This window comes from Hemibagrus wyckioides, linkage group LG05 (assembly GCF_019097595.1).
Source record: "Hemibagrus wyckioides isolate EC202008001 linkage group LG05, SWU_Hwy_1.0, whole genome shotgun sequence".
In the NCBI taxonomy this organism is placed as follows: Eukaryota; Metazoa; Chordata; class Actinopteri; order Siluriformes; family Bagridae; genus Hemibagrus; species Hemibagrus wyckioides.
In genome coordinates this window covers 14,883,544-15,005,439 of record NC_080714.1, presented here as the reverse complement: position 1 = coordinate 15,005,439, position 121,896 = coordinate 14,883,544, and the positions used below count along the sequence as shown (strand labels likewise).

Here is a 121,896-nt window from a genome sequence, read left to right as displayed (position 1 = left end):
TGTCTGAGTGCCAAGATAACTGGTGTTAATGGTGTGACTGGCCTACCAGAGTTTGTAGAGTTTAAACTGACACTGCCGTATTATTGTCACTCGTCACACTTATTTTCCCTTGTACACTGTATTCTTTTTTATTTAGTGAATTAATAATTGGCCATCAGAGGACATTTTTGGCTCAGTGTTTTATTTTGTTGATACTCTTTCTACATAAAGGCCTCCTGGTGGTCTGGTGGCAGGATCCCACGCTCTCACTGGTCTGATTCCCGGGCAGGGAGCTAACCCAGACACTGAAGAGTTAACCATCAGTGCCGGTCCCAAGCCCAGATAAATTGGGAGGGTTGCATCAGGAAGGGTGTCCAGTGTAAAACCTGTGCCAAAACAAAACATGTGGACCAAATGATCTGCTGTGGCAAACCTGAACAGGGAGCAGCTAGAACAACAGCAACAACTCCTTCCACATAAAGAGAAACAATTTAGTTAATTGCAATAAAATGATCCAAAATAGTATTGTTTGCTGTGTGTGTATTGGCAAATGACTAAACGTCAGGTGGTTCTGCCACCAAAGGTGTCGTGCTAATTCGTTGAGTATGTCTAGGTGTAAATCAGGGAATTAAAGCTGAAATTCTATCGTCTCATCTTCATCTTGTGATCAAAACGCAATTGTCTTCAATCTGCATTTGTGAAATGCATGAGAGAAAGGGCTAAAGTCTTCAGTGTGCACTCGATAGCTGGTCTGTGGACTGCCTTGGTGAACTACAGTGACCACAATGCACCGCGTTGGAAACACCTCACCAAACATTTTGTCCACAGTGCACCTCAGCTTCTACACCAAGGCGAACAAGCGATATGGCAGTCCTATAACAGAGGAAAATGTATTCCTATTAAACATCATCTGCTTTTTGTTTACTGAATTCACGAGGTAGGACAACTTCTAAACACCTTTAGACCATTTTAATGCTTTGTGGGGAGCTTGTAAACGTCAGCTGTGCTTCGTTGCAAAAGTCTGTCTTTGGTCAGAAGTGTGTCAGCAGATGCGCTAACGTTAGCATGATAACGTACACAAACGGCTCAGGTGAATGCTAGCACACACGAGAGTACTGCTCTACAGGCTGGTTTAGCAGTGTTTGTAGTCTTTATTAAGTTGCTGAGTTATGTGAGTAGTTTGGTAAAGAGGTAGAAATAGAAACTAGGTAGTTGACATGCATCAACTGGCTAGGTCACTACCTTAAAACAACTGGCAGCCAGTGAGGAGTATATCTGTTACAGGGGTAATTGCTTTAGCAGTTGATAGGCTCGGCAGTGCTATAGCAGACAGGCGGTATTTACTCAGATAATTAGCGCTACTTGTCTAATCTGAATGATGCGTAGACATTGACAGCTAGTTTGCCTTAGCGCACTAGCCTGCTAGTTAGCACCATGCTTAACGAAATGCTTAAAGTTCGCTAATGCTTCCGTTGCGAACAGCTAGCCTTAGCAAGTGGTGTGTGCGTGTAGCATCGCTTAATTATGTAGCCTTGCGCTGATCATATCATTTGCAAAGCAGTGTAAATGACTTGGCGGCTATGCTACAACACTCACAACCTCCACGTATTGGTCACGTGATCACGTGAGGCAGCGCGCGGAACTTCCCCTGTGTGGCCAGTGATAGGCTGAGTGATAAATGGCTTCCTTCTCCCTGTGTACAGTGTTTAGGAAATGAAGATCTCTCAGGTAGGACACTGTGTGTGGGGAGAGGCTGGTAACCCAGATTCACTGTCTATTACATAAGTGATTCGAATCAAACTCCAGCCAGAATCACATTCAGTATGTTTAGATTCAAATACTTGTGATCTGATTAGAGACTTTGCTACTACTTTGTTAGCTGGTGCCATATGTTCGAGAGGTTAGTGGTTTTGTGCCACAGTAGGGCAACAGTCAGGTTTCAGTGTTCTCTCTTAAAAAAAGAAGAGCTACAGAGCATCAGTAAGGCATAGTGGACCCTGCTTGTTCGAGATCTATCAGGTGACAAGCACAGTGGTGTTAGCATGTAAAAGTTGAAGTTTGGTTCCTGATCTGTTGAAGCAAAGTGGACGAGGAAGATAAAAAGGTGCGAGAAATGAAGGACTAGTGAAGGACACTGCTGCATCGTTTTTTATAGGTGAAAATGAATATGGGCTAAACCCCACTTGAGTCATTATCAGTAGGTAAGGTTAACAGCATTGTGGGTAAGGCAGGAAACTATTAACTGAAATGCTCATGAACTAGCAAAGTTGAATAATGATCACGGGTTAATTCTAAAAGACAAGTTGTTCATGGTGGATGGTAATAGTGCGTTTATCTTATGTTTATAATCAGGCAATTAAAACAAAAAAATAAAATAAAATAAAATTTGGGGGGGGGTTATGTATTGTCACTTTGTCTCTTCTGAATCTTAATTGGTCCTTGTGTTTTATCTTCTAGGTGAATAACATAGACCAAGATGTAGACATTACAATCTTCATGACACTGTGTGGGATTCTACAGAATATCAAATGTTCTGAGGATGGAAATTGAAATTTAGGCACACTGAGAACAATGAATCTACACCAAGTCCTCACTGGGGCCGTCAACCCCGGAGACAATTGTTTCTCTGTTGGAAGAATAAACAGCGTGCCGTTCACGGTAAGAAAACCCTGCATCTCACAAAAATGCACCTATGTACCCAGAATAAGTCTGCATGGCTACATTCCTATTGTTCAATGTTTTGGCAATTTTCCATTTGCCTACACAGATGAAACACTGTATCTGATTTTTCCTCTATGACATTTTATACACAGTCATTGTCTCAAGGGCAGCTGTTTGTTGATCACTTCTATTGCCCATTAGAGAGTGTTTTCTATGGAATCCCCAAAATGGCAGTCACAAATATTTAAAGGGTTAAAACTGATTATGGAGAGATTCCATTTCATACATTTATTATTTATTATTTGTTCTTTTTTCTACTTTTGTATTTACTCAGACATTTCTCTTATTAGGATAATGAAGGGCCTTTTGTTGGTTCAGGGTGGTTTGAATCTGATATCGTGGATAATGCAGACTGGAACGTGACAATCACGCTGTACAGTATTTGCCTAACAAACCTCTGCTGATGTCTCAAAGGAACAAGCTTGATACTTCCTTCACAATGCATTGAAATTCCCTTGTAATAGTTTTGTGTTTCCTTGCCAGTTTTATTGATGGAATAGTGAAATGTACAGGAAAATTCATAATGGCTATTTGGGGTCATATTTTTAACCACTGATATGGGCACTTAGGAGGTACAAATAAATGTGCTGGAATTGATAAAATTACAAGAAATGTAAAACAGAAACAGTAAATGAAAAATAGAGGAATGATATTAAGTAATTTTAATGTTTAAATATTCAAAAATATTTGCAAAGTTTCAAGTTTTCAGTCACTCTGTAATCAGTATCTGTATACAGTAATGTTTTTATAATTCTGCAAAAAAAAAGTGCACTTTTGTGATTCAAATGCATATTCATGTCTGCTTGGCTTGTATGTTAGGCCTATGCCTCTGGCTGTGACATTGTAATCTTGGGAAGTGACTTTGAGAGGCTTCAGATCATCCCTGGTGCCAAGCATGGGAATATCCAAGTTGGGTGTGTGGACTGCTCTCAGCAAGGGCAGGTAAGAGTCAAGATATTTCCTGTGTCTCCACTTCCAGTTTCATATTTCTGATTTGAAGCCACAAACATCAGAGGGTTTTTTTGGGGGGGGGTGGGGTGGGGTAGTATTCTGAAAATAAAAAAAAAACTGTGCATGGCTTAAATTTGAGCTTTTAACACAGCTTTGCCTAAGCTTTGGACTACACTGTGTGTGTGTGTGTGTGTGTGTGTGTGTTGTGGTTTGACATGATCACATGTCTGAACATGCATTTTGCCATCAAAACAGGAAGTGTAAAAAAAAATATGACCGTAGGTTTGAAACTTTGTGCAGATATTTTGTTGTAACAGAGGATTGTACAATATTGTAAAGATTTATTGAAATATCGTGGGTGGAATTAACTCAGACTGACGAGACACGGGTGATGCACCATTATGGTTTAGAACAGTTGTCAGTCGAATATGTTACTTTTGAGATGTGTTGCGTTTGAGATTGTGACTCATTCTAGCATGATGATAAGCTAAGAAGCATCATGTATATACTTAGTCTTTGTTATGGACCTGTTTTGCAACTTTTAAGATAATGTAGTAGAAAATTATAGCACTGAGCCAATCAAATATTCTTTGTGACTAAATGTTTAATACAATTATAGGAAGCTACACTGCCTGGCCAAAAACAGGCGTATCCTCTTATTAACCTGCCATATTTCATTGCACCACCTTTAGCTTTGATTCTGGTGCACGTTTGTCTTTGCAGTTATACCAATCCTTAAAGTCCTCTCCAGCACCAAAGAATTGCAATGGAGTCAGGGGTCAGGACCAATTCATTTGTGAAAATGATTCCTCATGCTTTCTGAACCATTTTTTGAGCCCTTTGAATCTTGACATTGTCATCCTAGAACATGCTTGTGACATCAGGGAAAAAGAAAAAATTCATGGCTTGGATTACCTGGTCATTCAGGTTGTCTGCTGAGTTAATTTTATTGCAGCATATTGTTCCTGAGTCTCTAGACCTGACCAGCTGAAGCAACCCCAGATCATAACACTGCCACCAGAGGCTTGTACAGTGAGCACTGTGCATGACGGGTGTATCGCTTCATACGCTTCTCTTGTTTCCCTGATGTACCCATTGCTTTGGGATAGGGTAAATCTAGACTCATCAGACCACATGACTTTTTTCCATTGCTCCACAGTCCAATCTTTAAGCTCCTTAGCACACTGAACTCATTTTTTCCGATTCACAGCTGTTTAGTTCCTATCCTGATGCAGGCTAATATTTTTGCCCCTTCTGATACACAGTAACGACTTTTCCACAACCACAAGATACATCTTCTGACATGGTTATTTTAGAAATGAAAAGCAACACACTGCATCAGTTAGGGTTAAAAGAATCGTTGCATGCTGAAACATTAATCACTGCAATGATGATTTAATCATAGGCACTTAAGTCTTCACTTATGTAAATCTAAACAGCAACTTATTTTTGGCCATGCAGTGGTAACACCACCCATTTTATTAAGCATAATAAAAGCTGCCTGTCTGCAGTTAGATTATTTATTTATTTATTTTACCTCTGTAGGTGCCCCAAAACCTGTTATTGGCAAAGTTTAAGGCTGTGTAACTATGTACTGTTGTTGAAAGTGCGACCATTTCATGTTGTCATTTACAGATTGCTGCATCCTATGGGAATATTGTTTGCATATTTGAGCCTGTGCTGATGAGCCCGAAGGAAAAGATGCCAATGGTGAGCTTATTTTTCAACCCCTAGCATCCCACTTCTGTTACTTTTAGTGTCGTGTCATAATCACATCTTGTTTATCTTGACAGAAACCAAACTATCACTGGCAAACAACAGGCCAGTTTGTCTTACAGTCTATAGCACACAACATTGCCTGGAGCCCCACAGGTACATGAGTATCTGTATTAGTTTATTAGATCAGTGTTTGCTCATAAGATTGTGTCCATTTATGTAACTCACTTTGTGTGTTTGTGTGTGTGTGTGTAGGTAGTAGTCTTTTGACAGGGTCAAGTTGCCTTCAGTTATGGTCCAGTGTGAATTTCTGTGGTGGTGCTGAAGAGGAGATGGACACTGACCCTCTATCTGCTTGGAGGTGTATATGGCAGTGCAAGTAAGATTTTCTTATGTCGAAGCACTTGGAATTTGCTGATGATTGCACTGAGCTCTAATTTGCTTGGTGTCTGTAGCCACAGAGCTAATACAATTCATTTTGTTCCGATTTTTAACATAGGACTGCTTCATCCATTCACCTAATCAAGTTTAGCCCAGATGGGGAGTTTTTTGCTACTGCAGGGCAGGTTCGTATTGATTTCAGTACTTACTTTGATATCTGGCTTGCTGCTGCAGGTACAGTATGTTTTGTTTTTATCAAAATATAAGCGTGATCTTGTGTGATCTCAGGATGACTGTTTGGTAAAAGTGTGGTACAGTACATGCAAATGGCAGTCGGATGCCACAAAGCTGTTCTCGCCACCTGAACTCAGCTCGCAAGGGAAGCTGGACTTCTCCTTCATCTATCTAGCTCATCCGCGCTCGGTCACTGGCTTCTCCTGGAGGAAAACCAGCAAATACTTACCCAGGTGAGGCTAACAAAGGCTTCTGATCCCTGAAAAGATTACTGTGATACTTTCAAATTATTTATCTTCCAGTGTCACTATATACATTTTTTTAGGAATGTGATTTAAAAAAGCATCTCTGTTAACTTAAATATAAATCAAAGAAGTTAGGGGAGTCTTTTAAAAAATGAGAAAGAAGAAACTTGACCAACATGCAAAAAAATCAGCAAATATTAATAAATATCTTATGAGACAGTCCATATTAATAAAAGAAAAAGTAAACAATATAAACAAAATACAAGGGTACAAATGAATAACTTTAATTAATCCAAATTCTCAAAAATTAAACAAATTATTTTGATGCATTTTGTTTGATTTGGAGAGTGATAACCTTGAACTTGTTAAGAAAACATACATTCATGGTTGTTTGGGTACACTAGGATAATTCATGTAATTTATATCATGTGCTGCAATTGACAATGCACAACAGTCAAGAAGTTATATCAATATTTATGATATTCAGTCAATGTTTTGGACTCCCATTCAGACATGCAAATCTCCTGCATGTACTTCTTGCCTCTGAGTTGCCAGATTTTCCCTGTATAGTGGGGTCTAAGATGGAGATTCTCAATAACATCCAGGCATCCAGCTTGTCCTGCAAAGTAAAAAATATCTGGAGAGGCTAAAGAAGCAAACTGTGTTTTTTAAGAAACATATGCTGTCAAATATAATATGATATAGCAAAAAAAGCATTAGACAGTTAAGTAAAAATACCATAATAGACTTATGGTGTAGGGCTGCAGCTATCGATTATTTTAGTAATCGAATATTCTACCGATTTTTCCATTGAGTAATCGGATAAGAAGTAATTTTTCTTTATTAAAGAGGAATACTAAATAAGACGGGTCTCTTAAAATGAACAACTTTGTTTCCTATTTAGAACAATGAAAATAAAATCTAAACCTATTTAGTGCATTTAATTGACATTCAAAATGCAAATATATAAATAAAAAAACTTAATTACTTCAAAAAAAAAAAGGTAAACGTAGTACAACCTGAAACAAAATAATAATAATTATTATTAATAATAGTAGTAGTAGTAGTAATAATAATAATAATAATAATATCTAAACATTGCATTTATGTTGTGCAACTTAACTTTCACATTTCAGTCTAACTACAGCTCAAGCATGACATAAGCCTTTACTGCCTTCCTGGAAGACTTTGTGTGTGTGAGACTACATGTAGCCACAATCCACATACATTTTTATGGGCCTTAATTTCAACTAGCAATTATATTGATTTAAGCTAGGTGCGAACATTTATATTGTTTTAAGCTAAGTGCAAATGTTCATATTGTTTTAAGCTAAGTCCAAAGCTTTTGTTGACTCCGTGGACTTAAAGCAAGGACTGGGTGTCTTTGAATGAGATGTTGAAGTATGGAACTTGTACTATTGTGGAACACTTGTACTGTAAGATTGAACACAAGTTCAATCTTACAGTAAACGCACTATACAGAGTTGTCTGTCTGTTTTAGTTTGAAATGATCTGCCGTTTCCTTTGGCCTGAATCTTCTCACCCCTCACTGTTTTCTGCCCGAGTTTAGCAGGTTGTGCGTCAGTAATAATGGTCCGTGGGGAAACGCAGTGCTCTGTGTGTAGTTACAGTAAATGGACTAAATTTGCCTCGATGATCTTTTGTATTCGAATTACTTGAGGTATAGTTTCAGCCATATTATGGTGACTTTAAACTTTCAAACAGTGGCACTAAACTGCTCATTGTTCGAACCATTACTAAAAAAGGTCTTAGGTCAGTATCATGCGTAACTGAGAAATGCCTGGTTTAAGCAAATTCCCCCTCCACTAATCCCTGTGCAACTTTCTGAATAGCTCTGAGGTCTGAATATGTGTGAAATTTTGGTATTAACTCATTATCCATGTGTAACTCGGCTCACAATGTGACGCACTGTGTTTTGTTCCGAAAGCAACTGGAAAACGGCATTGATAATTGTCATTGCCACTTAAACATTGTCACTTAAACAGTGTCTTCTCTGCTTCCAGAGGTGCTGTGTGTAATGTGTTGCTGACCTGCTGTAAAGACAGTGTGTGTCGGCTATGGTCTGAAACACTGCTGCCCAGTGACTGTCTGCTCTCTGGACTAAGACAAAATCACAGCAGCAGCAATAGCAATGATACACTCAAGTCCAGTAACATAAAAAAGGCTCATTACAATAACAAAGGCCAGAGTCGGAACCTGCCTGAGGTGAGTAAAAGTTCCGCCTTGATGAAAAGACTGCAAATATACTGAGAAATTGGATTATTTATGAGGAAACCTGTATAGAGGATTTGACGTTATATGGCTTATCTATACACTTCAAATTATGAAGTGGAGTTTCAGAAGCATAGTGCAGTTTGTTTCATGCCCTTTCATGTCTGCTGCCTTCTGATGTGCTTTCATTCTTCCATTGCTGAGATCTCACTTTCATGTTAGAATTCAGTGTCGCAAGGCAGAAGAACGGGTTCAAAAAGATCTTTATGAAAGGACAATAGTGGATTATCATATAAAGTAAAAACGACGTGAGATTCAGAAAATTCCATGGTGTGGCGAGTTTCTGCTCAACAGTGTAAACATGATGACATTGACCTAATACAAGTGATTTACCAGTCATGTACAAAATTGTGAGTTTATTATGTACACCAACTGTACTTTTAGCTATGCACAACTTATCAACCCCCATATAAGGGACCATTATAGGACCACAGCTTACCAAATGCTGACTGGATGTTGGACCATTCTCAGCACAGTTGTGAAACTAACATGGAAGAGGTGTGCTGGCATAAGTATGTTATGCCTGCTGTACCTTTTGGTGCCTTTATTAAACTAGCAACTTGCTTAATTGTTCTAACTCTTTCTTTATATGATGCTTAGCTGCCAGAAGTGAGTCGGGGACCAGTCAGAGGTTTGGCTCATGCAAGGCTTCTCCCTCAGCAGCAGAATAAGCATTTAACCCACAGAGCCCCCATCACTCACGCCAATGCACTGTGCCACTTTCACATTGCTGCTAGCATCAACCCGGCCACAGGTAATCGCTTCTCCATCCACTTTTCTGTGCAAACAATTTGGTTAATTTAACATTTAAAAATGATTTACATTATACATTTTGATAGCAGCTGAGGTTTTAGAATAGCATCCCAATCTACATAGATTGTGCTCTGTTTATTTCTGTTCCTCTGTACCGTTTGAGGCTTTATGCATTTTGACATAAAGCCGGAAAGGTTATGCAAGCGTGTGGGAGGAATTTGCTTGTCATGGTTTTGATGTGTTTTTTTTACTGTAACCACACAGACATTGTGTCAAATGGCGGTAAGCCAAGAGAATTATAAAGTTTATTTGCTTTGTAATTAAAAAGTGCAATAAAAAATAATGTTACTAGCTCAGTCCCCCCTTATAAACTCATATAAGCATATTTACAATTTATAATTCATGCAGTTCTAATCAGGCAATTGTGTGGCAGCAGCACAGAGCAGAAAATCATTCAGAATGAAGTGGGGACATCAGCTTTAATAAATGTTCACATCAACCATTAGAATTGGGGGTGGGGTTTGATCTCAGTGATTTTGACAATTGTTGGTGGCAGACAAGCTGGTTTGAGTATTTCTGTAACTGCTAATCTCTTGTGATTTTCACAAACAACTATTTCTAGAGTTTACTTAGAATGGTCCAACAAAGGAAAAACATCTTGTGAGCAGCAATTCTGTGGATGGAAATTCCTTGTTGATAAGAGGGGACAATAGAGAATGACCGGCTGGTTTGATTTGACAGAAAGGCTACATTATCTCAAATATTTAAATCTGAAGGACTGAACTATATTCTTCTCACAACTAATGGACTGTGTTATTCCAGATATTCCTCTGCTGCCCTCCATATCATCTCTGAGCGGTTCAGATGAAGAGGAGCCTGGTGGACCCTTCAATGTTCATTGGCTCAACAACAAAGAGCTGCATCTGACGCTTACTATGGAGGTGTTCCTCCAGCAGCTCAGGAGCAGTTTGGAGCTTCAGAATCCACCACAGGCTAGCCAGACTGATGAAGGTATTTTCTGACCTCATCTTAAACATCTGATGCCTTTTGTTTAATATTATTTAGCTGCTTATATTATTTAAGAATTATATATAAATAAAAAAAGTATTTCCTTTTTGCATTAATACAGACTATGAGGAGGAGGGCAATACTATAGGCCCTGAAAGCAGAAAAGGAGAGCCCAGCTTCAAAGATGGAGCTTCAATTCCTCTCCCTAAAGCTGCGGTGAATCACCAGGTGGAGGTGTTACTGAATGACTGGAACAAGGGAGCAGACATGCTTTTTAGCATCCACCCCATGGACGGATCTTTACTGGTGTGGCACGTTGACTGGCTAGATGAATACCAGCCTGGAATGTTCAGACAGGCACAGGTAAGGACACAGAATGGGATCCACAGCATTTAACTAACCGAATTTAATGCTTATCATATTTTTTTCCTTCTTAAAAAATATTTTTATTATCCCCAGTTGGAACAGAGGATATACTATACAGGCCAGTATCAGTTGATTGTAATTGGGGAAAAGCCTTGTATGGCATGGCCAGAATAAGTATTTGAACAAAATAAAAATAATATATTGCATTGAAAAAGATTTTATAAGCTAAGCAAAATATTTACACATATTGACTTTTGAGTATTTCTCAAATAGCTATTAATGTAAATTAACTCCAAATTAAATATTCTGTATTCATTTTGATCAAATTAAAAACATGAACATTAAAAACATTATCTGCATTCATATTGTTGTGGCACTAAGTGTGTTTTTTTTCCCTCTTATTACCAACTGCACAAGATATTTAGCACAATGATCTCAATATCTTATCTTATGTGTTATTCTGTCACAGGTGTCTTTTGCCTCCCGAATCCCTGTTGCCTTCCCTACGGGTGACGCCATCTCCCTGAGCCGCAGCGTAGTGATGTATGCCTGTAACAAAAATGTAGATTTAGCTATCCAGCATGGTCGCCAGCGTCCCCAAGGGGTACACCGCACTTCTTCAGCTCTAATTGGCCTGGGCCAAGGCAAGCAGTGCCCGAACGGGCTGCGTCTGAGTATCTTCACGCCCAATGTGCTGATGATCTCTAAGCATTCTGATGGCTCACTCAACCAGTGGTCCGTGAGCTTTGCTGAGGGCTCAGCTTTCTCAACTGTGCTTAGTGTTTCACACAAATCACGCTACTGTGGTCATCGCTTCCACCTTAATGACCTGGCCTGCCACTCTGTACTGCCCCTTCTTCTAACCACCTCACACCACAATGCCAAGGTGTGCAATCCCATTGCCCACTCAGGGCCTGGGCCAGTTTCTTCAGGCCAGAGAAGCCGGTCTTCCCTGGGTGCTGTTCCACAGGACCCAAATGCAATTTATAGTGAACTAATACTCTGGAGGGTGGATCCTGTTGGACCCCTCTCATTTTCAGGGGGTGTGTCTGAGCTGGCCAGAATCAACTCGCTCCATGCATCAGCTTTCTCCAATGTGGCCTGGCTTCCAACTCTCATCCCAAGCAACTGCCTTGGTAAAGGTTTATTTATTTTTTTGGATATTGTAGCATGCATCTCAGCCTTTGTTCTGACTACTTATTATTTCACTCTTCCGTCAAAGGTGCATATGGCAACTCGCCAAGCGCCTGTTTTGTAGGAAGTGATGGCCATTCCTTGAGATTGTACCAGGCAGTTATCGAGGCTAAGAAATTGCTGAGTGAACTCTCCAATCCTGAAATCTCAGTAAGTGTATATAAAATGATCAATTTTTTAAATAATTAAAACTATCTTTAGATAAAAACAAACCCTAACACTTCATCGGTTTTGTGTGGCTCAGAAATATGTGGGAGAAGTATTCAACATCATAAGTCAGCAATCTACTGCAAAGCCAGGCTGCATCATAGAGCTTGATGCTATTACAGACTTTGTATGTATATGTTCTTAGATTAACCTTTCAGTTACAAACAATAAATTAGCATATTACATGTTAATAGAAGGGTCAGGACTTTACACTTCTTGTTACTGCCTCTACAGCAAGGGAAGGAGACCCAGCTGTTACATGTGTTTGAGGAGGACTTGATCTTGGGAAACCAGAAAAAAGATGATTCCTCACAGGATCCCCCATCTGTTGAGAATAGTAGGATGCCTTTCAGGAAATCTGTCTCATCTTTATCAAGTTTTTATTTGTTAAATGTAATTTTCTGTTGTCCTCTTATTAGCCTCTGACCTGACACTATTCTCGGCTCGCTTCTTTCTGGTGGTGATTGAGTTTACCCAGAGCAAGAGATCAATCCTTCATATGTGGCATCTGCAGCTGGCAGCAGCACCTGTTACAGTGGGTCTGTATCTGATTTTTTTTTTAAAGAAAACATTTTGTTTTCATGGGAGTATAAATGATTAATTCATCAGCCACTTATTCAGTCCCAAGTTTGGTTTGCCCAGAAGTTTTTTTCCCCTAGTTGTTGTTTTCCCTGATTTGTTTTTTTATTATTAGCTGGGCAACCATGAATATGAAACTAATGTTTGATTTTAATGTTTGGTAAAATCTGCTTGCCCCAAGCACTCTGGGTAGTAATATCTCCACCCTGTCTTTGTACTTTGTGCTGAGATATCTCATGAAGTATTCAAAAAGGAAGTAAACCTTTCATGCTTTCTTTATGCTGGCACAAGTTTGAGTATCCTGTTTGTTTGCTCATATTTATCCATTTCATTTATCATATTTATTCCTTTTTTCAGGAGACACCACAAGCTCTGCTGATAAAGACACTGTGGCTTCATCATTTATTTGCAACTTACAAAATGACTCACCATCATCCCATAAATCACCACTTAGCAAGTCTAACCTGCGAAGTGCCTGTCGCCTCACCTTGGCCAAAGACAGAGTTTTCAGTCAGGAGATGAACCTTCCAGAAGGGGTAGAGGTTATATCTGCCACACCAGCAGCAGGTAGAATGCTCAGTGACTCTGGCCAATAATATGTTGGTGATTTCCAGAGATATAATTCAATGTTGATTTGCATGAATTGTTATTTGTTGTTCACATATTAGTGTTTAACTGAACATTTTGTTTGTCATTAGTGCTTAATTAAATAACGCTGTAAGAAGTCAGTTTTTCGAGCACATAATTAAATGCCTCTTTGTATATTCTTTGCAGGCCACTTAAGCTCGTCATCTCTGCAGCCAACTGGCCGGGCTCCATATCTTCTTGCGACATCTTGTACAGATGGATCTGTGAGGTTCTGGAGTTGCAGGGTAGTCTCTGATGATGACAAAACTCTTCATACATCTCCTTACATCTGGGAGGAATGGCCTTTGCTAGTAGAAGAAGGTCTTGACAATAGCAGTGCAGTGAACATTCCTGACAGACCCGTGGCCATTAGCTGCTGCCACACTAGCCGAATAGCTGTGGCATTTCAGGACTCCAATCTCTCCAGACTTGCCAAGAATCCTCTTTTTCATGTGAGCATATTCCAGTGTGAATCCACTGGAGGGTCCCAGTGGATATTGGAGCAGACACTTGAACTGGATGTTTCAAATAGTTTGACTAACAGTGGCTCAGATAAACATCTGCATCTTCCCAGCTACCAGGATGGTTTAGTGAGTACTGGGGATTGTTTACACAGCAGTGGTAGAAATCTAGTTCACCTGGACTGGGTTTCTAGAGAGGATGGTTCTCATATATTGACTGTAGGTCTTGGTTCCAAACTATACATGTATGGGCTGCTCTCAGGAAAACCTCCAGAGCTGGGGCTGTCAGACAACAGCAGGGAGCATTGCTCTTCACGGCTTGTTCTGTTGCGTGTAGTGGACCTGGTATCCTCTGTAGAGGGCTCTTTGCCAATCCCGGTCTCCCTGTCTTGGGTTAGAGATGGCATTCTTGTTGTTGGTATGGACTGTGAAATGCATGTCTACTCTCAGTGGCAGCCGGCAGCATTACCCAAATCAGCACTGACTGCAGGTGATGCAAATAGTGGCAGCATGAGCTCACTTAACACCGCTCTAAAGCAAGAAGGACAGATTCCTCAACCTTCTAAAAAGAATCTTACCAGGTCCATGACCAGCCTAGCCCAGAAGCTTAGTGGTAAAAGGACAATGTATGACCTTCCAGCTGAAATGGAAGACTGCGGCTTATTTGAGGCTGCACACCACTTGTTTCCTACCCTCCCCCAGTATCATCCAGTACAGCTTTTGGAATTAATGGACCTAGGCAAGGTGAGACGTGCCAAAGCTATTTTGTCCCATCTGGTTAAGTGTATAGCTGGAGAAATTGTGACTCTAAGGGACACCAGTGTCAACCAGGAACGTCGTTTACGGTCCCTTACTATTAGTGCCAGCGGTAGTACTTCCAGGGATCCCAAAATGTTTACTAAAACTGAGAGCTCAGACTACACAGAGATTGACTCCATCCCACCATTGCCCCTGTATGCTCTGCTTGCTGCAGATAATGATACAGCCACATGTGCAAAGGGCAAAACATCCAGTGTCAGTGGGGACAGCGGCCATGGTTCCAGCCGAGCAGATACCTATGATGAGCTTTTCCAGACCAGCCCTGTGAGCTTGGATGACATGGATCTCTTAGATGGTGAAGAAGAGGATGCTAAAGCTAAGGTCATTGATCTGTCAAAATACAGTCCCACTTTCTTTGGCCCTGAGCATGCCCAGGTTTTGTCAAGCCACCTGCTTCACTCTAGCCTTCCTGGGCTGACGCGAATGGAGCAGATGTCACTTATGGCCTTGGCTGATACCATTGCTTCAACCAGCACAGACATCAGGGAGAGTCAAGGAAAAGATCAAGGTCAGTATATTTTGTTTACCTGTGTGCTTTTTTTATGACTGCGGTATGATGCGGTAGATTCTTAACTAAATGTTGTAACCAAAATTTAGGTGGAGAGACATTGGATGAATGTGGCTTGAAGTTTCTGCTTGCTGTTCGTTTGCACACTTTCCTTTTGACATCATTACCTCCAGTGCACCGTGCACAGCTCCTCTGCCAAGGTACAGTTACACAGTGCCAGTATCAGTGTTCAAAATGTCATTTCATTCCCAAAGTCTAAATATGGGCTTTTATGTTTCCTTGCCCTGGTTTGATCATATTCTTGAAAGCTGCTTCGCTGTCATTTGTTGTTATTCTTCTTGTTTTTTTTTTTGAGTTTGCTTGTGGACTTAAAGGTTTTAATTCTGGTTCCTGGTCTGCAGGACTGTCTACATGTCACTACACCTGGGCATTTCACTCTGAAGCTGAGGAGGAACTACTCAACATGCTGCCCTGCATGCAGAAAGGAGAACCCACCTGGCCTGAGCTGAAAGCCATGGGTGTAGGATGGTGGCTAAGGAGCACCAATAAGCTTCGTAGATGCATTGAAAAGGTTGGTGCTGGTAGAGATTTGTAAACATTTTTAAAAAAATTCAGAATATATATATAAAAAAAAAGTATTTTTCTACAGAGAAGTGTAGTTGTATTTAGGTCCCCCAATGCACATAATTTGTATTTTATGGTCCCAGATATTCTTTTCTTTTCTTTTTTTTGTTGCTAGTCAATTATTCATTCTGCCATCACTCTTACCAGGTAGCAAAGGCTTCTTTTCAAAGGAATAACGATCCCCTGGATGCAGCCCTGTTTTATTTGGCTATGAAGAAGAAAGCGGTGGTCTGGGGACTGTACAGGTGTGAACTTCATCTTACATTTTGAGCCTTAGGATTAAAAGCACCTCTCTGCAGGCTTGGTTTAACTAGGAACTTCTGTCATGTGAAGGTCCCACAAGAATGTAAAGATGACAGCTTTCTTCAGTAACAACTTTAATGAGGACCGATGGAGGAAGGCTGCGTTGAAGAACGCATTCTCTCTGCTAGGAAAACAGAGATTTCAGCACTCGGCGGCGTTCTTTCTGTTGGCGGATTCCCTCAAGGATGCTGTTGAGGTAATTGTTCTTATAGCTGGACTTATTCTATATAATATGACCAATTTTTATGGAAGGCAATTACACTTTTGGGAATTCAGGCACAAAGTATTTTATTTGGTCAACTTTAAAAAACTTGTTTTTTGCTTTTCCTCAAATTCTCAAAGCTTATACATTAGCATAAGATTTTCTTTGTATTCTTTTATGAATACCTTTTATTTAGTGGATCTAGGTTTTGAGAATCACCAGTGTGTGAAGCTTCATGCTTGCTAACATCTGTGTTCTTTTTTCTGCCCCTGCCACTATTAATTGTATCAGTTCCAAAATCAGTTAATCTGTTTGTGACATTGTATATACAATTTCTATAATTCTAATAATAATAAAAATAATAATAATAATAATATGGTGGCATTATATTTTGGGGTTTTATGTCATTCTGTTCATCTGTCCATCTATCAATGTGTACATATAAGATTCTTGTTAAGACAAGTGGTTTAATGCTTATAGGATTAACACAATGTTATTATTGTAACCAACAGATGACCTGTTACTGGAATTTATCTAATCAGGTCACAGCCAGGTCAAATGTCTGAAAATGTTTTCATTTTATTCCTGTTTTATTCCTAAAAAGAAGAGCTAAACTTAATGGCAGTGGAGGCATTTCCATCAATACATTGGTGTTGAGATCTTGCCTGTCCTTGTCTACGCCATTTACCGTTTCGCTGTATATTAATTGCAAACATGCTAATTCTGAGTATACATTAAGGTTTGCCTGGAGAAGATGCAGGACCTGCAGTTGGCCTTGGTGATTAGCAGATTATATGAGTCTGAGTTTGAGACATCCTCCACTTATAAGAAGATTCTACAGAGGTATGTCCTGGGTCATGACCACCAGATTCCAATGCACCAGGATCCCTTTCTACGTAGTATGGCATATTGGGTTCTAGATGATTACAGCCGAGCATTGGATACTTTGCTTGAGCAACCCAACCCAGATGTTGATGCTTTTCAGCAAGGTAGGCAGAGGTGCTATGTAACCCACATGTATTTTTTTGTTTTGACACAGAAAATATTTTGGTTAGTGTCTTTGCCAATTTCTTTTGGTTGACTTGCAGGGTCCACAGAATCCTCTCCTTGCAATCCAGAGGTTTTCAATTTCTACACCTACCTCAGAACTCATCCACTGCTCCTTCGACGTGATAAGGCAAAAGTGGGGCTGACTGGACTGGACGTGGCTGACTCTATTAGTCTTATAGAACGGAGACTGTTCTTCACTACTGCTTATGCTCACTTGCAAGCTGGCTGCCCCATGTTAGCTCTAGAAGTTCTTTCCAAAATGCCCAAAGTTATTAAGAAACCTAAGCTGCTGCAAAACCAAGAGAAGACCTCACCAACGTTTAGTGGTCCAGACAGCAAAAGTGGGAAAGACCAAGCCTCTACACTTGACTGGTCCCAACCTATGTTTAATGGCTTTGGGTCTGTCTCCGATACCTTATCTTCTCCACAAGAAGACCACAGCCACTCAGACTCTGTATTGAGTTTTGACTGGAGTCAGCCTTCCATGCCTTTGCAAGATGAGCCTTTGGAGCTGAAGTGGGGCAGTGACAAAGAAGAATCTGAAGATGAAGAAGCTGGCCTAGCGATGAAAAAAATCAATCCAGAGAGCCCTGCTGCCCTTTGTGAAGCTCCCGACTCTGCCTCCCTGTCTACAGATGCCAGTGTAGACAGCTCCCTTATCCTTTTGGAGGACATCTTAGCTTCTAGGTTCAAGTTTATTTCCTGTCTGAAGATGCTGACCGCAGAGCTGCGGACTCTGTCTACAGGTTACGAGCTAGATGGTGGGAAGCTCCGCCACCAGCTGTGCCACTGGCTGGAGCGTGAGGTTGTGGCCCTTCAGAAGTGTTGCGGCTACAACCCCAACTTTCAGCAGGTGGCTGGGGGCATCTCACTTGACCTTGGCCAAATGAGTGGTGCCTCTGGAGATGAGAATGAGTACCAAGGGACTGTGGAGCAGGTCAGAGAGGTGCAACACAAGCGCAGACTGTGGCTCCAGAGAAACCAGCCTCTGCTACGTATCTTCCTAAGCTACTGCAGCCTACATGGTTCCCATGGTGGAGGATTGGCATCAGTCAGGATGGAACTGATTCTACTTCTGCAAGAATCCCAACAGGTAACTAAACTCTCAACAGGCTCAATACTTTTATGGTAAAATATTTAGTAATAATAAATAATTAAGTAAACAGTAATATATTTAGTTTGGTTAAAAAAAAGTATAAATAAACATGCTTAAAATATTTATTTTAGTGTGAAAGGAACAGCCCAATAGATGTAAACTGTAGTTAATTGGTCTTGATGGTTTTGGAAACATCAGCTAAAAATAATTGCAGTGCTAGACACAATGCAGCAAAAGTGACTTTTCAAGCAGTGACTGACAGGTGGAGCTGAAGCACAGGGCTCTGAAGAGCCTGTCCTCCTTTCTGCAGATCTTCAAACTGATACAAGCTCTGCTGAGTAAATACAGCAAAAGCCTGTCGCAGGGACTGGTAGCCTCTTTTGTCTAATCCAAATTCTGATTCTGTCTCCTATTTGTGACTGAAGATGAATTTGAATTATATTCTGTTGTTATTTGAATATGTATTAAATATGTATTTTTATTATTTTAGCACATTATTTGGCACTAGAACTCTGTTTGATGCAATAATCTGCTCTTGTCTGTATTAGGGTGACAGTTCTCAGATTCCTGTTCAACAGCAAGCATCAGTTCCTCTCCTGCTGGCTTGCACTGCAAGCTCCAAAACTGTTGTGGCCAATCCTATAGTTCACCTGACCAACCTGACACATGACATACTAAACACCATTAATGCATTGGACTCTCCTCCTCACCCAGATGTTATTAACAATGAGGTATGGAGCATTTCAGGGGGATGGGACATTACTTATGTATTAATGATGTGTGTAAAAAAAAAGTCTGCAGCAATAATTCTGACACAGTGGTGCTAAATTCTAGCCTATTTTTGAGTAATGTCTACAAAATAAACTCTCTATTATTTGTTGGTAAAAATTGTACTTTGCTTGTTTCCAAATGGGGAAACTAGTTTTGTAGATAAAGAAATGTGCTTCTTTTTATTGTTACACTGTCTGTTCTGTCTCTCACGTCTAATTCAATGCCTGCTTTGCAAACAGATTTATGTGATGCATACTCTGGCAGCTTCTCTGTCCGCCTGCATCTACCAGTGTCTCTGTGACGGACATGGTTACAGGTAGGTTGGACTCAATATAGTTTGATATTTGACGACAGTTTGGTTATATGAGCAATGGGGAGGAAGGAAGTTTGCATAAATGTGCCAATCAGTCACTGATTTCTAACCTAGTTTTGCCGTCAGACTAGTAGACAAAAAAATATAACAGCCATGTAATAGTGTGAATCTTCATAGATGCAACATTAATTGAAGAAAATATAGCATAGCACTTCATATTTTGAACATGATAACCATACAACTGTAATGTTTTGTTTCAACAGTCATATCAACCAGTTCACAGGCACTGTCTATGAGAGCATTCTGCTTTCTCATCAACACCCTGTGCGAACTCTGAGTATGGATGAAGCTGTCATTCCTAACACCTCTCCAGCACAGTGGCCAGGTAAGCTACATATTTTCTTTTTTCAATTAGCATTAATATTGTTATTAGTAGTAGTAGTATTGCTGCTGCTGCTGTTTTACTGTTTTTTATTTTTTGTGGTACAGGTATTAGTACTTTGGTTCGTCTCTTTGGTGCAGCAGCAGAGGAGAACCAGCCAAGTGTGGGTGTGCTTCTGTGTGAGATCCTTACAGCCGTTTACCTCAGTTGGTTTGTGCATGGCCTGGCCACACACTCCAGCAACGAGCTGTTCCACATCGTGGCCCATCCACTCAACAGCAAGCTGTGGGTGGCTGTGTTTGGTGGCGGGGCTCGCCTTCCTGTATCAGGAAAATCTTGTACAGCACCTGGTTAGTGTTTTGTAAGGAATAATTGCTTCATCACAGCAGAAGATGCTGGCACATTATCTTTTCAATGTAGAAATTAAATGTATTAATTCAGTTGAAAGTACTAAAATATTTCAAAATCTCATTGTTGGTCTTCTGTGCTTATTGATAACATACACACTTGTGTAAGAAACATACTACTGTTTCTTATGGTACATTGCTGTGTGTTTCAGCTCCAGCTGTGATGCAGGACCAGGAATGGAAGCAGAAGCGTTTCAGGATGCATTCCTCCAGAAGCAGCTCCAGGGAGGTACCAGACAGCCCAGTCAGCCCAGTCAACCCCAGCCCTATAGTAGAGCAAGAAGCGTCCATTTTTAAAGAACGCTTTGTGCCTCCTGAGCTCAGTATCTGGGACTACTTTATTGCAAAGGTTCAAGACAAATAACATTCTGTCCAATCTTAATCCATGTTTTCAAATGTATTTGTTTGACATATCCACATTTATATGACTTCCACAGCCCTTCCTGCCATTGTCTGCTAGTGGAGTTGAGTATGATTCAGAAGAAAGCCAGGGGAGTGACGAGGAAGAAGAGGAAGATGATGCTTTTGGAGAGGTTGACCCCAATTCTCCTCTTCAAGAACATTCCAACAACAATTCATATAGGTTTGCAGAGCTACTGTATGTCATATATTTTTGGATCATGCTGTGTTTTTGTTTGCAATCTGATTAAATGCCAAAATTCCTCTGTCCTTAGCTGGTGTTTGATGCGTGTTGCCATGGTGCAGCTGGTGCTAGCCAATTTGAAATCGTTCTATCCCATGGCTGGCTATGACCTCTTGGGTAAGAACTAAAGCCTTATTCAGTAAATACACTCCAGGAATCACTCAGTTATTTCTGTCATCTCCTGCCAAAACCAACACGTAATTAACATTGGCCAGGTTTAAAACACAGAACACTAAGATATTGATGAAGTTTAAAAGAACTTGCCAAAGAATTGATGCATCCTGGGGGTTTCAGGTAGGTCACTAAAAGTGGTATTGCACAGAGCCTATGTATGTGCCTGTATATGACCTACTGATCATCAAGCACAACGTGTGTAAGCACAATAACCACAACAAGCCCTTTTAACCCTCACCTCAACCTCTCTGAGCACCACTGGGATGAAGTGGAATACCGACTGCACCCCAGGCCTCCTTGCTGGACACCGTTGCCTGATTTCACTAATGATAATTCCCCATAGCCATGAGCCAATATCTAGAAGAGTTCTCAGCCTTCCTAAAGGAGTGGAGGTTTCATCATAACAGCAAAGAGGAAACTAAATCTGGAATGGGATGTTTATAAAGCAGATATTGTGCGCTTTGTGTGATTGACAAGTGCACAAACTATTGGCCATATAGTTTATATCTGGAAATCCTATCCTGTCTTAATAAAATGTGACTCAGGCCATTTCTAGGGTTTTGTTTTATGGTGGTGTTCACTGGGGTATTGTTAGTGCTGTAGTTGTATGCCCAGTTTGTGTGTGTGTGTTTTTTAGATCTACCTGTATGCTCCCCACTGTGCCACTCAATGATTAAAACACTACAGCGATGGGAGCAGGTGTTACTCAAGAGACTGGAGATTTTCGGTGGGCCTCCTTCCAAATATATCTCCACACACCCAGTTGATGGGACCATGGCATCTGGACCAGCTCTCCTTAGACACAAGGCCTTATTCGAACCTTCTAACACACCGTTCAGGTTAGCTGTGATGAGACATTTTGGATTTTTTCTCAAACACACACAGCCAGTTTCTTCAGTTGGTCAACGTTCTGGAGTGTGATAAAGCATGTAAAATGTTTTTCGATTTTTAAATGGATAAATGAAATGCCTAAAAAATCATTCTTGCTTAGTAACTTGACAGTAATAAAATCTGTAAAGATGAGGATTGTGCATTAACAATACTATATTGACAGTGCATGTTTATCATCTAGGTCCCGACACCATTCTGCACTCTCAGTTAAGAGACTATGGCAGTACCTAGTAAAACAGGAAGAGGTGCAGGAGACTTTTATCCGCAACATCTTTACCAAAAAGCGGGATCAGACAGAGGTATACAGTCATTTGCATGCTTTTCTGATTTGTGCCATCAATAGTAGTAATTATAGTATATAGCCGTGGAAGCTATTTGTTCGATTTCAGTGCTATAGTAATAAAATAATAGTTTTAGGATTGCATAGAAAAGATCTGTGTATGCTTCTAGTGTTGTGCTGTAACTGCTGGTGTGGTGTGTAGTTTTGCCTGAATCAGTGTTCACATAATTTTGTTGCTGCTTCTGTGCAATTTCTGTTTGTTATTTAACAGTCTAATTGTACATTTTCGATGTGAGCTACTGACTTGCATGTCTTCATTTCATTTCCTCGTCTGATATTTTGTGACTATTTTGAAAAATTAAGTCGGTTGAGGACTGCACTGACAGCTTGAGGTATTCAGGGATGGAGGAGCCTGGTCTCAATCAGGTACTGCTTGTCATATTGCATTTTTGTTTTTCTTTTTTTCTTTTAGATTTGAAGTGCATGTGGGTTCATGTTGTCATGAACTTTACATTTAATTAATGATATGAGATTTTAAAGTTGTGATTATTGTCTTAAGATGCAGCCCATCGTCCTTGCTCTAAAAGACAAGTAACAAAAAATAGAAATATTGAACATCTTTGATCTTATTTGTACATACTGATGCTCATATGGCTATTATGTTAATGCAAATAAATTCAATGCCATTAATTCATTCATCTTTATCCAGGCCTGTCCTAGGACACTGGGTGACAGGTGGAAATACACTTTGACAGAGACACCAGTGTATGGCCAGGGGATCTATTCAGATCTGTTCAAATCTAATAACACTTTTACTATCTCTGACGGATACATCCCTGATTTGAGAAACGGCCATGTAATGGCTGATATTTGTCAAATAAAGACATCGGTGTATCTGCATAAAAACACACCAGAGTGTTTATCAGAAATATATTGTCTATATCTGTAATTCAAGCAGTGTTGATCACTTATTCTCATTAGCATGTAAAAGAACATCCTAGTGTAGGTTTTAAGATGAGTGTTTTCACAACACATAGTAAATTTCCTAAACTTTACAGATTATGGAGCAACAATACATGCACGGCACAACCAGCTGTACTAATTCACATAATCACCTTGATCCCTCAGAGACAAATTAAATAACAGTTGCTCAAATAACAGCAGCCATTCTTTGTTATATGTAATATATTATGGTAATGTGAGAATTACTGTAGACAGAAGTCAAATGTTAGTGGTTCATTGAGATTTGAAAATTATGACTCTGTTTCACACAGATTGAGGCAGATCTGGGTTACCCTGGAGGCAAAGCACGCATCATTCACAAGGAATCTGACATCATCACTGCCTTCGCCATTAATAAGGTGCAGAGCTGCGTGAGAGAAGCCCTGGCATTTTCTGATGAAAGTTCTGGTTTTCACTTGTGAAGTGTGTGTATGTGTAATGTACTGTATCATGCTCTTTACAGGCCAATCGTAACTGCTTAGTGATCGCATCCACCCATGACATCCAGGAGCTGGACGTGTCCTCCATTTTGGCCACTCAGATACTTACATGGATTGATGATGAAGCCGAGACGGAACTGAAGTAATTGAACTTCATCTAAACAGTACAACTTTAAAATCCAGGAAAATTTGTCACAGTGACAAAATGATGGAAAGCTTCACATTTTTACTATAGTCCCCCAGCAGGAATTATAGTGCTGGTTCAGATCTCTATTTTTTTAAGCATCTTCTATATATTTCTAACAAGGCATATACCGTATATTTCTCAGTCATACAAGTCCCATCTTCTTTTCACTACCTTCACAAAAGCCCTTTATATGAATGAGGTTTAAATGAATAAATGCCGTCAGTGTAGCTTATTTCCGCTTCATTCACTGGGCAGACACTGAAGGATATTATATTTGGATCTTATTATTACCTGATCGTCGGTGTGGATGCATTGTTTCCAGATTCATTTCACCATGAACCACTGTAATGATCCATTTAATTTGCTATTTCGTTTAACAGGAAGAGAGCAGACACATTATGTTGTTCAGTTTTCATTTGGACCTGCATTGTGTTTCATGCTGTGTTTCAGAGGCGATGATTTCTTGGTTGTCCAGACCCGGGATGACTTCACCACTTTGCATGGCACAACACCCTACACTCACAGCAGCCCTGGCACTCCCATTAATATGCCCTGGTTGGGCAGCCACCAGACTGGCAGAGGAGCAGCCATGGTGAGTAGCCCATGACCATGTTTCTGGCTAGGTCATATCTGCTTATGTTAGGTAGTAAAATTCTGTTTAAGTATATGGTTTTGCATAACAAATTTATACACTACCAGTCAAAAGTCTGGACACACCTTTTAATTCAATGTTTTTCGTTTAGGGATTTATTTTCTACATTGTAGAACAATACTGGAGATTTCAAAACTATGAAATAACACACATGGACTTAAGTAATCCATATGTAATGACGACAAAAAACAGTCGGTTGTTATTTTAAGACACGAAGGTCAGGTGTTCTGGAATAGTTCTTGCAAAAACAGTATTGTCAAGTGCATTTGCAAAACCCATCAAGCACCATGATGAAACTGGCTCACATGAAGACCATCCCAGTAAAGCAAGACCAAAACTTGCCTCTGCTGCAGAGGGGAAGTTCATTTAGAGTTACCAGCCTCAGACATCACCAATTAACAGCACCTCAGATTAGAGCCGTTATGAAGGCTTTACAGAGCATCAATAGCAGACATATCTCAATATCAACTGTTCAAACGAGATTATTGTGTATTTCGGCCGCCTTCAGCATTGTTTTACAATGTAGAAAGAAATAAACATCAGGAAAGACCATGGAATTAGAAGGTGTGTCCAAACTTTTGACTGGTAGTGTGTGTGTATATATATATATATATATATATATATATATATATATATATATATACACACTATATTGCCAAAAGTATTCGCTCACCCATCAAAATAATCAGAATCAGGTGTTCCAATCACTTCCATGGCCACAGGTGTATAAAATCAAGCACCTAGGCATGCAGACTGTTTTTACAAACATTTGTGAAAGAATGGGTCGCTCTCAGGAGCTCAGTGAATTCCAGTGTGGAACTGTGATAGGATGCCACCTGTGCAACAAATCCAGTCGTGAAATTTTCTCGCTCCTAAATATTCCACAGTCAACTGTCAGCTGTATTATAAGAACGTGGAAGTGTTTGGGAACGACAGCAACTCAGCCACGAAGTGATAGGCCACGTAAACTGACGGAGCGGGGTCAGCGGATGCTGAGGCGCATAGTGCGAAGAGGTCGCTAACTTTCTGCAGAGTCAATCGCTACAGACCTCCAAACTTCATGTGGCCTTCAGATTAGCTCAAGAACAGTGCGCAGAGAGCTTCATGGAATGGGTTTCCATGGCCGAGCATCCAAGCCATACATCACCAAGTGCAATGCAAAGCGTCAGATGCAGTGGTGTAAAGCACGCCGCCACTGGACTCTAGAGCAGTGGAGACGCGTTCTCTGGAGTGATGAATCGCGCTTCTCCATCTGGCAATCTGATGGACGAGTCTGGGTTTGGCGGTTGCCAGGAGAACGGTACTTGTCTGACTGCATTGTGCCAAGTGTAAAGTTTGGTGGAGGGGGGATTATGGTGTGGGGTTGTTTTTCAGGAGCTGGGCTTGGCCCCTTAGTTTCAATGAAAGGAACTCTGAATGCTTCAGCATACCAAGACATTTTGGACAATTCCATGCTCCCAACTTTGTGGGGACAGTTTGGAGCTTGCCCCTTCCTCTTCCAACATGACTGTGCACCAGTGCACAAAGCAAGGTCCATAAAGACATGGATGACAGAGTCTGGTGTGGATGAACTTGACTGGCCTGCACAGAGTCCTGACCTCAACCCGATAGAACACCTTTGGGATGAATTAGAGCGGAGACTGAGAGCCAGGCCTTCTCGTCCAACATCAGTGTGTGACCTCACAAATGCGCTTCTGGAAGAATGGTCAAAAATTCCCATAAACACACTCCTAAACCTTGTGGACAGCCTTCCCAGAAGAGTTGAAGCTGTTATAGCTGCAAAGGGTGGACCGACGTCATATTGAACCCTATGGATTAGGAATGGGATGTCACTTAAGTTCATATGCTAGTCAAGGCAGGTGAGTGAATACTTTTGGCAATATAGTGTGTGTGTGTGTGTGTGTGTGTATATGTATATATATGTATATGTATATATATATATATATGTATATATATATATATATATATATATATATATATATATATATATATATATATATATATATATATTATATGGCCACTGTACTCATATATGGCAACTAGTATGTGGACATCTGACCATCACACCTATATGTAGTCCTTCCCCAAACTGTTGGCACAAACTTGGAAGCATTACAGTGAGGGAAAAAATTATTTGATCCCCTGCTGATTTTGTACATTTGCCCACTGACAAAGAAATGATCAGTCTGTAATTTTAATGGTAGATTTATCTGAACAGTGAGAGACAGAATAACAACAAAAAAATCCAGAAAAACACATTTCAAAAAAGTTATACATTGATTTGCATTTTATTGAGTGAAATAAGTATTTGACCCCTTTGCAAAACATGACTTAGTACTTGGTGGCAAACCCTTGTTGGCAATCACAGATGTCAGGCATTTCTTGTAGTTGGCCACCAGGTTTGCACACATCTCACATCTCAAGGAATTTGGGCCCACTCCTCTTTGCAGATCATCTCCAAGTCATTAAGGTTTTGTGGCTGACCCTTCAGCTCCCTCCACAGATTTTCTATGGGATTAAGGTCTGGAGACTGACTAGGCCACTACAGGACCTTAATGTGCTTTTTTTTTAACCACTCCTTTGTTGCCTTGGCCGTGTGTTTTGGGTCATTGTCAGGCTGGAATATCCATCCACGACCCATTTTCAATGCCCTGGCTGAGGGAAGGAGGTTCTCATCCAAGATTTAACGGTACATGGCCCTGTCCATCGTCCCTTTGATGCGGTGCAGTTGTCCTGTCACCTGGGGATGGTGTAGTTGGGGTCATAGGCAGCATTCCTCCTCCTCCAAACACGGTGAGTTGAGTTGATGCCAAAGAGCTGGATTTTGGTCTCATTTGACCACAACACTTTCACCCAGTTCTCCTCTGAATCATTCAGATGTTCACTGGCAAACTTCAGATGAGCCTGTACATGTGCTTTCTTTAGCAGGGGGACCTTGCGGGCGCTACTGGATTTCAGTCTTTCACGGCGTAGTGTGTTACCAATTGTTTTCTTGGTGACTATGGTCCCAGCTGCCTTGAGATCATTGATAAAATCCTCCAGTGTAATTCTGGGCTGAATCCTCACCGTTCTCATGATCATTGAAACTCCATGAGGTGAGATCTTGCATGGAGCCCCAGACCGAGGAAGGTTGACAGTCCTTTTGTGTTTCTTCTATTTGGGAATAATCGCACCAAATGTTGTCACCTTCTCACCAAGCTGCTTGGTGATGGTCTTCGAGCCTTGTTTATGTCTACCCTGACATCAATGGACAGCTCTTTGGTCTTGGCCATGATGGAGAGTTTGGAATCTGATTGATTGCTTCCTTCTGTGGACAGGTGTCTTTCATACAGTTAATGAGTTGAGATTAAAAGCACTCCCCGAGAGTGCTCCTGCTGTAATCTCAGCTCCTTACCTGTATAAAAGACACCTGGGAGCCAGAAATCTTTCTGATTGATAGGGGATCAAATACTTATTTCACACATTAAAATGCAAATCAGTGTAGAACTTTTCTGAAATGTGTTTTTCTGGATTTTTTTGTGGTTATTCTGCCTCTCACTGTTCAAATACACCTACCATTAAAATTACAGATTTTCAGTGGGCAAACGTACAAAATCAGCAGGAGATCAAATAATTTTTTCCCTCACTGTATATTGTCTTTGTATACTGTAGAATTACAATTTCCTTTCCCTGGAGCTGAGAGGCCCAAACATGTTTCATTTTGACAATGCCCTGTGCACATTGGGCATTCTACACCAACCTTGTCTTTATGAAGAACTCTAATGACTTGCACAGAGCCTTGAACCCAACCCCACAGAACACCTTTGGTATGAATTGGAGTGCTGACTGCACCCCAAGCCTCCTCACTCCTGACCTTACTAATGCTCTTGAGGCTGAATGGACATACCCCTGCAGCAATGCTAAAAAATCTAGTGGAAAGCCTTCCCAGAAAAGTGGAGGTTATTCTTAAAAGTTGAGGGACTAAATCAAGAATGGGATGGTTTGGAGTCGACAATTTGTTTTATCCATTAAAATTGTATATTAAAAATGTAGTTTCCTTCTTTAACTTACGAAAGCTTTATCCTCTATTTAGCTAATCAAACGAAACCTTAACAACGTCAGGAGGATGACGTCCCACCCTACCCTTCCATATTGTAAGTGCAACCAAAACTGTTGTTAAAATTTGCCGATAAAATATTACAGAATGGAGCCCAGCAAAGAGTTCCCGTTTTATAAACATGAACAGACTCATTTTAATCCAGTGTGAAAGACAAACCTATCCAATACACAACTAGTTTCAGTATTCATGTGGAAGTAGTATTTTTCAGTATAATGGGGTATAAATCAGTATAATTTTCTTCGAGTACAGACCTAACAGGAGCTCAGGATGGCAGTGTGAGGATGTTTGAATGGGGCCATTCGCAGCAGATCATCTGCTTTAGGAGCCCTGGCAACTCCAGGGTTACGAGGATCAGATTTAACTACCAGGGGAATAAGGTGAGTGAACACAGTTCTCACCTGCTCACAGTGAATATAAATATATTTATATATAGATTGTGTGTGTGTGTGTGTATATATATGTGTATATATATGTGTATATATATGTGTATATATATATATATATATATATATATATATATATATATATATATATATATATATATATATATATATATATATATATATACACACACACAGACACACAGTACATATACAGTATAAATAAATAAAACCTATATATTGAGGTATATATGTATATATAATCATTGTGTGTGTGTTTACACAATTTCTTTCTTCTTTAGTAACTTGGATTTTCAGAAATTAACCAGTAACCATTTTTCCCTTCCAGTTTGGTATTGTTGATGCAGATGGAGCTCTTAGTCTGTGGCAGACAAATACATCAGGGAACACCCCTAAACCCTATTTGGTATGTGCCAACATTTTTTTTCCCCTTCAAGATGTTTTTTCCTTTGCAATGGTAACAGATGGTGTTCTTTGTGTTCCTCTTCAGACATTGCAGTGCCATAACAAAACAGCCAATGACTTTGTATTTGTGGGCTCATCATCACTCATTGCCACTGCGGGCCTTTCCACTGACAACAGGTACAGTGTACAGAACTGCCATTAGAACCCACAAGCCATTTTCTTTTCTGCCTAAAGATAATTTCTGTCAACAGCTTATTACTCAAGTAAACTTCTTTCCGTTCTTCCCTGCCTTTCACTATACAGAAATGTATGTTTGTGGGATACACTGATCATGCCATCCAACGGCCTGGTTCATGGTGAGTTTACATTGCCATGCTTCAGACATGGCAGGTTTCTGTGCACAGTTAAACAGTTCACTTGTATTGCATTAATACTAAACTAACACACTGCAAACAATGAAAGACTTTTTAAATACAATTGCTTTACACATTTGATTTCAATCAGTGATAGCATTTTATTCAAAATAAAGCACATTTGACGTACTCCAAAACCAACAAAAAGTCTAGTGAATGTATATTACCTGTTATTATCAAAAATCAAAGTAAAAATAATAATAAAAAATGGGTGTTGTTACTTATTATATGTGGCCCTGTGATGGACTGGCAACTTGTCCAGGGTGTACCACTGCCTTTTGCCCAATGTGTGCTGGGAGATCCCCGTGACCCTAATTAGGAATAAAGTGGGTATAGAAGATGGGTGGATGTTACTTATTTCAGTGGTGCCCATGTATAGGAAAGTGTCAGTACAGAGAGAAATTTTATATACTTGCTGAGCAACCTGCTAGTCATGTTCACTATACCTACATAAATCAGTAAATTCTAATAAATGTGTGCCTCACCTCCGGTCTTCAAAGATCATGGACTCATGAATTCTTGGGCTCGTCTGTGAGCACCTTGGTTGAACTATTGATGGTGAGAAAAGATGATTTGCAAGTTGCTCAAGCAGGCACTGGATTTGCATCTAGATGACCTAGAAACACACACGACTGGATTTAACTAGATTCCACTGGTGATAGTTTTAATACAGAAACAAACATGTATTATTCACAAGCTAAACTGCTTCTTTGCCTGCTGTGAAATGTAGTGTTGCCGGGTAATGCATAAATGAAGTGTTGCCATGGCAATATTGACAACAGCAGCCCTGACCATATTAAGTGTGATACACTGCATCTGGCAGTAATGCTTGTTTTATCTTTTGCTGGTTTTTTTTAAGCATTGTCTTTACAGTTGTACCATGGTACAATATATAGACAAAAATGTGTAGACACCTGACATTTACACCTGAATGTGGGTCTTCCTCAAACTGTTGTCACCAAGTTGGATGGCAAAAATTGTCTTTGTGTGTTGTAACATCACAGTTTCCCTTTACTGGAATTAAAGAGCCAAAACATATTCCTACATGACAATGCCCCTGTGCACAAATCAAGGTCCATAGACATGGCGTTGACAACTCGGGTGTCCAGACCTCAACCCCACTGAATATATTTAGGATGACCTGAAATGCTGACTACTCCCCAGACCTTCTCACTCATCTGTAATCAACCTCAGTAATGCTCTCATATCTAAATGGGCAAATTCCCATTGATAAACTCCAAAATTCTAGTGGGAAGCTTTACTGGAAGAAAAGAAGTTTATATTACAGCAAAAGGGGACTGCATCTGTAACTGGATGTTTGTCAAGGGCATATGGGTATGATGGTCAAACCTTTGACTATATACTTTATACTCTGGTAACATTATCACTCACCACACCTTTAGCCAATATAAATGGGGCTCTGAATTCTCACTAAAGGTTTCGGTCTGTTTGCAGGCTTTACCTGCCATGAGTCTGGTGCAACTGTACTGGCTCTTGCTCCCAAACAGCAGCTGCTGCTCAGTGGAGGAAGGAAAGGCTGGATCAGTGTGCTGGACCTCACGCTTAAGCTCCAGCGCCAGAGTTTCCAGGCCCATGACTCAGCTGTCAAAGCGGTGGCTGTGGATGCCACTGAAAGCTGCTTTGTCAGTGGCTCGGCTGAAGGCAACATCAAGGTATGTTACATTCATGGTGTTATAATCCAGAATCTCAGAACTCTTTCTGTCTCGCTATCCAGTTTGGGTCAAAAATAATGAATAATATATTCTTTCTTTTACACCATTTTAAGCATAATGTTAAAATGATATTATTTGTTATGTTATGAGACATGTTACTGATTGAGACCATTCAGTGATTCCACCAAATAAGAATGGAGGCAAAGGGAAGTTGTTTTATTTACCCGCCCATGCTCAGAAAATATTTAGAAGAGGGTAAAAGAATATTATAAAAACAAATTTTTTTAAATTTCCTGTTTCCGTTGACTTTTAGTACTACTGTTCATTAAAAAATAACTGGGGGGGGGATGATTATTGAAAACTTTAAAATGATGTTCATGTGTTAACTTGGTGAGCGTTTGTGCAGGTGTGGAACATGTTAACGCAGAGCCTATTGCACACTTTCCCGAGCGAACACGCCCGGCAGTCCATCTTCCGCAACCTAGGCACCGGCGTCATGCAGATCGAGACGGCACCAGGCAACCACGTCTTTTCTTGCGGCGCTGATGGCACCATGAAAATGCGCGTCCTGCCTGACCGTGTCAGCACCTACACCAACAATGTGAAGAATGATGTTAGGTTCATCATTTAGCACAACTGAAGAGTTCGGAACAACTTTTGCACAGGGTAAGATGAGCAATACGAACCACTGGGGAGGGGAACTTCGACCGGAGCGATTACAGCTCTGCCGAAACACTGAGCAGTCATTGTTTTGGAAGACTGACCAACACTGACTGAAAACTTGAGGACGGAGGCTCTTTCATATCACTTCAATCCGGATCAAGCATAGAACCAACATTATATTTAAGCACATTAGATGATCTATTTTACCCCTTTTTAAAATGCATTACATTCAAATCCTAATGGAACATGTATACCACATAAGTAAGCCTTAAAATAATCTGTTGCTAAGCAGTGTTGTGATCGTGGTCTAGATGAAATAGTGAAAAGTGTCCTTATATTTATACCTAAAGTACAACCATGGACCTCTGACATCTCTTGGTTCAAGTGAGGGTTGTAAAACAACTTTGCATACTGTAGCTTACATCTTTGTGACCATTCTTAAATTTAACTGTGCACTAGTTTCTGTTTGTATCCCTAATGGTATGAGCAAGGTATTCTGTAATAATAATAATAATAATAATAATAATATGAAGAAGAAGAAAAAACAGTGTTTAGTTATCTGTAGCATAGTCATTGATTGGGTACATTAAGACCTGTACAGTAAATATGTATATCAGCACAGGCAATCAAAGTTTTTCCAAAAACATGCTCTATAACTTGAACTTATAGTCAAGAAAGCTCTAGAAAAGAAGGATATGACTTTTCATGCAAAGCACTTTTCTGTAGAGGTAATCCACAGGAAATCAGACTTTTTATGCATTTATGTGTACGTAACTGGAATAGCCTTGCCATAGTCAGTTACAAATAAATACTGATGTCTCCAACAAAGATATATTTTGGTCCATATGGGTCAGGCTTGACGGCTAGGATATTCTTTACCTTTCTCTGATTGAATGCTTCAGCAAATTATCAAGCCCTCGAAGAGTTGAATCTCTCAGTAGTGCTGCCTCTAACAGCACTTGTGTTCATTTGAATAGAAACGAGCGAATCCTTCTTTCATGCTGCCAAAGTTCAACTCTTATCACTTCTATGCCTTCAGCTTATCATTTTATTACTTGTTCTTTGAATCAAAGGTAAAGGGTACATATTGATAGCCTATGGTGAATAAGTAGTTAGACTGATGTTTTTTTTGTCAGCCTTGTGATTTATGAGGACTGATTCCAGTCGGCCATTGCACAAAAAATAAAACGTAAGCGTGTAAAAAGATGTACATTAACTTTATTTCGGGGAGCAACTGAGAAGAAATTATTTTGTTTATGTAAATATAAATCAAAGAATATCAAACACTTTATTAACTGTAGGCTACATTTGTTTAACAAAAATATTTATGATTAGCGTGTCATTATATTATATTAGATCTTGCAAATTATTCTCTTAATATATTCTTATTTTTAGACTTCAGGCTATATTTTTTTTCCTCCTTTGTTTTTAGTGCTTGCTCCGAGATCCCCATGCACACTTTACATTCTGGTATCACTTGTGTTGTAAGTACAGGTTATGCTCTAAAAGTAATATTAACCAATCATTCATAGGATGTTTCTTTTTTTTTTCATATTAAAATGATAAAACAGCCAATTGAGGATCAAATGTCGCTTGATTATAAAGGTGGGAATAAGAAATCAACTGTAGTTGTAGTGTGTATCTTGTCAGCTTTTTTTCCCCCCTCTTTAACCTCTGAAATGTGAATATAAGCAAATCCATTGAGTTTTATTATGGATATAATGATTATTGTAAATTGAAATATGTAATATACATCAACTGTAATGGTAAAATAAATCACCTTGCTGCAACATTTATGATAAGGGTATGTGAGGTTTTTTTTTTTTTTTGGTTTACTAAGTGACGAGCCTCCAGAATATACACAAAGGTGAGATTTATTACAAATTATCAACACATTAAACAGGCACAGTGATCTGAGTTGACAAAAAGAAATGGGTTAAATAAAAGAGCATTTTGAAAAAATTAGCAAAATAATAGACCATATTATCTATGCATTTCATTAAGCTTTCATAACTGTTAATAAAAAAAAGGTTTCCTGTTGTATTTTAATTCACAGAAATTGTTCGATTGCTAGGAAAATTATTCAAACACATCCCATCAATCACATGCAGTAGAATGCCTGTCTAATTACGCTTGTATTTCCAGAGCCAGTTGGGTTCAGTTAGCTTTCACAACTGTTAAATTTTACAAAAAACCCTTCTAGATTATTTGTACCATTTAGCTTTATTTTATTGTACACATTCTTTCAGCTTAGGTTTGGACAAACTTGACTAACTACAGAAAAGGGTTAAAGGTGTAATATGCTCAAATCTGTGGCCAACACACAGAAAAACTAGATCATGTCATTAACATGAATGCCTATTTCTTTTTACCTCCAATAGTGTTCTCTTAATGTTACTGATATGTAAATGTTAGACGTAAAATCTCAACATTCTAGAGACAGATCTTCCACCCTCAGTAAAACTGTCATGAAGTCTGCATTTGCATTTCTCTAAGGTGCTGGATAGAGTCTCACAGCTTGGCATAATCCTTCAGTATTGTCTCCAGTTTCTGGCTCAGCATGATATTCCCTCTGACTTTCAACTTGCCAGCAAAAAACGCCTACGGGGGAAACGAACAAAACAACAGTGATCTCTGAACAACAGCATCGATGTGGTGGATTACTTCTAATGTTCACACATCTGGTGAATCAACTGAAAGGTTTCATAGAAAATGAGGCATAACTGTACCGTCTGAGGGTTGATCTTTCCCAGCACCACTTCCATGAAATCCTCATCGGCCACAGTGAAGGTCACATCGGCTTTGCCACTGTATGGACCCTTATGCAGTGCACCTGGTACTGTTTTTAGATCAATGGCTGGACAGAAACACATCAGATTAACAGGGATGCGTAAATATGAATGGGAAAATGACCATTGTACGGTATCTCACAATGTGCAAGAAAAGTTGCAGCATTTGCCATGTTTGCATGGAGAAGTATTGGTACCGTTCATGGAAAAAGTAGAACAACCAAGAAGTGATGCTATTAGCTACAAAATGATATAGTTTTAAGAACGATATATTTTTCATCAATCTTACAGTTAATGGTTCGATAACGGCCCTGGAGATAATATTAAGTGCTAAGCCCCTACCTGTACGCCCCTGACGCTTGGTAAATAAACAAAAACTTAACACTTTGTCCAATTAATCTGATGTCTTACTCCACTGAGCAGCCATCTTTCCTCCTTTGGTAATTTCCCATCCAAAAATAGCATTAACTTTCTTCACGAGTTCAGCGCCCACGTCTTTAATCCGGTGTCCGATTTCAGCAAACACCAAGTCACTCTGAAGTCCACTGGTCTATGAAGTTACAATGTGATTTATAGTTATTTTTGCATAGAACACAAATATCTGTGCTCTTCTTTCAAATCACTTATTTTCCTTCAAGATATAATACTGTTAATTTTTAATAGAAAGGATGCCTGTACCTCTGCGGGAGATTTGCTGGCAACAGCATCGGGAGCTGCATGTAAATCTATATACGCTCCAGTTAACACAACAGCTCCTGTCTCCTTCACCTGTACAAATAATTTGATTTTGACAGTGGAATAACAAAAAGCATCAAATGCACTATAGTTATAAACAAAAACTTATTCTCACTTTACACTGGAAGTGAATTCTGTTGTTCTCTTTCCACATTTCTGTCTGCAGAGACTGGCCGGGCAACACCGGCTTCACAAAGCGCACCTATCCAAAAAGGAATAAATTAAAGACTGAGCAAGCAGAATTGTAGGTTCTTAAAGATAAAAGCAATGTTTCTGACAAAGTATATATGAGGAAAAACTGCAGATAATGATATGTAGGTCATTTACAAATGGAGTAATACGAGCTACATATCTGTTGGAGAAGTTTTATGAGGTTTTAAGTGGCAGCACTGTAAGAAGTTGCCTCACCTTAATAGATTTGAATCTGGAAACATCATTTCCAGCGTACTGCTTCAGGACATGACGTGCAGCAAATCCAAATGAGCACAGTCCATGCAGTATGGGAGTTTCAAATCCTAAAGTTTGGGATAACTTCTTAAGCTTTTTTGGAACTTGTTATGGACCTTTTTAGTACAAATGTTACTGTGGTCATTGATTCGGAAAATGTCCTCCTTTGAAAAGGGAAGCAATGCTGATTCTTACCTCCCATTGCTGCAAAGCTTGGGTCTATGTGAAGAGGGTTCCAATCACCACTCAACCTATACAAAGCAGCCTAAAATCCAAAAAAATAGGTTTTTATAATATCTTTAAAGGAAAAACAAAGTTACCTCACTAAATCGTACAACAATACTAATGCGTTGTTTTTATCATTCATTTAATGCCTATTGTCATACATTAATCATCACGCTTGCCCCTTACCTGATCTCTGGTGGTTTCATCAACCACAACAGCATCAGGTGATCTGTTTGGAGGTCCAACTGTGGCCTGTGAAAAACAGAGGTATAACTATTAAAATGCAAAACAGGACTAATTAAACAAGTATTGCATAATTTACAAGCTAGAGTGCAAATGTTCATTACCACAGCTTTATCTGACGTCCTCTTTCCTCCAAAACCACCAGCACCAACAATGAACAGTGAGAACTGATTGTAGCAGACCAGCTCCTGCTTGCTGTATGTGTGAACTGCAGGAATGAAAATGCTCATTTCTTTACAACTCAATAGTTTTCACTTATCATTGAAATACGGTATTGAGTAGATCTTTAATTAACTCCAAGCCTAACACTATTTTTTGTGATTATATTTTAATAATAATCTTTAAAAAAAAAATTCACCATCCAGCAGTATGACTGCACCAGACCCTTTGTCCAGGACATCTGCTATTGATGCCTTTGAGGTCAGTGTTCCTAGAAAACAGATGTTAGTTAAACCAGCTGGTTAAAACAAAACTGTTCCAAAAACCTATGGGAAAGCAGACATACCTGAAGTAGGCAAAGGTTTGTACAACTCCAAGTACTGTTCTCCATGTAGAAGCTATAAATGAAAATACAGAAATCTACTTTATTATAAGCATTCATATAAGTATTCTTCTATTTCACTCAGTGTGCCCTTAAAGGATAGAAAAAAATCAATCAAGAAAGATGCATTAACTTTTGTGAGTCTGATCAGAACCAGCAAAGGCAAAATATGATATCAGTGACAACTTTGTGCATGATTACATGTAAAGTCACAGTACTGGGAAGTATTTTATAAATTTGCTCACTCTGGTCGGGTCAAAATTGAGCCCTGGAATAGAACTGAGTCCTCCTTCTAGCATTGATGCTTGGCCTGGGATGACTCCAAATGTAGGCAGGCAGCTGAACTCCTCATGACCTTCATAGAGGAACTTGAGCTGGTCTGCCTCTCTAGTAGACATGCCCACTCCCAGGGCGTACAGGATGCAGTGCATGTTAGTATAGTTAAATGTCATCTCAGGAAGAAATTTCCCCACGGCCTTGGCCTGCAGACATACGAATATAATTACAGTTGCTTGAAAAGCTCCAAACTGATGGATTATTTAGTCCACAAAAAGGTATTTTTTTATGTTTAGCAGTGACTTGTGTCCTCTGGTCATATACACATTTACAGTATGTATAGAAAAATCAATTAATTTAAGCAATCTTTATTTTGCTTTAAATCTATAGTTTTATTTGAAGTTTATTTATTGTATTTTAAAATGTGCATTTAAAGCTACATATACAGTACTCACAGGGTTGATACCAGAGGATACTGAGGTCATGGCACTGGTTGGACTGGCTCCAATTCCTTCCTCAGCCTCCACTTTTGACAGCACATCCACCAGCAACTGCATTGACTCTTAATGGCAGAGCACAAAAAGGGAGTGAATGTTTAATTAACCAGTCCACACTCAGAAGACAAAGACAGCGATATACTCAACCCAAACACAACACAAGTGATGAGCACTACAAAGCCATGCTAATGGGCCCTCTTGCAACTCTCCCTCCTCTATGCTGTACTGCAGTACATCCTGAGGGCTGCTATGGTAAACAAACACAAACAGGAGGATGAGTCTCAATTAGCTTCTACTGTAATAAATTTGCTTATAGATCACTGCTAATGGAAATCTAATCTTAGTTAATGTAGGTGCATATGCATTTGTAGGCATGTGCAAGGGCAGACTCCATGGATGAGCTTGAACCCCTGCCCTTTTTCCCTCAGAAAAGGGGTCCTTTAAGAAATTTAGTACCATTACTTTATTCAAACCCAAACACTAACATTAACACAAAATGGTTTATTTTCTAAATTACACAAAATAGGCAAAGGAAGTGGACAGGGCTGTCCTCTTTCAACACTGCTCTTTGGTGAAAGAAGCTCTGCTCTCTTTTTAGAAAAAAGTAAAAGCAGGCATAGGTGCAGATCACTGAATCTTGCTATATGAAGACGATGTCCTTTTATATATGTCCCATCCGGAAAATCCATTCCAGCAATTTGTGAGTTTCACAATATAGTAGATTTTATGGCTACGAGACAAATTATACTAAATCACATTTCCTCCCTATTAATGTACCTTTTGACCTGTCCGGGGCAACACATCCCGCTTTCAGTTAGCTATGACAGGCTTCAAATACTTTGGGGTTTACATCAGAATAGCTTGATGACAAGAACGATTGTCTCCTAGTTGAGAATATAAAGTATGATTTTAATATATGGGAACCTCGTCTCATCTCTCTAAACAGGATGAATGTTCTCCCTCGTATACTTATTCCTGTTCCTAGTCTTGTATATGAGCTGTCTCTCTTCATAGCCCTTGAAAGTTTACCTTTTTATACAGTCATGAAAGTAAATGGTGTTTCTTAAATTTTGCTTTATACAACACTGTACAGGCGTGGAGAGAGGTCAAGAACCACCTTTGGATTTCTAAATTTGTATCTGTTTCTTCTCTTACAGCCCCCAATCCTGGTTTTCCATCACAGTTAAATAACATTGGGCTTCTGGCTTGGATGAGGAAAGAGATCAGGCTATTTTCATGTTTGTTTTCTAAAAATGTTTTCCAATCGTTTTTACAGCTGCAAGAAGAATATGGATTATCCAAGAGAGATATTTTTAAATACTTGCAGTTGTGACACTTTGTTATATTCGTTTTTGGTTATGAGGGACTGTGGTGAGAGACGAGTGAAATCTAAACACTTTTGACATTTACACTTGAGTAAATAAATATACCACAGGTCTGATTTCATTCCACTACACAACCTACCCAGAAGATCTGTTTCCCCAAAACACCTCTTTAGGAGTTCAGGAGCTTCATTTCAGATTCATAAATAGCATATATGATACTCCTGTTTGACTAAAACAGATGTTCCCAAGCAGATCCAATTTGTGCTTTAATGCAAAACAGACAAGACCATTTTTTCATGCTTTTTGTCAGTGTTAAGTTAAATTACTTTTTTATAGAAAACATTCTTCAGGTTTGGTTTCAGAGGTCTTCTGCCCTATTTTTTGTATGGGGTCAAAACACACATTTCGTTCAGACACCAAGTGCTTGTTCTTATTAACATATTTGGCAAAAAAAAGTATTTTCACTTTGTGGGCCAATCCAGATGTTGTGTTATACAATCTGCCTCTCAAGCTGCAGCCCTCCTTTTCCCTGGAAAAATGAATTACGATTTGTGACACCAAACAGAAGGTTTTTTGGGGACTGAGAGACCCACTGTGGACTTATATTAAAAAGACTCATATCGTTTTCTAATATGGATTTCTATTTACTGCTATTTAAATTTTAATTGAGGGACTACACTTCTTTATCGTTACTCATCTTTTAAAAACTTGTATGGCTGCCAACCTCAGTGAGAGATCTATTGCTTTTGTCTGTGACTGCTGGTCTGCTTTGCAATTAAATAAATAAATAAAAAGTGGATTTTTCATGATCTATGGGTAGCTCGTTGAGTACAGATGCACTCAGAATGCAGTCTCACTTAAGGCTACATTACTGTCTGAAAACATTCAGTGGATACTCTCACCAGGATACTGTAGGTTTAAACCCAAGTACTGCTGTCATAGTCATAATAAAAATGATGTTCATATTGTACGTCCTTTCAACACACACAGTGCAGTTCTACTTTATTATACAATACACAATAGTGGAAGAGTACTGATTTTAGGGCTGCACGATTATGACAAAAATCATAATTCCCTTGAAATTGTAATTGCGATTATTAATTACGATTATCACAATTTACATTTAATGCTGTTTTGAATAGCTTTATATCATTGTTTGAAGCAACTGCATGCCATATTTTATAACATATAAATATTAAATATCTTGGTGACTTCTCTATCCTATTTCTTTGTTCTTTTAGGGTGGAATCATCAGAGAGTATCTCCAAGACTGGACCTGAGCAACAGTCAATTACCATACTGATATTTATAGTGCTGAGAATTCCTTTATTAATTGACAGAACAGCCGAATGATGGAGTCTGTTCTGGTCCATTCTTCACCTAAGTCATGTCTGTATTTTAGCTTAAATACTGCATTAGTTAATAATAGAAAGTCATGATGTTCAGACTGTAATATCTTAGTGCTTTAACAGTTTATATTTTATTTAGATCTATCTTTAGGCTTATTTCATTTAAGGCTTTTGTACGTCTTATATTTGGAATAATATTCAAAAGGGTCCTATATGTCAGGGGTTTTCAGAATCAAAGACAGTGGGCCTCCTTTCTGACACAACATACATTTGTTAGCCGACTTTTATCAACTGTGTTAACATTAAATATTAAAGTTAGGCTATTATCTGGATAATAAGATTGTTGTGTTTTCTGACCGGTTTTTTATTGCTGTCACGTTCAAGGGCTGTAAGGTGTTTTAGTCACGTGGTCTGAAAGCGGTGCTGCGCAGACCGATAGGTGTAGGACATTAAAGTATCGCGAGAGCAGTTTTAGAGCATATTCCAGCGCACACACTCACGTTTTTTTTGGCTTGAGCACGTGTGCGTGCATGTGTGTGTGTGTGTGTGTGTGAGTGCACAGGGAGATGCTAGTTAAAAGTCATGTCTGTTTGGTTCTAATTCTTGATTCTTCTCAGCAACACTTTGCAAACTATCTGATGTTTCTTTAAATTAACATGATGAGATAGACATGCGCAAGTGGATAACCGGGGTGTTGATAATGTTGATAAGGCCAATTAAAAGTCTTTATTTGCCCCTCACAACGTAACATGCAATAAACACCCCTTATAAGCACGCGGAATAACGTAAGTAGATTTTTTTTGTAATCGCAGCTTTGAACGATTACGTAATCGTGGCATCTGTAATCGTAATTAGAAAATCGATTAATTGTGCAGCCCTAACTGATTTATAATCTTATTCTACGCTGTCACCCAGAGGACGACGAGTTCCTCCTGAGGATCTACATCCAGATTACTGTAAAGCTGCTTTCTGGCAATGTCTAATTGTCAAGTGTTCTGTATAAATAAAATTGAACTGAAAAGGCTTGGCCTGGTCTAGGGGTAGAGCTAATGGTCCAGCTCAGGTTGGTTTAGAAGAACTTCACTTCTCTTGAGACACTCATGTGATGCAGTAATGGCTGTCTAAACATATTTCTCTTTAGCCAATTCTGGCTGGTTACTGAAATAATAAGCCTGTTTATCACTGAATATTTCACTTTTTACATGCTTTACAAGATCACACTTAAAAATATAAAACAAAAGGAGGTATGTGTGCTCTTACTGGTTGAATACAGTTGGGTTCAATTGTGTTAATGGTGCCATTTTTAACTTGAGCTCCCGACATCTATAATGTCTGTTTTATAGGCTGGTGATTGAATAGGGCAGAAACACAGCTTGGTATCAGAACCTCATAGTTGATCGTACCCTATTTCAATATTTACCTTGAATAGTAGCTGGCTTGGTGGCATTGGTGAAGTCACAGATCTGGTCCCACTTATCCCGGACCGCCTCTGGGGTCATGCTCTGGTTTTTATGACGGACAATACGGCCCAAAGTTCTCTCCCACCTCACTGCACATCCACATACAAAATAGCCTTGAATTCATTCATTCTTATGAATTTTAAATAAAATATAGACATTCACTTACATTTGCCGATCCAGCCAGCCCCAACCTAGGAACAGTTACAAGAAACTGTTGGAATTTGCAGAACAATTACAGTATATATAAAAAAAAGGATAACCATCGGGTTATGACATCATAAAAGTGTAAAATTCAGAAATCACACCTCAAAAAGGCCTCCATTCTCCTGACACTGCTCATGGCAGAGCCATAGGACAAGAGGAGCCACGTAGTCTGCTTTCAAAGACTCCACCAGATCTGACAAGGACAAATATCATACTGTCACTAACAATTAGAGCAAGAGGAAACTCAAAATAAAATGAACTCCAACTCACAATCATGCTACTTAATATCACAAAATGCTCGAAGGTTATTAGACTGCTTATATTGCAGAATAATTTCAGTGTTTTTCCTCCCAACTACAGCCTATAAACTAATACTAAGAAAACAGCACTTAATTTTAATACTGTCTTGCTAACAGTGTTTCCCACACATGGCTGATACTCTGGCTTTGCGCCCTAGTGTAACGACGACTAAAACATCATATTTATTAATCCGTTCTGATCTATTAACATGCATTATTTCTAATTTGGCAGCAACATGAATGCAGCTATGAGTCAGGGGGTGTGCCAGACAGATTTTGGTGAAACCTAATCCTTTTCTGTTAATCTTTGGACATTAATTACCATACGAATTGGATTGCTAGCACAATCCACCCTGTGCTTTGACTGTTGACACAGAAAATCAAATGACTTATAATCCCTATATTTGCATATAATGAGCTGATTTCCATTTCTCCCACTCAGCTTTAGCCAGCATTTTTTGGTAAAACCTACACTACCCAATCATGTCATACTGTCAAGTTGCACAGATCAACACTGTGTTTGTTCCAGTGGGTGTTAAGCTACGTCCTGAATGTATGGCTAACTTTAGCTAAGATAAGATAACCTGAGGCTTGCAAATTTACAAGTTCATGTATACATAAAGTCAGCATGAAGCCTGTTGTCATTAGGTCACAAATCTGACAGCTCACAAATAAGAGCCAACTCTTTTGGCACAGAAATAGCACACGCAATTTTTTAAACAGAATTTTGACCAATGACATTCTTACAGATTCTTACGGTTTCATGAAATCTTAGATTGCCTTTTATTAAGTAAGATAACACTTTTTTTGGACAAGATTAATTAAAATGTACTTTATCAATTACAATGCAATCTCCTCTCCTACAATACTGGACTATATACAGTACATCTCCAACAAGCAGCAGAGCCTCTCTGTTACAATGCATCGTAGACATCTTGCCATTAAATATAGGTTTCTTTCAAAACATTTTAAACTATACTGCAATTAAATGCAAGTCAGCTTTCAACGTTTACCTACACAGCCAGCTTAAAATGCTGACTTGTTCATAACACATCACTAGAGCTACTGCTAGCAGAAGCAAAAGCACATTCCCAATGATTATTGCTGTTTGATCTGGACTGTGCTTTGAAATAAAACACTGTTTTCAGTTGTCTGACCTTTAGTACTATGTACTATTTAGGGATTCTACTGAGTGAACAGAATCAGCTTTTAAATGACTGCAGCAGCATGAATTAAACTTATTAAACTCTACAGGGGATAGAACATTTTGTCCAACTACAAACACAGTTCTCTTCAAACCTAAAGTACTAATGCTAGTACAGTGTTCTATTGTAGCTTTACATGCTGTATTTCTAAACATATCCTGTAGATATCGGTATCCAGCTTGTCTGGAGATTATTTATTTGTTGCAAGCTTCTAAATCAAAGCAGTGCTGACTTGGTAAATAGGCTATTACTTGGTTTAATAAGAAATCACTTTAAAAAAACTACAGGCCCATATAGTACACTCATTTTTTGTGACCTACTGCTGTAGTTGCTGTAACAATCTGTGGGGTATTATTTTGTGCATGCTCTAACCTGGTGGCATGACTGTCTGAGTGAGACGTGAGCCTGCTGTAGGTGCGATGGTGTTGCAGTGGATGTTGTACTTCTGGCCTTCAATGGCCAAAGTGTTGGCAAGGCCCAGGAGGCCCAGCTTAGCGGCACTGTAGTTTGCTTGACCAAAGTTCCCATAGATTCCAGCAGCCGATGAGGTCATGATGATTCTGTTGAGCAGATCACTGTTACAAGTTGTTCTTTTTAATAGCAAATACAGTACATCGTTATGTATAGACATGGTCATTGCATTACCTTCCAAACTTTTGGTTTTTCATGTGATTCCATGCTGCCCGGGTGACTAAGAAGGAACCCCGCAAGTGCACTTTGTGAATGAGGTCTGAAGAAAAAGAATATTGCATTTAAATAGGATCTTTAAGAGAGAGCGTGAGGACACCGAGTGCACAGAACATTATCTGCGTGTTTATTTATTGATAGAGAGTGCAAGGTGATGTGAAATGCATGATTGCTGATTTTTTTAGGCTGCGGGGTGGTGGTGGTGCTAAGACCCCACTTCCATGATGAGTTTTCTTCTAGAAACTGTGAAGGTATTTTAAGGCCAATGTTTAAAAAAATCACAGTATTTCATAAATTAACTGGGAGAAAAGTCACAATACTTTGCGATTAAAGTCTCATACTAGGATAATGGTAATGGTGTTTAAAATAAGGAACATTTAGTAAAGTTATTGTCTCTTTTGTTGAAGAAGAAATTGCAGGCAGTGGTCATCTTTAAGACTATTGATATTTACAAATCTCCATGCCATTCAGTGAAGGTGTGGGTCTGTATCAACAGCAATCGACCCTCAATGCATAATGGTATATGTACTCATATGATAAACTCAACACTTATGGTAAGTCTATATTCCATAAACACTTTGGAGTCTTTGCTACAATACTTATGACAGAGGTACATCAGTCATGCTTCAGATCTAATAATCTATAGCCTTGAAGGTGATCAAGAGTAGCTGCAATTTCTCCTTTAGTGCGAGCACACACACACACACACACACACACACACACACACACAATACCATTTCCTCCAAGTTCATGAGTTCTTTCTACTAAACAAACAAAATTTCTTACAGTTCTAATACCAGTAAAAAATCTTAACTATTTCTTAAAACCAAATTAAGTGCATCACCACCAAATCTTCCATGCCCCTCACTAAATATTCTGATGACATTTTATTATGACTTCTTGCAATCTTGATACCTGAACATTATACTGATATGTGCTTCTTCCCTTAGAGATCTACTTACAGATCTGTTTATTAATTCAGTTTTCAGCTTAAAAATCAGTCAGTGAATGTAAATGCAGCCTGTTGTCAGCAGCTCGGTAGACGGTTGCTGATACACCAAGCTCAGATTCAACATTTGTGTCATAGTATTTTCAATACAGCAAAAATGAGCATGAGCTAAATATCTGCCTTCCATTTTCAAGCATGCTCTGAAGCAAAATCTGTGCATTAAAATGCAACACTGCTAATTAAACATGAACTCTCCTGCTTGAGCATTCACTGGTGTTGTCCATTTTTCTTCTTTGGGTGGGGAATAAGATTACTGTGTCACACAAATGTCTTATTTGTTGTTTCAAAACTAGCCCAATTTGCCATAAATACCCTGGCAACACAGCGGACTCAAGGGGGTGGGACATGCTATGGGGCACTTTATTTCTGGTTCTGCTGTTAGTTATTCTGTATCACAAACATAATGAACCCTGCATTCTATACTGAGTCTCATACCTGCTGCTATGAGCTTCCCAGTCACCATGGTGATTTCGTTAACCCGGATTGATTCCGCCATGAAAGGCTGCCTCAGTGCAGAAGTGAGATTTTGCTTTTTGTGTGTGTGTGTGTGTGTGTGTGTGTGTGTACGTGTACACACACACGCGAGTGGGTGTTATTAGCTGCTAGCGTATTAGCTCATAAAAAGGAGAAGCATTTCTTTTTAGCTTCTACTGATATGAGATAAAGAGGATGCTACTTTAAATGTTTATTACACCTCAAATAACATAAGCTGTACTTTAAGCTGTTGAACATACTCCTCAATATATAGATGCATCAAAATCGGAGCTGAAACCATACATTGTATACAACTCAGCATACATTGTTGACAGGAGAAAATATAGCAAATTAGTCTCCAAGATCAGGAATGCAGAGCTAGAAGCCTAATGAGGAAGACAGGAGATGACCATGGCAAGGAAGACACCATGAGGAAGAAACATGGAAAGGTTGTTTAGTATGAGAAAATTGTGGAGAGACCTGGGATGAACACAGGACAGTCTTTCTGATTTATAGCATTAATTCTCAGGAGGTACAGTATCTAACCTTGTTTCTGAGTGATTAATACATTAACCTGATTTGTCTCCAACATCTTTGAAAATATTCCATAAATTAGATGACGTTCTGCCTTTTTCTGAAACAAGGGATTGGTTGAGCAATCATAGCAGTAGGGATATGCATCTTATCTTTGCTCTAAAGTCTCAAAGCAATTTAACTTGCAAGCAAAGTTCAGAGCCTGGTGAGTGAGGGGAAATGAAGCGTACAGGTCTCAGTGCTCCATGCTTGCAGAACTGAAGAGCACTTGTGCAAGAACACTTCCCAGCACATTTGCTTTACTGCTCCACACTTGCCAATACCAATTTATGCTACCTTGTGCTCTTTTTTAATGAGCATGCTCACAGATAATGTTCTCACGTCAGCCATCCTCATGCTCTCTTTTAGAAATACTGTTTAAATATCTTAAAAAGAACATGCATAGTAAGCATCTGGATTAAAAAAGACATTTCTTTGCTATTCTTATCAGTACATACCCCAGTCAAGGTCACTTGTTCTAGCAAAAGATCGATCACGCAGGATCCTTTAAAGTTTGAAGAAAAGAGGAAGAAATATATTACAATCCATAATTTAGGAGGCAAACATTACACATTTGGTGTATAAAAGGAAAAAATAAGCAAACATTATATTAGTTCACTCCAGTTATAAACTTACCCAGCATTATTTATCAGAATATCTGAAGGGATAAAAAAAAACAACAACATTGAAACGTTAAAACACACAGCTACAACACACAATATTGTTTGTAGGAGATTCTCATGATGTCATACATCATTAGGAGATATCGGCTTTTGAGATTTTGATAAGAAAGAATATTTTAAGATCAGTTGAATTATAAGATTTTATTAAACAGATTTCAACAGTCCAAATATTTGGTTAAATAAATTCAATTTACGGATTTGTACTAAATCAATCTTTATTCTGTGAACATTATTTAAAATGAATAATGTACATCTGTTTTAACATGATATTTTATAGATTTATTATTTTTCCACCCAGTCCCTATTATGTTCAGTACTGTTTCTTAGGCATTATAATCACCTCACTAAAGGTAGTCTGAGGGTAAATGTATTTGGCAGTAATTATTACAGTTTACAATGTTAGCACAATATTTTAAAAACAATTAGTACATTACTACTAAATTATGTGATTGCCTTTCCCAAGGACACATTAAATCATTTAATAAATAAGAGGCTGTAGAAGACAGTTGTTTCTGGGCTACTATCCAAAAATGACAGACTTTATCTTGCGAGCAGAAACGTTGCCCATGCAGGCAGCATCTTCCCAAATAGGACGCGGGAGTGTTTTAAGGCATTAGATAAATTTAAAAGGCACTGTAAAATCCCAGCCCTATGAAACTGACAGTGTTGGGACCTTACCCTGTAACACCAACAGTTTCTTAGTTCTATCGTCTCTCAGCTGTACTTCACTTTGGATAAAAGCATCAGCTAAATGCGTTGAACCAGTCGAGCCAAATGGATGTAGTAACATTCTTCATGTGAACAAGAGCAGTAGGTACAACTTAATGTTTTCATTTATTTTAACCATTTTATTTATCATGCTACTCCATGCTACTACAAATAGGGTCATAAACTATATTTATGCCACTCAAAAAAATAGATTTATTGATTATTCTGATTAAGAATCACATCATCATCCTCGATTTTAAGGATTACCCTGCTGTATGACATTTTACTCTATGCTCAGGTTGTAGAGTAGCAAGTTCCTCCACACCAGAAGTCCAAAGATAGAAGCAAGGATGTGCTAGACATAAGTCATGGAACACAGCAATTTCTATATATAATAAATCTCTATGCTATAATGTGTGAAAAATAGCTTGTTCTGCCAGTGATATTGGATATTATTGTTGCATATTTGTAGATTCAAAAGGCTGCATTCGAAATTAAGCCTCAGAAACGGTGAGTAATTATACTGCAGTGCTGACCTGCTTGTGCAGATGGTGGTGTTCTTAATAAAACCAGTTTTTTGTTTTTAAAATGGTGCCCAAACTTTTTTATTTACAAATGAATTTAACATATTGGCTTCAGTAGCTATATATGTAATGAGAAACATGTTTTGAAACTTAAACACTTAAGGACTTAATTTGATTGGATATTATTTATTAATATATTTGAATATATGGTAAAAATATAGATTTTTATGGCATTGGTGAGTCAAGACACTTGTTTTGTACTTATAATACCTTTATACCTCATACCAGCCTCACTGTAGTTATTGAATAATCTCTTTTAGAATTAATAACTAAATAATAACTTGGAGTATAACCATCTACTTTTTTATATGACTGACATAGTTCATGAGAATCTCCAGTAACATTATATGATTTTTTTTTAAAAACAAAAGTGCACCTATTCGTCCAAATGCATCCAAAGTGGTCTGGATTAATTTTTCGCCATCTTCTACTGAATCTGTAAAAATACAAATAATTATATACAAGTAAAAATATTTTCATTGGTGAAAGATTGTAAGCAAGCACTGCATTTTATCACAAAATACATGTGAAAATATTACACGATGTTGGACAATTTCCCCAACATGTCACATCAGACAGGCATTATGGTATTATTAAACCACCTTCCACAGCAAATAATGAACAACCGTAATCATGTTTACTTACCATAATTTGCCACAGCTCTGCCACCTTTAGCTTTTATCTCTTCTACTACTCTATCAGCAGCTGCTGAACTCTTTCCACCTCCCTTTATATCACCCCCAAGGTCATTCACTGCAGAACAGATAACAGAATAGATAAGTTCCTATAAAATGATCCGGCATGAATAAAATGAAATAGATTGACTCAGAAAATAACCTACCGACAACAGAGGCTCCTCTTTCTGCAAATGCTAAAGCATACTCTCTCCCAAGTCCTGGAAAGAATGTCAGATTGCATCTTATTATATTGTGATCAGTACCTGAGCTTTAACAATAACTGTTAAAGATAAATAATCATTACTGAAGGTGAATGCTTGGTTAAAAATTTTTTAGTGCAGGGTTCCTCAAAAAAAATAAAAAATAAAATAAAATAAATAAATAAATAACATTGGTTAATTTTCTTAATATTTTGGTTCCAACATATAAATTGTTACTGAAAGAAATCACATTAAGTGCAAAAGCATAATGCTGCCATTTCTCTTGGCCTTTGCTCTACACATACCAGGCTCTGTTGCAACAATTACTAAGAATAAGAATATAAAAATGCATATTTTTGAGTAAGATCCTCAGCAAAGTGTTACTCTTATTTATGCAGCACTGAACTCACTGTTCCAATAAAGTCTTTAAACTAGCAAAATAAGCATGTTACTTTAACAGTCAAAAGTACACACACAGCATTAGATTACTGCCTTCACAGAAAGCCTAAAAAATGAAATACATTCAGGTCTTTAAATAGTTGGACAGTGACAAAATGTTTTTATTTTGTCTCTGTACACGGCCACAATGCATTTGAAAGGAAGCGATCAAGATCAACACGTGTATCAAAAGATTTCAAGTAAATGTTTGGGCAATACAGCTACTCAGGGGTAACTGGACAAACTGATATCATTATAAAGATTATTTATAATACTTGGATGTACAATCCTTTGCAGTCAATGGGTACCTTCAGTTTTGTCTTCAGTAAGTGAACAGCATGCTCAGCTGGGTTGAGGTCAGGTGACTGACTCGTCCATTTATGAACATTCCAGTTCTTTGCATTAAGAAGCTCATGGGTTGCGTTTACAGTATGTTTTAAGCCATTATCCATCTGTACTCTGAAGTGCTGTCCTATCAGTTCTGCAGCATTTGATCAAAAAGTATAGCTCTATAAACTACAGATTGCTAATTCTATCAGTGTCACACTTTCAGCAAACACCAGTGAGGCAGTTCCACTGGCAGCCATACATGCCCATGCCATAACACTGCATCCATGTGCTATGCATTGGATCATGAGCCCTTCCTTTCCTTCTCCATACTCTTCTCTTCCCATCATTTTGGTACAGGTTACTTGTGGTTTCTGTCCAAAGAATCTTGTTCCAGAATTGGCCTCTGTTCTTCAGTGGTTTTCCATCTTGAAGTAAGCCCTCTGTATTTATATTCATGAAGGTGTCTCTTGATTGTAGACTTTGACAATAATACACCTACATCCTTAAGATTGTTCTTGACTTGGCCTAGATGTTGTGAAGGGCTTTTACTTCAGCAAGGAAAATCTACTTTAGTTGTCTTCTGTGGTCTTCCAGGCCTTTTAGTGTTATTGAGCCAGTGCATTCCATCTCTTTAAGAATGTCCCACATTGATATGGCCACTCCTACACTATTTGCTATCTCTCTGATAGCCTCTTTTACCTGCATCATAATCTATTTAGACTACATATTGGGAGTAGCCATAAACAACTACCAAATGCTAATTCAACACTTTGAATCAAATCCAGATGTCCTTAACTTGCCATGAAATAATGAGTGACTTAAATATTACATCTGAGTTTGTGAAAATGGAAAAACTATGGAAAATGGCTATAATTCCTAAATGGCTAATTTTAAGGTTAATGAAATGTTAAACCCCTTGAATTAAAAGCTGAAAGTCACATCTTTATTGCTTCACTTCAAATTCATTGTGGTGGAGTACAGAGGCAAAATTAAAAAAAAAAAAAGTGTCACTGTCCAAATACTTATGCACCTGACTGTATCCCTGAAAAAAGTGGCAAAATTTTATTTCATCATCATTTATTTATTCCACTATTCAATTATAGTAGCTCCTTTTTCCTTAGACGCATTAACCAAAGATGAAGGACCTCTGCTTATCCCTACTCCCCCGAATATAACTCTTGTCCATTGCCCACTGGATGATTTTAATCATCCAGCAATTGCCATTTTCTTTCTCACTACATATATTTCTCACACAGATGTTTCTTTAACAAAAATAGGCACCGAGGTCAGATGAGGAGGCCTGGTGCGCAGTCAGATTACTAATTCATCCCAAGTGTTTACTGGGGTTGAGGTCAGGGCCCTGTGAAGGCCACTCAAGTTCTTACACTCTTAGGTCTTAAAGAGCTTGCTTTGTGCACAGGGGCACTGTCATGCTAGAACATATTTGGGACATGTTTGAGGAAACAGTTTGGGGATGATCCCTTCCTGTTCCAACATGACTGTACACTAGTGCACAAAGCAAGGTCCATAAAGACATGGATGAGTGAGTTTGGTGTGGAGGAACTTGACTGATCTGCACCCGAGTGAACCTTTGGAATGAATTAGAGTGGAAACTTTGAAATTGTCCAAAATGTCTTGGTATGCTGAAACATTAAGAATCCATTTCAGTGGAACTAAGGGGCCAAGTCCAACCCCTGAATTCAATGTTTTAGAGGGGTGTGGCAAAACATTTGGTAACATAGTGTAGCTTTTCAGATGAGAGTTGTATTACAGAGAATACACAGTACTCTGTACAATGTGCATCGGCTGGGGCTAAATCTTCATGGAATCATTTCATGTCAGTTCCTGGTATGTTCTGGGGATACATCCCCTGCCCATGGAAGTACTAAAGGAGGCAATAAATGTTATTGTTTACACTGCACTAGGGTATATCACGATATTATAGAGAAATCTTGATAAACCTGTGAGAATATGAGGTCAAAATATCTTGCCATGTTTCCTGCTCTCAACCAATCAGCATTCGTTCATCAGCGTACAAATATACACCAGTGGGCAAAGGTGATCTGTGAGTAAGCAGGCACTGACTTAACTAATTGCTGAATGAAAATAAAATGAGGAAACCGATTAAACAATTAAGCATGCGACAATTAAAAACAGCTGAGAAATAAAAACATCTAGCAAGTTATTAACAGTGACATAAAGGCTATATCATCTGATTAGTCACGTGGCCTAAAATCCGTCTCATCACATAATCCCAAAATATTAAATATATAACAAATCAGCTGTAAATAAACCCAGCTCTGGGATCTGGAAAATACGCATTTATACAGAAACACAGCAGCACTGCCTACACTGTAGCAGTGTTTAATGATAAAGCCAGAAGAAGTAAACTGTACTAAAACTAGGTTGTTTTACTTTGTCCAGAGAAACGCAAGACTTTTCTAAGAACACACATCTGACATATCTAGTTAGCTAGCTGTTGCGATAACGAATTATTTTCGGATAAAGTTTTGCTTTCGGATACAGTTTAACGCATACGTGCACCGATGGCTAAGTACCTATTCTCTGGCCTATTGATAGCAATTTCTCCCCCGAGCAGCCTGCATACAAGAAGCTGTTTTAGTTAGCCACAGCAGCTTATTAATACTTATACCGTGAAAACACTGTCGTTTCAACTCACCACCTCCAGCTCCAGTAACAAGAACAACTTTTCTAGTAAATGACAGAGGCGCAGACATGACGGACACTCGGGCTTTCTGCAGAGTACACTGACAAGCGTTTACCTTGACTCTTCACCTACTTCCTGAACCGAACATCATGACACCGCGTCATCGCCTCCAACCAATCAGCGCTCTGTTCGGGATTCACGCTCAGGGTGGACCAAACGGCTCGAAATGACCTGTTAATAAACGGAGTGACCATGTATATGTGGTGCACTACTTTTAATCGTTGCTGCTGGTTGGTTAACACATTTCTGAAGAAATGTTTTAGTATAAATGTATATTATAATATTAATATTTTTGAAACATTTCCTTCTTATGCATGAAGCACAGAACTGATTGATGAGAACACACTGAGTCTTCCAACAATGCTTAATTTGACCAGTAATGATGGATCTTGATTTTTTTTAGAAACATCAAAAACATGAGAACAAAGAATGTTTGATTTCAGTCCAAAAGACTGAATTAATTCCCTATTTAAAATCAAATTGTGTATTTTCCATCTCATATATATATATATATATATATATATATATATATATATATATATATATATATATATATATATATATATATATATATATATATATATATATATGAGACAACACTGACATGTATATATATGTTGTTGTTTTTTTATTTATCGGGGTTTTGGTGATCATCACTCTCTTCTGTACACAATAATATAACCTCAAGTGACAACAACAACAACAAAAAACCCCACTAGAGATTTATATGATTGTATTTTTTAACTTACACCTTAACACTGCTTTAAAGCTATGCCTTAAAATATATTTAACAGTCATTCATGGACAAAGCAGACTACCATAAAGTTTATGTTTCACTGGTGCGACTGGCTGCTGGAGCTTACACTCCTATTGTTTATAGATAGATAGATAGATAGATAGATAGATAGATAGATAGATAGATAGATAGATAGATAGATAGATAGATAGATAGATAGATAGATGTTATGATGGGATGGCATGGGATGGCATTGGTGGTTTCCCATAAGGATAAGAGCATGTCAGTAGGTTCACTGGCTACATTAAATGTCTCTATGTGTGAATGATTGGGTGAATGTGTGGAGGGTATATAGGTTCCTGGTATAGATTTTTCGCTGACAGTGAATGGGTAAAAGGGCCAAAAGATTATATTTTGGTTAAGTTGATTTAAGGCTCATGGTTCGGTAAAGTCATATCATTAATTAGGAGCTTCAATTATGGCAATGGACGGTCCTCGGATAATAAGTGTGCGCAAACGGGTGTGCGTGTTTGTGTGTATGTGTGTGTGCGCGCGCTTGTGCCTGTGTGCGTGTGCGTGCGCGCCCGCGCGGGGCATGACAAAAACGTTTCTAAGTGAAATGTCAAACACGATTCACGATTCATTCACCGACTTAATAGAATAGCTTATAGTAATAGAGACTTTCTGGAGGCGATATGCAAGAGACTCTGTACAAAAGTGTTGCAATGTGTTGCTTTTATATTTTTTAATGAATGAAGCAGGATGCTTGCCCGTTCGGAAATGAAATGCCTTATTGCGCATGCGCGTGTGCCGGGACGCGTCCTCCGCGCTTCCCCCCTCCAGATTCTTCTGCAATGTATAAAGAGCCAAGAGAAGAAAACATAACATTAAAATGCACGAACAAAGTGCGCCGATCGCCATGAGAGGATCTAGCTGCAGTCCTTGATTCGGAGTCTTTTTACAAAGAATGTCAGGGACAGCAAATGCGGAATCGGAGGGAGTCTCCAAAGTTCAAATAAAAAGGCAGATCAAGACAATCGTGGAAGATTTGGAGAACATCTTAGGAGACTTGAAGGATGTAGCGAAAGAACTCAAAGAGGTTGGTTATATCTGTGATGGGGCCTGAATGCTGAATTAAAATCGAACCGTAATGCTATAATAAATGTTTCTCTGATACCATCAAGTGGTAGAATGATACGTCTTCATAAAGGCTTGTAGTGAGGTTCAGCGGAATCAGAGCACATTGACCGCGTTCAGTCATCCGGGCCTTCTTATACAATATTTAACGCTATTTATTGAAGATTTGTGATAACATGAATGATAACATAACAAACATAAAGGCTTTGTGTTTGGGTTTTACATTGGATGCTTGGGAATTAAATATAATATAGCCATACACTGCCTTTTATCAAAGGTATGTCAAACATGGTTTACTTTATTATTATTATTATTATTATTTTTATCAATATTATATTTTGAAATAGCTTACTTCTCTCAAATACTGCTTTTTATTTGATCGACATATAAATGCACTCCATTTTTGTTGACAAACGTCTGGCCTCCCCGCTGTCATATGATGATATTTGCAATGTGGCAAATGGCTTTCCCTGTAGATTAATGAACGGCGACCCTACATGGCTGTTTATTTCCCTTATTTTCTTTTCTACCTTTGTTATTAAGGTCAGTGGATAGCAAAAGGAACTGCAGTGTTTGCCGTCCTGCCACTGAGGTTGAGGATGTAGCGCTCATACTACTAAAGGATGATACAGTAACTGAATATAGCACTACAGAGAACTTACTTTACATAGTACAGCTTGGCTATAATGTAAAAAAAATATATATATATATTCTGATAAATGATGACAAACAATGGCCAGCACAAAAACAATAATAAGCCAATGTGCAGGCATGAAAAGTCTTTGAACTGTTTGTGCTAAAAGACATTATATTATAATCATATGTATAGCCTGATTTGCAATGCAGATGTTGCTTACCCATTTCAGTCTTAGTCAGTGTGGGAAGAGCATTTACAGCACACTGTAGTAGGAGGGGTAGATAGCACTTGTGGCTTTCATGTGTCTATATATAAGTCTATAAGTCTGCTTATATGCTGCTGAAATCCCAACTTTACTATTATGTTCATAGCCCTTATATAATCTTCTAAACAGTAACAGAGAGTGGGACCTCTTAAGCTTTGACATCACTTGCTAAATTCAAACATTTATGTTTATTTATAGTGTCCTAGGCTCATTTTATTATATTATGTAACTATTTAACCATATTCAAGTAAATATACACTAGCAACATGAAATAATATCACAGTGCATGGCTAATTGGATGGTGTCCAAATTAGACACCTACTGTTTTAATGTCTATTTGTCTTTTATGCTTTTTTTTTAAAGGTTGTTCATGAGATAGACTCCCTGACCTCAGACCTCCAGCTAGAGGAGACGGCAAACAGTTCAAAGACTGACACACTGAACAGCAGCTCGAGCAGTACCACAACCACCACCACTGCCTCCAGCATTGAGAGAATCAAGATCTACCCTGAAGACGCCTTCCTCAGACCCCCATCCATGGCCTCTGGCATGCTCACTGTATTAAAGAGGACCCATCCTCCTCTCCCACCCCCTCGCCTGATGCCAGCCCTAGTCGAGGACCACAGCAAGAGCTTGTCCTCAGGGAACCAAGCCAAAGAGAACAGAACACTCATGCGCAATGGTGGCTTCTCTACAAAGCCCATTAACATACCCGGCAGAGATTCGGTATGCATGCCTAAAAGCTCGACAGAGAAAGGACTGACTCTGATACCCCTTTTGCGGCACAAAAAAAGTCGATGTCCCCAGGTGACACGAGAACGCGTGAGATTCAGTGAAAAGGTCCAGTACCACGGCTACTGCCCGGATTGTGACCTGCAGTACGACATTGAAAACACGGATATGCACTTACACAGCGAGCTTTTTGACATGAAACTAAGCCCCATTCATCAATGCACCTCCATGGCCCCAGCCCATGTTCTGATGGAAAACGGTGGGCTGAGCCTCAGTCATAGCTTTCCTCCTACAACTCAACCTTGTGTGCCTCATCATGCTACTCCAAAACCGCAGAAAACCATACTACGCAAGTCCACCACAACAACTGTTTGATACATAAATCCCCCTAAAGAGACATTGAATAATATTTTAGATATTTTGTGTAATATCATAAGCACTTTCTACTGCAATATAAAATGGATTACAAGAAGATTAAAAAGGAAAGCGGCTATGGGGATGGCTTACTTCATTGGAAGTCCTAAGCAAGTAAGTGATTGGTGAGTACTTTTGTGAAATAAACCAACTACAACAGTTCATTCTCAATGATACACTGATTAACATTTGTAACTTGTGCAAATGCTGACTAGAGAGAGTGAGATATTAGTAGATAGAAGTCAAATGTATGAAATATAAATTCATTGAAAAGTTGTATTCTGCTGAGGTGCCATTTTTCTTTTGTTTATTTGTCCTGTGGTAAAGAACAAAATATTGGCCAGCAGGTAGTGGAGATTAATGTGCTGAATTCATTTTGAAGGGAAATTGGTGACATTATCAAATATTGCTTCAGCTTTAATTGTTTGAAATGAAATGGACCTGGAAATTCTAAATTGCATATGGAGTTAGATGATGGGTGAAAGATATAGGAACTGTGTTGGATATAGGTGGATATAAGTGCATATAGGCAGGATTTACTGAGAATCAGGATAAAGGTGTATTTGATAAAGACCTTAGGTCAGACACTGTGGTCATTAAATATTTATGGAGACTCATAACAGTTCAAGTGGTCTATGAAAATGTGAGATATTACTTCTGAGGTCAGACACCAAGACAAATCTGGCCCAGGTCGTCCTTTGACTGGCAGGTATCCAAAATTGTATTAATTTGGTGTAATGCACCATCCACTTTTCTACACTGAATTTATCACACAGTTCCTCCAGGAAATATTAAAAAAATTATTAAATTAAATTTATTTGTATTAAATATGTGATTCATCTATTAAATTTAATTTAATATATTATTAAATATTAATTAAATTAAAAATTATACAGTATATGAACATGTCAGAGTTATTCTGAAATGTGTTTGTACTATACAGTATGTTCTGATGATGCTCAACTAGTCAAGTAACAAGATGACACCATGTCTCCATTTTTACATTCAGATCAAGGAGGGAGATGAGAAGCTTTTTGAGTGCTAAGGGTTTAGGAAAAGAGGCATATCCTGGAGGGAGCTGAAAATAGCAACCTTTACTAATTAGAGAAATTAAGCAAATGCTGATTATGGAATTTCACTCCAGCTTTGCATCAACCAAAAGATCAACTTATGTGTCAGTTGCATTCAGTGTAGTGGTGTAAAGGGATTTTACCCTGAGAATTATAAACATGCACAATGTACAAACACACTCTTTGTGTTGTCCTAGAGTTGATGTCTAGTGAACACTCCATTAAGCTTATATGACCCTAATAAAGTGTGTTTTTTTATCCTCTGGTATAGACACAAACTGTTTCCATTTAAATTCTATTTACTATATTTCGAACCTTAACCAAACAGTAAAACTTCAAGTGATCATCATTTATCAATAATCTTAATCATTTATCAACACAAAGTTATCTAAGTCCAATAGTAAAACAGTTAAAGCAAAGATAATGTCAAGACAGGCTTATACAGCAATATGTCACTTGTACAGACTCCCAGTAATCTGAAACAATAATGAAATCTGAAAATGAAATGAGTTCAATGAGTTCATTGATAACATTTACTTTCTGACACCTGAGCAAATAACCAAATGCGTGACATGTTATAGACTACTGCGTGTTCATTAAAAACACCTTAAGTTCTGATCAAATAGACCAGAAGCCCAAAGTTTACTGAGGGACAGGGGAAAACAGGCAAAAGATCAAAATCAGGACCAAAATAGAACACAGAATACAGTCCAAAGATCAAAGACTATAACGACTAGCAACGATTATATATATATATATATATATATATATATATATATATATATATATATATATATATATATATATATATATATATATATATATATATATATATGAGAGAGAGAGAGAGAGAGAGAGAGAGAGAGAGAGAGAGAGAGAGAGAGAGAGAGAGAGAGAGAGAGCATGATTGTTGGTGCCAGTATTCTGGTTTGAGCATTTCAGACACTCCTGATCTCCTGGGATTTTCAGTCTCTAGAATTTACACTGAATGGTGCAGAAAAAACATCCTGTCTGTGGAGGGTCTGCAGGCTGAAACACCTTGTTGATGAGAGTGAACAGAGGAGAACTGGAGACTTTTTCCAGTTGAAGGCTGGAAAAATGCTCGGTGATTTTTTTTTCCAATCTTCAACTGTACGGTTTGGGTCAGTGATAGCCTCAGATGCTTGTTCTTGGTTGGCATTAACCTGGTATGGAACATGATGTACTCTTCTACTGATGTAGCCTATTCAGCTCAATGATTGATGCATTCTGAGATGATTTCTGTTCACTACAGAATATTAATGCTTTAATAGATTATTAATATGAGTTGCTGTGTTATTCCTAGCAACTTGAATCAATCTGCCTATTTTCCTCTCATTGTTCTTATCAACAAGGCCTTTCCACCCACAGAATTGTAGCTCACTCAGTGTTTTTTGTTTTTCACACCATTCTGTGTAAACTCTAGACATACACACACACACACACACACACAATATTTTATGTTATCAAGTTATGCACTTACATGTATCTGGTTTGTTTCATTCTTCTTTTTTGTATTTTATTTTCAAATTTTTTATTTCCCATTAATTTTATTTTAAGATACATTTTTCAGTGCATGCAGTTGTGGATTAATATATAATGGTTTGAGCTGTTGGAACTGTTCTTACACTAAAGAAGAGAATAATGTGTGCTGACATTAGTAGAGCAAGTTACTGAGAATTCACAGTTTATTCTTTGGAGAATATAAGGAAGTAATTTCCATACAACCATCACTATATTTAGAACCGAATCCCCGTTGCATTCTTTCTGCAAATGTTTAAAATATTCTTTCCCCAGAGTACTATAGAACAAACTTAAATAGAAAGCTGATTTCTAAGTATACCAATATTCTCAAAAGTTATTAGGTCACCAGCATTTGCAAAAATCTTCAGTGGCCTGTGTTGCTGTAATGAACTGAACACTTGACATTTAAAAGAATATACTTCTGTTTTGGAAGCCACTCAGTTTCATATGCTAGGTCAAAAATGCATGCGAAAAGTTTGAGAATATTTGTCCAAATTGCTTAACTATCAATTGATTGCTTTAAATAAATCAGATGAATGTGATAGTGGGAGGCTAATGTCAAGGTATCAAGAGTGAATCACACACACTTCTATTCAGCGTTACAGAGAATTTGTAGGATAGCAGAGATATCAACATGCTGTTGTTTGCCTCTATAGAGCAGGTGCCTCTTTTTTGTTGAAAATTTTTTATTTGTTCCTTTGGCTGCAGAATACATTAAGTGTTCATCTCTACTGGACTGGTGTAGCCAAATTGATATTTTTATTATTTCCTTATACCGTAATTGGTTATATGAGGTTGTTAGTAATGTACGCCCACCCTGTCAGAAATATTCATTACCAGCCACAATATTATGACCACCTACCTAATATTGTGTTCGCTCCCCTTTTTTGCTGCCAAAAATTATGTTATGGCTGATCGGTGTAGCTACTATATTTTAATGCTAGACTGCATGGTGTTGTAGATACCTCCTTACAGAGTCCCCAGTTTAATCCAGCTTGTGTTACTGTCTATGTGGAGTTTCTGAACGTGTGCTCCCTGTATCTGTGTGGAGTTTCTTCCGGGTTCTCTGTTTTCCTTCCTTGGTGTGAATGAGTGTGAGTGTGAGTGAATGGTACACTGTGATAGACTGACTCCCATCCAGAGTGTATTCCTGCTTCATGCCACTCTAGTTCTGTGTCCATGGTGACTATGAGCAGGATAATATGATACCATAATTCAAGTCATAATCACAGTGTAATCAAGATATCAATCAAAACTTGGTCATGTATCAGTGTTATTAGGCAGAGATTTCAAAATGGAAAAAAAGACATTGGAGTCAACCAAGCATGTCGTTGAGCAACCTAAATAGGAATTGTATTCGAAATAGTTTTCTAAATAATAATTTTGTTTTTGTGCATATATTTTATTGGCGTTTAAAGGGACTGAAGTTTAACAAGGCTGTGAAAATGTGCATTATGATGCTAGTTGCACATTAGTAAGTATAAAACACCACATAGGGATGTCTGATTTCTATTTAAACTTTATTGTTTAAACAATCCTCAAATGCAAAGTGCACAAATGCAATAAAGCATGTCATCAAATAATGTGGGATAAATAAGGTTTTTCATTTTAGTAGCTTTTATTAATTACGTTCAAAAGTCTAATAATAATTTACACTGATAGTTTTCATAGGGAATAGGATATGGAAAGCTGAAATAGTGCCATAAGATGCAGGAAATGTTATTTACTGAGAGAGCAAAATTGTTTCTATGTCAAATGACACTAGGAACAGTGAAATATTTTAAATTAAATAAATAAAATTGTAAGTCCTGCTTTGTCAGTTGTGCTGTTCCAATTTACCAGAAAGAGACAGCTAATAAAGAAAGAGATGCTTATTATGTCAGACAGTCTGCATTTTTTTTTTTTTTTAAAAAAAGAAACCACTTGCTTTAAAATATATAGTTGGGGTATACTAGAGACTTGAAACAGTGTATTAAAACATTAGGATTTTAGATCAAGATGGCAAGAAGAAGAGATCTAAGTGAATTTGAAAGTGGGTTCATCACTGGGGCACATATGGCAGAAGCTTCAGACACAAAGGCTGCTAGCTGGCTGTGTTTCAAGCAGGATTAGTGACTGAAGTGACATTTACATTCAGGTCTATAGGAAAGACATCAGGAAATACAGTTGCAAATTCTTGTCAAAATGTACATGCCATTATTATAATTTTCATATATTAATGGGATATGTAAGGAAAAACATATCTTTTTTTCTGAACTGTACTTCAGAAAATTTTGTCAGTGTAAAAACCCCTGACTACAAAGAAAATGCACAATTCAGAGGTGCACAAATCCAAAGGTACTGGTCTATAGAAATGTGAAAAAGTGATATTTTCAGATGAGTCATCCATAATCATACTGGGTGAGTACCTTTGTGGTACCTCTGTTATATGGAGGGGGACATCTTGCTGACATGGCTTGGGTCTGCTTTTCCTCTTAAAGTACTTGTCATATTTTTAAAAAACTAAAAATACAGTAAAATTAATGTTCTGAATATACTGCCATTTTTTCTCCAGTGCTGCCAGGCTCATACATATGTATTTCTCAACTTGAAAATATTGATACTGATATGAATCTAAATGCAATACGGATATAACAGAAGGCTACAATGTATATATGAGCACTTTACAAGATCACAAATATTTTGTAATATGACAATTGCAATTCTGTGAGTGTATGATTAATTACCATATTCACATAATGCAATGATGCACATAAATAATGCACATAAAACAAATGTTAATTTTGGTCAAAGTAATGCAGGCCAGCCATTAACTATGTGAGACACAAAGCAATTTATATGTAGACATAAATCCCTATGAGGAAAAGAAAGGAATGGTGAGATGAAGTTCTGGCGTAGTGAGGATTTGCTGCTTCATAGCTCTGTGTGAGGACTTCTAAGCATTGAGTTAAAGGGTGTTCATTTTTCAGAGGAGTCTCTTATGATGAAGAAAGAAAAGGCAAAAGCATTACTGGGACTGCTTGGGCTGTAAAAAAGACATGTCAGCATATTCTTTGTCTCGGTAGGCTCCTCAAATAGGTTGTCAGCCATGAAGGGCTATAATACTGAGTGTCCATTGAGCCATGGGTGGTTAGTTGTTGCCACATGTTAGATGGATGTGTATTGTTTTTTGCTTTTTGCTATGGTTGCACTAAAGCTGGACATAGGGGGGATGCTGAGGCTAGTAAGACCTGTCAGTAAGTACCACTTCTTTGCCCCTTCTCTCCCAGAGCAGTGAGGTGTTGTGATCATCAGACTGAAAGGAAGGACCCGGTATTCCTTCTGGCACAGGAGTCTTACCCATTTATCTATATCCCAGCTAGAGGATTCCACACAGGCCAGACATCAACAGGGACTTAAACAGGCTTATTCTTGTCCATTTTGAATGAGCTTTATAAGGATTTTTATGCTGGGTGTTCAGGTGCTTATTAGAAGCTCTACCTCAGTGGCATGTGAATTCAGTAAAAGCCCATCGGCATTTTATTGCACCCGTAGAAGACTTTATTTTTTTACCATCTGGAGGGATATCTACAATATATTCACATATATTAAGTGTATAGCAAATACAATGTGCCATATGGACATAAATGTCAGTAATGGTAACACTGATACTGACGTTGTTTAATATGTTCCTTGAGCTTAACTTGCACTGTGACAGGCACTGAATTTCTGCTTATTTATCATGTATTTTGATCACATTAATTGCGGCAGAAAGTATTGTGCCAATTGTCAGTTAATGGTATGAGAATATATGCTTACAGTATAGACACAGTATAGCATGCATCAGTTGTAAATAATGCCACGAAGACTAGATGCCTCAGCTGTTCTTCCAGAGGTAAACGTAGGAACAACAGAAGCTCTTTGCTAGCACAGCTGTCTCGGCAGTTTAGGACAAGGACTTAGTCAGGCAGAAAAAATTGCTCAAGAAATGATGTCAAATCAGTACCACAAACATTATCACTCTCATACACATTATAGAATTCAGCTTCATATGTAGAATAAATGAAGAACGCTTGCTTTTCTTTATTACTATACATTTGCAATCTTAGACCAATAAAGGACAGGCTTTCATAGCTTCACCATAATGGAAAATAAATAAATGTGTCAATGCTAAGGTGAATGACTCTCATTCTTTGTATGCTCCGGATGCACTTAGAGGCAACATACAGCATGTCTCTGGATGCACTTCTCCCCAGAGTGGGAGGAAAAATCATTATCTTTCACCACTCCCCACCCACATATCTTATATTTATTGAGAAAACCTACTGTGCTCACTAGAGACAGAAAAGCAATGCGATATGATTATTATTTATGTTCTTACCAACAGTGTAAAAGATAAAATTATTTGAATTGTTGTTTGCTTTATGATTTGTTCTGCTTTGAAGGATATTTAGTTTGAGATGTACAGTATAAGAATTGAATTACTGTCAGACTCGCACCACTTATTTGTTCTGATAACTATAAACTTAATGACAATACAGAAAGTGGCAGTGGTGGTTCAAATGTTGAGGTTGTGTGCTCTTGAGCATAGGGTTGTGAGTTAAATGACTTGCTAGCGAGCCATGGTTAAGCCTGTAAGCAAGACTCTTAACTCTTAATGTTTAGCTCGATGCTTGGACTAAATTCCACCCCACTGCATCTACCAAAATGAATAAATGTTAAATGAAACAAAGCTGAATTTCATCAATAGCACTTGAAACATTTAAGAACCACTGTTAATGAGCCTGCCTGAATTTTGTAGTTCCATCATGCTCAACGTTCCCTTTCTCACGTTCCCTACAATCTGTTCAGTTTCTGTTGTTGTTGTTGTTGTAATTCTTATGTTAATATATTTTATATCTTTCCTCCACAGGTCCCTTTATGATTGATGAAATGCCATATTGACCGTCTGATCACCTCAATTTTGTGATGTTCAATTCGAAAGCTCTTAGATCACTACCAAAGGCCCCGTCAGAGAAAAGTATTATGAACAAGGCTACTCAGCTGAGTCATCTACAATCAGTTTAATCATAATGGCCAAAGGATATAAGATGTTGTTTGGTGTAGAAACACATATGTGATTCTATCAGACAGGTTTGTGTAGTCTTAGAATTGCAAAAAAAAAAAGATCTTTGAAAACAAAGGTCACTATTCACTAGTCACTATTTTCTTTGTCATTCCATATGTTATTCTGTTTCATTTCTGTAGCAGAAATCCTACAATGACCTGAAAGTTAATTGTAGCGTAAGTGACTGAAATGGAGAAAAGTACCATATTGTTGCTGCTGAAAATGTGAAAACATTTAAAAGGATCCACTTTAACTTGATGGCTACACAGAACATTTCATATTGCTATCATGTAATAATAAGAGAAAAAGCCCTTAAAATATTGCCTTTGAATGATAGGTGGAAATTTCTGGAAGATATAGAGAAATGTAAATTTAATTGTGCAAACACAGTATATGTTTTATAAAAGAGGATTTTGAAATATAAATGTATACATATATATAAAAACATATTTTTGATATGTCTTCAAATGATTTTAAAGATTGATTTCTTTTTTTCTGGACTGTAACCTCTGCAGGGCATTTATTTACATAATTTATTTATGTATTATTCAAAGATATAGGAAATGTCTAAAAGGTTTTTGTATATTTCGTGAGTGTGTGTGACTGTGTTTTAAAAAACTAATTCATTTGTTTCATGTGTACAATCTGACAAAAATATTGGATTTCTCAACAAGCCTGTCGTGCATTATGCTCCTTTAATGGGAACAATATTTTATAATACAGCCCATGTACACTCTAAGATACACATTTGCATTTGATGACTAATACCACTGTTCCATATCCAGAAATACAGCATTGTTTCTGATGTTGTGCAACAGCTGCAAGCCATTTACCCTGGAAATAAATATTTTTTACACCTCTGAGGACATTAACAATAGGAGATGTCCAGTAAGAATATTTTCTTGTCGTCCACTCTAGGTCCTTGTGTGTTTTCTGGAAACAATGAAAATATTGGGAATATGGATAGACATATTCTTTGCCATTTGTATTTATTTTTACACAGTTTGACCATATTTTGAACTAAATAAAAGTAAGATGGACATGACCATAATGAAAAATAACACAACCATAAAAAAGAACAATTCCTGTTGTTGTTGTTTTTTTTTTAAAAAAAAAAAGATGTCATTCTTAGCACTTTGCACTGCAAATCAAAGACTTTATATAGTGGGGATAAGATCTGCTTTAATATGTGAAATACAGAGAGATTTGGAAGAGATTTTGCGTTCTCTTTGTCTGTGTTTATTTTTCTCTGGGTGAGTGTATAAGCAATGTCTACTATTTAATCTTTTGCCACATTAGGCTTTTGCTGAAAGAAATGCAAACCAACAGACGAAGATGAAAAAGTCACTCTGGATAAGAGGGTCTGGTAAATGTGGTAAATGCAAATGAATAATATATAGAATTCTCTTCTATATTAATTCAACACTGGGGTAGTGCAGTACCACTGACTCACACAAGAGTGTATAACTCGTAATTAGAAAACATGGTGAAAATAACAATGCACACGTTGTGCTGTTACTGCTTCAAGCGGAGAGACTGCACCATTACAGTGGGGCCTCGACACATTATAACATTATTATGAGTCATATACACCCCAAAGCAAAGTCTTATAATAAGTAAGATCATTTGACCTACATCACTTGCGTTAAATTGAATTTATTTATTTATATACACATACATACACACACATGGGCAAAATTGTTGGTATCCTGCCATTAAAGAAAGAAAAAATCATAATGGTCACTGAAATAACTTGAAACTGACCACAGTACTAATAAATAAAAATGTATAGAAAATTGACTAATGAAAATCAGACATTGCTTTTGAATTGTGGTTCAACAGAAGCATTAAAAAAACAAATGAAACTGGCCTGGACAAAAATGATGCTACCCTTAACTTAACATTTTGTTGCACAACCTTTCGTGGCAATCACTCCAATCAAGCGATTTCTGTAACTCTCAATACGACTTCTGCACCTGTCGACAGGTATTTTGGCCCACTCCTCTGCTCCAGCTGTGTCAGGTTTGAAGGGTGCCTTCTTCAGACTGCATGTTTCAGCTCTTTCCACAGAGGTTCAACAGGATTTAGATCAGGGCTCATAGTAGGCTATTTTAGAATAGTACAATGTTTTGTTCTTAGCCATTTTTGGGTGTTTTTAGCTGTGTGCATAATCCTGTTGGAGGACCCATGACGTGTAACCCATGACCAAGCCTTCTGTCACTGGGCAGCACATTTCGCTCCAGAACGCCTTGATAGTCTTGAGATTTCATCTTGCCCTGCACAGATTCAAGACACGCTGTGCCAAATGCAGCTAAGCAGCCCCAGAACATAACTGAGCCTGCTCCATGTTTCGCAGTAGGTACAGTGTTCTTTTCTTTTTATGCTTCATTTTAGTATCTGTGAACATAGAGCTGATGTGACTTGCCAAAAAGCTCCAGTTTTGTTTTGTACAGTCATCTGTCCAAAGGGTATTCTCCCAGAAGCTTTGTGGCTTATCAATTTTGCATTTCTGCAAATTCCAGTCCCCCTTTTTATGATTTGCTCACAACAGCGGAGGTCTCCTCTGTTGTCTTCAATTAAGTTCACTTTGGCTCAAACAGCGACGGATGGTGCGATCTGACACTGATGTACCTTGATCTTGGAGTTCACCTCTAATCTCTTTGGAAGTTGTTCTGGGTTCTTTGGTTACCATTTGTATTATCTGTCTTTTCAATTTGTCATCAATTTTCCTCTTGCAGCCACGTCCAGGGGGTCGGCTACAGTCCTGTGGACCTTAAACTTCTGAATAATATGTGCAATTGTAGTCACAGGAACATCAAGCTGCTTTTAGATGGTCTTATAGCCTTTATCTTTAACATGCTTGTCTATAATTTTCCTTCTAATCTTTTGAGATGACTCTCTCCTTAGCTTTCTGTGCTCCATGTTCAGTGTGGTACACACCATTTTTCTATTATGTTTTCTATTATGTTTTATTAGGTTTATTAACAGTTACTCCCAACATGGACTGGCTGCCATCTGTGGATTAACATCAATAAAGCTGATAAATCACTCATGGCCATTTCTTGTATAGCACTGTTAGCTGGCTAACAACATAGAACCACACTAACACATACAACCCACACGATATATCTTCAAATTCCTACTGCATCCACAGATAGAACATACAACTGAACAGTGCATATAATCTCAGTACTATTTATGAGATAAAATGAAATCAATTTATACACTTTGTCAACTTAATTCGCTCAAAAAAAAGAGCTTTGCAAAACACTTACCTCCCCCTAGCGAATGCAATGCAAACTGGCAAGAAGCACACGCTCATGTCTAACTGGTGTTAAGACAGCTCCAAAAGCAAATTTCCAAATAATCTCCAAACATATATCGCCCAAGAAAAACAGAATAAAATCAGTAATACAGAAAGAAGGATTTCTACAATTCAGAAGCAATGTCTGATTTTCATATATATACTGTATATATATATATATATATATATATATATATATATATATATATATATATATATACCCAACAGCAATGTGAAAAACTGGTGGAGAGCATGGAGCCAAAATGCATGCAAATCGGGGTTATTCCATCAAATACTGATTTCTTAAGCATTTACAAATCTTCCAAAGCATTAACACAATTTGTTTACTAATTATTTGCATTTTGTTTTATTTGAGTTATTAAAGCTCTGCAAATACTGCATGATCTTGGGTTATTTTGATGTGTTGTCATTTCCTTTAAATATAACAATAGTTATATTCTGAATTTAGGAGAAATATTGTAAGCAGTTCACTGTTTTCTAATCTTTTCTAATAATTAGTTACATGATACCTTGCCTGACTGAGCTACACTGAACAAAGGTGTAGTTTGGTCACTGTACCAGTTGCTCTGAAAGCCCTCAAAATATATGAAGTTCAGTAAGATCACATAGTGCTCTTAATGAGTCTGATATTGTGGTCAAACAAGAGTGATTACTTTTTTAACCACTGTAATGAGAGAACGTGGCACAAGATGGCAACCTACATACACATGCTCTTACTTCTTCAAGCAGAACTAGATCATCTACATCCTTTAATCATCATTTGTTCCAGTAAAGAGCAGATAAGATCTTTAACTTATCTAATCTGAAAAATCAAAATACTTGTACCACATCACATATTTACACTATATTGCCAAAAGTATTCGCTCACCTGCCTTGACTCGCATATGAACTTAAGTGACATCCCATTCCTAATCCATAGGGTTCAATATGACGTCGGTCCACCCTTTGCAGCTATAACAGCTTCAACTCTTCTGGGAAGGCTGTCCACAAGGTTTAGGAGTGTGTTTATGGGAATTTTTGACCATTCTTCCAGAAGCGCATTTGTGAGGTCACACACTGATGTTGGATGAGAAGGCCTGGCTCTCAGTCTCCGCTCTAATTCATCCCAAAGGTGTTCTATCGGGTTGAGGTCAGGACTCTGTGCAGGCCAGTCAAGTTCATCCACACCAGACTCTGTCATCCATGTCTTTATGGACCTTGCTTTGTGCACTGGTGCACAGTCATGTTGGAAGAGGAAGGGGCCAGCTCCAAACTGTTCCCACAAAGTTGGGAGCATGGAATTGTCCAAAATGTCTTGGTATGCTGAAGCATTCAGAGTTCCTTTCACTGGAACTAAGGGGCCAAGCCCAGCTCCTGAAAAACAACCCCACACCATAATCCCCCCTCCACCAAACTTTACACTTGGCACAATGCAGTCAGACAAGTACCGTTCTCCTGACAACCGCCAAACCCAGACTCGTCCATCAGACTGCCAGATGGAGAATTACACCACTGCATCCGATGCTTTGCATTGCACTTGGTGAGGTATGGCTTGGATGCAGCTGCTCGGCCATGGAAACCCATTCCATGAAGCTCTCTGTGCACTGTTCTTGAGCTAATCTGAAGGCCACATGAAGTTTGGAGGTCTGTAGCGATTGACTCTGCAGAAAGTTGGCGACCTCTTCGCACTATGCGCCTCAGCATCCACTGACCCCGCTCCATCAGTTTACGTGGCCTACCACTTCGTGGCTGAGTTGCTGTCGTTCCCAAACACTTCCACGTTCTTATAATACAGCTGACAGTTGACTGTGGAATATTTAGGAGCGAGGAAATTTCACGACTGGATTTGTTGCACAGGTGGCATCCTATCACAGTTCCACGCTGGAATTCACTGAGCTCCTGAGAGCGACCCATTCTTTCACAAATGTTTGTAAAAACAGTCTGCATGCCTAGGTGCTTGATTTTATACACCTGTGGCCATGGAAGTGATTGGAACACCTGATTCTGATTATTTGGATGGGTGAGCAAATACTTTTGGCAATATAGTGTATATTTTACAGTTAATACAAGCACTGACTATGAGTCTTTCAGGTATAGACTTAACTCCCATTAGATCAACAAGAAACCTTTTATACTTCCCTCTGTTCTGGTAAATCAAAACAAAGAATATTCCTTTGGTTTTTTGTTACATATATTACTGACATAATTAAATGTCACAGTGGTCCTTAATAATAAACATAATTATCATAATCTCCATTTGTGATTTGTGATCATGGACACATATTAAATTCATATAAGATGAATTTTTATTTGCATATTAAATTCAGAAAAAATAAAGGTATGCATATGACGTTAATTCAAATAGCACCTTTAACTGTAAACACTGTCACAGAGAAGCTGTAACTCCTTGAGGGATTCTTAAAAAGGAAGCCTTCCTGTCTTGGGTGACACTGTATAGTGGGATTTATTAACCATTAGAATATACAGTTGAGAGATTGGTGAGATCATCCACTGAAGCAAAGGTGAATCTTTGGCTGTTTTTGGAAGGTACAAATGTTTAAGGTATCCATTTATTACCATCCATAGCAGCAGCAGATGGTGAGTCACATATGTAGAAAGCTCCAAAGAGTGGTAAAACATCAGGATGCATCAAGTGGGTCCCGAGGGAGAGAGGAGCCATAGCAGTAGAAGTGTGATAGAATCTGACACTGGCATCAAATCAGGGACCAGAAGTACACATATAGCTCAACAGAGGTAAAATTACAGTATAAATAAAAAGGAGACCCAGAAGGTAACTTGGACTTTAGGACACCCTTGAACATCAGCATCCTGCAGGATGGAAGGAGGATTGAGGGGGAAGGACCTTTTTTTTTAAGAAAGGCTATATGAAAATTTCTGACTAACCTGAAATAAAAAGCTTAAGAAAAAGCTTAAAAATTATACTGAATTTTAAAGAGTAAGACTCATACATTGATAGCGCTTAGCTCCATACATTGATAGGACAGCTATTCCTGGGATAGGAAAAAACTGATGAGGAATCTGTACAAGATATTTGATATAAGGCAAATCATAGTAGACAAAAGGTTATCATAGTAGATGATAAGTAACTACAGATACTATTGGGTGAGACATTTCAGTGCTAGGTCATTGAAAGTATTTTATAATTTTTCAGTAAGAAATTTTACTGGCAGAAATGTAAAGATGTTTTCACAGAAAATCAGATGCACTATTTGACGGTGTAGTGGATAGCTGTGAATAAATAACTACCTTAGATTCTTGAATCTGACTGATCGAAAAGTATGGCTTTATTTTTCATCCTGGTTCAATTCTGAAACTCTGTATTTTTTTTTCACAGCATGGCTAGGACAGCAGCATTAGCTGTGGCATAAATGATAGGATAAAATTAAGATGCTCATTCTAATACATTATTGTTTTTATAGTAACAGCACATGCACAAGGAGATGGTGGACGTGCCACATAATCTATTCCTAATATTTAACTTTTATGGAAGAAATCTTTGGCATCAGCACATTTTTAACAGTCGTGGTACTTTGTAAATTTACCCAGCACAGTAAATTCTTCAGGACAGAGGAGTTTACGCGTTCCAGATTCTCTGTAAAATGACAAGCTGCATTTTTTTTCACCTCATTAACTTCAGGATAGAGAAAATGGGATAGGATGGTGGTGGGGCATTAGTTTATAATGTAAGTGATAACAAGAACTAACTTGTCATGTAGATGTTTCCATAACATTAACTGAGCTGCAGTGAGTTCATTGAAAGGTAATTGGTCAAATAGCAACATTTTTAAAAAAAACATTAGTCAAACAAAAGAGGTCAGTTGAATTTCAGTGGAATTTAAAATGCATGGCATTGTGAATAAGATCATTATGAAGATTAACATTTACTGAAGGGCCGATATAAACGTCCCTGTGGATGAGCTGCCACTGCTCATTACGGATATGAGTCTGTGTGTGCTCTGCAATCTATTGTTATTTGCGCTTTGTCTTTTTTTTATAGTTCTATTTCATCCCTTCTAACCATGGTGATAATCACCTGGATAGCTTATTATGCAGATGCAGAGACTTACAACAAATTAATTTAGTAGCTGTATGGCAATGTATTTCATATAAACATTCTTGTCACATGGCCATTGTTGCCTTTCCCTTTCTTGCCTCATATACCGCACGCTGCATCCGCAAAGCCAACAGCATTGTGGCTGACCCCACACACCCCTCACACACACTCTTCACCCTCCTGCCATCTGGAAAGAGGTACCGGAGCATTCGGGCCCTCACAACCAGACTGTGTAACAGTTTCTTTCCTCAAGCCATTAGGCTCCTCAACACCCGGGACTGAACTGTTCTACACTCTCACACACACTCTCACTCAGGACTGAACTGTTCTACACTCTCTCACACACACACACACTCTCACTCAGGACTGAACTGTTCTACACTCTCTCACACACACACACACTCTCACTCAGGACTGAACTGTATATTAACTCTCTGTCTCTCTCACACACAGATACACACACTCTCTCTTGACTGTGTGGACGCACACACACACATAATTTATATTGTTCATTACTTACTGCACTACCTCTACCTGTCATCCGCTGCTATAATTGTATTTATGTTTATTCTATTTGCACTACCTCAACCGCTGCTGTGTATTTTTGCACAATATTTTTGCACAATACTTTTTTTTACATCATTTCACTTTATCTATTTTATTTCACTTACATTCCAGTACACGTTCTTTTATTTCTTTTCAGCGCTAAGTGTCCTGTGTTCTTTTGTGTTGTCTTTATTGTATTTATTGTCTTTTTTGCACTGTCTTGTCTATGCTCTGTTTGCACCTAGCTGCACACTGTGCACTTTACGTGGCTAAGACAAACTTCTGTCCTAGCTCTGTGGTGGTGTTTGTTGTTTTGTGTTGAACTTGTTGTTGTATGTTTATGTAGCACCAGGTCCTGGAGAAACGTTGTTTCATTTCACTATGTACTGCGCCAGCTGTATGTGGTTGAAATGACAATAAAAGCTTCTTGAATCTTGAATCTTGAATCTTGAATATACTGTACATCTCTTGGAGCTGCATCTGGAAGCTGCATCTGGAAGATATTTCCAGTCTGGCAGTGAACCAAAAGTTAACTCCAGCTTTAACTGTGTACACAAATGAATTAGCCTCTACCCACTCACATACACTGATGACAGGACCAAACAAGTTTCACTTGAGAAAACCCAATTCTTAGACGTATCCTGCTGAAGCACCCAATGCAGATACACTGTAAAGCATATGGAACAAACAGCCAGCTTATTTGTTGCTTGCATTGTAATGATTACTGCTTGTCCAATTATTAACCACCCTGTGATAAAAACTTACTCCTAGTAGTGGGACACCTAGTGTAATATTATGGGTGGCTCTTTGCCAGTTTGGTTTATGGACAACCACAAGAGTGGCTCGCATAGTCCACACTGCTGAAAAGCAGAGGTTTTAGAAACTACACACCAGCACAGCCGAATTGATCAGCCATATGGTACCCTCAAAATGCCACAGCCTGGCTTGTTGGCAAGACACCCCAACCTACACCCCCCCCCCACCACCACCACCACCTTTACACATTTAAAACATTTAAAAGTGCTGTTAAGCCCATTCATGAAGGACTGGTGCTGCTGGCAGGAAACTTTACAGCTGAAAATATTGCTTGCTGGACAGCAACTACATAAGACTAGTGGGCCCTGATGATGCAGGAGTACAAGCTTCATTTCTACTCAGTGTATTTTCTAGTTCAGAAGGACAGTGGTTTCAATCTGATACTAGCTTTTCAAGGGCTGAATTGGTTCATAAAAGCTATCAGATGCTATTACTGCTGTGCAGCCCAAATTGGTTCTTGTCAGTGGATCTCTGTGATGCATACTTCGATGTTCCCAGCTCTGCAGATCACTGATGGAATATACTGTATAGTGCTAGTATGTATCAAAAAACAAAACAATTGGCCTCGCTGTTTCAATACTTTCAGAAGGTACTGTGAATACAGTCATGGGAGAAAGAAAGTACACACTCTTTCAATTCTATGTTTTTATTTGTCAGGACTAAAGATTTCATCAACTTCTATTTTATATTGTATAAAAAAAGTAGACCCTAGTGACCTGTAGAACCTCCTTTAACAAAAATTACTTTAAGTAAAGGTTTTCTATATAAATGTATCAGTCTCTCAGCTCATTTAGGAAACATGATGTTTGAGGGCATTTGTTTATACACAGCTCTCTTAAAGCCACAGCATCTTAAAGGGGTTAAGGTCTAGACTTTGACTTGACTATCTGACAACACTTTGATTTTTTTTCTTCTTTACCCATTCAATTTTTTTCATTTATGTTTTGTCAGTTCTGTACAAGTATATTATACACAAGGTGATCTATGACTTTACAATTACATTTACTAATTTATTAGAACTGATACACAATGAAATCCAAGTTACCGTTTAGTGTGTAACGGAGCTGAGTGTAATACAAGTGTCACAATGCTAGTTTTAATCCAGGTACATATAGTAACAAGGCAAATGCAAATCAGGTTTTATATACTTCATTTATTTTATGTTAACAACATGTCATACTGCAATCAGTCAGTGTATGTTGTATATGCTGAGTGTTCATCTTTTTTTTACGTACTCCACCCATTGTTTAATACTATTGTGACAACAGTGGTTCTGTGTGAAGAGTTGGAAAGTAGGTCTGTACATGCTGTGTGCCACGTTGCATTCCAAACTGTAAACAGAACCATCTGAAATGGGGCAAACTGTCAAAGAACATGAGATGTTTTCTACATATAAAAGGATTCCATTAGACAAGTGAAAGTTTTCTCAGAAGGTTTATTTGCTGTTGCTGTAAATATGACATTCAAAAAGAAAATAAAAATCTGAGTAGCCCTTAGTAATATAGAACATACGGACATGAACAATGTCACAATTAATTCTATATCCTAAAGTTTATTTCAGACAAATTCAAATAGCTAATTATAGTACTATTATGTTGTGTCTACTTTGGAAGCAACGTTCAAAATCCCTGCTTTTGCATAAAAGCACATTACCCTTGTGTTTTAAAGTTGATGCTAATAGGTAGAATGATCTTATGGCATCTTAGTTTCCATGTATTTTATATGTCCTACGGGGGTCCTAGCAGTCTGTATCCCTGTGGAGAACCATCTCATTATTACAGAGATGAAAGTGCCAGTGTCAATCTCACACACCTGCAACTAATTGTAACACAATGTGAATGCCTGTATATTCAGTAGGAAATACATTCAGTGTGGTAAACTGCTTTTACTTTGATCTTTGAAGACCATATAAAATGTGCCTCATTCAGTAGAATTCCCTCCTTTTTTCCAGCATGGAAAGCTGTTAAGGCAATTGAACAGGCTGGTCTACTGCCCATGACCGAATAGCTAATCCCAAATGTTTTTTTTTAAAGAACAGTAGCATTACAGTAGCATAATAAAGGAAACCTAGATAAATTGTGTCACATGATTTATCAGATGAATTTTCCACCCTAAATGTGAAATTTCAACATATAAAATTAAAAAAAAGAAAAGAAAAAAAAAACTTACAATGAGTTGGATAAATGTGCATACCCCTTAAACTAATAATAAGCACCTTTTGATTTATTATACCACTCAGAAAGAGAAAGAGAAAGAATCTTGACTTGGCAATATGTTCTCACTCTTTCTTAGAAAAAGTTTCTAGATCCATGCACAGCATGCTTCAGGTCATCCCACAGATTTTTAGTTTGATTCAGGTCTGGCTAGTCAGTTAGAAACATTTCTCTTCCTTAAGCCATTCCTGTGTTTATTTGGATGTATGCTTTGAGTCATTGTCAGTCTCAAAAGTAAAATACCTGAAGGGTTTGCACTGGTATGTGTGAAAAGCAGACGTCGAAGGGACGTCCTGTTCTTTGCGATGCCACTGCTCAGTTTTCTCTATTTGTTGAAAATACCACTTTACATCTATACTTTGTTAGCTCTTTGTGGACCATGGCTTCAGCAGTTGGATGAAACCAAGAAGATGTGAAGAAAATCTTACAGAAACTGTTAGTTATTTGGGGTTAATCAGAATAATTTAACTGATGACAAATGTATGCTGTATCATAATTTCATTTGAACATTGATTAATTGTGATGGTTCCTTCGTAGATCTCTCTGAATCTGTTAAACTGAATGATTTCATGTAGAGATGCTTAGGAAAAGCCTCATAAGGTAGATGATACTAACATTTAAATAAACATGGTGGATTCATCTATGGTGACTGCTGTTAGAATTGCTGCCAGGCAATAAATTTAATTAGCATTGCTCATAATTAATAATGATTATTACACTTCTATGTGTTCTAAGTAAATGTTATCTGTTGAAAACATAAATAATTTGTCAAAGCTATGTATGATTATAAAAGAAATCATTTTAAACATTTCAGTGGTTTCACGTGTTTGTTTCCCTTCTCATGGCATAATGTCAAAGGAAATGTACATTGCATTAGACCAACACAGCTATTTCTTGCTGTTAAGGCACATTTATAGTCAGAAAAAAACATCAACAATTATTTACCATATACAATGTAATTTTACAAAACACTGTATGATATGATGTTGGACATTTTAATTACTGGCCACTTACTCCTCACTAAAATAACAGATTCCCCAATACCATCTGGCCCTTTTTTGATCTTTTATTTGACTTTAATGGGGGAAGGGGACATGCATTGAGGATCTATCTTTACATACAGTATGATAACACTTAAAACCCCCTTAAGTTCATAAGATGGCAGTTGTGTAGCAAACAGCTGAAGAGCAATGAGGGCTAACTTAACATATGCTTGGTATTTGGGGGCTGTTTCATGCAGTGTTTGCCTCTGCTGGATAGGTAGCAAGTTGACATTGCATAAAGTACCTAAGGTCCCAAAATAATTTGAAACCTGCTGAGTGTATAATGCTTTTTTCTTAACAAAATGCCATTTCATGTGGAGTGTTGATGAGGGGGAAATAAGCTGTTCAACACAACAGCAGGGAAGGCTTATAAATTCATGATGTCCACTTGTCAATACCAAAATGGTTTGGAAATGACAAAGAGCATAATAGCTTTCTTTAAAAGCTTTCAAAACACATAAATTTGTTCAAAATGATAGTAATGAAGTAATATTATTAAACTGAAATTACAGACTGTATTTCTTGTGACATTAAAATTTTTACTCATGTCAAATTCATGTTTTCACAAAATTCTCTGTAAAATTAAGTCATATATTTCTCATAAAATATTTTCACTGTTTGCTTGTGACCGCGGAACCATATGAAGGAATCAGACATACATAGAATACACACTTACTTCCATTGTTGTCAATCAGCCCAGACATGACTAGTGACCACATTTAGTTTCTTTAGGTTTGTCCAAAGTAAAGGGTTGACCACAAATAACAAAGAAAACTTTCGTTAAATGATGAAGCACAGTTTGCTACTTGTTTTAATGTGCACTTCAATGAAAATGAAAAAGAATTAAGATTTTACAGCACAGGACTCCCACAGTTACCTCTGTAATTTGATTACAATGTTCTAAATGTAGGTGGAGTGCCGCGTAAGAAAAACATGCAACACACACCCTCACATTGTCAGGTTGTTGCTATATACTGCGCATGACCAGTGTAACAAGTGCGCTTTGAAACTTGTCCAGAAACTAAAAATCCACCCCCTCCCTGCAAACCTTACCCCACACAGGTTCTCTGAAGAAAAGGTACACTAGTCCTTATGAGACTCTCCACGAGATGTAACGCTTTAAATCATCATTCCAATGCGCCGCCTAAAAAAATACCAGTTCTTTTGCAATTTGCGCGCACTTTCCTTTATTTTAAGCACCCAGGAAGGGACTCTTTTGTAAAGACCCATCATTATCTGTTTGTGCAAAAAAAAATGAGGAGCATAGTTTTTAGAGTGTTCTTGCTTCTGTCCTCTGGCTGCGTTTTGCAGACTGTTCAGGGTGAGCCGCGATCTGGGTCCAGAGGAACAGCACGCGGGCACCCGGCAAGTTCCTCGCGTCTGGCGATACGATGGACCGGAAACGGACGCGTGTATAACCTACAGAGTCACGGTTCTGAATATATCCCGCCGCGCCGAAGAGGAAACGTGGACCTAAACAAACCTGCGCTGGTGATCCGGGAATCAAATGAGACCGCGCCGAGTCGCTTGGGAGCGCACACAGAACCCAGGCTAACAGATAATGGAGACGTGATGATGGCAGACAACCCGTACGACCCTTACAAGTCCTTTCGCAACGACCTCTATAACCCGTATTACAACTATTACGACTCTTACTACCAGCCGCGCTACAGGCACAGAGCTCGACCTGGCTATGGGACGAGATATTTCCAGAATGGTAAGAGAATGACTGAGCTTCACGTCCAAGTGCAAATGTTTGAAAAATGCCCAAACCGTAGCTTTATGATGCGCTTACGATGCAATTATTAACAGGTCTTCCAGATCTGATTCCAGACGCGTATTATGTGCAGACGTCCACCTATATACAGAGGGTGCCAATGTACAACCTTAGATGCGCGGCTGAGGAAAACTGTTTGACAAGGTTAGGAATATTTTCCTTCACTGTAATCTCTCTCTCTCTCTCTCTCTCTCTCTCTCTATCTCTCTCTCTCTATCTCTATTATATATTAATAATATATATTAATCAATTACTGTGCCGGCAGCTCAGCTGCGGACGCGCGGGACTACGACACGCGCGTCTTACTCAGGTTTCCCCAACGCGTGAAGAACCAGGGTACTGCTGACTTTCTTCCCAACAAACCACGATACGCGTGGGAATGGCACAGCTGCCACCAGTGAGTAACACCCAAGTTAAAGGCTAGGACAAAAACAAACAAACAAATAAACAAACAAACAACCTAAATACATCTTATTAAATATTATATCACAATAAAACATAAGATGGGGAATTGATTTGACATACTATTTAATAAGTTAATTTCGTGCAGTTAAATATTATTAATGTTGGATGGAGTTGTTGATCTTCTGAGATCAGGATGAGCTGATTATAAGAAGTGCAGCTGACCTGGATCTGTTCAGTTAGGTGGTACAGGTTGTATAAGGGAAAGCTAGCAGGTCCCAATGGGTGACTTTGAAATTCCCAGTAAGAGAATGGTTATAATAACTTTTTAACCTAAAATCATTAGTTAACTTCAATCAAACAAAGCAATGTACAACCCTGGCCACATTTACATATTTAGAACAAAATTAAGCAGTGTCTTCTGTCTAGTACTTCTAGGTCTCTTGTTCAGGTTGCACTATTCAATTTGTCATTTAAAGCCAATTTATATTACTAAGCAAATTTTTATTACTTTGATGGTGTTGGTGAAACAGTCTAAGATATAAAACATTCTTTTTGCATAGTAATGCTTAAAGGAAACTTTGTTGTATTTTTGATTCCACCCAGAATTTTTTCTTTTTTTTTTTACCCAGACACTATCACAGCATGGATGAGTTTTGCCATTATGATCTCCTGGATGCTTCTACCCAGAGCAAAGTAGCTGAAGGCCACAAAGCCAGTTTCTGTCTAGAAGATACCTCATGTGACCCTGGCTACCATAGGCGTTATGCATGCACATCCCATACTCAGGTGTATGATTACCCCAATATTCCATTGCTAATATTCCATTGCAGTGGTTTCTTTGTGACAATAGACTGTGTAAATCTGATGATGACGAATCTGATGAATGCCATTTTCCATAAACAGACATGCCCTATTATACTATACTATATTTTTGTTTTATACACTGTTATTTGTTGACTTAACAGGGTCTAAGCCCAGGATGTTATGACACATACAATGCAGACATTGACTGCCAGTGGATTGACATTACTGATGTTAAACCTGGAAAATACATTCTCAAGGTAAGATTTCACATGAATTAATTATGAAATAATGTGTGTGATCTGTCTGATGAGTCTGATGCATTTTATGTGGTTGTGTTGCAGATAACTGTGAATCCAAGCTACCAGGTTCCAGAGTCAGACTTTACTAATAACATAATGCGCTGTGACATTCAGTATACAGGCAATTATGTCCATACATCTGGGTGCAGTACATCTCAGTAAGTGAACAGTGTATTCATAAAAGACATATTTCTTTTGGATTTTTTTTTTTTTGGTGTCTTATCAAACACCAATCATAAATGAGACCAAATATCACCACTTTGAATCTTTGAATGAAAAATTATTGCTAACAAATAGGACTCCCATTACAGTATGTGGTTGCCTTTAACTCCTGTTCTTCAGTGTAAATTCTTCTGGATATGTACTGAACAAATTACTAAAATGTTATTGATTGTACTAAATATGTGGCAGCCTGGGAAAACCCTTAACATAGTGAAATTTACTATTAGTACTATAGTATATAGAACTTAACCAGAAGTAAAGCTATAATATTTTAAAGTCTGGCTACCTCTGCGCACAGTGCGCACAATTCTGCAACTTTCTACAGAGTCAGTAGCTACAGACCTACAAACTTCATGTGGCCTTCAAATTAGCTCAAGAACAGTGCGTAGAGAACTTCATGGAATGGGTTTTCAATGGCCAAGCACCTGCATCCAAAGTGCAAGGCAAAGTGTTGAATGCAGTGGTGTAAAGCACGCCGCCACTTGACTCTAGAGCAGTAGAGACGTGTTCTCTGGAGTGACGAATCACGCTTCTCTGTCTGGCAATCCAATGGACGAGTCTGGGTTTGGAGGTTGCCAGGAGAACAGTACTTGCCTGACTGTATTGTGCCAAGTGTAAATTTTGGTGGAGGGGGGATTATGGGATTAGGCTTGGCCCCTTACTTCCAGTAAAAGGAACTCTTAATGCTTCAGCATACCAAGACATTTTGGACAATTTTATGCTCCCAACTTTGTTGGAACAGTTTAGGGATGACCCCTTCCTGTTCCAACATGACTGTACACCAGTGCACAAAGCAAGGTCCATAAAGACATGGATGAGTGAGTTTGGTGTGGAGGAACTTGACTGGCCTGCACAGAGTCCTGACCTCAACCTGATAGAACACCTTTGGGATGAATTAGAGCGGAGACTGTGAGCCAGTCCTTCTTGTCCAACATCAGTGCCTGACCTCACAATTGCACTTCTAGACAAATGATCAAAAATTTCCATATACACATTCCTAAACTTTGTGGAAAACCTTCCCAGAAGAATTGAAGCTGTTATAGTTGCAAAGGGCCGGCCAACTCCATATTAAACCCTACAGATTAAGAATGAGATGTCATTAAAGTTCATGTGCACATAAAGGCAGATGTCCCAGAACTTTTGGCAATATAGTGTATGTTGGTGAGCCATAAATGAACTAATAAACAGTAATTTGTATAAAACAACCAAAATAATTCCAATAAACAAAACTGTATAATAATAAATTATTATTTTATTTATTTTATTATTATTAATTGTAATTTTATTAATAAATAAAATAATGAGATACAAATGATGAAACCATTTCCAGTTTTTATCAAGTTAATAAAGTCATTGCAAATTCAAATTTAACCCATTTACTTTAGCCAAATCAACACTTTGATATAGATTTCATACACTACCTTACATATAAAGCAATCAGAAAGAATTAAGAAAATCAGAGAGATCTGTTCAAAATCTCTGAAGTGACTTGAAGTAAGAAATGTCTGCACAAGATACTTGAAGGCTCTACATCTTTTTTTTCACTACTTAGCTAAGGTCCTCCAGTTCTGTCCTCTCTGACTGTTGAAGACTTTACCACCTTTTATGATTGAAGATTGAAAAAATCTGCCAGACCTTCACTTCTACCCCAACTCTAACACTACACACACAGGATCCCACTTCTCTTACACTAGCCCATCTTTCTAATCTAGCAACAAAAAGATGCAGGCAGGTCATTGGATTCAATCCCTTCCATAATGCTCAATTTACAAGACCTCCTCCAATTTATCACTACTGTCATCAGTGGCTCCATACCATCTGGTCATACACCAATTGCATTAAAGAGAGCAAGGGCCATTCCCATCATGCAGGTGACACACAACTCATCCTCTCCTTCTCTTTGTCAGACACTCATATTTCTGCTAATCATGAGCAGAAACTTAAACTTCAAACAAAAACTGCTGTTCATCCCAGGTGATTCATGCCCATGTCACGATCTTGTAATCTCCCTGCACTCACCTTTGGGCACTGCACACAACCTTGGGGTATCCATGGACAATCAACTGTCATTTCCTTTTACATTTCTAATCTGACATGGTCATGTTGATTTCTTCTAGAGCGAGATTCATCAATTTCTATCCACACAGGCCACCTAGGTGTTTGTTTTAGTCATTTTAAGACTGTGCTCCTACAATTTGCTCCTGTCAGATCTGCTTCCCAAACCAGTTTCATTGTTACACTCCATATACTGGCTTCCTGTATCTAAGCGCATCAGATTTAAACCACTGATGCCTGCTTGCAAAGCCAAAAACAGACCAGCACCCACTTACTTCAAAGCACAAATCACATCACACCATGCTTCCTCAAATCCTCTAGCACTGCTCCTTCCTTGTACCATCTCCCTTCCTCTCTATACCTCCTTCAGGTAGAACAGGTGATTTGTCCATGTGGCATGAGTGTATATGTCCATTTGTAATGTATATGTGGTCATGAGTGAATGACCACATATACAAGGCCCAGTGTAGTCATAGGACAGTGTATAGATTTACAGTACTCAGAAAGATGCCAAGTACTTTTTCAGAACAACTTTATACAACTAAGCCATTAATGACCTTGCTCAAGGGCAAAGCAGTGGCAGCTTGATGATCCTGCATTTCAAATTATAACCTTCAGACCAGTAGTCCAATGTCTTAAACACTGAGCTACCACTTCTTGTGTTCATAAGCTGCTGAAAAGTTTGGGCACTATGTGGAGTCTCAAGAGGAGTACTGGAGTTGGAAAATGCTATTTTGGATTTGCCATTGGGTGTCAGGTCCAGTGTAGAGAAGAAGAGAGCTATCTCCAAGCACTCCTGTAAGTCATCAACCCATGGAAGAGGGTAGTTATCAAACTATGAGAGCTGGTTGAGCCTTTAAAAGTCATTGCAGATCTATAGACTCCCTACCATGGGTTTCTGAACTACAGCAATGGGAAAAGACCATGAGTAAAATCCTAAAGATCAGATTAAATGCTGGCAAGTCTGTGTTATAAGCTTAATCCATTTTTAGTAGATTGATATTGTATAATTGAATGTCTTTGCACTTATCTGGCTGCCAGTCAGTGTTGCTCTGCAACTGTCACACATATAAAATGGTTAAATGGAAAGGAGAAGGTCCTTCTTCCCAAGCCTTCTTGGCCAAATCAGGAAGTCCTGGGCCTCCTTCCAGAGAGAGCTTAAATGGGGAGAATCCTATTATAGTCTATTATAAGTCTATTATACAAGAGCACACTTGAAGGCAACATTGAAGATACTGTAGCTACAACTTGGGAACTTTTTCTATGACTGGAATTTTTATTCATTTATTTATTTTATTTATTTTACATTTTACGTCTGTTTAGGGGCCTGTGAATAACTAAAAGAATGTGCTGACTATGATAAGATTTAAATGGTTATTTTGCATGGAGTCTATTGAGTACAGTTGCACTTTGTACAGCTTTGTATGCATTTTGTGAATAACTGTACACTGATGTTGGTAAGAAATAGCCTAACTACTCAATCATTCATATTTTTTCAAACAAAACCACTTAACACACACCCAGCATAGTCTGGGTGTTCCCATCATAACATGTTTGTGAATTCATGTTACTGATGGTAGTGACTACATCGACCACTGTGACCAGGAGTTTGTTTTTTGTCAAAAGTGATTTTGATGTCTGTTTTATATGAAATGATAGACTATTTTGTTTACTGGGGCATTACATAATTTTCAGTATGTTTAACAATTCCACCAGCAACCCCCTCCTTCTGCCAGAGGGAGCTGTCACCCAAATTTTGAGCCACCTCCTGCTTAAAGACACATAACCATGGTCATGACAGACACGGCGCAAAGTATTGTGATTCATTTGCTTACTGAGCTGTTTCTTCAGCTACTGAGCCATTGTCTACGGATTCTCATTGTCTACAGATTCTCATTGTGTTTGTGGCTTATGTGCTTTCGCCTTGTGTTTTTAGATTTGATTGCATCACAGGCTTTATTGTTTTGAGTTATGCACACTTCTCCAACCTGCTCTTTGGATTACGTTTTGGATTTGTTTGTTGCTGATTTAAATAAACTGCAACTGGATTCCACAACGTCTGCTTCCAGCTCTCCCTCGCAGAATACTTCACTAACCAGGAATCCAGATGATGTAAATCAGCTACAAGCTTTCTTCACTCACCAGGGAGAGGTACTGGTGGCCTATTACAAACAACTCACGGCCCTGCAGACTGCTAATACCCACCTCCTCCAAGCCCTCTGTGCTCTCCCCGCCGGCAGACCTGAGCCTCCCAAGATAGCAATGGGGGAAAAATTTGACAGATCTGCAATTGCTGTTGCGGATTTCTCTGGCAGTGCAATGTATATTTTGCACACCAACCTGAGGCATACAGAGAGGACAGCACCAAATCTGCCCTCCTTCTCACACTTGGACTGGGCCTCCGCTGTCTGGGATAGCAAAGAGCAGGTACAGGGCTCCTATAAGCATTGCACTCAACTGAACAAAGATGCTCTCGAATATTACTACAGCTGTGTCAGGGATCAAGTACAGCAGTGGAATACGCCAAGAAATTCCGGATGCTGGCTGCTCAAAGTAGCTGAATGACATGCTGCTGCAAGCTATTTTTCAGGAAGGACTGAACCCCACATTGCAGACAGGTTATTGCTTTGCCTTATGCCCGGAGAAACCTGCTTCCTGATCTGCTAAGGTGAGCCTGAGTTCCTGTCACAACAGTCTCCGCTTACCAGTACATTTGATATATGCTGATGGGGAATGTCCCTCTCAGCCCACATAGATTTGTAAGACCTCCAGACCTCCAGCTCGAGGACACCCAGGGGGTCTTTGAGGAGTTGAAACGATGCTTTACCATGGCGCCTATCCTGCAACATCCAGACCTCAACGTCCCCTTCATAGTGGAGGTGAATGTATTGAATTGTGGCATGGGAGGTGTGTGCTCTTGCCCCATTATGGAAACCCAGGCAAGCTTCTTCCCTGTGCACTCTTCTCACAGAAGCTGACCCCTAACAAGAGCAACTATGACAAGAGCTGTCTCTCCCAGGTGACACCAAGCGGTACGTTGAAGCCTGCTCTGTCTGCGCCAAAGTAAGGATGCCATGCCAACTCCCTTACGGCCTGCTGGAACTGCTCCCCATACCTTGGCAGCCCTCCTCCCACATCGCCATAGACTTTATCACTGATCTCCCAAACTCAGGAGCACGGACACACCTCAGTATTGGTTGCAGTAGACCGTTTCTCAAAGGCCTGCAAGCTGGTCCCCCTGAGATGGCTCCCCACGTCCATGGAAACAGCCAAGCTGCTAGTTGACCACATCTTCAGAAACTATGGCCTACCAGAGGATATAGTTTCTGATCGAGGGACACAATTTACCTCCCATGTGTGGCATGCCTTTTGTGAAAAATTGGGCATCAGTGTCAGCCTCATGTCAGGGTACCACACCCAAGTGAACGGCCAGGCCAAAAGGGTAAACCAGGAGTTGGGTCACTTCTTGTGGACCAACTGCAGCCGAGAACAACACCACTGAAGTGAGTTCCTCACATGGGTAGATTACACACAGAACTCCCAAACCCACTCCTTCACCAACCTCACTGCGTTCCAGTGTATCTTGGGATACCAACCCCCACCTCTTCCCATGGTCAGGGGAAACCCCAGCAAGAAGGTATGGGAAAGGACATACGTTTGTTTCCATAGAGCGGTATGCCGCCAGGAACTTCAGGCCAATTGGCGAAGATGCCCTCACCCTCCCTACCAACCAGGCCAGATGGTATGGCTCTCCACTCAAAACCTCAAACTTAAATTCCTGATCTGAAGCTAAGCCCTCGGTTCATCAGGCCTTTTGAGATCCTACACAAAGTCTACCTAGTCATGTACCAGTGACAGTTGCCCTCCCATTATTGCATATCTTACCATCACTCTTCAAACCCGCTCACGGTCCCATGGAACCAAGCCCCCCCTACCATTAGACATTGATGGTGCCACGGCCTACATTATCCACTCCCTACTGGATTCATGAAGGCGAGGGGGAAGGTTACAATACCTGGTCGATTGGGAAGCTACAACCCAGGGGAGAGATGCTGGATGAACACAGATGACACCTTGGACCCCTCCCTCACAGAGGACTTCCATAGAAATCACCCCACTTGGCCAGCACTCTGACCTCGGGGGTGCCCCCACTGTAGAAGAACACCTGGAGATGTTCCTAGGAGCAGGGATTCTGTAACAATTCCAGTGATGATTCCCCCTTCTTCCTGCTTCTTCTTCTAAAACTTCTGGGTTTTAGCAGTTAAAAACCATGTACACGCCAGACACATCATAAATTGCAATTTATTTGCTTACCGAGCTGTTTCTTTGTGCCATACTGATTCTCATTGTGGCTGCTCATTATTTTGTGGCTTACGTGTTTTTGCCTTGAGTTTTTTATTTGATTGCATCGCGGACTGTCAAGGGTTTTGACCTTTATGTTCGTTTTCTACAACCTGCTCTTTGGATTATGTTACAAATTTGTTTCTTACTGTTTTAAATAATCCATGAATGGATTCCACGACATCTTCTTCTGGCTCTAGCTCACAGTATGGCACAAAGCACTCCAAAAGTGTAATCAAAGCCTGACATTCACTGTGTGAGGAAAACACATTTAGATAGAAACCTTTTTGACAGCTTTTTGCAGACCAAACATGATCATTGCAGAAAATCTAGGCAAGTAAAGATGAATAATTTTATGTTGTGTGGTAAAATATAAAGTGAACTGTCAACTCAAAATAAGATTTTTTAGAATTGAACCACAGTGATGTCTGACATGTTTTTCTATATGGCACATAATTTATGTTAAATAATTTTACACAACATGCATAATTCTTTCTTATTTTTGATTTCAGATACTGACTGCAGAATGTTGTCGTCAAAACCCCAAAAGCCAGTCATTAAAGAAGAAAACAAATCAACTACCACAAGAACATGCACAGCTGCCTGATACAGAAGTCAAGGTGTCAAATGTTGAATATGAAGATTTTTATGATGATACCATTTTTAGTCTGGCAACCCTGTTATTTTTAAATCATCAAAATGTATGTAAAGGTAATTACAGTAAGTTAAACGTAGGGTCATCTAGGGGTTCCAATCTTATAGGTTCTAAGGAAAACCATACTATATTGTATTTCCTCTTAAAGTACAACTCATTTAAGTATAGCCAAGATTAGCCAAATAACTCTTGAGAAACACTTTTTTTAAGAGTGTAGATTTATATCCATTTAGCTAATGTTTTAACACAACATATCATGCATAATATAAATAATATAAATAAAATAACAAAAAAGTGAATCAGACATAAGAAAATTAAACTATATTCTGGAGTCTTAGTTTATATAATATCTCATTGTAGATAAGATGGAAAGATGATGAAACGTCTTATTGCTATTAGTAATATTATGTTATTTATCACAGAAAATATAATTTTTACCTTTTTTTGTAATATAAATTTTTTAAAACTCATTTTGGTTAGATATCCACTAGTAATATTCTGGAATACTAAATGAACCATACGAATACCTAAGTTGTAAATCATCTATTTTCTGATTTTCTTTTTATAAATATTTTACAACTACATTACTTAATCAAGTATATCACCAATATTCTCCTTTCAGTGTTTAGGGCTAGTATACCAGTTATTTCTATTATGAGAAACTATTTATTGTATGTATGCAGAGAAACTAAATGGATTACGACTTAAAAAATTACGACTTAAAATCTAATATTAAATTTGAATTTTGTCATGTTACTTTAGGTTACAGCAGATAACTTGGAATCAGTGTGTGTTGTTTTGGTCCTGTGTTAAATTGTATTTAAAAATATGCAATCACTATAGGTTTTGCAGGCAGTTGTCACCTTTAATTCAAGATCGAATATTTATATTGTGTAAGTGATTCACAAGTATTTTTATACATAATTCTCACATTTCAGAGAACCAAAGGTAATTAAATGAACATCATTTTTATTCTTTATCATTTTAATTTTTATTCAGCCAATCACTGCCTCAGAGCTGTGTGATAATATATGCTTCCAAGACTGACACATTTTAGTATTCAAAAAAAGGTTTAGGCTGATATTGCTTATATGCTTCAGGACTGTTATTTTATTTCACTGAAAAATATAACCATAGTAACATATATTCTTCACATGTTTTTGACATTATGGCACCCAAGGCATATAGCTATTTTAACATAGTGCCTCATACCTTACTTAATACATTCAAAATGATGTGCCTTGTAGGAATCTATCATGTAGCATTCTCTGAGGAATACACTATTAACTTCTTTATCTGCCAGAAAGCATTCAATCGTATCTATCTTGTAGAAACTTTTCATTAGCTGAAAGTCTTAGAAGTATAAAGCAATAATAACATATTCTGCTGCTTATCTGTCTTGCACACACTGAGAATCATCAGCCTCTGTGGTATATATTAATATTAACTTAATCTTCTTTTTATCTATTTGCATGCATTCAATATCTGCATTATATGGAGTGCTTGAAGTGGAAAAAAAATATGACGGTATAAATTTGTTGACGCAAGATTTACGCAGTGTGGAATAGTATTTTTCTGTAGAGAGGTGGTGGGGTATGAAGTTTAGAACGTGACAAAAAGTATTTCAATATGAATTTTAAGTACATTAAATGTATTGTCATCTATTTTCCCCTTTATTTTGAATTAGATATTGGTAAGATTCCAGATTTTAAACATTTTTTTAAAGAAAATTGTATTCTACAGTGAGGGGAAATTGTCTGAAAGTGCCTTCTGAAATCTTAGGATTGGATGATTCGCTGTAATTGCATGAACTTTAAACATGGACAATATTGAACCAGATTTGCTGAAAGGGATGATGTCTTTGCTATAGCATGAAATGTTTCCATTATTGTTATGTAACAAGTACATATATTTTTAATATCATGTCCAAAAACTACTTTTGCTTTTATGTATATTTTTTATGCTTAAGAATACGCACCTTTTATTCATTTAAAAGTATGAAAAGACAACGTAGTTGTCAAAAGACGTGTGTGTAACTTGATATATCCTCTGTAATTATATTAAAACAAAAACAAACAAAAATAGACGTGTTAAAATTCTTCCCTGCACCGTTTGTTACCATTTTTAACAAATGTATCCTAATGGAATAATGGAAAGTTTTAAGCATTTGAATAACGTTTGTGTATTCTCAATGTTTGCCTTATTTACTGCTGAGTTTTTAAATACATAATTTTGAGTTCAGTAGTACAATAGTAAGTTAACAATAGTAAGTTACAATAGTAGAGCTGATTCTATCAAGTTTTCTTATAGTTTATCAGCATATATTTTTTTGTTAGACTTGCTCTCACCTTTCACCACATCTGATCTTATGGTGTCTTTAGATTAAATTTAGGAAAATTCATCTCTGATGTATTTCTGCAGAATTTTCAATATATCTCAGGTGTGGCAGTTGTGCTTTGATCCACACCATTCCAGTTCTGCATCCTGCATCATAAAAGGGTCTGAACTCCGTTACAAGAATGAGGTCAAATGTATGAAAAGGCAGCCAGTAAGATCAGATAAATTGTTGGATGAAAGCAACCAGTGTGACACCATCCATGGTGCTGTGATGAGCTGTAATGGTTGCCACATAGACCTTTAATGTAAACCAGGGGTGTCAAATCTTATCCACAATGTGTGGGTGCAGGTTCTCATTCCAATCAAGCAGGAGCCACAGCAGATTCCAACAGTTTAATCAGTTGAGTTTGGCTTAGTGCGCCATTTTATGAGTCATTTTGTCCTGATGTAGTCGACTATTGAGCTCTACCACGAAGTTTGTGATGTTCTCGCTGGGATGAGGACTTCTCTTTGTCTGTGACCCACTGCAAAATTGCCCTTAATTCTAACAGGCCCAAGGGGACTACTCTTGCAGCTGTGGTTAATAATCCTAGCATCCTCAGCAGAAGCTGCTAGTGCACACAGTGAATTGGTGAGAGCACATTGCAGAGGCTGGCATTCAGCCAGTGATGTTAGGAAGAGACCCATGGGTGGGATAGGAACATAAAAATAAGGTGTGTTTTTAAATAAGCTTAACTTAAAATTTGTACTATGAATATCACCTGAAGATATCAGAAAATTGATCTGTATATGATCAATATGTACTGCATTGTTGGTGTAATAACTGCATGCACTTGAAATCCCTCTGTCTTTTTAAAAGGCACAGGGAACTCAACATATTATAATATTTATTGTCATTTTAATATAAAATCATGCTTGGAAGTTAGGAGCAATTTCTGTGAATGCAGAAGAATACAGTTTCATGATATAGGCATTTTATGTACTTGAAAATGTTGTCCCCAAAGTGCAGTCTGGCAGGGAGTGACAGGAATTCCACCCCAGGACGTTCCTTTGAGCAGCCAATCACTGGATGAGGGGAGACAGGGACATTGACATACCTCTTTGCACCTCAGTATAAATCCCAGAAATATCTCAAGCAACTGTAAGGTGGGCATTAAATTTCCATCCACCTGGATCTTTGATAAGCAACTTCAACGTCATATTTTGTACTCTAATGGCCTTAATCTTACTCTAATGGTGGAAGCTTGACATGTAAGAACTTTGGACCTTTAGGGCAATCTCCACTCCACTAAAGAACTGCACACGCTGAGTCATGAGGCAGTGTGTATAAATCTGAATCTGAATATTTTTTTCTAAAGGTCACTTCACAACAAATCCACTAGAGTGCAGTATTGTAAAACAGTGACGAAGCTTTCGTGCAACAGGAATTAACATTTATAATTCATTACCAATTGACCTTGTACATTTTGCATTATGTATAACCTTGTGAATTACGTATAAAATATAAGCATTTTAAAAAAAAAATTATTATATAGGCTGAGGCTGTGTATTTATATTACCTTCACTCTTACAATGCAGAGTAACATGCAGAATAGTGGAAATATGTCTAGTTAAAATTTTTGAGGTATTACTAATAGACTTTAGACTAATAGGCTTTATTGAAATCTAAGGATATTATAGTAAAAAAAATCGGTTTAGAATATTTTTCACACAAAAAAATCAATGACGATTTCTAGCCTTGAAATGAAATATTTATACTTAAATAAATATGTATAATTTTAATATAAATATTTTCTTAAATAATGAGTTTTTCTACGTTGAAAGTCGAACTTTGTCAGTCATTCTGGACATGGCTTAAAGAGCAGAATATTTCGATGAGTGTGGTCTGTGATGTGGCTCAGTAACGGTGCCCTTCGTGTAAATCCGGTTTCCTTGGAATAACCAGGAATAACGGTGCGCCTCCTGTTCCCCATAGCCGAATTCCAAATCACACCTCACTTCCTGTCTAAGAACACTACGTAGGGCATAGAATAATGTCCTGTACACACTAGCTAGTGCACTAAATCTACAAAAGGTGATCATTTGGGCGTCAACCCATGTCAAATTCTTGTGCGGCTTGTGAAGTGGTTCTGAAGGAACAGCTGTAAGACCACGGGAAAGCAAAGCAAAGCACGGCTTTGGTCTATAAGGTATTTTTGGCCTTTGGATTATTATTCGTGGAGCAGAAGGCTAATGAAACCGGTGTCGGTGAACGGAATAGAAAGCGCTATCGCCCGTTTACAGCCGATTCTAGTGGACCAGCCCTCCGCTAAGCTAGCTAGCTAAGCTAATCATTCCCACAAACAATAGGAAAAGCAGCTTCGCACGGGACAGAGAGTTTTTTTTTTTTTCTGTTACGTTGTCCTTACCTGCTGAAAGGTTTACTGGGCTGGTCAGACATTGCTCATAAACACAGCGCCTTTTTGCAATCTAAATCAAATCATGGAAACGTTAGCGCCTCGTAACTTTCTTTGTATATGTTTTACTAAAATAGCCTTACAGACCGAGATAGCTAGGCTAGCGTGGCTGGGTGAGGACGTCGCTAGTTCGCGGCCAAAGCCACTGATACAGCTGGTCAGTTTTTGGGGATCAACAGCATCCTGTCCGTATAGAATTCTGTCCATATGTAAATTTGGTGTTCAGAGCATTATGGGCAGATGTGATCTGCATAGTGCCCATGGCCTGTTGGTTATATTGCACCAAATAAGCTTCCAGCAATAAATAAGCGCACATATGCGGCAGTTCCTAATTATTGTAGGAAACAAACGAAAGACCCATATGTCCGGCTAAATTACTGCTTTCACCCTTTTTAAGGGACAAAAACAACTGCTCAGCAGTTCTATGGCCATGTGTGTGACTTTTTATATTATTATTTCACCTACCAATAAACAGATAAAAGGTCTAGAGTTCATTTCAAGTCTGGCATTTGTATCTGGAGTCTGTCATTCAATATGCAGTCCAAAGAGTTTTGACTTACAGTGAGGCAAACCACCATAAAACCCCGAAAAATTCAAAGAAATCCATCAGAGAGATGGTAAGAACATTAGGTGTGGCTAAATGAATTATATGATGTATTCCTGTAAAGAACGATTCAGCAACAGAGAAATGCTTTGGATGACATATTCTTTTTTTCCTGGTGAATTAAAACGCCTTCACAACAGTTTGCCAGATCCAAAACACTGTCCAGGAGGTTGGAGTATCTGCATCAAAGTCAACAACCAAGAGAAGGCTTCACCTGAGTAAATACAGGGGGTTTACCACAAGATGTGAACTATTGGTAAGCCTCGAAAACAGGAAGACCAGACTAGAGTGGCCAAAAACATCCTTTAAAAAGCCCAGATAGTTCTGGAACAAAATTGTGTGTAGAGATGAGACAAAGATCAACTTGTGCCAGGATGACGAAAAAAGAAAACACGAAAAGATGTAGAGAAGTGGAAGGAGCTGCTCTTGATCTGAAGCAGAGCACCTAATTTTATGGTGTGGGCATGTATGGCTACCAGTAGAGCAGACCAATGCAGAATTCTGAAGATAGGGCTATAGTATCTGCTCTGATTCACCCAATGGCCAGAACATTGACCCAAAGCATAGTTTGAAAGCAAACCAAGACTTTCAAGGCAAAGAAGAGGAATTTTCTTCAATGGCCAAGTCAATTCCCAGACTTGAATCCTATCGAGCTTCTATTTCACTTACTGCAGACCAAAACGCTTCAAGAACAAGCAGGAATTGAAGTATTTAGCTGCAGTAAAGGCTTGACTTTGCAGCACCAGGGAAGAAACACAGCATCTGGTGATCTGTTTGAGTTACAGAATTCAGACATTTCTATGTTAAATTAAAGCAGAAATTTATAAGCCGACATTTTAATATTAAATATATTATGTTACACAGTAAAACAACATCTTTTTCAATGTCTGAAATATGTCCAAATACATGGACGTGACTGTACTATGAATGTCATGACTCAGTAAAGCAGTAATAGAGGGGTCTGTTTTTTTTTTTGTTTTTTTTTTTAAACAATTTAAGGATTTTTAGCTGCAAAAAGGTTGAGGAACTCTAAACTAGAGGACTTGCACTCAGATCAGCATTTTTCATCTCAGTTAATCATTTGAAGAGAAATATTTGATGTGCTCCGGTTGTATGTGCATTATGTGTTGATTAACGTCTTACTCTTCAGGAATTAAAGATATTTATTTTAAATGATCAATACGGCTGATTTTTTAACATTTCCAATCTAAGACAAATCTTTATTGAGTTTTGGTAATTACCCACACATAATGTCCTTCAGTTATTTGTCTGTCATTTGTTAACTGTCCCTTACTTTTTGAAGAATCTTTAAGAAGTCTTCTTTAAGAGGTCACGCTGTTTATGTCGTCTTTCGCATCTTTTTACCAGGGCTACCTGAGACATAATGCTGACAGAAAATGGATGCTCCTGAGTATTTGGACCTAGATGAGATTGATTTCACTGATGATTTAGCTGTAAGTAAATAAACTGTGATAGTGTGATAAGTATATTTATACAGACTTTTATACTGATAGTGATTATTATAATAACTCACAATATTTTAAAACAGCTAGTTAATAGCTGGGCCTAGTGGACCTAGTTTTCTCTCCAGGGGAATTTCACTAAAAAGCAAATAAAGTGTTTTGCAGAAATAGTAGCATTACCTAGAACAATATGATATGTTTATAGAAAAGAAACATTGTTTCTTAAGTACAGCTATACAGAATACTCATATATTTAAGCTCACTTTACATACACTATGGTTTTTATTTCTATTGATTTTCAAGAAGTATGATAATAATTTGGACTACAGCACTAGACATACAACAAAGGTTAGTTTTGGTCCATTAATTTATTTGGTTCTAAGAGTGACATTTCACTGCTTGTATCAGTATGATATTACTTTACTGTATTTAACATTTTTTTGCACAAGTTAAATTGTTTTGATCTCTGTTACAGTACACATCGAAGAGCATTCCAGAACTTTGCCGGAGAAATGATGGACAAGCAGAGGAGAGACAAGGTGTGTCTATAGCATGTTTCTAAAAGCATTGTGGATACATACTAAACCATGTAAAATGTACATAAAGGTAAAACATGTTCTAGATATAAAAGATGCTGTCTGTCAAATTGTGCCTGTTGTCATTATTAAAAAAGATACCATTACTTGGAAAAAGATTTTACATAGTCCTGGTGAAGGTGAAGGAGCACATGGTGAACTGGAAAGAGCGAATTACAGAGCCATAGCAAAGACCTTACACATTCCATAATATGGGGCTGTTTCTCTGCAAACAGTACAGGGGCAATGGAGCAATGTTGGGACTGTTAGGGGAAAAATATTCTTGTTAGAAACTGAATCTGGGGAGATAATGGGCATTTCAACAACACAACAGCCCCAAACACACAACAAAAATAACTTAATAAAGCTTTGCATGGCCTCTGTGGAATCCCACTAAAATGTATGGAAGAATTTGAAACTCTATGTCCATCAGGAGGACCCTTGTAACCTTGGGGAATTTAAGATAGCTTGCAACAGAAATTTGCCAGAGTGCGGTTAAAAGCTGATGAGTTTCTGTAGGGCATTTCAGAGTTAACAGCTTTGCAGTCGATTACTAATATTGGTCATTTGTGTACCCAATTACCTTTTCCCCCAACAATTTAAAAAATATATATATTTTATTATGCTTGTGTATTTGTACATCCAAAATAAAAATACATTATTTGGGTAAATTTTGAAGGTGGCTATATGTACTGGAAGTATATTAAATAAAAATGGAAGTGTCTGAATACTTACTTTCCTTCAGTGTATTTATAAAAAATGCATATGTAACATAGTATGCATATGTAAACTCGCACCTGAGTGACACTGATACCTTCAATGTACTCTTTCAGCTCCCGGCATCAACTGGAGTCGAAGTGCCTCCTCGCACAGTGGAAGTGGAATCAAACCCACTGGAATTGCTGATGTTTACAGCAAATTCAGACCGGTTAAAAGGGTCTCACCACTTAAGCATCAACCAGAGGTTTTGGACACGGAGGCTGACAGTAAGAGTCCTGGGCAAAATGTAGAGGGAAGCAATTCCCCTAAAGGGCTCCAAGCAAGTGTGAGTCCATGTGATGTTCAGGCACTCAAGTGCAAAAATATTGGTAATGGAGCACTTTTTGGGGAACTGGAGCATTATGACTTGGACATGGATGAAATACTAGATGTGCCTTACATTAAATCCAGCCAACAAATGTCCACCCTCCCCAGAGCATCCTCCGAGAAGCGAACCTCAGGGAGTAGTGCCACTGATAGATGTGTAGGCCTCAAGGCATCATCTCTCGCTCATGCTGAGAACCTGAGCAGTGGTACGCAGTTTTGTGTACTTCCACCTGTTAACTGGTCAGACATGAGAAAGTCAAAATCTATGGATCCAGACTATCACAGGGCACAGACAGTTGGATATGACCACTCGTCAGGCTCCCTGCACCGATCTATATCTGAAGCAGACAAGCTATTATCAGGCAGACCTTTTCCAGATACACCAACCCACAAGGCTGGCTCAGACACTTCTGTCAGTCAGCCTTTGTTCCATGTTCAGGGAGGTTCAGGGGGAAGGGTAGACAACAGCAAGTCATGGAGCAGTCCAAAAGCATTTGGAGAATGTGATGAAGAAACTAAAAAGTCTCACAGTATAATCAACATTGTGCGGGAGGGCCAGATCTCACTCTTGGTGAGTAATGAGTCCTAAAAAGGTTGAAATGTTTTGCTTATTTGTGTTAGAAACAATAAACCTGATGTAATCTTTGTCTGTCCTCAGCCTCATTTTGCGACTGAAAACCTCGAACTCATTCGAGATGAAGATGGAAACAACCTTCTCCATATCTCTGCTGCAAATGGACATGCAGACTGCCTGCAGCACCTGACTTCCCTCATGGGAGAAGATTGTCTCAATGAACGCAACAACCAGAAACTTACTCCAGCTGGTTTAGGAGTCAGGGTGAGTTCAGTAGTTTATGTTCCGTTTCTGGATTTTTCATTGTAAGCATTTGCTGAGTTACAGGTAAGATTATTTGTCCATTTGTGAGTTTAATTGTGTTTACTTAAATCTGTCTCTTAGATTCTATAGCTTTTGTAGTTGTCATATATATTTTACTGTGTTTTATATGAATGCAGAAATGAAAATATGTTGTGTTTTTTTGTGTTTCTGAATAGAATGGTCATCTGGAGTGTGTGCGCTGGATGGTGAGTGAGACAGAGGCCATTGCTGAGCTTAGCTGCACACGAGACTACCCAAGTCTTATCCACTACGCAGCACAACATGGACAGGTGAAGATAAGATATATAAATAAGACTAATATTTTTTTGTTTTCTAGATTTGATATCTTATGCATTTTAGCTGACTCTTTTCTTCAGGAAAGGATCTTGTTGTGGCTGCTACAATTTATGCAAGAACAAGCTATCTCACTGGATGAAGTGGATCAGAATGGGAATAGCGCAGTGCATGTTGCTGCTCAGTATGGTCATCTCGGCTGCCTTCAGGTAAAAGTCTGGTTTGTTGTTTTTGTACAATTGTGGACTTTATAACAAAATTCCAAAATAACAAAATTATTGGAAAATGTTCCCTTTTCTATGGGACAGTGAAACAGGACACAGGCCTCCCTCTTGCTTTCCTGTTTGTGTAGACTGGCCAATAATTTCCTCTTCTTTTCACTAGTCAGCAAGGAGGGGAAGTGTGGAAAAAAATAAGGCACAGTATAACAATGACCAGAAGACTTGGAGTTTTCAGTCAGCCACAGAGCAGTATTTAGAGTCCATAGTGCACAAAGGGGATTACACTGAACTTACATGGCTATTTCTTAAAATTAACTGTGCTTTATGTCACTAATTATTTGAATTTTGGCTTTTAATCCTGTATGTTTCCCAAAGACGCTGGTGGAATATGGCTCAAATGTTACCGTTCAGAACCAGCAAGGTGAGAGGCCGTCTCAGTGTGCTGAGCGACAAGGTCATACCACCTGTGCACGCTACCTGGTGGTGGTGGAGACCTGTATGTCATTGGCTTCACAGGTGGTCAAGCTTACCAAACAACTCCATGAGTAAGCAGACTGCAAAATTATTTGTAATATTATATTTGAAGATAAACAGAAGATCCTCAACAAGTTCACTGTTCATATTCGTTTGCAGACAGACTACAGCAAGAATAGCACTCCAGAGTCAAATGCAGCTGATATTGCAGTCTCAGGATCCCAATGGAAGACCACGATCACCCAGGTTCGCTCGATTTTCTATTTTCATTTGTCTCATTGTAATAAACATGTGTAATTACATGTGATAAGGTCATCTTATTCACTTCTCTATTAGTTTGCTTATACCTCCAGCTGAGACCTGGCCTGAGATGACACTCACTGCAGAGGTTACCCCTGGTGATGGACAGTGGGTGCTGAGGCAGAGGCATGTGGATTCTGAGTCGGTCCTGCGCAAGATCTTGGGAAAAGACATCGCTGAAAGAATAGGCACCAGGGAGAAGCTGTTCCAAGAGGAGGCAGTAGAGGGCGCCAGTGGCACAGATTCAAAGATGGGCATGGGCCCACTCCGGAGACCAGGTATGGTGGAAAGGCGGGAACTGAAACTAGCCCGCCTTAGGCAGATCATGCAGCGCTCCCTCAGTGAATCAGACACAGACTCATATCCCCCTGATGAGTCTAAGCCACCCACAGGCACCCCCAGACCAGAAAGACCAAGCCAACTTCCCTTAGCAGAGAGTGAGGAACCAATACAATTAACAAATAAGAAGCATACCTCAGCTGCTGAGCGCAAGTTCTCATTTGCACTCCGGACTTCCAAGTCCATGGACGGATACAATCCCTCTCCAACTTCAGACAACAGTGATATTGATCATGAAACAAAAACTGACTTTTCAGGGGAAATGACTGAATTTAACAATGGGCAAAAAGTCACAAGTCCAAAGAGTGCTCTTAAATCGCCATCCTCTCGTAGGAAAACCTCACAAAACCTTAAACTCAGAGTGACTTTTGAAGAAGCACCAGCTGTCCAAAAGGCTGGTCAACCAGGGGATGTTAAAGTGGCTTCTGGTAAAGAAAAGACTTCAGAATCAGGGAAGCGACCCTTTGGAACATTCCGCTCCATTATGGAAACGTTAAGTGGAAATCAGAATGGCAACAACAATAATGCTCAAGGGACATCTGTTGGCAAGCACTCATCTTCAAGTTCAGCACAGAGTCCTTCTGGGAAAAAATCGGATGCTAAGGCCAGTCCAGGGGGTCTGTCAAAATGCAAATCCAAGACCAGCGCTGTTTAAGTGCCTTTTCAAGGGTGCTGTGAGAGCATTGCAGTGCCCTGTTTATCTTGAATAATCTAGTAAAACCCTGAGTGTTTTCAGGTTAGTGGTAACTTTGGTTGAAATGACACAAATGACCAAGTAGTAACTTAGGTTTAAATGAAACGAATGACCAACCAAAACACTTTAACCCTAAATCAGACACTTGCAGCAAATGCAATTTTTTTGCAATATAACACAAATTATTTTTTATCATCAGTCACTGTATATATGTATAACACATGGCTTCACATGCATTCTCCCTAGTAAATAGATAAGTGGAGTTGTTAAAAGTATTATTTAACATCACTGTGATTTTTGTACAATCATTATCTCATTTTACAATCGTATGCTACTTAGTGAGGAAAAAAAAAGCATTCCATGCTCACAGCTGTGTTTTTAAACCCAAGGTCAATGCAAACTATAGTTTAATGACTTTCCGGTAGGTCTTAGTGTTAGAAAATGACAATGAATATTTATGACCACTACATTTCATCCAGAACAGTACTGCATCACATTACTGAAACTTTCCTAGAGTGGACAGTATTAGATATTGAAAGTTACATACGTGCTACATTGTTGAAAAAGTTGTCCTGATTTTGATCAATCACGTTTTAATTTTTTTTCATAATTAACTGTGTTTTATCTGTACCCTTTTCCATGTTAAAACATATTTATGAATTATAATTTAAATACCTTGTTTGAAAGAAAAAAAAACATTCTTGCAACTATTGTAATCCTAAGATGAAAAATAAATGCATTTAACTGTTAACCGTGTGCCTTCACAATTTTAAAATCTGATGTAAATTCATGGCCTTTTTAACAATTGCATATTTTCTCTCCTTTACACACATGTAGCCATCTCAGCTAATATTATGCACTAAAGTAATAAATAGGAAGTCAAAGACTATGATGAGAATTCTATCAAAAATTATTTTAGTACTACAGGCATATCACGACTGCCTTGTTTTCATTCACAAACTATACACTACAAAACACCAGCTTTATGTTCCCCTCCAGTGAGAAAAGCATCTCATTTTTTATAAAAACCAATACCTGGGGAGGTTGTGTTTTTGTAAGTGAAGTTAAACTGATGAATTAGCCCTCGTTCATTGGACAACAGTTTGAGGCAATATCCAAGGGAGTCATTCGGCACCTTTGAGGAGGCAGGCAGTTTAATTGGTGATGGTGTGGGGCTGTGAGGGGAACGTTTAGGCACGGGGCCGACAGCCTGTTGTGTAGCATGAAAATGGAAGAGACAACTGCTTGATTTGACAGGAGGAGTCATATATAGATTTTTGTGTCCATTGTTTTGGCTTATTTGTGTGCGCTTTACTCAGTCAATCAAATATAATTGACACCACTGGGCTCTGTTGTTTCTGGGATGACAGCAGTTAATGCCAGTGGAAAAAAAGGCTGGGTGGAAAGTTCTCCTGGTGAAGGATGGGGAAAGGTTTCGGCCAGCCTTGTGACAATTTTTCACACTTCAACAGCATTAATTGATGTAATGACAGCAATGATGGATACTAATATATGCAACCTTTAAAAAGAAACCTAATTATACCATACCAAATTCATTTTTGCCTGCTGGTTTGAATAAGGCTGTGAATTAAATAGCGCCAAGGCTTTCTAACAGCATTGTACAATCATTTGTACCTATTTTCAATAACTATGTATAAATAATTGAATGACTAAATGCCTAAAATTAGTCAAATATAATGACTGAAGAAGAAAGTCATACTTAGAGCAAAGGACATCATACCTTTCCTCTTAAGTTATTGCGAATTGACATCTGTATTGAATATGTTTCTTTTTGTTTAATTGATTTCTGTGTATTGTGTCCAAGTCCAGAAGAGGGAAGCATTGCTGTATAGCATTGCACTATTATAGACACATAAGGAATTTAATGAATATTCTAGACATAATTATGTCTATAACCAGTCAAACAAGTCAAAATATTTATTGTGTGTTTGCACAATGAAAAATGAAGAAAAAGTAAAGGTGCATATTTATATAAAGAGAATTTCCAAACATGTTTGAACACAGTTTCTGAATAAATGTTATTTTGTGAGTGTGTAGTCAAGAGTTATAAAAGTATCACTTTATGAAAAAAGTAGCTTTTTCATTTAGCTAATAATTAGTATATATAAAATTGCATTTGGACAGAGACACATAACCTCCAAATACAGAATATGAATGAAAGATATGAATGATTTAATCATGAGGGTGGAAAATGGAAAAATAGACACTACATAAAAACGGAAAAGAGATACTACAGCAAAATAAGTCATTTCTGTAATTTTCTGTCAGCCACAGCACTGAGTGGATATGTTAAGTGGAATTGTGCCCTCTGACCTGCTCTCATGCTGCTTGCCCAGTTCCAAATGACAGTTCCAATCATTTCTGTTCTTACCGTCAGCTCCAGGTTTTTGGCACACTGCAGGAGAATGGGTAAGAACATATTAATATTGTATTAAACTTAATAATTTAAAAATTGGTATTTAGTATTACATTATTAATTAGTATGACATATAAACTGCCACCTTTGATTTTTTTTAATGCTCTCGGTTTCCAGATGGCATTATGAAAAATAAACTGTAAAATGAATGACCATTTTGAATGTATTCATTCAAGGCTTGAGCAGTATCTTTTTTATATGTCTAACCTATTCTAGTATTACACTGGGTTTCCATTCCACTATTTAACCAGTGGAATGGATATTGACTTATTAGACATTTTCAATGAGTGTAAACAAATAAATAATGTTATTGATGCAAGCATGTTAGATTGATCAGGAGACCGTTGGGTTCCTGTGTGTAGAGTATCTGGACTCTTTAGGCTCTTTAGATGTTGGTGAGCTGGTGATTGGAAAGGGGAGGGGTGTGAGCCCCCTACTGGGCAAACAACTCACACCTCTCCACAATAACACTGGAACAGAGATAATACAGTAATATATATAAATAGTGTATATATGTATACAATGTTATAAATATATGTTATTTTCTCCAGAGAAGACTTGAATGTATAACAAGTGTTCAGGTGCTGATCAATGTGTGAAAATGTGTTTTGCAGAAACACATTCAATTAAGAATGTTTGAGAGTGAAATATGAAGGATGGAATGTATTATTCATCTTCTCTGCATATTTTGTAGTATATTATTATTATTATTATTATTATTATTATTGTAATTTTTTCTTTCATTCCAAATATTTGCTCCAGAACCTATCATGTCTCTGCATGCCTTTCTTTGTTGGAAGCTTTTGTCTGCTTAACACAGGCACACTGCTGTTGATGTCATTCATCCGTAGGAATGGCTCCTTTAACTTATTCCATTGATCTCTGTATTTCCCATTAAGCCAGACTGTTATGTTCAAATGGAAAGAGGTAAGGAGTCTCAGGCTGCCAGTGGAGGCCTCCTGCCTTGGCCTCTAGAGGATGCTAGGAACTGAAGCACATCATTTAGGCCAGTGTTCTTCCATCCACATTATTTGCTGTAAACAGCAGTTCATTACAGCAAGCCAGACATGCAGTTTGTTGTCATGGCTCAATGCTACAGTTCAGCTTGTTTGCAATTGTCGTAGAATGGCAGTTGCATAAGAAAAAAAGAAGTCCCTCAGGATATGCCCTATGAGATCTCAAGTTGTTACAGCTTCAGGTGACATTGGCGTGCAGAGATTACAAACATTCTTTCCATTATTTGTGTTGCTTTATCATTTGTAAATGTTTTACATGTTTATGTGAGATTTTAACCAATACAGCTAGAACATATTCTGAGTTTTATCAAAACTAAATAAAACTAAACTATTTGCAGTATTCTATTGGATATGTCTTTAAACATTAATAGTATTGAGTGGGCTTTCATGAAGGGACTTAATCTATAATGTTAAGAATTTTTAGAAAATATTTGATTTGTGTAAAATCATACTGCAGCTGCTTTTTCCTGGTTAGGATCATAGTGTATCCAGAGCTGTTCCCTGGGCACAAAACAGGAAGACACCACGAATTAGACACCAGTCCATTGCAGGGCACCATGGACACACATTCACACAAGCATCCATGCCTAAGGGTACTTCCACCCGAGATCAGGATAGAACTAGTTACAAGCTGTGATCTGGCATCACTACCCATTGCATCTATTTGCTGCTTATAATTAAGTGTTTAGTTTTCAAATATGTTGTTCTCAAAAATGCATGCCCCTGACTGATTTTTTCCATTTTCTATCAGTTTATTTGCTCAATTCCACTATGTGAAGATCAAGCTGATGATAATCAAGAACCTAAATGAACCTAATGAATGTGTACTGTTAACACTGGTGAGTGTAGTTTATATACCCACACAGGTTTCATTTGCTAGGTGTCTATGTTTTATGTTGTGAAGAGGAAACTGTAGAAGCTTCTCATCTAGACTCACTTTTTAAGTTTCTTAGATGTGTGTGTACTGTGAGGGTGTCAAGGCTCAGTTTCTGATCCAAGAAGAGATGTCAGAAAGGCTAGATGAGGATCAAAGAGGCGTTTTCTCTAGCATTGAGCAGTGACTCCATGGTGGACAGTTTCTTTCAAAATGGCAAAACTGATGTTCAGTCTGGTTGTTGTCCAGGATGGTAATAAGCTTTCTGTGCTCCAGGGTTTTATGCAAGAATCGAAGGATAAAATAGGTATGCACATAAAAACATGGGTGAGGTTGAGATTAGTGTTGTACTGGTATACTAGCTGGTATACTTGTACTGGTAAGTACTAGCATGACACTTTGTATTATCCATATTGAGTGAATTCCAGTATAGAATGGAGTGAATGTATGCTATTGTCCATGATCCTCTCAATTATCTGATTAGCTTATTCTGATCACCATAATTTATTCTCCCTTAATGAATATGGTTTGGGATAGTGTATTCTACCTGACATAGTTCACCACCAAGTCCTTAGTCTTGGACAGATTGAGTAGCAACACTCAGGAGAATGTGAACCTTAATACTTATTAAAAACGTTTAGTATTTGTCAAACAAGTCTAATGAGGCAGAGCCCAATTTAGCATAATAGCTGTAACTATTAATTAAGCATGATTGTTTGATGGATTCACATGCAGCTTGAAATCCAGATACAGGACAAGATTCTGAGGTCATATGTAGGGGGTGGGGCTAAAGTCAAATAACTGTATATTTGGTATATTGCATCTATGTGCTAATCTGTAAGTTTGTTTCTTATGATGACCTTCTTATAATAAGCATGGCCACCACCAGCCAATCAGCTTTCAGAAGGCATTTAACAAGACTAACGAACTTCAATGATAGCTTCAGGTAAGGAGCCAGTACTATGTGATGCAATCTCAAATTGGCCACTAAGTGGCACTGTTCATGTTTGTGTGCTGTACACTGTTCTCAGTACAGTGTGACTCTCAATAATAATCAAAAACATTTGTCATTTGTATACAATATGGCCCGCCATATATCAATCAATTCTGAGGAGTCAGTTTTAGTTTACTTGAACTGCCATAATTCAGTGATTGCTAATATGCATTTCAACCAAAATTGACATAAAAAAAAGACATGTTTAAGGTTCTGAGGATATCTGCAGAGACCTGTTCGAAGGAAGGGGGTGGAGTAAGGTTTAAATAACCTTCTCAGGAATCAAAAGTCTGGCTGAGCTGAAATTTGTTTGTTCTGCTAATCTGTAACTGGTTTTTTAATCATTACTTGCAAAAACATGGCCAACTTCACCCATCAGATTTCAGCAGGCATCTCAAACAGCTAGCACTGATCTATCATCACAAAACATGATAGTTATGTTCTTTATGTGAACTATGGTATCATTACTGGTCTTTGTCATTATTGTTCCTGCTCATTATGTACAGCATCTTGGCAATAACTCAATATTGGGGGCAATATCTACTTAGTCTAACTAAGTCTACTTAGCTAACAAAAGCTCAGTTAGAGTCAGATTGACAACAAAACTTTGGAGTCATAGGAAAAATTCTCCTGCAGTGGCCTTTTCAAAGAATTTTGTTCCCTCTTGGAAAGAGGCAAAACTGAATAAGTAGATCCCATGGTTCAGAATAAAGGGTTCTCAACATAAATCCTAGTTCAGTAGATGGATTGTTGAAGGGGTTTCACACCTATTAGTCCTTTTGCTAAGTCTGAATCAGAACAAAATTGATTCTTTTGGTTATTTGTCATTTGTGTTGTTAATTAAATGAACTAAAACACAATATTGCCTAGGGTGCAGATAAAAAAGCAGTAATTAAAAAAAATTCTTCCATTAATTTGTTAGAAAGACAGTAATAGAAAAAGATAAACAAACTGAAGTGTGCACAGAAAGCAAAAACAACAACAACAACAACAACAACAATAATAATAATAATAATAATAATAATAGCTCTTTTTTGCAATAAATACTGATTAATTACTGATCAACCTTAATGCCCAATAATTCCCCATAATTCCCATGTCAGCTTCCTTCTGGAGTGATTCCTTCCTTAAAGTGATTAAAACAACATGCTGGAGCTGTTATAATGGTTAAAAAGCAGAGCTGACTAATGTAAAAACATTAAAATAATAAGAAGAATAAATAACTGATCAAACATTAGCATGCTATTTGGTCACATTACATAAAACAGGCAAGGTGGAAAAAGATGATCATAATTGAACCATTCAGCATTTTCTATTCATTTATATCTATGTACCTACAATCACACAGTATTTTCACTCAGTTATCCTTACAATATTTATTTTTTTATGCAGAATCTCAAATACTTTCCTATTTATAAGCGCTTCTCACTGCATAGGGCATGATTTAGTTGCATAGAATGCCATTTGAGATGCAACTGCAAAAAAAAATACTATACAAAGTGCCTGGTATTGTAGCTGTCTAGCTCTATGCTGAGCTGAAATTAAATAATGAATTTTTTTTTTTAATAATAATTACTCTGGGACTTAGTGAGGTTCTCCAGCTCAAATCACAAGTGCTGATATGAGAAAGTTGAGAGAGCAGGTTCTTGGAAATATTTGCAAGACGCATTGACTATTTGCTTTTCACAACTACTCACTGTTACTGCGCCTTTTTGTCTGCATTCTTGATAGAAACTACAGCATTCCATAAATATATAGAAAATTTAGTTTGTGCATGGTGCCATCAGCAAGGATGTCTTCTTTCAATACTAAATAAATTCTAATCTATTACTGTTTACTTTGAGAAAACTCTATTCTGTTTTATTTTACTGTATGTAATTTGAGTTGAAAAATTATAATTTGAGATGCCACTGATCATGGGGAATAGTTCATATGCAAATTAGTCTATGACATCATCTAGCAACCTTTTGAGCATGCTTTCGTTACTCAGAAAAGAGTTAGCTACACTGAGTCTGATCCGCTGATTTATCTTGCTTGCTTATACCATGTATGGTCATCTCTAGTCATGTCCTGAAATCTGTTTGTATTGCCCTTTGGATTTGTTTGCATATCTATGTATTAAACCTGCCTGTGCCTCTGACTTCACCTCGTAGAATGTGTTTTGGGCCTGACTGAATCTGTGATCATGACTCAAGACTGGCATTTTGACCGTGTTATTTGAAACCGTGTCATTAAAGCTCTTGCATGTGGATCCTAAGTGTGAGTCATCCCTCTGTTGCTCTTCAATAGTTAATGATGATGTGGCATAGTATTACACATGGTAATTCATTACTAATTCCTGAAATGATAATGAGGAATATTGGTTACTCATTGTTTCATTTCAGCCTTGTATTTTTTGTGGGATATTGTTGTCCATTTCTTTCTTTAGGCCTTGGCTGGCTAAATAAAAACAACATACCTTATCATTAGCTCATGGGACCTATAATAACTCATATAGCCATTTACATTTTAGACACTGAGGCATTGAAATAGATTCAGGTATATTAGGTAGTATATCTCCAGGAGAATGTTAATGTCTATCTATTAAAGCAATATTGTATAAACAAGAGTGCTTTTCTACTGAATATGGCTGTGATCTAGTCATAGACATGAGTTTCACAGGTGATCACAGCTGATATTTAGTATAAAAACAAAATTGCAAGTGTTGTATGCTTCTATATAACAGTTCTCTAAACAAGAAATGATTAGAGGTTAACTGACAATTCAGTTTATTGTTGCTTTGTCCACAAAAACTATTTCCCAAAGAAGCCACAACTGGATAGACTTTTTTTGCCAGGCAATGCACAAACTGTAGTGTGTAATGATTTCAATGTAATGAATTATTGCTAGAATTAGAATTTTATGTAATGAACTCAGACAAAGGGGAATGCTACAAACTGTGAAATGTACCAATGCTGTTAGATATCAGCACTCTTGGAACATTCCCTCAGCAAATAAGAAATGAAGTCCAGTGGACACTATGGATAAAGCTGGCACTACTGTCTCACAACTGGCAACAGATGCAAGAAATACAGTGCCTGCAGACATCTCTTCACAAGTAGGCCTCAACATCAGTAAGAGGAAGACCAAGATGATGACAGTGAGTGAAACCAGTGCTGAACCAGAAACTCTCAAAGCTCTCTGGAAGAGGTGGAGTCCTTTATCAGTGGCACAGATGCTAACATCAAAGCAAGGATCAGCAAGGCAAGAGCACCTCAAGAACATCTTGAGCTTCAGAGAAATATTGCAGCACGCAAAAATCCAACTATTCAACTCCAAAGTTAAGTTAGTACTGTTAGGACAAAAAAGGATAAAGCGACCATCAACAGCAATGTGAACTTGTTAAAGAAGACACAACAATTACCAGCAGAAAAAGAAATTGAATTAAAAAGACGAATCAGGCACATGCTACAAGAATCTGCAGTCTAATACACCAGACAGGCCCAGGGTGGAAGCCCCAAAGCTGGCAGTAATTGAAAATATGGAGCCAACTAGAAGCTGAGCCACAGGATAGAGGATTCTGGAGAAGTGTAAGACTGCTCTAGACTCAGGAATTACTGCTAAGTTAATATGGAACTCCTAGTTCTTAGTTGTTAATATGGAACTAGTAGCTCTTTGATGAGCTACAGCTGAGATACAGTTAAGCCAAATGTATACATAGATCTATGCTATCTCATTTGTCACAAGGTTATACATTTCATGTTATTTGCATTTCCAAACACCTTAAGGTACCAAGAGCATATATACAGACAACTGTATGCAAAAATAAAAATCTTGGAACCAATGATCCTAAGCATACCTAGGTTTTAATAAAATGGCTTAATGACAAAGTAAAGAAATTGGAGTGGCCCTCACAAGACCCTAACCTGAATACCATATATGAATTGAAATGAAATGTGTGTCTGAGCGAGAAGGTTCAACCTGACTGAAATACACCAGTTCTGTCAAAAGAAAAGACCAAAAATTGTATTTTTAATTTTTAAGTATTGTGAGAATCTTGTAGAAGGCTATTTATTGACAGTGACTTAAAAGCACTTTTGTATATCACTCTGGGTAACAGCGTCTACCAAAGGTTGTTAATGTAAATGTAAGTCTGATTTAAGTAAAAGGCAATGCCACCAAATATTAAAAAGTGTGTAAATTTCTTTAGTGCTACGGCTCTGCCCTATAGATTAGTTTAGCAAATCTACAAAAAAAAGTACAACTCAGTACAACTACCACTAATATACAAACAAACAAACACATACATTGCATAGCAAAGAATCAAACATTTCTGTGGCATATCCTGCTTTGAAGCGAGAGTGTTTAGAATCCCAGAGGTCATTCAGGATGAGAAAGACAGATAATTGATTGTAAAACAAGAAATGACACCAGTTAGTTGCTATTGCCTGATTTTATCAATACTGACTGGATGAAAGGGGGAGGTCTTGAGAGATATTCTGGAGCATTGTGGAAGGAACAGGCTCCACCGAGCAAGTGGTGGCAAGGCTGGACCAAAGAACAATAGAAAAAGTCATGTTTAAAAAGCATGTTAAATTGTTGGGAGAAAACAAAGGATAATGGATCACAGTAATACAGTTATTTACAGTTATACAATATACAGTTAGTACAAATATTGCACTTGTTAATGTTTCCTTCAAAGAACATGGAAAAGTCATCAGCATTTAGGGAGGTAGGGGGATGTTGAAAAGGGAAGAAAATATTATGGAGCTTGCATAGAATAGATGCAGACTCATCCAGCATTCCCTTGTAGAACGTTGTCTTGGCAGCACATTTCCTCCACTGCTGATTCTGCTGACATTGGACAGAATTCAGCAATTAGATTCCTGCTTGTAGCCCTGAGGTGGCCCACAAGGCTCTGGTTTGCACTGCTTCTCTCATTAGCAGATAGAATGCCTTGTCAGCTTTCTCTTCAAGTAATTCTGATGTCACAATTGGATTGGGCACCTTTAGCCAGGTTACTTGCACCTGTGAATTTGGTGCCATGAAGTGAAGGTTGATTGTGACTTCAAAAAGACACTCACGAAGGCTCTAGTAAATAGCCCTTGTATTCTTTCAGCTGGTGAATAATGAGGAATCCATGATCTGAATCCAGCACACTACCTGGTTCTAAAGTTCTCTGAACTACTAAACACTGGATATCTGCAAGGGTTGAATGTATTTTGGCACTAGCACTGAGCCCGCAAGAACTTTGTCCGAAGGTTCTTGGCAGACAATGATCATAGGCTTAGTACATCTGCACATATGTACAAGAAGGTATCCAGGTGATTTCATGATCCTTGCTGGTTATCCACAACCACAAATGCATATAAAATTAACATTCTATTTACTAATTATTCTGGCTTAAACTTCTGTTACTAACAGTCACAACGGAAATGTTGGTTATCTGTTGTTGCTTGAGGGACAGTATTAAGTGTAAGGATATATTTGTTCATATTGAGAACTTTGATACAAAATGAGCGGATCCTTTCTTTCTCCATGCTACAGCCTTTCCATGACTTTGGTAGTGGTTAATCTTGGTCCATGTGGCTCATCTTTGTATTTCTATGATAATTCCAATTTTGCCTTCCCATTCTTACTGCTATGAGTGGATTGCATCTTGTGGTATGGCCTCTATATTTTGGGTCTCAAAGTCTCCTTTAAACAGATAGATGCGTTACCTTCACCCCTCCCCTGTGGTGGTTGTTGGTGATGTCACTGACTGTTTTGGGGTTTTTCTTCACACAATGCTTCTGTTTCTTGAAACACATGATATTTGACTTAGACACATCAATGATGAACCCATGGTCATAGGGTGTGTCCGGATCTTAGATCATCAGACACCCTCACCCAAGTGACCTAGCTGGAGTTATCACTGGCTTGTGTCCAAGTGGTCATCTCTCCTTTCCTGCCAATGCCAAGGACACTGAGTTTATCATGTAAATACTGCCCTGCAAAGCCCCCAAAGTCCTCATCAGTGGGCTCACTGCAGGTCGTCTACCCATGTCTTCTACATTCCTCTACCAGTGTGAGATATTTACCCTTCTTACACTTGTGGACGTTCTCTATCTGGTCTTCTCAGAAGACAGTTATAGCCTGCAATTGGTCATCTTTCCAATGTGTTCCACACATTTCAGTTGCATCTCTAAGTCCACCTTCACTTGCCAGTCACATCCAGATGCTAGCATCCCAGTTGAGGCTATAATCTGCCTGGGGTTTTTCTCCAACCCTGACAATGTCAACAATGTGTCTTATTAAGAGCTAATGTTTGGTCTGTTGCATTCCAGTGCAGATTGTGTCAGCTACTGCCTTTAGCACCTGGTCATGGCAATACCAGTACCTCCCCTCTACTAAAGCTTTCAGGCTACAGCTCAGGATGTGCTCCAAGGAACCATTCTCAGAAACACTGGGCATGCCGGGTTGTTGGCTGGACCTGGTTGGATGGGCTTGGGCTTACACATTGACTGTATCAGAAACTTGAGTCTAGCTGGCTCTGACTGGGTGATCTTATGGGGAGCTCTTTGAATGCACATAACCACTGTCCTACTGCAGTATTCATCTTACACAGCTCTCTCTTGATTAGCTGATATCTCCCCCAGGCTTTGTCATGTGCAAGGTCTTGTGTAGCTACCATGCCCAGCTACTCAGGCTGCTATAGAGCCTATCATAATCCTGTGCCTTAGCCTCACTTCTGCCTGTTCAACTGCCTCCTGTGCTTGCCACTTCCTCCCAGTTCTAACGGTGATGCCTGCAGAGGAGTCTCTGGTGTCAGATTAGTAAATATAAAGTAGCAACTCTGGCTCTGGTGACATTAAATTCAAGCTGGTGAAAGGAGGCTTTGGCTTTTTGGTGTTCCCATAAAGGCCAATGCTGCTTAGGCTCCTATGTATTGGCTGGCTTAAAAGTTATTCTTGTCCATGTAATGAGCCTTTCCAGCCCTTGGAGGTGCCACTGATGTCTTCAACTGCTGTTGTTTTCCTTGAGCAATCTGTTCTATGTCTGGTTGTTGGTACACCAGTGGTTTCTTTCTTTTTCAGGACAATCCAGATTGCTGGCTATGCCCGATGCTTGTGCAATGGCTCTGATTTTCTGTTTTTATCACCAAATTGGTGATATTTTTATCACCTTTATTTCCAAACTCAGATCGCTGGTATTCATGTATTTTTATTTTTTAATAATGCAACAAATGCAATATTCAAAGGCAAAACCCAGGGCTCAAGCTAAATGGTAGTCTTATGGGTGGGTTTAAACAAAAGGTGCCATGTGCTAAGCTGTTTAACACAACTAGATGTAAATATTTGATCTTTGATAATATTTGATATCTGACAAAATGTCTCCAGTGTCTAGCAAGCAAAGAATTGGCCTTGCTGTTCCAGTACTTTCCAGACAGGATTGTATGTTCAATCTACTCCCAGTCTTTTATCTGAACATAAAGCTATGGCTCTACCACAATCACTCAAACCAACTGCACTACAGATATGGCAGTCTTAGATTGTGAATGCCAAACACCAAACACATTTTGTCAGTTGTGTTTTTAGTTCTTTTTCTTTGAGCTTATGTTTTCTTGTAAAACAGTATATTTTATCAAATTGGAAATTACACTGGCTGCTCTGTTCAGTAACAAGTCCATGAGCCAAACTGTGATAAGATTTTTTTTTTGCCATATCATCCACCCCTAGGTTGTGTAGCTAATAAGGAAAATATCTTAGTGAAGAGTATTTACTGTGAGTGAACGAGCAAATATTTCGAGATCATTATGAGATCGGGTGCATAATTTAAAAAGAGAGAAAATAGAAATAAATAAAATAGTGTGTCTACAATAATTTGCCCCTCTTCTTCATATGCATAAGGATGGTTTAAGTATATCAAGAAACTGCTTATGTCTCTTGAGATTATACAAAAAAGGTCTGAAAAAATAACAGCCAGTGAGTGACAGGTCTTCAGGTGGAAACCAGAGGAGAGGTCAGAGGATAATGGCCAGACTGGTTTGAGCTGACAGGAAGGCTACAAGAACTCAAATAACCACTCTTTCCAACCATCGTGAACAGAAAACATCTCAGAAGGCACAGCAGGCTGAATTTTTTTTTTTTTTTGTAGCGAATAGGAGACCACATCAGATTCAACTGCTGTCAGCCAAGAACAGGAATCTGAGGCTAGGGTGGGAAACTGAAACCTGACAACTGAAGATTTGAAAAAATAAAAAAGAGGGATATTTACAGTCCATATACAGGCTTCATCTGTTGAGTTTAGGTGATCCGTGATTTCAGGGATTTCTATTGAATATTCCCCCAAATGTTTTATAAAATACCTTGAAATAGAAGAAGAATCTTGGAAAATGTTATTCCACATATTTTGATAAAACATGACAGATCTTTGCTGTTAATTAAATGATGGTTACCGTCAACAATTAAATTGATACCGTCATTAAAATAAATGAATTGTATTATACCTTTTTGTGTAGTTTTTATGTGTTTAAACAAAATCTACTACTAATCTGAGTATTAGAAACATTATTGAAAGACATTTTCAAGCTAAAACAGTTGCAGTATTGTACTGGAAAAACATTTTTATGGTTTATAGATTGGGTGTGGAATGCAACCTGCCAAAATTCTACATAAATGCTATCCAAACCCAAACCCTGCTGATATCTTATGCTTTCTCTTGTAACATTAAACAATCTGTTATTTATTTACATTTAGTGTGTACATACAGCTATTCATTTTACAGTATTTAATAAATAAAACTGAAGATTTAAAATATTTAATTTCCATTTTAACTTAAATATTAAATATGTACTCTTTGGATTTTCCAAAGGTGCCAAGATCAATCTTTTCCATATTCATTCTAGCAGATGAATTTGTTGTGTTTACTTCAATTTAAGGTCTTATTTACATACTTTATTATGTAAATAACAATAAATAATATTTCTATAACATTGTACAGGCTAATTCTGCAAGCAAAATAGATGTTTTGTGCAATGAATCCTGCATTTGTACATTATTTTATAATGGTACTTAATGCTTTATTCTTTATATTGTGCTTATCGTGTATTTTTATTTACATGTTAATTAAACATCAAAATATTTTACATATGTCACTGTAATGCAGTACTACTCTGTTAGAATTATGACATAATACGTTTCATGTGTTTAAAACAGTAGGAATTGTAAATTGATGAGGTTTTGCAGGATGGTGGCACCTAGTGTTTGAAGCAAATACTGCATAGAAAAAAATTATTAATTTCATTTCATTTTACTAATAAACTACTTGCTTATTACAGCCAGGTTGTTAGTTTGGACACTAAAGCCCATAAGCAATATTATTTCAATATTTTAATATAATTGCAATGCAAAATAAATTCTATTTTGGTGGAAATACTTGGACACTGTCTAATTTTCATAAACCCACCCCACACCCAAATAATGTAAGACATATCCTGAGTCTTGGATAAGACTGCAAGACTCTTGACCTCCTAATAAAAATGAAATTAAAGAGGAATGTTTGTATGAAATGTGCTAAATCACTTTATCAACACATCTAATGAAGAATATCCCATTGAGATTCCAAGGCATGCACTGCCACTAGAAATATATTACAGGTAACAGTTACATACACATTGCTTGATGCCTCATATAATGTTTTGTTTAATTGTTATTAAAGGGTTTTGGCAAAAATATGTATTTATTAGTGTCCTCCGGTTACTTTGTACTTGTGTAGTAACTGCAATTCATGCTAGCAAGTATAACCACCGTAACAAGATGGCATATGCATTACAACTTCTGATTCCTATAGCAAACACTGCAATAAATGTCTGTAAATTTTAGTTTTGGACTATTTTTGTTAATAAAACTATGTATAATTTCACAAAAAGCGAATGATGAAATTTAAGTACACTTTCCTAATTTCCAGACATAGAAGCCAAAAACTAGAGTAGGTAAAAACAAGCCCACCCACACACACCAACACCCACCCACACACACACACACACACTAACCAAAAGGCTCAGTTGTACACAACAGAATGCGATCTTGTTGCACCATAATTGTTGAATATGAAGCAACTCAATTAATTATTTATTAATCCATATATTAATTATATTTATTGAAGGCACACCAATTTCATTGTTACAGGGGATGTCTGCTGCACAGCATTTTAATAGTGTGTAAGATGACAATAATTCTGTCTTTTTTACTTTAGATCTCAGCATTTTTGCTGAAGGTGCTGAAGCCAGATCAGAATAACAGCACAGTCACCTATGATGATATTGATATTTTTCAATAATTATTAATTAATTTCATTTGCATGTATTTCCCCCATGTCATTTTTGTTGCACTTGCCTAAAAAGTGCCTCGCTGTCCAATATTTCCCTGTAACTGGAAATGTTCAAAGTGTTATAAACCACTAAACACAATATTAGAACCAAAAACTACTTAACTTCATTTAAAATACAGTTTCTATCAACGGTATGTATTATGTATTGTTTGTGCTGCCTATGTACTGCCTATGCAAACACACTTCAGCTTCCTGAAGGGTTAATTATTGCTCAGGATCAGGTGAGTTAAGGCAGTAAAACAGCATAGTGTACCTGAGGCTGAGGTCTCAGAAGCACTGGCATATCTGAGTGCTACCTGTCTTTAAAAATGAAACTTTTGTGGGGAGAATTTTCTACAGTTTAATGAAATCTGAATCCAGGTTTTAGGGAAAATGGGGATTCTATTTATAGGGCCACTATATTTCTCTAATCATTCCGTCATTATCTTTTGCATCCCCCAAATGTTTACTATTATACTACTGTTATAACAGTGTTATTTAGATAGATAGATAGATAGATAGATAGATAGATAGATAGATAGATAGATAGATAGACGGATGGATAGACAGATAGATAGATAGATAGATAGATAGATAGATAGATAGATAGATAGATAGATAGATACTTTATTAATGGGAAAATTTAAAATTTATTTATTTTTCCTCTGTTACTGAAGTGATTTCGTGTCTCCACATAATAATAAAGAGTTATTTTGGCTGTATTTTGTGTTGTGTAGGGCGGAGCGTGTTTTCAATGAAAGCGCCACAACTGTCATAAGACTGAATTGTTCCTGCGGATCACATGACAGCCTGGGAACCTCCTGTCTCTAATCACAGAGTTTGCTCTCACCGTTATTACTGTTAGGAGAAGATGGCGGAAGAGAGGGAACCCCCACCGTTGGCAGATGCAGGACAGGCAGACTTTATAGAAGTGGAGGACGGAGAAGACCTTTTCTCCAGCGCCGTCACTACAATAGAGCAGGTAGGAATTACATTTACCAGGTGGCTAGCTGCTCAAACCAATAGCTAGCATAACGGTTACTCTAAGAAAGTCAGCGGACACATGATCAAACGTTTGGAAACTGTACTTGCTGACATATACGGAGGTTTCACACCTAATCTGCTCGGTTCCTTGTTCAGCAAAACATATTTTGTGCAATTATACCGTAGTCAACAACAATTCATTTATATGCATTAGCCCACAAGCATGAGTAGCGCGCATGCGCGGGCGTCAAACTTGACCATCAACCCTGCGTTCTAGTAACGCAGGAGTACTACAATTACAAATAGTGTCACGTCGACTGATATATATTTGTCGCGAACTGCACAAAAATATTTCAACACATCCAATTAAACGCACCGCGCATGTATCCTTCATATTCAGAGTGAGAAATTTTGCAACTGAGATATGAAATAGTAAAACTAGTTAGTTTTGACTGTTAAACTGAACCCTTTATGGGTGAGTAATGCGTTAAACGCCCTAAAGAAACACAGAATTCCTTTTTTTTTGGACAATTACTGCCTCAATGCACTACATGGCCCTCATTAATTTAAGTAAATATTCCGCAGAACTTAACTAGTTCCCCTATAATTTGACCTTCCTAAAACGTCAGGACTGGACAGGTGACCGCAGCAGCAGAGAACATGTGACAGTCTTACAGTTTGGTTGGACAAGATATCATTTGGGTGGACAGAATTCACCATGTCAGCAGTTTTGGAGCAGAGAAATGAGGAAGGAAGGAAAGGAGGAGGGGGAAAGTTCAGAGGTGTAAAACGTGTCCCCTGATTGAGCTTATTGTCATTCATCCTGTAAAAAAACACCCTGTGCACTTGTGGGCAGTTTGCCATAAAGACTGTTTACAGAAAAATAGTACTGCTGGATATTGGGTGTGAACATTAACTGTCCTCTCCTGATGTGTTATGTAATGGACTGTTTTCGTCACAAAGTGTGTAAAAGTATTTAACCACTATAATTTAACGAGACATCATGAATATCTTTTTAGATTAGGACCTTATTGGGGTTGAAATCGGGAGACGTACCTCTAAGAGTTCTGTATAAGGTTAATCGTGTCTTTTCAGAGAAATATTGTAATATTGACTCTTTTTTTATGATTAAAACTACTACTGTTTTAAAATTCATTTAATTTCAATTCAATTCATTTTTATTTGTACAGCGTGTTTAACAATGAACATTGTCTCAAAGCAGCTTTACAGAACATAAGAAACAAAAAACATAGTGCAAAAAGTCCTAGATGTTGAACCTTGTATTGTAATTGAATGCTTGTTTCTTGCAGTGATATAGTTGTTAATAACAAATGATCAAATTAGATTCGGCTTACTAAAGTAGATACCATATACAGTAATGAGGCACTGTGGCTCAACAGGTTTGACCTTGTATGTCTACCATGATAGCACAGTTTAGATTAGAAAATGAAAGCAATTAAAAAGCAAAAAGACCATAATTCAACATTTTAACTCAGGTTAAACACCAAATTTATGTTTGAAAAGTAATATGTTATCAAGTTCTGTTTTTCTTTTGCTTAGTTGCAATGAAAACCTTTGGCACTTAAGCTTTACAAGCCTGTATATATATGAATTTGTAGCTTATTTGAGTCAAATTAGAATGTGTGCTTCTATTTGTCCAAAATTACCAAATTTTTAGAAAAAGATAGTGTGCCAGGCAGTTCAATAAAAGTATTTTAAAATCCATATCAGACGCAACTGATATCTGAATAAAGTGTGCTGCTCTAGGTTGACTAATTAGTTCTGGTTCTCCTTGACATAACCGCCAGAGCAAATTCAGATATACTCCTGAGATATTGAAGCTGGTGAGCAGTCAGGCCATGGTAATCACCTTATGAAAAGTACTTTTCACTTAAAATGTGCATGAACTACTAAAGAGCTTCGTTGTTGGTTATAATGTGTAATGTTAGCCAGTTAACAGGCATGTCAATGAAATGGCTATATCCACATTTTGCTCTTGTATTTTATTCACAGTCCAGCCCCACATCTCCTGAGCCAGCCAGCTTGCCTGCAGAAGACATCAGCACAAACACCAATGGACCTAAACAAGAAATATTATTAGATGATGACCAAGAGGACCTCTTTCCTGGTATATAATTTGTGGTTGAATGATGTGTCTGTAAAATAATGTGAGTTTGTTGAGGACTGAGCGAAGCAGGTTCTCTATTAAGACACACACACACGATAACCTAGAGCTGATAAGATATTTGCAGGCCATTTATAACATGTTATAATGTTTCTGTTGACATGAGTTGCTGCATATTTAGGCTGTAGCTGTATGATTTTATTTATTAGTATGTTGAACAATGGTGGTGTTTGATTTTCGCAGCAGAATGTGATAGAAAATTCATGGTATGATGATCATACATTACGTTATGACAGTGTAGTTACTGGTATATCTAATTGTGGTCATGCAACCTTATTTAAAAAGGTAACAGCACTTTATAGTATTTTTTAGAGCAGGTTATTATATTGGGTTATGCTGCACTTTATGTGTGATTTGTCATAATTATGTGTACTGATAAAGCATAATGTTACTAATAGATGATTATGTGTCTTATATTTTCTGTATTGTCACATTCCTTATTTGTCGCATAACTGAATTGTGTGATAGATTTGATTCACTTCATCCTATTGTCATTAAAGAAGCAACAGAGGAGGTGTCATTGGACAGTCCAGAGAGGGAGCCCATCCTATCTGATGGCCCATCTCCTGCCATCACACCAGTCACTCCTACAGGAATCATCACTCCTACAGTTGAAGACTTTGGATCTCTAGATGAGGTAAAGCATCTTGTAATATAATGTAATATTGAAGGTATCAATAAAATGGTTATATAAACATAACATAAACTGATATGTATACATATCTGTCTGTATTATGTTATTTGGTATTCCCATGAAATTGAGAACATAAGGAATAATAATAATAATAATAATAATAATAATAATAATAATAAATATATATACATATACACACACACACATACATTATATACATACATATATGTGTGTTAATAGCAAAATTTTAAATGTTTTCATTTGAGCTTGAAGTGTGGCCTGTTCCACTGCTACTGTGGAGTTGCAGAAAATAAGGACTTGTCAGAATTGACAAGAGTTGCATTCTTCCTTCTTATACAGTCTCTTTTTCTTTCTCTAGAAGAGTTCAAAAATAAACCTCACAGTGTCTCTGTGACTGTGTTTAGGTTTTCATACCTGCTCAGCAGAATCGTGTTGAGTTTGATGACCCATATCCTGTTTGTAATTCCTATTAATCTGCAGACTCATTTCCTATCCCTAGTTCCTGTTGAGGAGGAGGCTGATTTCCTAGTAACTTGCCTCTTGTTCTACAGGATGAAGAAGCTGAAGAGAAAGGGGACACCTTTGATATGCAGATAACAGTATCTGATCCAGAGAAAGTGGGTAAGTTTAGTAGAGCTTCCTCACTGTATACTGCTGTAGCATTGATAAAAGCCTTTTGGCATCTGTAGCAGCTTTCATCTCCTGAGGCCATTCTGCAGGGCTAGCTGGTTTGTGGGTGGGGTGGTGGTGGGGTGCTATACATTGCGAAATCAATAGACCTTTTCAAATGTTATCAGGTATAGGATTTGGTCTCTAGCCATCTCGGGAAACGCATCCGTTAGGGCTCTGGCCCCAGAATACATCTACCTTCATATTTTGTTGTTTTCCCCACTCTAATACACATTTGATTCAACTAAACAGCTAATTAACAGCATCCTGAGTAGCAGTGGGCTTGTTAGGGCAGGAATGTTTTGAAACAGGGCTGGGAACTACTCATTAAGGGATATGTACAATCACTAAATAGCCATGTTTGACCCCTTAACAAAGCCAGTCAGAAGCGGAGAAACACATATTTTAATCATGCATGCCCACAGTTACCATAATGTTTATTACTGTCAGTAATGTGTTTGTGTTTGTGTGCTAGCACGACTTACTCTAACACCGTCAGCAATAATTAGTCTGAAATCACTAACAGGACCCACAGTACAATTTCTCATCATATCAAAAAGTGAAAAAATACAGCTTTATTCTCAACAGTCGTTTATTTTGTGACTCAGCAAAATAATCACTTTAAAATAACAATTTCCTGAAGATCTCAGTTTGACTGTGTTTTTCTCTCTAAGGTGATGGAATGAATGCTTATATGGCATATAAGGTGTCGACCAAGGTGAGCATTTTCTGTTTAATTTTTCTATTGGAGCAGGGTTTCCCAGTCTAGCCGTTCCTTGATTTACAATTTTATTCATTTATTTTACAAATGCGATAGAAATGTATTATTTGAAATATGTATATAACTGAAAATACATTTCATATTTTGAAATGTTACCAGGAGTTGCAATGGATCAAGACACATTTAAATGAACTGTGCACATGCTATTTTAACCTTTTCATTATCCTGAGATTTAAGGCTAGTTTGGGAATTCTGTAATTACAATGAAATTTTCTTATCTATCTAACTCTGCTATATAGACTAACCCTGTGTATGTGAATTGAGACATGTACAGTTCTAGTTTTTGATTAACTGGATTTTGTGTTATGGTAAGTAGCTTTCATGTAGCTTTCAAACCGAGTGAAAGCTCTGATTTGTTGATCAGTTTTTGGGATCTTCTAGATTAGTAAATACTTTTGGATGTAAGGTCAGAATAAAGTTTTGACATGACAGAAAGTTGTAAAGAGAAACAGAGCTCATCAGTCTGTTTAATGTTGCTGTGAATGAAATCACTAAACATTTCACAATTCAACTTGGAAGCCTGACAGGATTGTTTTGGCTCTGATGTTCCAATCATAGTAAATTTGGCTTCCTCCAGATGTGCATAAAATTCGCGGGCAAGTATGTGTACAAGGCCACTCATGTTCTGCGTGTACACATGAAGTCCAAGATACTTGCAAAAAGTTCAAGTATAAGTCAAGCATATTGCATCATCCCAGCATGGATTATTTTCCTATAACAACATGACCACTGCAATTTGTTGCCCATGTGATACTGACATAATGAAATGTTCAAGTATTACAGTAGTCTTAAATTGTAAATCTGGAATTTACAATTTAGGACTAGTGGTTTGGAAACCCCTGTACTGGAGAAGTTTTGTGAAAATCTGCCTGTACTGACAGACAGTTTTGTTTTGTTTTGTTTTTTTCGTTATTTTTAGACATCCCTGAACCTTTTCAGCAGAAGTGAGTTTTCTGTGAAAAGGAGATTCAGTGATTTCCTGGGTCTGCATAGCAAACTGGCTTCAAAGTACATGCACATTGGCTACATAGTCCCTCCGGCACCAGAGAAAAGCATCGTGGGTATGTTAAAAAGTGGAGGTTGTTTTGCCCTTGAAAGAGTCACATGATCAGTTAAAGACATTTTTCAGAATTGTAATCTTTCGTATGTGTTTAAACTTTTTCAGGAATGACAAAAGTCAAGGTTGGAAAAGAAGACTTGTCATCTGCAGAATTTGTAGAGAAAAGAAGAGCTGCTTTGGAAAGGTATTTTAAAAAAGAAAAGACTCTTGCTTCTTCATACACATCAAGCATTGGCTTGATGTGTGGCTGAATTTTTTTTGACGTGAAAACAATTCAAATGGAAAGAGCATTCATGTTCTGGTCTTTTGTGGACAAAAGGTTAACCAACAAGTATTAGATAAATAATTATCACCAAGCTCAGGAGGGTTCTTGCTGTCAGTGTTCAATGCAGGCTCATGCTGGCAGTTTTCTCCTGAGTGCACACGTTTCCCACTTTGTACTCCTGTACGATTTCCGCTGTACTGCTGGTTTTGCGCTGTCTGATGAATCGAATAAAACTTAAAGTTAAGTGAGGCGCTGACATTTCTCTGCCCTTTTTATCAGCCCATTGATTGATGTGAAGGTCAGTAGCTTGGACAGGGCCCCTGGATGTCAGCTTATAGACTTCATTTGTTAAAGAACTGAATCTTGATTGCCAAGCCCCTTAATTTCTGAGCAGTGCACATAAGATTTTTCAAGACTCGAGAAATAGTTTTATGTTTTCTACTGTCTAAAATCTGAGAAATTCAGTTGTAGATTTTATTCACTCTTTTTACACTGTTGACAGAAATCTGTGATGATAACCTATTGGACAGATGTTTCTTTTAGTATTGTGTTTAAAATAAGGAATTTAAATTAAACAAATTATATTGTTTCACTCTGTATAGATATCTGATGAGAACAGTGAATCATCCTGCTCTGCTAAAAGACACTGATGTCATTCAGTTCTTGGAAAACACAGAGGTATGGATCATGATCAGTGTAAATGTTTCATAATGTGACAATCTGAGTTCCTTTCTAGTTTTTCTAGTTTTGTTTCTAGCTTTTCATATCTTGTAAATAAAATACTTATGCCTAACACTTGGCTTAGATCATTGAATGAGTCCTTCATGCTTAAGGTCAACTTATTTCTAGTGGATTACCACGTTTCTGAGGAAACTACATTAATGTAATTGTAAAAGAAAACCCTAGTGATTTTATGAGGCTAAGTGGTCCGAGGGCAATTGAAAGCTATTTGTGC

At 38.0% G+C, this 121,896-nt stretch overlaps 6 protein-coding genes across 9 annotated transcripts in view; 5 read left to right on the top strand and 1 right to left on the bottom strand.

Moving 5' to 3' along the window:
• The first annotated feature begins 779 nt into the window (after positions 1 to 779).
• Positions 780 to 33,908, top strand: dmxl1 (Dmx-like 1). Of its 2 annotated transcripts, none has more exons than XM_058389959.1 (45): positions 780 to 916; positions 2,437 to 2,637; positions 3,520 to 3,642; positions 5,287 to 5,361; positions 5,445 to 5,523; positions 5,623 to 5,746; positions 5,867 to 5,933; positions 6,037 to 6,215; positions 8,252 to 8,453; positions 9,120 to 9,273; positions 10,095 to 10,283; positions 10,402 to 10,643; positions 11,116 to 11,782; positions 11,869 to 11,990; positions 12,085 to 12,174; positions 12,282 to 12,384; positions 12,467 to 12,586; positions 12,984 to 13,193; positions 13,401 to 15,041; positions 15,131 to 15,241; positions 15,443 to 15,612; positions 15,813 to 15,910; positions 15,999 to 16,164; positions 16,910 to 17,159; positions 17,259 to 18,313; positions 18,865 to 19,047; positions 19,327 to 19,403; positions 19,664 to 19,785; positions 19,890 to 20,132; positions 20,342 to 20,538; positions 20,627 to 20,772; positions 20,864 to 20,949; positions 21,644 to 21,845; positions 22,079 to 22,196; positions 22,541 to 22,603; positions 23,452 to 23,538; positions 23,643 to 23,761; positions 24,257 to 24,398; positions 28,531 to 28,591; positions 28,807 to 28,934; positions 29,287 to 29,364; positions 29,449 to 29,540; positions 29,667 to 29,719; positions 31,232 to 31,449; positions 31,856 to 33,908. In XM_058389959.1, the coding sequence occupies exons 2-45, from the start codon at positions 2,551 to 2,553 to the stop codon at positions 32,078 to 32,080; spliced, it is 8,964 nt and encodes a 2,987-aa protein (XP_058245942.1). In that variant the 5' UTR covers positions 780 to 916; positions 2,437 to 2,550; the 3' UTR covers positions 32,081 to 33,908. The 2 variants fall into 2 exon arrangements, with proteins under 2 accessions (XP_058245942.1, XP_058245943.1); XM_058389960.1 differs by lacking the exon at positions 780 to 916 and adding an exon at positions 1,596 to 1,707.
• A 60-nt stretch (positions 33,909 to 33,968) lies between these two features.
• On the bottom strand, positions 33,969 to 52,890 carry hsd17b4 (hydroxysteroid (17-beta) dehydrogenase 4). 2 transcript variants are annotated; one of them, XM_058389962.1, is made up of 24 exons: positions 52,751 to 52,890; positions 49,267 to 49,320; positions 49,071 to 49,178; positions 48,802 to 48,861; positions 47,087 to 47,108; positions 46,909 to 46,955; positions 44,353 to 44,437; positions 44,080 to 44,267; positions 42,305 to 42,396; positions 42,166 to 42,190; positions 41,960 to 42,088; positions 37,824 to 37,930; positions 37,338 to 37,574; positions 37,057 to 37,108; positions 36,910 to 36,981; positions 36,656 to 36,759; positions 36,495 to 36,560; positions 36,279 to 36,348; positions 36,045 to 36,151; positions 35,752 to 35,838; positions 35,580 to 35,669; positions 35,313 to 35,451; positions 34,842 to 34,969; positions 33,969 to 34,713 (listed from the first exon to the last, which is right to left on the bottom strand). In XM_058389962.1, exons 1-24 carry the CDS (start codon positions 52,806 to 52,808, stop codon positions 34,624 to 34,626), a joined length of 2,217 nt encoding a protein of 738 aa, XP_058245945.1. In that variant the 5' UTR covers positions 52,809 to 52,890; the 3' UTR covers positions 33,969 to 34,623. The 2 variants fall into 2 exon arrangements, with proteins under 2 accessions (XP_058245945.1, XP_058245944.1); XM_058389961.1 differs by having other exon boundaries at positions 52,724 to 52,823.
• Positions 52,891 to 54,353: 1,463 nt separating this feature from the next.
• Positions 54,354 to 65,615, top strand: prr16 (proline rich 16). 2 transcript variants are annotated; one of them, XM_058388935.1, is made up of 3 exons: positions 54,354 to 54,633; positions 55,937 to 56,833; positions 64,223 to 65,615. In XM_058388935.1, the coding sequence occupies exons 1-2, from the start codon at positions 54,502 to 54,504 to the stop codon at positions 56,678 to 56,680; spliced, it is 876 nt and encodes a 291-aa protein (XP_058244918.1). In that variant the 5' UTR covers positions 54,354 to 54,501; the 3' UTR covers positions 56,681 to 56,833; positions 64,223 to 65,615. The 2 variants fall into 2 exon arrangements, with proteins under 2 accessions (XP_058244918.1, XP_058244917.1); XM_058388934.1 differs by having other exon boundaries at positions 55,937 to 56,844.
• Positions 65,616 to 77,482: 11,867 nt separating this feature from the next.
• LOC131352734 (protein-lysine 6-oxidase-like) lies at positions 77,483 to 89,017 on the top strand. Its single transcript, XM_058389056.1, has 7 exons — positions 77,483 to 78,131; positions 78,227 to 78,335; positions 78,457 to 78,588; positions 79,226 to 79,382; positions 79,562 to 79,657; positions 79,742 to 79,857; positions 86,830 to 89,017. Exons 1-7 carry the CDS (start codon positions 77,507 to 77,509, stop codon positions 86,834 to 86,836), a joined length of 1,242 nt encoding a protein of 413 aa, XP_058245039.1. The 5' UTR covers positions 77,483 to 77,506; the 3' UTR covers positions 86,837 to 89,017.
• Positions 89,018 to 91,367: 2,350 nt separating this feature from the next.
• Positions 91,368 to 99,442, top strand: sncaip (synuclein, alpha interacting protein). Its single transcript, XM_058390631.1, has 10 exons — positions 91,368 to 91,498; positions 93,738 to 93,823; positions 94,308 to 94,371; positions 95,241 to 96,064; positions 96,152 to 96,331; positions 96,547 to 96,660; positions 96,748 to 96,873; positions 97,261 to 97,430; positions 97,519 to 97,605; positions 97,696 to 99,442. Exons 2-10 carry the CDS (start codon positions 93,767 to 93,769, stop codon positions 98,651 to 98,653), a joined length of 2,580 nt encoding a protein of 859 aa, XP_058246614.1. The 5' UTR covers positions 91,368 to 91,498; positions 93,738 to 93,766; the 3' UTR covers positions 98,654 to 99,442.
• Positions 99,443 to 115,130: 15,688 nt separating this feature from the next.
• The window catches only part of snx2 (sorting nexin 2), a 12,228-nt gene continuing 5,462 nt past the window's right edge, over positions 115,131 to 121,896 (top strand). Inside the window, exons 1-8 of the mRNA XM_058390465.1 lie at positions 115,131 to 115,324; positions 117,340 to 117,454; positions 118,012 to 118,148; positions 118,718 to 118,787; positions 119,510 to 119,553; positions 120,536 to 120,677; positions 120,782 to 120,860; positions 121,544 to 121,619. Of these exons, the coding sequence (XP_058246448.1) occupies positions 115,214 to 115,324; positions 117,340 to 117,454; positions 118,012 to 118,148; positions 118,718 to 118,787; positions 119,510 to 119,553; positions 120,536 to 120,677; positions 120,782 to 120,860; positions 121,544 to 121,619 (774 nt within the window). The 5' untranslated portion in view covers positions 115,131 to 115,213. The remainder of the gene's footprint in view (positions 115,325 to 117,339; positions 117,455 to 118,011; positions 118,149 to 118,717; positions 118,788 to 119,509; positions 119,554 to 120,535; positions 120,678 to 120,781; positions 120,861 to 121,543; positions 121,620 to 121,896) is intronic.

Excerpts from the sequence above, each read along its gene's own strand:
- dmxl1 (XM_058389959.1), top strand. The coding sequence starts at position 2,551 with ATGAATCTACACCAAGTCCTCACTGGGGCCGTCAACCCCGGAGACAAT. Across the intron at positions 9,274-10,094 it reads TAGCATCAACCCGGCCACAG|ATATTCCTCTGCTGCCCTCC; the intron begins GTAATCGCTTCT and ends GTGTTATTCCAG. Across the intron at positions 16,165-16,909 it reads CCCTCAAGGATGCTGTTGAG|GTTTGCCTGGAGAAGATGCA; the intron begins GTAATTGTTCTT and ends GTATACATTAAG.
- hsd17b4 (XM_058389961.1), bottom strand. The coding sequence starts at position 52,808 with ATGTCTGCGCCTCTGTCATTTACTAGAAAAGTTGTTCTTGTTACTGGA. Across the intron at positions 42,397-44,079 it reads TCAGACAGTCATGCCACCAG|ATCTGGTGGAGTCTTTGAAA; the intron begins GTTAGAGCATGC and ends TGTCCTTGTCAG. Across the intron at positions 36,760-36,909 it reads TGCAGTCATACTGCTGGATG|TTCACACATACAGCAAGCAG; the intron begins GTGAATTTTTTT and ends TCATTCCTGCAG.
- prr16 (XM_058388935.1), top strand. The coding sequence starts at position 54,502 with ATGTCAGGGACAGCAAATGCGGAATCGGAGGGAGTCTCCAAAGTTCAA. Across the intron at positions 54,634-55,936 it reads TAGCGAAAGAACTCAAAGAG|GTTGTTCATGAGATAGACTC; the intron begins GTTGGTTATATC and ends TTTTTTTTAAAG.
- LOC131352734 (XM_058389056.1), top strand. The coding sequence starts at position 77,507 with ATGAGACTCTCCACGAGATGTAACGCTTTAAATCATCATTCCAATGCG. Across the intron at positions 78,589-79,225 it reads GAATGGCACAGCTGCCACCA|ACACTATCACAGCATGGATG; the intron begins GTGAGTAACACC and ends TTTTTTACCCAG. Across the intron at positions 79,383-79,561 it reads CATGCACATCCCATACTCAG|GGTCTAAGCCCAGGATGTTA; the intron begins GTGTATGATTAC and ends TTGACTTAACAG.
- sncaip (XM_058390631.1), top strand. The coding sequence starts at position 93,767 with ATGGATGCTCCTGAGTATTTGGACCTAGATGAGATTGATTTCACTGAT. Across the intron at positions 96,065-96,151 it reads AGGGCCAGATCTCACTCTTG|CCTCATTTTGCGACTGAAAA; the intron begins GTGAGTAATGAG and ends GTCTGTCCTCAG. Across the intron at positions 97,606-97,695 it reads GGAAGACCACGATCACCCAG|TTTGCTTATACCTCCAGCTG; the intron begins GTTCGCTCGATT and ends CTTCTCTATTAG.